The sequence below is a fragment of the Haliotis rufescens genome, unplaced genomic scaffold (assembly GCF_023055435.1).
Source record: "Haliotis rufescens isolate VD_foot unplaced genomic scaffold, xgHalRufe1.0.p SCAF_15, whole genome shotgun sequence".
Classification (NCBI taxonomy): domain Eukaryota; kingdom Metazoa; phylum Mollusca; class Gastropoda; order Lepetellida; family Haliotidae; genus Haliotis; species Haliotis rufescens.
The window spans coordinates 6136405-6280583 of record NW_025963835.1 but is presented as its reverse complement, the minus strand read 5'-3'; the positions used below and the strand labels follow the sequence as shown (position 1 = coordinate 6280583).

The window sequence follows — 144179 nt, the reverse complement described above, 5'->3', positions numbered from 1 at the left end:
TCCACGTTGTGTTGCATATTATATGAAGTGTATAAAATTCTTGGTCCGAATAATTTCTTTGACCAATGTTAGATATACTTACCAGTTGTAACACTGTAATGTTAAAAAGAAATGTGACAGAAGCCCTCCGAATTGGGCCACTCATGTTAGAAATCTCCTATACAAATATGGTTTGGGTTATATTTGTCTATGGCAAGAAGTAGAAAGTTGTATTTTTTGTGTGGAGGCATTTCGGAAACGTGTTGTAGATTCTGCTGAATAAGATTGTGGCATGCCTCGATGTGTGACCGCAAATCTCTTGAATTCTACTCTTTATGTAAATCTATATTTGAACTGTATTTAACAAATATTAGCCCTGTATGTTATAAACAAGGTTTGTTAAAATTTAAATCATGTATGAATTCTCATGGTATAGCAAATTACCGTAAAGGTAAATGTGAATTATATGATTCAGAAGTCCTGTGTAAAACTTGTTTTGTAATAGAAGATGAAAGTCATGTATTATTTTATTGTCCATGTTATGCAGTAGAACGTAATTTGTACTTGCAAACTTATAGAGATAATTCTAATTCCATACTGACTGCAACAAACTTATGTACATCTTTAAATTCACAAAAATAACTTAAGTTGTCAAATTTGGTACAAAGTTATTCATATAAAAGGAGATATTAAGATGCACCTATACATGTATATATGTAATGTACTATGGGCTGGAATTCTGAAGAATATGAATATGAATCGCTATACTCGTTTGAATATACATTTTTCAAATACCTTTGCTAAAGAACTTGTGACCGCGACCAGTCTGTAATTTGTACATTTATTCACGTTAATTTTCTTTTGAATAGGAATCATAAGATCTTCTTTTAATAGTCAAGGCAATAGTGTTCGTTGAAGAGAGAAATTGAATCGTTTAGTAAGGATTGGGGCTAAACTGTGAATATGATGAGAATAATAAATCACTAGCAATAAATTTCTCGATTGAATATGGGAAAGGATGACAAAAATAACTTTAACAAAGGTCATTTTTATTCTCAGCATTTAATTCTTAGCTCTCTGTTGATACATGCTATGTTTGAGTCTGATTGTGTGTTGCAACCTTTTTAATGTGACAATTTTTGTTTCTAAACTTTAAATTATAGACAATGTATTGTGTCATTCTTTGCAATCCGAAATATGTTTTGTCGGAATACTGTATTACTCTACAACTCTGGGAACATGCGGTTCTGTAGATTATGTGTTCATTATACTTAAAAGGTACAACCATGTCTATATATCTAGGTTACGAAGGTATGGGAATACGTTTTATTTTTATGATTTATAACCCACATAGTATAAATAAAACATTAACCTTTACCCTTAATGCCCATCAAGATTAGGATTAAACCATGTGCAGTAGTGAACAGAAACATCATTAGTTTATAAAATCTAAACGTGCAAACATGTATCACCTTGTAGAAGTTTGATATCATGATCGATAATAAATATACAACGATAGCATATTCCCCATGATGTGTGACTTTGCGCAATTCCCGATAAAAAACAACACTTTGCTTATACAAGGCAAAAGTAGAAAGATCCGGTAAATGACAACAATCTTGAACTTTGTTATCGGGTACATGATACACTTTTGTTTAATATCAAGTAAATGAGTGAGTGAGTTTAACGTCGCCGTTAACAATATTCCAGTTAAATAACGGCGTCTTCTTCTTCTTCTTCTTCTTCTTCTTCTTCATACACTAACTGCTTTAGTTTTCTCTTTCACTCCGCTACATGACGAGTGTGCTGCTGTGCAGATGCCATTATGCACCAGTGCATTTTTAAACACAGCCTGAGATCTATAACAGAGTAGAGAGTAGAAAGGCTTGAGTCTTACCCTGCGGTCGTACTTCTAAGTATGATTTAATTGAATATACATCCCACCGACAAAATAAGGAACTGATGAAATGTCAGCGAAGGCGTAATGACGATAAATGTCTGTAAAATTATTTTCGGACATGTAGGTCAATATCTGGTGTGTCCACCATGTTGGTCGGTACATACACGATATCTTGATGGCATACTGTTGGACCCGTGAAGATCCGGGTTAGTATTGATCTTCAGCAACCCACGCTTGTCGTAAGAGGCGACTAACGGCGACGCGGTTGATGAACGTCGTATCCCATTTGCGTATATCGATGCTCATTATGTCAATCACTGGATTGTCTGGCCCAGATTCGATTATTTACAGGCCGCCGTCATATAGCTGGAATCTTGCAGGGTGCGGCGTAAAACAAACAAATAAACAAACAAGTAAGCAAACAACAGTAGATGCAAGAAACACAGTTGGTGTAACCACCCTGCACACGAACACCTGCCGCCAGACACCTCTCATTCTAGGAATCAGACGTTGTACTTGACGCTGAGGTATTCTAGCCCGTACCTCATGCAAAGCAGCTACGTACATTTTGGACAGGTGGGTCTCTCCGTCGAACTTGCCGGCCTAACATGTTCCACAGATGTTCCATTGGATTAAGATCTGTAGTTGCATAGCTTGGTAACATTTGGGTTGTGACTGAATGAAGCGGAGGGACACAAGACAAAAAAAATGAGGGTGAAATGCTTTATTGAAAAGACAAGTTAATGTGTGACCTATTGTACAAACTGCCAAATCATTAGTAGACATGATAGTGAAATGGTCATTGGAGTCAGGTTGTCAGGTAGGTCTAAAATTTGGGAAGCATGGGTAGATATTTGATTTATTCGGACAGGGATCGATCGCAGCGTGAGGATGGATAAAGGAGGGACGAATGCTGTCAGGACATTATTTTACAGCAATAAATATATATATTCAACCCATCATTATGCAAAAGACTACTTCCAAAGTAAGAGTTGACAAAATGATGATGTGCTATATTCGAACAAGTGTCACGTGATGAGGTGGAACACTGAGTAGAACAAGAAAGGGTAAAAGTTTACCATTTAAGAACAATCCATTTTTTTCAAAGCTATATCCAACAAACTATTTACTTACTGAGCACATCATACACTCTATTCATTTTCAATATAAACACTTTATGACGTTATCTTGTACCTGGAATTTTTTTACATAGACACGGTAGTCCAGTAATCTGGTTGAGGACATGGTTATATACTGATGGAACGACATCCAGCGATACCCCCAATTTTGCTTCCACGTCACCATCAGGTGTTACCATCGCCTAACTTGGTGTAGACAGCATCTGAGGTTGAGACTACAAATAAAATTCTTCTTCTTGTAGAAATTATCTCATTTTGAAGACAAGACTAGGACAATTTACTGTTCACAGATATGTCCAGGTTTCATCTGGAGAGCTCTGATGGTCGTGCAAGGGATCGCCGGATCCTGGAGAACGTCTTACCGACATTTGCGTTAGGTTGGAGGTGGAAGTTTGTTAATGGCAAATTGAATGGCGGACGCTACCGGGATCATGTTGTACCCTTTGATCAAATGCAGGGACGTAACGTCACGTTCCAGCACGATAATGCCCGTCCACACATTGTACATGTTGTCAAATACTACTTGAAGTATCATAACATTACTGTAGTGCCATGGCCAGCTGTTTCTCCCGTCATGTCTGAGATAGATGGACCGACGCCTACGACAGGACAAGAACCAGCCGGTAACGCTAGCTCAGTTGGGACAATCTTTAGTTTTGGCATTTGGAACAGCATCCTCAGGCTGTTTTCAATCATCTGGTGTCTTCACCGCCGCTGCCTCGCCCGTATCAACGCAAGTGGTGCTCACATCTGATATTGACATTGTTGTTTGAGATGTTACACCACCCTCTGAGCGTTGCTCTGTTTCCTGTTACCAGGTATGAGTTTCATCAATGAATTTGATGACAAACCATTGATCGGACGAATGACCACATAGTATGTTGTTATTGTCAATAACAAAACATTCACACCACTTTATATGAAGCACAGTTATTATTTTCCGTCAGTATATATGCAGACAATTTCGTTTTTTGGATCATGGCAAGGGAGAAAGCTCAGATGTCGCATTTACTACACATCTGAATTAGGAAGTTAACATTATATTCGTATGCTACCCATATGAACCCCCATAGAGAACTATAAGCACATAGGGTCCACATTCTTCCCTGGAACCCCCACAGAGAACTATACGCACATAGGGTCCATATGCTACACCACAACCCCTACAGGAAACTATAAGCAATTACATTCCATATGCCATCCCACAACCCCTAAAGAGAACTATACGCACACAGGGCGTATATGCTACCCCAGAACACCCACGGAGAACTAAAAGCACACAGGGTCCTTAGAGTCCACATTCTACCCAGACCTCCCACGGAAGTACAAAGGGTCCCTGTGCTCCCCAGAACATCCTAGGAAAACATGCAGGTGAGAGTTTGCAAATATTCCGTTTTAATAGATAGGACGATATATTCAAAATGAAGAATAGAAAGTATTAACACACATAACATAGCATAGCACAACAAAAACTGTTGCTTTCATGATAAGAATAGCCTGCTCTGTTAGACATGGACAAATGTCGTCAATGATCCTGCATGTGTGTTTTAATCCAGGTAACTGCGTATATGACACATGAATGGGTTGCATTTATTCTCTCTTTAGAAGGGACATCATCCTTGAGGCTAACATAATACACACAAACATAACAATGTCTGCTTCAGACTAAGCTTTTCCAGAGAGAAGAGGCTTGTTGTTTGGCTGCACCCGCTGGGGATCTCTCCTCCCCCCCCCCCCCGCTGTTCCTCAAGTCAGCATCTCATCACAATGCATAGACACATGCATAAAAAATGGCAATGACTTTGAATAGGGTAAGATGTCAGCTCATGTCAATGAATAACGATGTCCTATATAGGAAAACCTCCCATCTACCACTGGCTCATAACACTTGGTGATAAATTGAAGTTTCCAAGAGGCCGTGCTTCCTATTCAAATTCGTCAAATTGATCACATGGAGTGTATTACTGAATTGTGAGGGAGTGGTGACCTCATGGCCTTTTACACACAAAAAACAACTTGGTTTAGCTATTTGGCTGACTTCATATTTCTTCACATCAAACTAAATCAATCTCCTATGTATTGTGCCCAGCACAGCATGTTGACAATGAATAGCTTTTCTGTGGCTCTAAACATTTTATAACAATTTAACATACAAGTTAACATTCAATTTAACATACAATTTAACATACTTTGATATGTAAACAGAAAACTAAACAACTTTATCGTCATTTTAGTAAGAATGTGAGATCATTTCTACGACAAGAAGTTTATTTGTTCAAAGTCATCAAATAAGATTGAAATATATTTCCCACTTGGCCCTGTGTGGTTAATTACTGATTTCACAATTTAGTTGTTTACATTTATATTTCTGGACTAACCTTCGCTTAATTTCTTGGAATCAACAGGTAACACAAGTTACATGCCTTTTAAGGTGATCTGTCATTATGCTTATGAACTACTTTAAGGCAAATATGTCTAAAAAATACTGTAGTTAAAACAATGTCAAGTTTACTTAAAGATACTATTTATTCAAGAACTCAGAAATCTGTACGTAAACGAACTTAGTGTGAAACCAACAAACAAACAACAAATGGTATACTATCAACAAATGTGTAACATAAATTCACTAGGTTTACAAATCAATACACATTGCTGCACATCAATCACAATGGCAGTACACAACAGAGTACAATATTCAATGGCAATGTATAATATCATGGCAGTGTTCAGTATGAAATGTAAAAAAACAGTGGTGATAACAAAGGTCGGGGATAATAGTATATTCACCCAGCGGCGACAGTGGTCACGCTTCCGAGAAAGGCCGAGCTAGGGAATCCGGGGTGATGAGTGATCTTCACGTGAAAGCTGGTCTTGACTTAATAAAATTTTATATGCAATTATATAACTTTATAATAATTCCTCAATACTTCTTAAATGGTCCGTTATATATACTGAACAACAAAAGTTCCTGTGACATTGAATAAAATTAAATACAAAGTTATGTTTTTACCAAATCTGAATCAATTTCGGTTTGCAACAGATAAAAGACTCCAGTAAGTGTTCAAATGGTTTAATTTGCCGCACTGACTTCAGAAAATGCGTGATTACATAAAAAAAACCAATGAACATGCCAAAATGTCAATTTACAAGTCAATAGTGTGTGTGTCCACCTCTAGTTGCGCTACAAGCAACACATCTTCGTCTCATGGAATGGACCAGGCGTCGCACAAAGTCCTGTGGGATATCTGTCCATATCTGCTGGAGCATGTTTCGAAGTTCCTGGAGTGTCTGTGGAACACGTGGTTGACGTCGAAGGCGCCGATCCATCTCATCCCACATGTGCTCGATTGGTGAGAGATCAGGGGAGCGAGCCGGTCAGGGGATGACATTTACGTTGTTTTGTGAAGAGAATCCTGAACAAGTCGAGCAATATGAGGCCGGGCGTCGTCATGTTGAAAGGTAATGCCTGGGCCATGACGACGCAAACAGACCTGTAGAACAACAGGGCTGATGATCTCGTCGCGGTAGTGCTGTCCATTGAAATTTCCCTCTACCACTATCAAACGGGTCCTGTGTCTTGCTGTAATCCCACCCCATACCATAACACTGCCGCCCCCGAACCGATCTTCTTCCATGACACAATAATTGACGCAACGTTCACCTCGACGTCGGTACACTCGAATCCGTCCATCGCTGTGGCTGAGGTGAAAACGAGACTCGTCAGTGAATAGAACTTGTCCCCACTGCATGGCCGTCCAGCGTAGACGCTGTCTGCACCACTGTAGACGTGCTTGACGGTGGTTTCCTGTCAAAATGGGTCGTCTGGCGGGTCTTCTGGCGACAATCCCTGCACATCTGAGGCGACGACGTACGGTTTGTGAAGATATTCGTCGAAGGCAAGGGATGCTTCTTGTAGTCACTGTTGCTGGCTGGAATCGATTTCGTAGGTATGTTGTTCGAATCCAGTTGTCTTGTCGATTATTGGTTACGCGTGGCCTGTCACTCCGAGGATGGCCTCTGGCTGCATTCGTCTGTTGCAAACGTTGCCATAAACACCAAATGGTGTTTCTGTGGACGTTACATTGTCTTGCAACATCACGTTGACTCGATCCTGCTTCAAGCATTCCAATGGCTCGCAGACGCTCATTTTCGGACAGGCGATGCATTTCGTAATGTTGAATTATTGCGTAATTTTGTTGTTTTTCTGAGTGGTTGTTGTAAGCACGATGTTAAACAATGCATATGGAATCCCGTTAACGCACATGTTTTTATACCCATTCTTGGCAAGTGAAATGCATGGGGCTTGCATAAAAGTAAACTTTTGCATGGTATGCATGCTTTTCTGTAGCAGTTGCGTTTTTGTGACTTGATTCCATACAAGTACTACAATATTGAAAACCAATCTTTACTTGTTTGAAAAATACACTTAAATATTGGTGTCACAGGAACTTTTGTTGTTGAGTATATATCCTTAATTATGTATGATATTTTTGGCTTCACGTTTGGCACTCAGCATTGTAAAATCCTGATTTTGTAGACACGTAGACCCGAGACAGTACTCATGAGACAGAGTTTATGAGCAAAGTTGGGGTGGGGGTGTTGTGTGTTAATTAAAAGTATGAGCCTAAATTATTATATTCAATTGTAAAGAACACCTTGAAACAACGTAATTTTTGTGGCAGACAATTTCTCTTTTTTGAATACTATTCAATCATATGTAAATTGTTGTGTTATATATTTCGGGTGTGGGTTGGGGTGTAGGTGGGGGATATTTTGTGAAAATATAAAAGTCAGCCTCCATTGGTTTGAAGACAAAAACCCCAAGTAAAAGGTATGGAACGTAATATGGCCATTGATACAGAGTACATCGAGACAAGGGACACTTATTTATTAATGATCATATCCAATCTTCCATTTCAAGATGGCATAGTATGAAAGTATCCTTGGGGCATTGGGTTATTCACTCCACTTGTCCTGCTGTGATAGGACTGAAACAGTTGCTGACTGTGGTGTGCAACACAATTAAGCATTATTTACCCTTACTTGGAAAAAATACAACATATATATATATATAAAAAAAGTAAAATTATATGAATAAAATTAGTTTATTGCAATAATCTATACTGACGAACAAAAAGACGTGACCAATCATTGTTTGTTCCTTGTTTCCGAAAACACAATGTTTAAGAATGTCACAATTGTCATTCAGTATTGGAATCAATGCACGTCTAAACTCGACGATGAGAAGAAGATGTGACACGTCTGATCACATAGAAATGGGATGCAACGCCATTCTTCTCTAACTGATCCTTGTTATAAGGGCGACCTAGTGACGGCCATGGTGATTCCACAAGTCTGGTGATTGTGCTGACCAAGGCAAGATGTTGATCGGGGCCTTGTGTTATCTTGCTGAAACAGGGTCTGTCCCGTTCTCTGGCAAGAACGGTAGTACAACAAGGTAGGGAGATTGGTTAATGTAATGCTCTCCAGTGATGTTTCCTTCCCAAAACACCAGATCTGCCTTGACTTGGCTACAGATGCCACCTTGATTGGGCTACTGATGCCGCATTGACAGAAATAATGATGCAGTTTGGTCTTGGCTACAAATGCTGCCACCTCCAAAAGGTTCGACATGTTGAATGCAACAAGTTCTCCTCGTCGGAGGTTGACACAAATTCTTCCATCTGCTCCGAAAATCCCGGAATCTGCTCTCTCCTGTTAGTATGCGTCTTTGCCAGTTTCTGTTCTACGAGTGACTGTGTAGTCGTCTGCAAGTTCTGATAGTGTACCTTCGCAGTCTTCTGGACACTTTCTACCGAGTGACAGGGTGACTGTTGCAGCTGATGACGTCACCGTGATGATATGATTCCCTAGATGGAGGATACGTTTGCAGTGTTTCCCTGGGTGGTGGTGACTTGAGGTCTGTCGCTCCTAGGCCTGTCTCTCCTAGGTCTGTCGCTCCTAGACCTGTCCCTCTTCCGCCCAGTCTGCCTGAAACAGTCCAAACTCTTTGCGTTGCTCCTTGATGTATCATACCAACAGATTGTTCTTTCTCTTGTAGCGTTCTTTCCTCCTACATTAAGCTGACACGCCGTGATATAACTGGAATAATTTTAAAAGCGGCGTTAAACACAACTCACTCACTCACTCCTGTAGCGTTAATCTCAGCATGCTACTGTCCAAACAGTTTTGGTGTAAATGAACAGTAAATTCTTTCTTTTATACCCATATCTTTGTAGGTAAGTGCAGCCAAAGTTACACTTTAAACTCATAGGTACTGTAGCACGTTCATTACTTAGCACATTGTATTGGTTGTGTTTGGGCGATTGATTCTCAACCATTTTGTACCACTATTCGGGGTTTTAACCCAACGTGTCAAAATTTCAGTTTGGTCATCTTCGTCTGTTTACATCAAAAGTTAAACTATTTATAACGTCATAACTACGGTTACACAAACGAACACAAAGTGACACAAAGTTTAGTTCGTTGTAACCGTAGTTTGTTATAATCATATATACATCATATATACAACAAATGTTGGGACGAAAAGTAGGTTCGTTATATCCGTCTGTTCGTTATAAACGTAGTTTACTGTAATTAAAAAGTACATGCCTCGAGCAGTAGTGAGTGCAAACATGTCAAGTTAACCAGTTCTCTCAATCTGAATAAAATTGTACAGTGGACTTTTGCTACACATTGATGTTATAAAATGGTCTTTTATAATATAAAACTGCTCTATTATACTGCTATTTTCATAGTTGTGTTTTACTCTCACCCATATTTGTACTATTTTAGTGAACAGTGAGAACATTTTAATATCAGTGACAAGAATGATGTCCGATGCAATCCCCTATTTTGACTTGTACTATATGTCTCCCTATTTTTTTCAGGTGAACAATTGACTTGCCTTTCCATGTATTTGTGACGGTACCACCTTTCGCGAACACCTGGTATCATCACTTTTTGATAGTGATTCATAAACACATGTTCATGATATGGTCGGAATCCTAAAATCGATTTTCGACTTTCAGAGATTTCTCAAGAATATGGAAAGGGTTTTGTCGCTTTAATTTCCATATGTTAATTTTGAAAATTGACGTAATAATAAATCTCAGCTCTCTTTTATGAGGCAAAAAAAAACCTCAACCTGTATTAATAAAAAACAACAAAATATGACTGTTGGAAGACTTAGTGTTGCCGAAACGGTGGATATACCAAATGACCAGCAGCCAGAGCCGATATCATAGTTTGATGGTAAGCTTAGGGAGTGGTTGTTGTACCGTTTTAACGCTACTTCTACATTCCTTGAAGTCATATGTTCTCGTGGTTATGTGTGTTTTATTGTGTGACTTGTTTAAATGGGTGCGAAGCGCTCTCGGTGAAGTGACGCCATTTTGTTTTTAATGAGTGAGTGAGTGAGTGAAATGTAACGTCACATCGGCAACATTTCAGCCATATCGTGACGAAACAGTTATAATAATTATATTGAGATTGAATATAAAGCTGTCAACGATGGACAGTATAATAACTAGAGTATCACAGTTTCGATTTTAAAACTAGTTTAGAATATTTAATAGAACATATAATCATTCAACAATACAATATGGAAATAGGCTATTGATCACCAGCAACCAAAGTTAGGCCACCTAACTAGGGACCGTGGGGACTTACAATACTTCTGCTACCTGCACGGTTCCCCAGCAGGATTTACACCACCTTTTTAGCTGCTGGCGATGATACGGATCTACACATTTTAAAATTTATCAATAAGCTCAATATATTTCTTTTCTAAAAAAACCCCAACAATAACTAAATGAGGACTTATTCTATTAACAAGATCCTTAACAGATGATGATTTGAAATAGTATCCCTTGTGATGAAAAAATCAACACAGTCAAGCAGTACATGCTTGTCCGTGATTCGTTCATCACAAGGGATACAAAATGGAAGATCCTCACCTTTCAACAAATACTCATGGGTGTAACGAGAATGGCCAATACGACATCGTAGTAAAATTACCTCTTCAAATCTGGACTCACAACCCAAGTAGGTGTTACCAATAGTTGGTTTAATGTCATGTAATGTATCGATACCTACTTGGGTGTCCCACTTCTTTTGCATCAGATCTCGGATATTTGATCCAATAACGGACAAGTAATCACTGTATGGAATCAGATGTGGTGTCACAGATTTGTTGAGTGCTGCTTTTGCAGCAGCATCTGCCATTATGTTACCTAGGATACCAACATGCCTGGGTAACCAACAGAAAACGATGTCGTATTGGCCAGGTGCAAGATAATTAAACAATTCAACAACTTCAATTAAAAGTGGATGTGTGCAAGACAAGTTTTTGATAGCCCGAAGGCAAGAAAGAGAATCGGAAAAAGTATGTACCGTTTATGTCTAGTTTGGCTGTTGAAAAATTTAAGGGCTGTTAAAATAGCATTTGCTTCCGCTGTGAAAATAGAACAGTTATCTGGTAATCTGGATGAGATTGTCCTGGATCCAATGACGGCGGCACTGGCAACAACGTCACCATCCGAGCATCCATCTGTAAATACAGATTTGTAAGTATCATATGTGCTTCGTAATTCATTCTATTGTTGTTGAAAAATTAGTTGATTTGTGTCAGATTTCTTTAGTTTAGTTAATGTTAGGTCCACCTCTCGATGTACTAACTGAATAAGAGAAGATTTTGTTTTGTAGAGATTACCATAAAGGGACTTAAAACACAGTCATACGCTCGATTGGAGTCATTAGAACGTAATTTAGAGATATTTTTTATAGATTTAATTGGATGCTACGGTGTTTAAGGGAAGGCTCGTCAGCATCCACATACAGGCGAAGTTCTGAAGGCTCCAAGGCAAAGCCTCAGACCTTGATGATAAATAGTATCAAGTTATTTTAAATTGCTCTTACATGCAATAACGCAGCTTGTCAACGATATAGGTCTGTAATGTGATGGGTCAGTATAATCTCGACCGTGTTTGGGTATCGGGACAACTTTTGCATCACGCCACGAAGGAGGAAACCTCCCTGACGTCCAAATTATATAAAAAATATTCAATAGTGTTTCTAAAGATGATTCTGGTGTGGAGTTCATGAATAGAGAATAGTTAATTATAATCTTTCCCATTATCTGAATTTAAATTAATAGGTTTCGTTTCTTGCTGTTTTTGATTCTTTTTGAATTGAGGTACATAATTAGATGAGGAAGTGTGTTTAGCCAAAGTTTCACCAAGTTTATTAGCAATATCTGATTCATAAGACCCCATTTTTAAGAGGGTGAACACTAGATTTAGTGTCTTTACCTTTGATTTTTTGGATCATGTTTCCATACCCTGGACATGGGCGTTCGTGAATATATTTTTGACACATAAGTTTGCCTTGCTTAAGCGTTTAATTTTTTTAATTTGTTTAATTTGTTGACCATAGGATGGCGACGGAAATAATGCTCAGCCTTTTTCCTCGCCTTCTTAGCTTGTTTGTAGCCATTGTTAAACCATGGTTTACGTATGTGGAAATTGCAGAGGACCTTGGAACACATTCTTCAGCTATTTTGTTGACTTCATGAGCAAAGCATTGTATTGGATCAGGAACGTCAGTAAAGCGATCAGTTGTTAGTTTGCCTGTGCAGAGAATGTCATATAGAGGCCGTTTGCTTTAGTAAAGTTCCATCGAGATGATGGAGGAACGTCAGACGGGGTAATAGGGTTAAGAATTGTTGGAAAGTGGTCACTTCCACATAGGTCATCGTGGACCGACCACTCAAATTCATTCAGCAGGTTGGAATCTGTAACAGACAAGAGAAGAGTATGCGCCTGTACAGGGATGAAAATAGGTTTTTGAGGTATCATTAAAAAGGCATAGAGTATTATTGGAAAGGAGCTTGCCCTTACTGCTCGTATGATCAACACCGCAAAGTGGATTATGTACGTTCATATCACCCATTATGATACAGGGCTGGGGAAGCTGGTCATAGAGAGCTTTAAGATCGGATTGCTGAAGAGATGCAGATAAAGGAATGTGCATGGTGATACGAACTGCGACAGCTTGTAAAGGGGTATGGAGATGAACAGGGCTATGAATAACTGCCTGTCTCACCAAAATTGAAGAACCTCCAGTTGCCTTAGCCCCTGGAGGTGAAAAGAAATGATAAGAGTTGTATTGTCTAATGTTTAGTTGATCTGCGATCTGATCACTAATGTTTATGATGATTCTACAAGCTCCGTCTGTGAAGCTGATGTTTCTCTTGTTGATTTGCTTTGAGATGTTTAAGCTGTAGTGTCTTGTAACATCTACTGATTACCAACCCAACAGATGGTTGTTTGGCATCCTACAGATACTTTGGCAGCTTTGACAACAGGAGTGACAGTTACTGCTGCTGAGTAAGATTTTATGAGAATTTTGGAGATTGTGACTGAACTAGCTTCTTGACATCATGAAAGAGATATTGTTAGTGTGTGTAATTTTTAATATTTGTGATTGAAGGATAAAGTATGGACAAAGTTTGGATGGGCAAAGTGGTTCCCATCGCAATTTGCACTCAGTGCTATCATGTGAGCCATTGCAGCGCACACAGACTGTGCTGAGAGTGTAGGTCTTGGTCCACAATGTTGACATTTGTAACATTGGACTGGGTTTGGTACATAAACTTCCACTCCGATATTACAGTACGGGATTGCCTAAAAGTCGGGCCGGGCCGGGCCAAGACGGGCCAAAGTGTTATTGGCTAATTACTTAATAATCGGCGATCATATCTACATATTATTGATGCAACATACACACATGACACTACTGAACAATCACCAATCCAAAACGTGCAGCATAATTAAGTAATTCGGAGTAAATCACTTAAAAACTAGAAAGTGGAGCTGTGTGTTAGCGTCGCTGATCTAGGTAACATGTAAAAGAGCAATCGTTAAACGAAATAGGATTTGTCACGTATCAAATACTTCTAGCTATCGTCATACGAATTTCCATCTGTCGGCATAGCGTTTATATTATAGGAACGTACTATATCTAAGTAAATACCACTTTATAACGTCACTGTTCATCGTATTAAAAGCAGACACGTTGGTTAAAGTAGACCTCTTCTCCCTATACTCTCGACAGTCACACAGTTCGCTCCGACTTGGCCCGGGCTGTCAAAATCATCTTTAAACAGTCAGATTTATCTTCAAATGTGATTACCACTATAGATTAGTGTTATATCTACATATACACCACTTTATAATGTTACAGATCGCAGTATTTATAGACAACAAGGGGCTCAAAGTGAAGCCCTTTTCCCTCTACATTCTCAACATAGTCTCTATCAGAAGTGTTTGGCTTGTGTTGGGTCCGACTTGGCCCGGGCGGTCAAAATCAACTTTAAACGCACAGATGTATCTTCAAATGTGATTAAATCTATAGATTAGTGTTATATCCACCTATACAACAATTTATAATGTCCAGGTGTATCGCATTTAAAGAAATCTGCGCCGTTAAAGTGAAGCATTTTTACTGTATTTTCTTTAAAAAATCCAAGTCAGAAATGTTCGGTCCGACCTGGCCCGGGCGGTCAAAATCAACTTTAAACGCACAGATGTACCATTATAAAGTGGTGTATAGGTAGATATAACACTGGTCTATAGATTTAATCACATTTGAAGATACATCTGTGAAGTTTAAGTTGATTTTAACAGCCCGGGCCAGGTCGGACCGAACATTTCTGACTTGGATTTTTTAAAGAAAATACAGTAAAAATGCTTCACTTTAACGGCGCAGATTTCTTTAAATGCGATACACCTGGACATTATAAATTGGTGTATATGTAGATATAACACTAATCTATAGATTTAATCACATTTGAAGATACATCTGTGCGTTTAAAGTTGATTTTGACCGCCCGGGCCAAGTCGAACCAAACACAAGCCAAACACTTCTGATAGAGAATGTAGAGGGGAAAAGGGCTTCACTTTGAGCTCTGTGTTTTCCTTAACTACTGAAATATGAGACAATAAAGTGGTAAATAATTAGATAAAATACTAGTCTTTAGATATAAATAATGTTAGGAACTTTAGAAGTGCTTGGACAGTTATTAACACGTGTCGTGTCAGTCTTTTGACATTCGCGAATATCCATTTCCAGAAAACATCCTGTGTTGGTTTAACACGAATTAGTAAAGGTTAATTACCTAAACACGTTAATTAATGAAAGAAGAGTAGTCAAAACACTGTCGTTTCCTGCCCAGGACATCACACCCCTACATCCTAAGGTCGGTGAGAAGCATTCTAATCAAAGAATACACAGTCAAGACGCTGACTTTTCTACGAGACTCACGGTATGTAGTCATAATCATCAGTTAATTACATTGTTGAAGGTGCATTTTTATTCAAACTCAATTAAATGAGCAAAACTATACGTTTGTGGACATTTGAGATCTGCCTAGATATGCGCGTTTCGTTTTATTATTCTGCAATCCATTTTTAGTATTACCCGCTGGCCCGGCCCGGCCCGGCCCGGCCCGACTTTTCTTGGCCCGACTTTTAGGCAATCCCTTACAGTACCCAGCTTTGATAGATTTAGGAATTTTTGAAAGGGAAAAGGTGAAGAGATAAGTGTTGGTCTTGATGATGTTGTTATCCTGTTTTCTGATGAAATGCTTGACAGCTCAAACACCTTGTTTTGTTAGTTAAGTCACAATCGTATCTTTACTCATGTCCGCTAAACATCGGGCTCTGTCTCTCACAATGCCTCAACACGAGTTCAATGTCCTATGTGCCGAAAGAGCAACCTCTACATTTGCAAATTGTCTGATTGATAACAGGTTTAGAGATTGCTGTTTCCTGGCATATTCTACAAGTGTGGAGCCATTACGGAGGCGGGTAACATTGTCAACCGTACCACAACAACCATTGATGGCCTTAGAAATAACAAACAGGTTCAATTTCAAAGGCTGATGATCAGAAGCCTCGATTACTATGAATCGAGCCCAGGAATCTAATTGTAGATCAGTGTCGTCATCAGATGGGCTAGCATCTAGGTGTTTTCTTTTCGAACCAGAAGTGTTGTTTAGACATAATGAAAGGAAGTGGTCCTGCACCCCTGTTCCCAACCCACCAAGTGTCAACAAGGACAGTGTCTTATTGCATTGGATATCCAAAATGCAAAACACCCGTGCTACAGGTGTGTTTACACTCCAGCAAATATGACATGAATTGCTATATTTGTCTTCTAAATTTATTGCCAAGCTGGTTCTGCCACTAACAATAATTTAGTGGTCAACATTACCAGATTGGTCTACGAGCCACCGCCTTCTGGCATAGGACTCTAGGCAATATATTTATTTCAATAAATGTGTTTTCAAAAAGACCAAGCAATACTTTTGTGATAAATATAATACATGCAAGTGCAAAAATAAGAATTGGAAGTAATACACACAGGGTTCGGCGTGACCAGCCGATTGATAGAACCAGGCCCATTCTACCACCCGTCTAGGTGAAGTGAGGGTCAAAGTAGTGTGTTGGGCAAAGGAACACAGTTCCAGGAACCAGTGCCCTCAACTACCAGACTCCCCTCCTCCACCGACACGATGGCGCAACCCACGGCAAAGTCGTTGCCCAATTTAGTCGCCTCATATGACCAGCAATGGGGTGCTGTGGACACATGCCACCCTGGATCCACAAGGTGGAAGGACTAGCAGCATTACCCAGCACTCACCACGTGGAGGTTGCCTTGCCTTGTTTTTAATGAAACGTGCTTGGCGTGAATTGTCAAATGTCTATGTGGAACATTGTGGTATGTGAATAAACCTATGTGTGCTGAGATTCTTCTTGTGTATTTTATGTAGCAATTTGTTATCTGAAATCATTGTGGGTTTGAAACAGAACCACCGCCACGCACTTGCCTAGTCACCATACTCAGACCGTAAACACTGGTGTATTCCAGTCAAAGTGAAAAGTCTTACAATTGGCGACAGAAATTATACCATGACATCCTATAGATCTAGGGCACGGTCGTTTTAATATCATGTATACATGACCAACAATTTGGGGTGCACGATAGTGACATTTCTTTGCCTTGACGCATGGAGTTGTCTCCCCTTGGACGACCAACTTGGAGATCATGTAGGCTGTGTTTGATCTTGCGTATTGTATTCAAATTTCAATATAGCATAATCATGCGTGATAGTTCATTTCATTTTCCCACTCTACCCCATGCCACAATAGAAAACGTTTGAAATAGATAATGATTATAGATAGATAAAATCAATGGAATTGCCTGTCATTAAAGGAAAAGTAGAATAGTAATATAAAACTCATGAATGTTTAAAGAATGTCTTAACAATCACGCGAATAGATGATTCATCTTGTTCTTAGGCAAGATTCTTTAAACAAATTCTAATGTTTATTAATGAGGCAAATAGATTTTAATAGTATTAAATACATGTGTAAACATGTGACAAGGACGTAATTGATAATTTGATCAGAAATATATTCTATTTTTTCTTTTTCTTTCATCAGATAAAGCTGGAAAATCTCAACATATTTCTCTGCGCTGTTTAAGGGACCGACCATTTGATATTCTGGGGGCTGGGACTTTATTGGGGAAAAAATTGTCCCTGAATATTCTTGAAAAAATAATTATGCTTCAGACTGTTGAAAAAAAGAAATTGGCTGCCACATACATTACATGGCACCATGTTGAAGGCGAAATGATTATGGTGTTGGTTATTATGTTGATAATGTGCCGTCATTTTGACATTTTAATTCACAGTTAAAAAGGGGCAAATGGTCCCACTGTAGTAAGGGGGGTTGTTTGTTTGTTAAAAGGCGACCAACGGGATCGGGTGGTCAGGCTCCCTGACTTATTTGATGCATGTCATCATATCCCAATTGCGTAAACTGATGCTCATGATATCAGTGACTGGTTTGTCTGGACTAGACTCGACTATTTACAGACCGTCGTCATATACGTATCTGGAATATTGCGGCATTAAACAACAAACCAACCAAAAAATGAATCCAAAAAATGAATCCAATCGCGGAAAGAATCTCAATGCAAAGAAGTATCATGCCTGGACAGTTTATCTGAATGATCATCATACATTTCATCATCAGGGATAATCATTCTCAAAACATGGTAGAAATACTGCTTGTTACTACATGATGAATGACACTAAATATACAGTCACAATATACTATATATCTTATCTTACATTTCCTAACACCCTTATTTTATACTTTAATTGTTAATTCTGATCAGATATTGGCAGTACATTCACTGGCATTAGAACAGCCTTCATGTATAAACTAATGGATACCGTTTTCATCGGGGGAAAATATATTCACTTCCCAAATATGGTATGTCACTGCATAGGAAGTTTTGAAAATAGTTTTATTTTAGGTATTTGCTCAAAGAATTGCTTTCCGTGCCTCATACATGTATCATCTGGTTTTGTCAATACACATGACTCTGAAATTATCAGCATATGAAGAATTAGCGGACTGGGATATTTCATGATACTGAACACGTTTTGCGGGGTAATTCACTACGTTCTACATCTATTGTCATATGTACTATTTCTAGCTCACTTGGACAACAAGGAGATTATATTGAAGAACATTGTAAGATTTTGATTCTAAAAGATTATCTATTTGAGGCCACGAACATTCCCATTTAATCTCATAAAACTTGTGAAACTAAATGGTCATCTCGGTTTCAGTGTTCATAATTTAAAATAGGTCAACATTGACGCAATTTACTGAGCTCTGAATAGCTCCTGCAATAGAAAAGTACCATTTAAGCAAACATTTCATCGTCATTACCCAGGTTTAAAATGAAAGAAAACTAAATCTAAATATCACATTTGGATATAGACGTTTACATGGTATCCATAAACCATTGGCTCAAATGCAGAATGATATAATTACATTTCCGACCACCAAGTGCTTTAATCCTTACTTAGATTGTTTGTCCCCAATCATGTGGTGGATATGAAAACGCATCAATGATCAACCTGGTTAGAGACATAAACATGCCCTCAAAGAACTAATTAAAAAGGCGCAGACCCTGACAGACATAATGGGCTCCTGTCAACTTAAACTGTAGACAATGCATGTAAGCAAGCAACAGACCGGCTTTGCATGCATTGCTCATTCAAAATAGGGTTCATGCATGTCGAAGGTGTTGTGGGTTTCTTCTCTATCAATTTTGTGTTTCATGCAAAGATGATTCCGTTGATGAAGTATGTACAACACTTGTGTTAAGATGTATAGTCTGCGAGGGGGCCTGCTTCTAATCCCCTGGCGATATAAATACGTTCAACTGTTGATAGTTGAGCCAAATTGGGTCCATGGCGGGATCTGGAGAGCAAGGTTTCGTCCTGTTTGTGCTTGGCAGCACCACACGTGGGAAATGGTTTCGCCACGGTAAACGTCTTAGACCAACATCACATTATCTTAACATACTTAAATACTGTTCGATGCGGCGTATAACCCAACTCATTCACCTACTGCTGTTGCACAACCGTACTATAAGAATAATAATTATTATTGTCACGTGAATAAACTTAAATCTGCCATAACATTTTAGAATCGTGTATTCTGCATCAAATTTACATTAGTCCATGATTTTGCGTATTCCACCGCAGTGATAACTGAAGTAGTTTGAAGTTGATGGTGTTAATTTTGACTTAGGCATAAGACAGCAAATACGAGGGATGGCTGAAACGTTCTGAGCTCTGATGGACGGCCTTGATTGAGTTTCTTGCTAATTAATGTTTCAACATAATCCCATCCGCGGTGCACACATTTCCGCGAACGATGCTGGAGTGCCTGGATCATCATTCATTTGCATAACGTTTGCCAGGCAGTTCTTTCTTCAGTTTGAGAAGAGGTGGAGTATGAACACCTTACCTCTATAACATCATAGTCATAAATTCTCGTTTTTGCTGTAATCACACGATAAAATCGCGATTTTTCAACAGAACTCCTCTTCACTGCCAACATATCTAATCGTTGTGAGGCAAACACTATCCTCCACACTTATTCAACTACACACGAGGAGGTAAACGTCACTTTTTTCCTGTGTGTAAACAATCAAATTTTCGAAATCCCATCTAAACACGTTTGTTTTTATTCTTTCACATTGTAAGTTCTTGAAATAGCCATGAAAACAAGTACAGACAAGTTGAGAGCAGAATTAACAGATACGGGAGTATAAGAAGCAAGATTGATCTCGCAAGTCGTTAGCTGTGACATGTGTTGTGGGAGATCACCATCCGCCGTGTGTGGAAGGTGCGACATTGATCAGCTGACTGGAGATCCCCACCCACATGTCAATCACAAACACTAGGTGTTCTCCAAGCTCAAGGTGTAACTTCTGCAAACATCTATCTAAGGTGGAGTTCAATAAAACGTCTGAGGCTCAAGGTATTAAACCAACAACATATAGGAAGAAAACTAGATCGTCAGCAAAAAGGCCTACCCTACTATAGTCTGGAAGTTAATTTAAGGTACCGACGTTTACTACAATATCTGAAAAAACTATTGGACCTACTCCAGTCAAAGTTGGTATGAGATTATTAAACAGTCATACATAACTGGATATTACATTTAAAGACAATCGGTGCATGGATAAAAAATCTGTCTATATAGCTATCACTATATTTCATCAACAACCAGACCTGTTCGTCACGGGGGGAACGAGCATTCATTGTAACAGCCATCTGCATAATGCTACCCCTGCGTCACAGGGCCATATGACACAGTTGAACCAAGCTCAACTCGGAAGGTTGCACGGGAATCACGCACGCACGAATACGGTGTTAGCATTAGATTTCATGATGAGCAAGCAAGTACTGCAAGCATCTTTCCGCTGATGCGAAAGGTTTCGTTGTTAAAATATTTGAATACTTTAAGGCTGAAAGTGAAAGACGTTCGCCCTTCTTTGACATTTCAAAGTACATGAAAAGAACAATTCATGCGTTACAGCTTCCCAAACAAACCGTAGTTAAGATTTTGAACTCCCATAAAAAAAACATGCTCCCCTGCACATCCCTTAGGGGGCATCTCAAAACAGGATAGGAAATTTAAGTTAGATTCCTTTGATAAAATGTTGTAGGGACGGGATTCGGCGGTTAACACTAGAAAATGAATTTATTTCAACACGAAAACTAAAACAAATTCTCCTTACAGAGCATGACTTAGATATTTCCAAATGGACCATTTGTAAACTCCTTTCCAAATTTGGATATAAGTACAAAAAGACGAAAGGGTCGAAACTAGCAATGTGTGAACGACCAGATATCATTCGTTTGCGTATCAATTATTTGCGCACTATTAAAAGGAAACGAGAAGAAGGCTATGAGCCTGTCTATTTGGACGAAACCTGGGTTAACGCCTGCCACACAGCGGCTACCAATGGTCTCACCCAGATACCAGAGAGCCACAGTGCAAGATCCCCCGTGGTAAAGGGGAGCGCCTGATTGTCCTCCATGCAGGCTCCCACAGAGGTTTCCTCCCTGGGTGAGACATCCTCGCTTTCTCCTTGACAAGAACTATAAAACTTGGACATAAGTACAGAGCTCCTTCTAAGTGTCCCACAAGCACTTTTAAGCTTTGATAAGATGTCGGATATGGTGGCCTTAGGTCCCACTTTCATCACTGCTAAAGCTGCTTCTCCTTTTAGAATAGGTCTGTGTGTCCAAAAAACAGTTCACCTCATAGCGCCATAAGTCATACTCCGCATCCTTACCAGGCTCTCCACTAAAGAAAGGCAGTTTAGGGAAGTTATGGTAGGTCACTTTTGATAATTTCATATCAGATTCTGGGTTCTCTCCTTCAGGCTCCTCCTTAATCACAGGGGCTATGTCCTGCTGTGATAATCCTTGATCCCAATGCTTGAAATCCTCAGGTTTGTCAGATTTGGGGTTTAGTCCTGCCTTTCGGAATGCTTCCATCATGTTACCGAGTTCCTCCTTGCTGAGATCCGTAATGAATGAATGCGCAAATATTCACTGAACGTGAAATGCAAACACTCTAACGAGCAACAACTGTTGTTGCTGCAGTAGAAGGTATATGGTATACCAAAGTATAGTAGCAATGCCACTTTAAATGCACACTGTATCGCAGAGAGAAGTGAATAGAGTAGGTAAAAAAACTATATGTACAGTAATAATACCTACCTGTTGTCAAGAGCTTGTAGTACTTAATAAATATATCGAGTATCAGAAGCAAAGTGTAGACTAGCAATGCAACAACGAAGCAAATCAGTAAAGGTGATGTACAACGCGGATAAGCGAGAAGCAGCAAACGTAGAGTACAACGTGGCAAAGCAGCAGTTTCAGGCACAGCGCGGCACGCAGGCGCAACGCATAAGCAAAAATTATTCAGTGTCACGAAGAACTCAAAGAAACAACACCAGAGACCATATATCAACCCATCCTTGAAGAAAAGCCCCAAATACAAATGACCGATGAACTATGACCTGTATACTACAAAGGAAGTATTGTTAGTATAATGCAGTGTTGGTGCAGTGATATGTGAAATCTATCAAATATACTTTATCAAATAACTCTAATTTGTGTTCTAAATATAGAAACTACCAACGTGATAAAGAATTTATTCCTATTTAATTCATACTTAGAGAATGTATTCAAAGTCCACTCAGTCACATCAAGCAATCACCAATCTATGTCCCTTACCCAAGCTTAAGAAAAACAAGTGCCATCCCTAGGTTAACTAAGGCAAATACACAAAACTACATGTTCTATAGTAGTACCGGTACTAGTTCAAGTTACTAATGGCACGGTAGTAACATACATGCACGTGTGCCCGTTATGAATCAAAACGACAAACAAATTGAATTAAAAAAAATGTTTTTTTAAGTGTCAAAGCAAAATTTTTTTGACAAGCCGTCAGATGTATGTGTAATACAATTAAGTATCACAATACAAGTAAGGTATACCACATATCAAAACAAGGAATAAACAACAAATTGAGTTCATGAAGCCTTTATGACAATACTTCACTCAAACATTGCTATATACAAATGATGAGGCGTATCAATCTCTTGATCATGAAGAAGGAGCGCATAGCTATCCAAGAAATATTTTGGTGCACAAAAAGTTCAAACTTGTTTGATCTAGATCAGTGGCAGATACATAGAAAGCCACAAATCACTGATATAATACCATCATAGTCACACGACTATATAGTCCTTATCAAAGTTCTCACCCGGCATGAGGCACAAGTCTAACTCAAGACTGGAATCAGACATGGAACATTAGATCCATCTCTCGGAGGCAAACAGTTGAATGCTGTCCAAAATAGGCTACTGGCGTTGCACAGATCTCCTCGCTGGGGGCTCCATAGACTAACATCTAGTCTCTGAAATCTTATATTACACAATATCCTTCTTGACTCTAAAAATAAAAAAAATCTTGGAATGTAAATTGGACACATGTAAGTGTCCAAATAAATTTTCTAAAGCACATTCTCTGACCACCTTATCAACAGATCTGTCCACAGCACCCGCCACATGGATTCCATCCCTGTATTTATTACCCCCCTGGACAGCAGTCTTGGTTGGGGGCAGAGGGGAGGGAGAGGGCAGGGCATCAGATGTCACAAACACACAAAGAACGGCCACATGGTTCCTTTGAGTGACTTCACTGCCATTGGTTTTGGAGCTGTGCTGTTACATTTATCTGGCTTATTATATTATTCAGTAACATGTCCTGATGGCTTTTACCCAACAAAATTCAGGAACTCCTACCAAACTTTCTAAAACTGTGAATATTTCACCCAAGACTAAAACTACTGTTTGCCTTGTGTGGGGGGACAGAGAATCTGGCGACGCCGTGAGAAACGTTATTCAGATGCTTGTGTCGTTGAGAGAGACTCGTTGGGTGGCCGAACATCGTGGTGTGGGGTGGAATTGGTCCTGCACAGAGAGTCGGACCTGTGGTCTCCCAGAACATCGGTCCAGGGAGAGGCAATTGTGTCACAGCAGCTCGGTACATTGATTAAGTCTTGAGACCTGACGCCATACCTCATTTGGCACGTCGCCGCAACCACGAGTTTCAGCATGATGACGCCCGTGCCCACACTGCGAGAGCAACAAGAGACTTCCTCCAGTAGAATGGCATCAGAACCATGCAGTGGCCTGCCCTCAGTCCCGATTTAAATCCCATTGAGCACCTGTGGGACGAGATTCAAAGACAGGTGAATGACGTCAGACCGAGGCCGACAACTGCAGCTGAACTGCGTCAGGCGTTCCTCAGAGTGTGGGCTCAAGTGCCTCTGGCCTTCATCAACTGCCTCATCCATTCCATGTTTCGACATTGCACGGCAGTCATTAATGCACATGGCGGACACACGAGATACTGACCTGTGATGCCTTTTTTTTAGAAACTAGTGTTGTGTTTCACTTTAAGAACATTTGACACTTTGATTTCAACCTTGATGATCAGTTTTGCCAAGTTTCAATTTTTCAATATTTCTCAAAGTATGTTTACAGTGTTTGGACAAATAAGGGTTCTCATATATCTATCCATGGTGATGTTTCTTTTGCGGTCAGTATATATATGAGGTTTGGCGGGGCATTGTTTTTATTGCACGCTAATTACTTTATGATGGTTTTGATCTCTTTGTCTCAGCTCCACAGCCGTGACGCTCGAAAAGAGCAGCATTGAATCAATGAAAGTAGTATATGTCACTAATTGCCGTACCACAGGAAACGACCAATAGACGTGAGCTCGGGGTTGTGTATAAGATGACCGTTGCATAATGGCCGCCAGGAGAGGAACAACTTGAGCTTGATTAACCTGAAGCGCTACTGTCAATATATCTTCTACTCGATCCTTGATACATCATTTCGGCATTTACAATATATATTTCTTTCAACGTACATTAATAGTTTACAATCATGTGTTTTAGAATATTTGTCAATTGTGTTGACTTAACCATTACAGGCAATACTTGTAATATATGGTGGCATTTAAAAATAAAACGTCTCATGTACAATATGAAGTTAGTAAGATGGTAAAATGAATATTGAAATCGCATTAAAATACAATGATAACAAGATACAACTGTAATCCTAAAGCTTTTGTCACATATACCATGAAGAGCCAAGAGGAAAAGTGATTAAATATAGAGCAGAAGCTTACATACATTTAGAGGCATCATCTGAATATGACTATATATGTAAATGTTATGATGTTCTACCTATCTATGCGAACTATTCAAAAATGGGCATAAGATCATGGAGTCAAAGGCTATAAATATATACCATCAAGAACACTTTATGTGGTCATTATTGATTCACTCTATTTGAAAGAACCCCCTGAAAAATCACTAAACACTGTGTAACAAAAATGCACCCAGTAGAGTAGGAGATGTGCAAATAAATATATTGATCATATATAATGGTCTGGTTTCCCGTCAGGATGAAGCCAGCGCAAAAACACTATATCTTTTGGGGTCATATGCAGATAGAGATGCAAATATCAAAGGTGAAGTAGGGCCTACTTTCACTGTTCATGCATTAACAAATATGGCGTCGCCCTTGTTATTTGGCGATCGAGTTAGAATTAACCATCGGGAATCTGGAGAAATTACTGGGATAATTGCTATCATTATCAAGAGAACAGTCTAATATACCGAAAATCAGTGTTTAACTGTGACATAGCTGAGGCATTTTACAAGTTCTGGCAACTTTGCAGATATAAATTGCGAAACAATTTTGCGAGGACACATTTATTCCAAATTTAAAAATTCCAAAAATTCATATAAGCAACCCCTAAAAGCCCCCTCTTGGGTTGCACACATCACTTTTCGGAATACACTAAATGGTCCGGCCAGGCCCGTGTGCGAAATACGCTACAGTCGGAAAGCGCACGTTAAATCTCCTATAGATCAGTCAGTCAGTGCGAGGACACTAGCCAAGCTGAATCACTATCCGTGTCTGTGCTTGTAGACCTCTGAGGCTTGGAACCTTTTCCACAAAGTAAAATAGTTGGATTTGGCCGAAATATATTCGAATCGTTACCTTGTTTCGTTTTGTCGCTGTGTGTACATCTCACTGCACGTCGTAACTTTATGACAGGACATGCCAACTGTCAACAACGTCTGACTGTGGCCTTGACGTTTCATAGACTAGAGTTTGATAAAGGGCAGTTACTCTTTCGGGCAGACCGAAGGATTGCCGCGAAAGGCAAGTAAAAACAAGTCGTGTAGGCAATTGTTGTTTTGCATATATGTAGTTACGCCACTGTATAGGAAACAGGTTTCAGTTGGAACTATATTGGCTACCGTCACTCTCCGACAGACACACCACTTAACCTCTGACGTAATATATATTAATGCGCACATTCCAGGAAAACTTGCACTGTTGAGGTAATGTTTGTAGTTGGGCGGTTAAGGCTAAACTTGTGCACTTTGGGTTAAAAGCACCAAACTTGGCACATTTATACATTGAACCATTCCAAACATTTTTGGATATAGATCCACCGCAGCAGAGCCCCCTGGTGGTAGAAAGTCCAAGATGGCCGCCAACATGGCTGAACTCTCTAATGGTATCAATATATACTCAATATATCATACTTATCTGATCCATTTATACATATATCCATACTAATGCATGCGGAATGAATTGCAGCAGAGCTGTATATAATTTAAATATAGTTTGCAGCGCCCCCTGGTGGTAGAAAATCCAAGATGGCCGCCAGCATGGCTGAAATCTCTAATGATATCAATCTGTACTCAACACATCATAGTTATCTGGCCAATTTATACAAATTATCATTGTAATGTATTTAGGAGTAATCACAACAATCCTGTATATAATTCAAACCTAGTATGCAGCGCCCCCTGGTGGTGATGAAAGTCCAAGATGGCTGCCAACATGGCTGAACTCTCTAATGGTATCAATATATACTCAATATATCATACTTATCTGATCCATTTATACATATATCCAATCTAATGCATGCGGAATTAATTGCAGCAGAGATGTATATAATTCAAATATAGTTTGCAGCGCCCCCTGGTGGTAGAAAATCCAAGATGGCCGCCAGAATGGCTGAAATCTCTAATGATATCAATCTGTACTCAACACATCATATGGGTACAATGTGTGAAGCCCATTTTCTGGTGTCCCCCCGCCGTGATATTGCTGGAATATTGCTAAAAGCGGCGTAAAACCATACTCACTCACTCACTCAACACATCATAGTTATCTGGCCAATTTATACAAATTATCATTGTTATGTATTTAGGAGTAATCACAACAATCCTGTATATAATTCAAATCTGGTAAGGGGCGGTCGGGTAGCCCAGTGGTTAAAGCGTTCGCTCGTCACGCCGAAGACCCGGGTTCGATTCCCGACATGGGTACAATGTGTGAAGCCCATTTCTGGTGTCCCCCGCCGTGATGTTGCTGGAATATTGCTAAAAGCGGCGTAAAACCATACTCACTCACTCACTCACTCAAATCTGGTATGCAGCGCCCCCTGGTGATGACGAAAATCCAAGATGGCCTCCAATATGTATTAGTTTTCAGAAATTGTCTATTTCTACAGCAGATATAGATATCATTTGATATCTTTGAACTAAGGATAAGTTGATAAGTTTTGATATGATGAAACATTTTAAATGACTTAGTTTCAATTAATATGTATTGTCTATGATCTATTCTCGGCATATTAATTTATAAATGGTCTACTGGGAAAGGTTCCACCCAGTTTATATTAGATCACCCCAAAATCATTCATCTGGGAATGGATTCATATCTTAAAAACAAGAATGCATGTAAAGGTATTATTGACATTATTGCCATGAACCTATGACATTGACTTACTTCCTACTTAAGTAGGACCAGGAATATCGGTTCAATGTACGTGTTTACGGTTCTATAATTCACTTACAGTGAACTCTTTCCTTCAAAGTATCACATAGCACTGTACAGGCAGGCAACGTTAACCCATGGCTACAAGATTCTATAGTGCAGGACGTTTGTCAAGCACCTATCCCCAAATATGCATTGGTGCTGTCTCAGAGCTGCCTCTTTGGGTTGAAATGTCAATTGTCTGAGATCTTCATGAACAGAGATTTTGCCTTTCATTGACCTTCCAAATAAACCAGTGAGAACGACATACCGCTCAAGAATCTGCATTGTGTTTTCAGAGATATCTGCTGATGATGGGAAAGCATTGGTGACTTCAGGAAATACTTGACACGTATCCCAAGCATATGAACCGGTGAAGGCAGGAAATAGTGACAATGTCTTTGAATTCCGTGGGCCTCTAGAAGAAAACTCTCGGCTGTTTCAGTCAATCCAACTGCACCTCCATCTCCTTTCATACGGCTATTGAATTGTTCATGTGTCTGACCTTGTGCCACACAAGTGAATGTCAGTAGTCTTTAGTTTAGTGTGTCACGAATCCACCGGAACAATATTCGAGGTACAGCGGTGCTCGTGCTCTACTGTAAGAGGGACATATCTGTGAAACGCAAGCCATTAATATGACAAGTGATGCTGCAAACTTTGGGAAATCTGCTTTTTGAATTGCACCCACCAGGCACAATATACAAAGTTCTTGTTCAAGAACAAGGGGCCAGTAGTGAAATGGGCTGAGCAGCTTACTTCGGTGCACACCAGTTTCTGAAAGGATCGTCTGTGTTCGCTTCTGTTTCCTTATATCGCACATATGTCTGATGTAGTAGTAAGATGGGTACACATGATGAAGGAATCAGGAAATCTGACAGGCAATTCCAGCAGCACAAATTGCAGTTTTCCATCTTCTTCCTTCGGGACAGTTTCTGAGAATCCTGAAAGCAACTATTTCTATATGCAAATCTACCAAACATGATAAGGAAGTTTATCATATAATTCAGGACAGTTCCACTGGAAAGTTTTAGCAATTGTGTATAGTGGTTCATCCAAGGCAAGCACATTCATCTGACCAGGATTCAAATGCTCAATACCCTTTTTTTACCACATGAATTGAATGCTGTATCATAGCAACAGAGTGTGCACATTCTAGAACATTGGCATATGGGCAATTGTTTTTGGAGGCTATGTTTGTCTTATTTTCCCAATACTTCCTTCATGTGATATGACCAGTTTTACTCATGGTCAGGCATTGTGTTAACACTATCTACATCCTGGGTGAAAGGTCATTTTAATTGAGGCACATAATTGCCCATCTTGCTAAAACAGGATGGGGGTACATTAGTGGGCTGTTTGGAAATGGTTTTCCTTGTTTGTGTGCATTCTTCAGCCAAAAGAACAACGTGTGATGTTCCTTCCTCTTCAGCTTTTGAACGCTGCTGCAATAGTGAAATGTTGGTACCATGAAGTGGATATGTTGCTGTTGTAGAGCAGGGATTATGATAGAGGTTATCTTTTGAGAATGTTGGTGGGTATACCACACCTTCGTCTTCATAAACACCACAAACTGTGCTATATCTGTTCAAATACACCATATTTTGAAATGTGTCAACAAGATCACGTTTTCTTGTTTAATACCAAGTAACCTGGGACTTGTATTTCTTGGTCTCAGTGGTGTCTTTGTGTTGATGAGCTAGTGCACCAAGATTTCACACTTTGAAGACAAGATGTTTGAGATACAGTAAACTATGTTTATAATGAACACGCTTATAACGAACTGGCGGAACTGGTTTTGTGGTCCAAGCCATTTGCTGTATATATGGTGTATATATGTTTATAACGAACTACGGTTACAACGAACTCAAATTAGTGGTCCCTTTGAGTTCGTTATAAGTGTAGTTTACCGTAGTTTTTTTCATACCTGGTCCTACAAATTCCATACTGACTAGAGCTTTCAATGAGGCAGGTACATACTGTTTATGGAAGTCAGAAGGAAATGTTCCTCTGAAAGTTTGTTTCAACCCTAAATCACGTCTGTGGATAAGTGTTGCTCGTTTAGTTAGCCTTAATGATTCAGAATCAAAAAGGCATGTTTCAGTGCTAGTCCAATATTTTTATCACATTCCAAGTTCAGTTACCGAATTTTAACCAAGTTCATGCAGTCCAATATATTCCCCAGATCTGCCTTACGAAATACAGATCTTGTTTCAAATGAATGAATTTTAGTACCAGAAGCTTATACATTCAGTAAAGCATTACTTGGAATTGTTTTGAAGCCATATTTGATTGAAATGATTATAATGAGCAAATGATACTGATATTGTGGACAAACATTTGACATATTTTGAAGATTAAGTCATTTTGGCGGCCATCTTGGATTTTCTTCGCCACCAGTGGGCGCTGCAAACTAAATTTGAATTATATACAACATTTACTTAATTAATTTTATATAAATGACTAATATTGACAAAATAATGATGATACATTGAATATAATTTGACGTCATAAGAGATTTTAACCATTTGGGCGGCCATCTTGGATTTTCTACCACCAGGTGGCGCTGCTGCGGTGGATCCATATCCAGAAATGTTCGGAATGTTTCAATGTATAAGTGTGCCAAGTTTGGTGCTTTTAACCCAAAGTGCACAATTATGACTAAAATCCAGCCTTAATCGCCCCACTATTGTGAGAGATGGAAAGAGTTTTTCGAGCACAGAATTGAAGAATGACATTATATGATAAAGAGGCTATCACGCGTGTGTGTTCGGGGATGGTAAATATCCTGTATTAGGAATAAACATTGTATTTAGCGAGCCTTGGCGAGCTAAATACGTAGTGTTTATTCTAATATCTCTATATCTACCGATATCCTTGTAACACATTGATAAAACACTCTAGCAAAGGTAATTCCCACAATTTTAGATATAAAAACTACTTTTGATATTTCAAATATCACAAATTCGATTAGTTACATGATAAAATACATTAGTTGATATAATAAATGCAGTTTTTGATATGTAAAAATTTGCGATATCGATAAACACTTCATAATATGATAAAATCATATTTGTGATATAAATTCAATAAATAAATTTGTTATATTATAAAATAAGGAATAACTTGTAAAACGACGCCTTATAGATTGTTCTTTTTGGGTTGTATTGAGTAACGCGATTGCATCACGGTTATAGTATTAACTGCTAGTCTGTGTCTGCACTAACATTTTTTAATCTGTTTAAGAAAATGGCAACTTAAAATCAACTATTAACTGTTATGAAGGAAATAATACTAACCCGACCTGCGTTCATTTATCTCTCTATCGTTATCATCGTTAACACCTGTCTACATTTAAGTGTATGTACTTATACTTGAACATCGCACTGATTACGTGATGACACATCAAATCTCAACACATTTACATGTATGTGCTGTAAATACAACGCTACTTTGACTCTACAGGACAGAAAATAGTTACCCCGATTATTGCAATATAACGGTTCACTCCTTGTTTTCTGACGTGCCACTTAAACAAATAACTCAGCTGAAACAGTTTCAATGCATTGGCTTGAATAACATAAAAAACGTCAATGCCAGAGAATACTCAATCTCTGGTCAAAACTGACTTCATTGGGGGAAAATGTATCATAGAATATTATACAAATATTTGTTGCGCGTTATGTATTTAGACTTCGATTGTGATACAGTTGTTTAAACAAATTCATAACGTTTTACACATACGAGGCCGTAACAATGATACCCTATAGTAGGGGCTTCGTGTAATGTTCTCTTAGCAAGTGTCCAAGAGAATGTCAATGTACAGTTACCCGATCTTAAGTACAAACAAATACGTCTTCATGTGCTCAAAACATAAATCTTACCCTTCTTTTTTCAGGGATGCTAATTACATATTATGCAACTTATATAACAGCTTTATGTCGTCATTATCCCACAGCATATCCCTATCACCTGTGGCGGTCGTCATTCCCCTTGTCATCCGTGTATTGCATTAAAGTGTAACTGGTGGCATGCACTCTATGTCCCTGCCTATAATGTGTGTGTTCGGACGATGACCTCTTGTACATAGCAACCGGTGGTTCTCATTTGGCATTTGCTGTTCTTTGGGCTAAATATTTAATCCACTATTGGGTTATTAATTTAGATGTGACCATTGATGTGTAGAATGTCTTACTGCAATCGGGTAAGATTGAACAGATTTAAGGTGCACTGGAATATGTAACCATGGACGTTAAGTCAACCAACCAACTGATTACGGATTGAACATCATAACTGTGTGTCAGGTTTCTTAATGCTTTATTTTTGTGTGGATAATTTGTTTCTTCTACAACCGATGTACATGATTTCAACCTCAAAATATATGAATATTAACACATAAAGCACTGCGTGAGAAGATAAATTTATATACGTTTGACTAGGTAAAGAATTTCAAGGCGGTAAGATTTAGACGGTAGTAGCATACCACACTTGGAATTGAAAGCATTTTAAAAAAAGTGTTTCGAATAATCCATGAAACAGAATTGTATAGAGAAAAATATTTGTCGATTTCTGTAAATATTCAAGGCCTCTATTTCCAGTCAGTAGCTTCACCACTTTAAATATGTACCGACATTAATGATTCTTCTAACGTCACCCTATTGTTCCCACCGTCTATTATTTCCCACGAACAATTTTAGTCATCCACATGTGGCTGAAACTTTAGATCAACATGCTGGCACGATCCCACGCAAAGACTTTAGTATTTCATTATGTTACTGCCTATTTGTAACTCCATGAAATGAACTAACTCTTTCTTATTTTCAATTCAATGCCTTTGTCATTTATAACTAAGGATTGACTGTGTATTTTTTCGGTTCATTGAGGTATGAATCCAATAGGGACAATAACCCACATCCATCAATATTTTAATGAATGAACAATAATTTATTGTATGGATTACATACAGATCTCACTAAGTATATGTTTTATTCTATTACTCTCTTACAGTATATACTGTAAAAAGGAAAACAAAACAATGAATGTGCAACAAAATATTATACATGGACTTATTTAGTATCTTATTGTTGTTATAAATGTGTTGAAATAAAAGAAAAAGAAAAGAAAAGATTGTGTATGAATTATGTGTCACGTGAGCACTCCTTCTTTTGTTAATTACACTACGATGCGAAAAGCCTCCGCGGAAACTACATTGGGACCACGCAGAAAGTTTGTAAAGTTTCAAGTTTTATTCATAACTATATCTACTTCAACTGGCTTCCGTGTGTGAATGCAAGTAATACCTGCGTCCTCAGTCGTCAGCTTCATAATGCTTCAGACGGGTAGTATATTTAAATCTGTTGTGCGTATGTATGGAAGCATGTGCATAGCATGAAGAACACTTGTTATTCGTCAGTCAACAACTCAAATTAGTCAAACAAGTTTTATGTCCTTGTCAATATCGCATTCGTGGACACCGCATGTGCAAAGGAAAGCTGTTGAGTACAAGCAGTCCCGAATTAAAGCTAATTCTATTTTTTATTATTAACTTCTATACAATTATCTATGCATTATTATGTTTCCTATTTTATCTTATTTGTCATGTCAGTGACTGATGTCTTACGGAATGTTTTGGTGTAACCCAACCCAACTCTCGTGTATGATGAACCCCTTTTACATTTCACCCTCTTGATCGAATACTGCCTAATCAGTCTAATACATATTTCTGGTACATATTTCCAGGGGCGGTCGGGTATGCTAGTGGTTAAAGCGTTCGCTCGTCACACCGTGGACCCGGTTTCGATGCTAAATGCGGCGTAAAGCCAAACTTATTCACTCACTCACTAGTACATATTTCCACAAACATGATAGTTTGACCTCTATAAGGAATGTAGACGCCAGTGGATCTTCCAGTTAGCTGATATAATAATGTACGATATACATTCACTCTTAAAAAACCCACCCCAAAACGCACAGGTAGTATGTAGTTCATTGAAACTGACTACACAAAAAATCCGGTATATATATGGATATATGTTATTGGAAAATGTTGGTGGTCTGTTATTCGACAAACGGTGCGTCAAAACGCAGCCATTGTCGATTTGCAATGTCTTAAACGGCATTGTTTTCACACTTGTTCAAAATGTCATGGAGTAAAACAGTTAAGCAAAATGCACGTGCAAGTTATGGCATTCGCAGCTCGTGTTAGTGGCTATAAAAAGGCAAGCATAAGCCAATAATTTGTCATTCAATTGTCAACATTTTTCAAGTTCGAAAATGCCGAGACTCAGAGCTGCCGATCGGAACATCGCCATAGGACGTATCCAAAGAGGGGAATCGCAGTCTTCTGTTGCTCGACACCTCAACTTCCACCACAGCACCGTTTGTCGCTTTTGTGACCGATACACACAGATCAATTCCACTGCAGACTGTCCGATAACCGGCCGACCAAGAGTTACCACCCCTGCACAGGATCGCTACATTCGACTGTTCCGCCTACGTCATCGCAATGCCACAGCTACGGAGACAGCAGGACGCATCCCTGGTTTGAGGAGGATATCGGACCAGACTGTCAGAAATCATCTTCGCGAGGCTGGAATCCGACCCAGAAGACCAGTTATCTTCCCTGTTTTGCAACAGATCCATCGACAGCGACGCTTGCGTTGGTGCCTTACCTTACAGCCTTGGAATTTGAGAAACTGGATTGTGGTTAATACCCCAATTCCACAGAGAATTTTTGTTCATCGGTCACTCATCGGAAGCAAAGTTTTTTACTTCCGGTAACCCACCGAAGAGCATCGTATCACACTCCGATGAATCCAATTTGTGTTTGTCGACACTTAGGTCAGTGTCCGACGTGTCGGACGTGATCCGATGAGGCGAAATCGTCCGATGAAGGAACTAAGCTCTGAGCCATTTCCGGTCGCAAATCGAGTCTGTGTCGGATGAATGTCGAGTCAGTCCGATGTGTGTCAGAATCGTGTTGTGCAACTATCGGACGTGTCTAGCCGACGTCTGACGGCAATCTGATGAGTGTCCGATAATTAACAGTGAACTGACGGTCATCTGATTGCAATCTGCGGTGTGCCCGACACGCCTGATAGCCGCCCATCACCAATTCGATTCTCATCGGAGACATCGTTGTGACATCGGAGGGTAATCGCTCATTAACTCAACTGCCATCCGACACATATCGCATAGCATGCGGTGACATCTGACGGTCAACGGACTACGAAAGGAGGGTCAGCAGACACACACTTCGCAGATTTTCATCGGACACTATAGCACCAAGATCCTGAAGATGGCTCCAAGAAAGAACAGAAATGTTGGAGGACGGAAGGCAAAGAAGAGGCCTCCCAGCACTCCTCAACAATCTCGAGTGCCAGAAGACTCCTCTGTGCCTCCTCCTGAAGATGCAGAGACGGAGGATAGGCATATTCAGGCCCCAATCACTGCTCAGACACACTGCATCTTGTTGCATAGTTTGTTGCTGGAGCATAAAAACACAGCCCAGGGCTGCAGCGTTGCAAAGAAGTTCATCCATGTCTAGTACTGTCAGGAGGTGCAGCCCACTTTTATACTCGACCTCAGATTTTGGCGACAAATCCGACCAGTATTGGGTCACTGTCCGATTACCCTACGAATAGTAACCGATGTGTCGGATTGGTGTCGGGAGAGTGTTGGAAGTGTCAGATTAGTGTCAGCTCACCCTCGAATTACAATCCGAGCGCAATCGGATCAATCGGACGCCGCCGATGAAAATGGCGGACAGACATCCGTCCGCTACCAGTCTTTCATCCGATTACCCGGATCAATGTTGGATCTTTATCGGATTGTACGGAAAATGGGGACACAAAAAAAGAGGATGTCGGGTGAATTTTCATCGGAACTCATCGGGACGCTGAATTTTTTGCAAAATTGGGAACAGATGTGCTTCCGATGAGGTACCGATGGTCAGTGGAATGGGGGTATTAGCGACGAATCACGCTTTCCTTTTTCACCGGCGAGATGGAAGACAACGTGTTTCTCGTTGTCGAAATGAGGCTTTTGCCCCACATTGTGTGCGTGAATTCCACAATTTCGGTGGCGGTAGTGTCATGATGTGTGGGAACATATCCTACACCACGAGATCTGACTTGGTTGTGGTTCAAGAAAATTTGACAGCAAATCGCTACATGAATCAAATTCTTCAACCTCACCCTCTTCCAATCAGTGACCGCCAGAGGGAGCTGTTTCAACAGGACAACGCTCCACCGCACACAGCTCGTGTCACGGTAGACTACCCCCATAATGCCAACATCAACGTCTTGCCCTGGCCGTCGAGATCTCCAGATCTCAACCCAATCGAACACCTCTGGGTTGAACTCGATCGACGTGTGCGTCAACGTCAGAACACGCCATGGACACTCCCACAACTGGCCAGATTTCCGTGGGACAGAATTCGTACACTTATCCAGTTAGTGCCCAGGAGATGCAGAGCCATGATTTCTCCCCAAGGCGGTCACCCGAGATACTGAGTTCAGCGCAACCTTGTGGCCTCATGTAACATGACAATGAACAGCTTTCAATACCTTTGTGACTATCGAGCTCCAAAATTTCATATTTGTATCTATTATATCAAATTAAATATATCAATTATATTAATTATATATATCACAAAATCAATCGGCACTGACAACGCATCGAACCCCGCGGGGATAATCTGCATGTTGTGATTAGCATGTGTTTCTTTGATGTGCCGACTATAGTCTGTATGAAATAATCCCGGATATTGACGTAAAATATAAGAAATTGTCATTTGTAACGGTCAAGAGCATGTTCAAGTTGTCGGTGTTTCTTTTTCTTCACATGGCGCGTACCCCCTGCTTTGAGCTGAAGAACGGCAACTTCAACGACAGACTCTTCTGTCTTTATAAAGTCTTGAATCTTGAAGAGGTTAGGTTTGAAACCGGCGATGTGGATGATTGTGACAGTTGTTGTAGGGAGTCAGGAGGTTGTGCAGGGTGCTGATTGTGGAATGGCATGATCTCAGACAACAGCACCAGACGTTTCTTCGCTTGAAACTCAATTTGTAGCCGAAGTACATCAAACACTGTCCTTCACGATTGTCTGGAATATAACTTAACTTTTACAGGTCATTTAATTTAAATTATCACATTCTTCACCACTTTAGTCTGGTTACAGATCTGTTAGTTCCCCGTTACAGCAAAGTATACTTGTCAGTAAGTACCTGGTCTTACTGTTTAGTTCTGTGAACGTGTTCACTTTAGCTTCACTTGTGCACCAGACGTAAAATTAAAAAAATCTATTTCTACACACATAATAAATGAATAAACAATACATGGCGATGCACAGCATCAAAATCATATAATAGGTTTGGAACAAAAGTACGGCAATGTCCTTTCAATTTGGACTAACCTCGACCTTCATATACGTTTGTTTGTTGTTTAACGCAACACTCAGCAATATTCCAGCTATATCACGGTGGTCTGTAAATAATCGAGTTGACATCATGAGCATCGATCCAAGGATGTTTTCCGAGAAAAATAACTGCATTTTGAGATATTTTAAGAGCATTACAGTAAATTTCGTGCAGAGGTCAAGGTCAGAATCAAATATTGCTAACAAAACCAGGACATATATGTTAAGCCCCACGACTAACGACACTTGTACCAAATGTCATTACATTTTGTACAAAAATGCCCGAGTAATAGCCACAAAAACCTCTCGAGACGGCCATATTGAAAATGACATTCGAAACTCTTGAACAGATTGCGGCGTCATCGTCGGTGGAAACAAGTAGATAAAGTTCTATCGACACGTGTACAGCAGTTTCTGTGGAGATGACGTTTACAGTGAGAGGAAATGCAATTTTAGAGAATTTAAGAGCATGGTCCCAACTGCAAAGGTCAACTGAAAGCCAAACTTTAAAATATTGTGTTAAGTCCCACTAATAACTACACGTAAACTAAATATCATTTGGAAACAACCGGCTGAGTAATGTCACTGAGGGTAATCAGCTTGCAGTATGGACGAAGTTCAAAGGTCAAACAAAGTTCGAAATTCAAAATTTTGCAAAACAAAAACATGGACGGGATCATATATTTTGAGCCCCATTTCTAACAACAACTGTACTTTCATTATATTTCAAACAATAACATTTTCAATAAATGTCATTCCGGTGATAAGTAATATCTACATTGTTCTGGTGCGTTCTGGGTTGATGATGTTTATGGCGAAACGAAATGAATTTTATGAGAATCTAGGAGTATGGTCAACGCGCAAACTTCAAATATAGGTCGAACATTTATATATAGCGAAAAACGGAACATGTCTGTTGGACCTTACTACCAACAAGACATTTACCAAATTTCATGAAAATTTGAAACAAAATGTTTGAGTAAAGTTGTTTAACGCTGCACTCAGCCATATTCCAGCTAACGGCGGTCTGTAAATAATCGAGTCAGGACCAGACAATCCAGTGATTGACATCATGAGCATCGATCCATGCAATTGGGATACGATGATATGCATCAACCAAGTCAGCGAGCCTGACCACCCAATCCTGTTAGTCGCCTCTTACGACAAGCATTGGGTTGCCGAAGACCTATTCTACCCCGGATCTTCACGGGTCAGTTCTTAACAGACAGACCTTTCTCAGCCAATGACAAGCTCCGACATTCATACAGTTTGGCCCTCGCTCACACTCCAATGAACTCATACAAAGTGAAAATCAATTCTTAAATGACAACTTATAATACCTGGCTGTGTATTTGTTAAAAGATGCGGTTGTTCGACATTACAGGAATTTTCCGTTACTTCTACATTAGTCAGAAGCGGGGTTGGGGTGTAGTTTAGTGGGTAAAACGTTCGATAAAAGTGGGTCAAACGAGGGCCGGGTTCGATACAGCACATACAAAGTGTGAAGGCCATTTATGGTGTCTCCCGTCATGATATTGCCAGTATAGTGCCATAAGCAGTGTACTTACTTACTCACTCACTCACTGTTCAATAGTCATTGAAGCGACAGTAACGTCATCAAAGACGAATGCCTTAGGCCATATCGTTTGTCGACAGACATTGGCAAGGCGACTCAGAGATCAAGGAATTAGGGAATCAGAGATTGAGATGGGCCCGGACAGTACGTCTTTGACAGCCACGTGACTGGCAGAGAGTCGTATTGACTGACGAAAGCCGGTTCTCTCTGTTCAGAGCTGATGAAAGAACGAAGGGCGGCATGTTGCGTTCAGGAGCTCATGCCGTATGGTTGAGGGTGTGTTAGGGTGTGAGGAGGAATGTGTGGACAGAATAGAACACCACTGGCCATCGTTAAAGGAGATTTGACCCCTCGGCGTTACATGGATGACATTCTTCGTCCGATTGTCATACCATTTCTACAACAGCTGCAACGCGGTGTCTTTTATCAGCATAACAACTCAAGACCCCATTTAGCCCCTATCGTACAGAACTTCCTTGCATCCAACAACGTCAACGTGTTTCCGTGGCCTGCCTTGCCCCCATAACAAGGATCGCCGTGTTCGACAGTGACCACATCCTCCACCCAACCAACAAGAACTGATCCAGGTTCTCCAAGAAGAATGGCGACGTATCCCACGAGAGTTTTTTCTGAGCGCGGGGGAGGTTTTTGCGTGTCTTGTAGCAGGGGTGGTCATACACGCTATTAATGTGACGTGTCATTGAAATTGAGCGAAAGCAACTCGGGCAACTGTCGATATTGAATGCTATCGTTTGTGCTTTTTTTAACTAGGGTGACTTAAAACTATGGTAAAGTTACTTGACAGTCAGTTAATAATGTACATGTCTTTATTTCAAAGTCAAGTAATACATTTGTAGCTGAACACACTCCAAATCAGACTGACCAATCGTAACAGTCATCCATCCAAATTGTCGTCAGCCCTCGTGGACACCAGAGACACCCCCCCCCCCCCCCCCCCAGATAATAAGAGTAAATATATCAAATTTTGGAATGGTGAACTGCTTTTCTGAAAGTTGTATCACGAATGATACTAGAGAGGGTAGAGTCCTCAAAGAAGTGTTGAAGAAGAGCAAGATTAACAGGGTGAAGGTGTGAGATCTGGTGTTGTGAAGCGCGACAAGAACTGAAGGGTGCAGGATAATACAGATCTTCAGTGGACAGAGAACAGTAACATGGACTAGCAATCAGACAGAAGTTACAACTGGGAATCATACGATGAGTACCAGGACAGGTGAGAGTAAGGAAGGGAATTCTATATACAAGAACATTTGAGGCATCAATAGAAATAAGCTGAGGTGGCAGAGGTTTGGTGGCATAACGAAAATCACAAAGAGATTTGATCAGACTCATACTATTTTGAAAGAGTGCAAGGCTACATGATGGTTTGGGGGAGGATTGTAGAGCTATTCTGATAGAACAGTGCATGACAAATTCATCACCGGAGCAGGGTGAAAAAGAAGAACTGTCCATACTGAGGAAATGAAGAGAATCAAAGGACAGGGCAAAGTAAGGAGGAATATCAAGGAGTTGAGTGTAGTTGGATGATGTATTGTTCACAGGCACTGGAAGAGGAATAACCTTACACATTTGGAAAGGTTTCGGCAAGGATGATAAGGGATGAACCTTTGGTGAAAGACAGGGACCTTCTTTGTCTCATACGCCGAGAACCCTTTTTAACAAATACTCGTCTGAAACAGCTGTGGTTGCCCAATCGTCGTTTCAGCACTAGAACAGTCAGGAACCGGCTGAAAGCAGCAGGACTGAGGGCTAGACGAGTCATAGCATGGTGTATTGCATGACAGAATTCGAATCTGAGAACTTGGAGACGGATCCATTGGTCAGACGAAAGTCGCTTTTTGCCCCACATCACTGCCCAAGTCAGATATTGTGTCTGTAGTTTACCATATGTGTGGAAAAAGGAAATGTACGTTACAGTCCCAGTGAAGAGTTCAACACCAAAAGAAACATTTAGTGAAACACTTGGCCACAATAATGCAGCATTGTATATTTCCATTGATACACCACCTTGACAGCTCTACGGTCACGCAAATTATACTTCTTCAATTGTCATCTGAAGTTTTCAAAATGTGTGTTTATGTGTCCCACAAGTTAATGAAATGTCCGTTACCTAAATTATAACCAATGGGGAGATCTATTATTAGAAGCAAATGTTGTCATGTAATATGACAAAAGTACCAAGATACATAACAAAGTATTTACAATGCTATCCTCATTAATACACGGTTCATAGTCATGATAATAAGGATAAATGGGATAGTAATTTTCAAAGTGAAATGTACGTCACCGTTCACAGAAACCCAATCACAGGCTCAAACATGAAAACAACGTAAGTAAATCATCCACAGTCACTGACAGGATCTATTCAAACTACAGTACGGTGGCCCATACCCGCCACTGGTGAGATCATCTTTCACTGTATGCCTCTATATTTTATCTGGCGGCCGCTAATGGCTCATCAAGCAGGTGATACCTGCTTTAAAATCAAAGCTCAATCTTACGGATACAATCTCCAACCTGTCGATTGCCAGGGCACTGATCTGGAAGTAATTCTGGTCTTTCATGGTATGCCAATTTGAAACGAAAAGTATCTGGCAAAATATAGAGGCATATAGGGGGAAATGATCCCACCAGTGGCGGGTATGGGCCACCGTACTACTGCTATTTATACGATCTTGTTTAAAAAGATGAATGTCAAACCTAATCAATCGTTTTGTAATGTACGTTACTGATATGTTCGTTACCAAATTATACGAAACGACCTATTTTCGTGAAATTAGCTTTGTCTTAAGGCTACAAAGTGCTTCCTTCACTCATCCATAGGCTGCAGACTAGCATCCAAGATTGGTTATGCTTATGGCAGATAGTGTGCTTCTTGTTCATTTTATTACATTTGCTTGTGATCTTGAGTAACAACCAGTGGACATGTCTTAAACAAGATGAGAAATGAGTGCATTTATATGTCAACACGAAATACTGTTACATTTTGCTGAACAAAGATGTAACGTACATTTCATAAAAAGAAACCTTTTCAAAATTAAGTGAGTTTTGGATAATATAGATGTTTTCTGCCAAACTTTTGACATTTAGAGAAAACTATTGTTCTGTTAATAATGTTTTAAAGACAAATGTCTTTACACAAACATTTTATTAATGGAAGTCAGTAAACCTGTCCACCTGAATTCAACTTTACCTTCACGACTGAATGTTATGTAAATCTTAACGCAGGTAAAATTCAAACTGATTTCTTCTGACATTGAAATTATTGAGGAGCGATTTAGGAATAGGATGTGATAACAATGATAATGTTTCATCATTTAATCTGAAATAGGTACACATGAAGGGAGTTATATGCGGCTTAAATCACATACTAAGTCAAACAAATTAAGTATGAAACATATCTTCGTTGGATGTTTGATGTTCGTTACAGTTGAAATGTTCATTACTAGTGTATAATTGTCTAGTTATATTTCAAAGGAACCATTGTTTTTTTTAATTTGCATGCTCGTGTTGATAAATGTTCCTGGCTAAATCTGATGGCCCTAGGTGTTTGACACTTTCATTTTAAACATCAATTATCTGTTTTTCTTTCACAATCTCTTAACGTAACTGAAAGTATAATGAAAGAAGTAAAATTATTTTATCTTGTTCACCTATATTTTATCCAAGTGAAGATCTTGTTCAGATATCCTTGCTTTGATTAGTAATGTGTCTGCTGAGAACATTGTTTGAAAACATGGTGGCCTTGTATACAAAATCCGGCAAATTTGTAATGTACGTTACAACTGTTGTAGATCTTCGAATCGCATGTTGTGGTGTGATATATATTGTTGTAGCCATCAAAAACAGAAGATATCATCTCCGATAATTGTGGGTCTTTGGAGTAACCATTGTAAGGGTTTGACAGAACCAGATTCATTTTCATTGAATTCGAATATTTTGAAACATCAGTTGTCGGGGTAATCCAATTTTGAATGTCCGTTCTTCAAATTGTGTGTCATCATGTCTATCGTTGGAATAACTGAAGTTGTAATAAAGATAGATAAATTATTCTCCTGTTTGCTGCTTTATAGCAAGCATTGTCTTCGTTTCCTTTATCTGTAACGTACATTTCAATACATGTTCCCTCAGAAGCATACCCCTGAACTTTGATCGCTAATCCTGAGCTAATAATACAACTCAACTTGAAATCACGTGATATACATACACAGTATGCATAATGCTTCCAAACCAAACAAGTTACATGGGGCTTAAACGGATCTTCGTGAGTGTTGTAATATAATAATTTTATTTTCAGGTAGACAACTACACAAAAAATATATGATAAATAGGATATTTCATGTCTCGTGAAATATCACGTTTCTCTCATCTCGTGACGGCGGAAAAGGAGATATTGTCACTTGTCACTCGATGAGAAAAAGATATTTCACTCGACACCTGAAATAGCCTCTATGTAGTATGTACTATACTTATCATTTTTTAAACTGTATATATCACACGAACTTGAACCGACCCATCAATAATTACATGTATTTTGTTGTTTTATAAGTATTGAATGTAAGATTATCTGAAACGTATAACGATACAATATGCCTAAATTTAATCACTTTTTGACTGTTGTTAACTTCTTTCAGGTATGTGATGCGGTTATTGTTATTGGTAAGGGTCAATGCATGATAACCGGCCGTATACATATAACCTGTACTGAAATCAAACATCCTAGTCTGTCACAACAGAAAATAACGCAATGAAAGCGATATATATCTTAAAACGTAACGAACGTAAGCCGGGACATGTAAATCTTGTACAATTACGTGGTATTTCCGATACTCCCTTACAAGTATATTCTCATGAAAGACAGCTTTTAGTTGTTTATGAATTGGCGATGGGACATTTAGCAACAATTAGAGTATTATTTTAGTGCACTTTACTATATAGGAAATTATTTGTGGTTGAGGGACATTACAATGAGAGAAACGTTCCACTTTATTAGAGGAGAATGAAAGTTTTACGGTTATAAGCAGAGACCATAATATATACCGAATATGGTCTGTTATAAATAAAGATAAATTGAAATGATACGTCTCTTTGAAACAAACTACACCAAGGTTATGCTTATGTTTGGTTAATAAGTAAGAATGCGTAAGAAACAGCGTCATTTGTAATGTAGGTTTCTCTCTCTCTTTGTTAGAGGAACACGTCATCAGAAGTATCAATATTACTTCGTCATTTAAGATTATTTTAATGCGCATCTTTCTTTGGAAATACGGCTTTTGTACATACAAGAGTTATCTCCTATTTTTGACAGTACTGCATTGTGGGACGAAAACATGTGACGTCACTTCCTATGAAAACATCAGCTGTAAATGTAAGGACGAAGTATTTTCAAGTAACAAGTGGATGTTTTGCCCCCAAAATTGGCTTGATCGTGTAGATCGAAATGGCCGCCGATTCTCCGAGAAGAACATCCCGTTTCAACTGCGCATCAGTGCGGCCCCAAGCTTACAGGTGCAAATAGTACCCATTTCGTCTGTAGTTTTGAATGAATGAGAAACATAGAGGTTATTACGCGAGTGTGTTTGGGGATGGTAAATATCCTGCATTAGGAATAAACATTGTGTTAATGAATAAACATTGTATTTAGCGGGCCTGACTTGGTGATGCTTTTTTTCCCATCATATCCCAATTGCAAGGATCGATGCTCATGATACTAATCACTGGATTGTCTGGTCCAGGCTTGATTATTTACAGACCACGATCATACAGCTGGAGTATTGCTGAGTGCGGCGTTAAAGAACAAAACAACAAATAAAAAAACATAGTACAATGATATATAACCTGCTGATAACTGAAATACTGTTTGTACCAGCATTTAAAACCCAACTCCCAAGTCTGATCGCATTGCTTTGTCAAATATGTGATTTCAATGATCAAGTTGTGAGTACTATGATTGATGATTAGTACAGATTGACAGAGATGACACTCTTCCTCGGGACGTTCTCAGCCATGGTTATAACATTGGTTGTTTTTCTCCAGTGACAAGTCTGTGGTGGAGAGTGTGGTGGACCTGATTGCTGATGTTGTGCCCCAAGTACAGGTGCGTCAATAGGAAACCTTTTAGGCCTTTTAGTTTTTATCATGTAGCGGCCATAAAATTTCCGAGTCACGTGATGGGATTCGAACCACGGACCTTCTGATCCGAGGTCGGACGTCTGTCCAAATGACCAAAGAGGTTAACCCCGTCAGCAAGCTGACAATGTAAGGATGTCATCTGTAGGATGACTCCATGCCCTGCTGCATACTCCCCCGTCAACAGAAGGCACGTCCCGGGCCGCATAGTAGGGTACTGAGGCTTATTTTGCTCAAATTTAATATGAACGTGCTCAGCCTCACGTTGGGTGCCAATGTAGCGGCCATAAAATTTCCGAGTCACGTGATGGGATCCGAACCACGGACCTTCTGATCCGAGGTCGGACGCCTTGTCCTCATGATCAAAGAGGTTAACCCTGTCAGCAAGCTGACAAGGTAAGGATGTCATCTGTGGGATGACTCCACACCCTGCTACAATTAGATTGTTAAAAAATATGACTGTCATATAAAAACTAAAATTAGAAAAAAACTAAATGACTTTTGTCATGTTAAATATAATTAGGTCCGACTGTTTCACAATTAGCATGATTAGTTCCAGGACAGTTAAAGTGATATCATCTGTGGCTGTTTGCATATAAGCTGTTTATAAGCTCCAGCAATTACATTAGGCCACACATTTTTTATTTTTGTTTCACAGGCCTGCTGCCCCTACAGATGCTAGTTATATAGACCCTGTTATACAATATAAAATGTTATACATAAATTCCATGTCTACATCACTATCAGTGATTCAGGAAGCCAGCTGCAGTTTGACATTCAAATAAATAAATAAATGATTGACATAGCTATTTATTTTTTTATTTCAACTGACCTTGTGTAGAAAAGCTGGAATATATCCATTAAACATTGAATTAAAAAAGTATGGCCTTACAGTTGGTAACTATATGTTGACCATTGACCAATGTTTATTGACTGATGTTTATTGACTGTTTATTGACTGACAGTTATTGACTGATGTTTATTGACTGTTCATAGACTGATGTTATTTGACTGATGTATTGACTGATGTTTATTGACTGAAGGTATGTGACTGATGTTTATTGACTGTTATTTATTGACTGATGTTTATCAACCAATGTTTATTGATTGATTTTTATTGACCGATGTTTATTAACCAATGTTTATTGACATGTTTATTGATTGATATTTATTAACCGATGTTTATTGACTGTTGTTTATTACTGTTCTAGGCATACAGTGGAACACAGAAAACAGATGACAAAGACAAGATTCTGTGGGTGAAGTTTGAGAGATGTGATGTCAATGGTATGATAATTATTATGATACACATTGCATGGCAAATGTGATGCCAGTAATATGCCAGATGTCATTTGTGTCTGGTCAGGACTTAATGATTTACAGTCCATCTTCATTTGACTGGAATATTATTGACTGATGTTGACTGTAAAAAAACATTCAGTCTCTTTTTCCTGAATGTTTGATTTGACTAACATAATCATGATAATGTTATTCACATCTCAGTATAACTAACCAATCAATGGAGAGTATCATTTTGACCAATCAACTTACAGCTGACATACACTTCGCTCTGTCTTTGGAAATTCTTGTGGAATTTGATTGAGTGAGTCAATGTTGTTGTGTGCAACAGTGAACAATACTCCAGCTGGATGTACCATGAAACACAGTCTGTGATTACACACAGCCAAGTTGCCAAGTAGAACTGTCTGGTTATGAATATTAGTTGCTAGGATGATGAGATGAGTCCAAACAGTGTTTAAAGCACATCATCTAAACTGCCTCAGTCAGAACGCCAATGGTGTTTATTTCAGATTTGTCTCACAACCCCAACTTCCATGTGAATGAAGCAGGTGGTCCTCCACTGCTGTTGATCATTGGTTACAGCAACGGTGTCCAAATATGGCATGTGACGGTGAGTATGGTTTAACGTCGCTTTTAGCAATAGTCCACGAACACTTAAACCGCCCCCATTAGAATAAGGGGTGAAATGGTACAAGGTCACAATACATATCATGGTACATGTGTCATGATGCAATGCATATCCTGATACACATATTTACATCAAATTGCATGGATTCTTCTTGACAATAAATATTGCAGAGCAGGTTCAAAAAGAAAAGCTAACTGTAGTCACATGTTTGTAGCGGCTATTATTATTAGAGAACTTGGAACTCAAATTACAACACATTTTGCCATGTTTGACTGACGGAAATGCGGGGATTCTTTAAGCAAGTCACAGGTAATATATTTCAATATTTCAGCAAGTGTGTGGTCTGGTATCGATACAGAAAATATGTATTGTGTATTGTATCTCAGCGATAAAACTCATGGTGCATCGATGTATTGTCTACAGCATACAGATCTGAAAGCCTTCAGGTTGTGTAAGGAGAACCCAAGGTGAACTTTGACTGTCCATATGAAGGATGTGTGCTTCTTTACCGCCTCTTTTTTGGGAATTTTGATTTGTATGTATGAAAAACATAACACACAGAACACAAATGTTGCTTCGATGATGATCCATTTTCAACTATGACCAGACAGGCGACCTGTTGCACTGTTAACATGAAGGCGTGACATTTAACATGCTCTGAAACAAGTGAAAACGTGTGATTGAGTGAAGACAATGGGAAATGCCACGTCTTAATTTTGAATCTTTTAATTGTAATTCTTATGACGTAATAAATGTCAGTTGAATTGGTTTAAATGATTCAATCAGACATACTTTTTTATGTGTTTAGTATCCAATAGTTTGTGTAAGGTAGAACCCTGCCTTCTCACTGGCTTTGGAGAAGCATGTTACAGCTCAAATAATATATTGAACCGCAGAAGAAATGTCACTTTAGGAAAATAATACATGAAAGTTTCTCATTGAAATATCAATGCATGTTTCTTAGGTATCATGTTTTTAATAGTCTGTATCCAAATTGAAATGTTAAGGGCCAAAAAGTGACACAATTTATGGATATAAAAGCTGGAGTATTCTGAATCTAGTTAGAACTGCAGTTTTGCATGATCCACTCTGTTTAATTGACACTAGAACTTTGATCCAGCTTGTTTCTGTGCTTGTACATTTTTTACATCTTCAGTGCAATGGAGAGGCACAGGAAGTGATGTCACTCCGACAGGGACCTGTGAGAATATTGCGGGTTTTACCGACACCTGAACCAGGTAATGAGTTATCTCCCTTCACAGTGATGTTACCTGGCACAATACCACATTTCAGTGTTGAAATATTAATTAGCTGTAGTATTAAAGACATGCAGTGCTTGTACCAACAAAACTACACGTTATGAAAAAGATGTTGCCTGGTTTCATAAACTCAGCCCTTCAGTGTAGCATTGACTCGAAGATGCCGAGTAGTGTTTGACACCGGCTGAAATTTGTCAGTGGTCAAAAGGACCAGCCCATAGAAAAATCTACTGGTCCTCTTATATCTCTACTGGACACAATGGTGCTGACCACAAAGGGTTTTAGATGGTATCACTTCATTCTAATTCGACAATGTGTACCAAATTACAGTAATAAAAGACAAGTTAAGGCTGATTAACTTCAGAGAGTTGTTTGTTTCCAACGGGTGAAGTTTTCAGCTTTTCCCAGATACCGATGTAACACATCCATTAGTCATAAAAACAGTGCCTCACACTGAAGTTAGATGATACATACAAGTGAGTGTTACTGGCGAACACTGCTGAGTACAGTATTTGATCTGATAATCCTTTCTGACCCCATCATTGTTGGCTTTGAAAGCAAACAACTTGTCACAAAGATCTCCTACAGCTCCATGTCATGGCACAGCTGCATTGGGGCTGACCATTTGATATTCGGGGTGCTGAGGTAGCCTAGTGGTTAAGGCGTCAGCTCGTCACGCTCGCAGCATGTATAGTCCCCTCATTGACAGGCACAGTCGACCTTCAACAACCTTCTGTTGACCTTCAAGCCGACCTTATCAGGAAAACATGGAAATTTCTCGAGGCAAAGGGAAGTGAAAAGCTCATCCACGTTGTGATGACGTTTATTTGGAAAGAGATTGGGCTATTTAAAAGATGACATTATAATGTGAAAACACAGAGATGTAAAGTCAAATCCGATAAAAACCGGACAGTTTCATATCAAGGTGGTTAAAAACCACATACAGGGGGGATTAAGGGAAACTGTTTTGAAAATGTTCCTCATGCTGAATATTTCTGGACTTTTTATGTCATGTAGCAAACAGTTCTATCTTGAAACAACTAAAATACATTCTTTTGCAATTTGTTTGAGGTTAGCATATTTTTGGTCATGGATTGTCTGGAGTGAGTGAGTTTATGCTTTACGTCACATCAGCAATATTTCAGCCATATTGTGACGATGGATTGGCTGGACAAGGAAAGTTTAAACATGTTAATGAAGTTATTCTTTTCCTGCAATGATTGGTTACCTGTCTACAGGGTAACAGGAACTGACTCTCCTGATGTTGTGTGATGTGCATCTACTGTTGATCTCAGTATACTCAGTGGGTGCAGTTGATGAACACTGGTAACTAGTGACTTCTGTATGTGATGATGTTGTGTATGACCTATCATGATGAGGAGTGTTGTGATGGATCCAAGTGTCACTGCATCAGGACTATATGATGTCAGTGTTGTGATGGATCCAAGTGTCACTGCATCAGGACTATATGATGTCAGCACATTGCTGACAAGTGGTACTCACTGGCCAACAACACAATTATACATAAAACACTGCTCACTTTACAGTAGTACTCAGACATAGTGGCAGGGTTTTGCCTACCTACCTACCAAATCACCCAGCAACCCACCTTAAAACCTACCCAACCACATACCCACCTACCCAAACACAACCACCCACCTAATCGTGAAGATATGGGTTAGAATAGGTCTTCAGCAATTGCATGGATCAGTGCTCATGATGTCAATCACTGGATTGTCTGGTTCGGACTTGATTACTTACAGATCATTGTCATATAGCTGGAATATTGCTGAGTGTGGCAGCAAACAAACAAACAAACAACTAAACAAACAAACAAACCTACTTAAGGCCTTACCATGATGGATGTTGTACGGTGACATCATGAATACTATAAGCAGGTTGTCATACATAGTTCAAGCTATGTGTTTTGTTCCAGTGTTTGCAGACATTGACTCCTACGGTGGAAAGAGGCCGCTGTTTGCCATGTGTGACTCCTCCAGGTACGACTGTGTCACACGTGTGGTCACACACCATGTGTCACATACACACATTCAGTCATTGTTAGTTGGATATTGCACAGGGCGCTGACACTATACAACATGGACAAAGCTAATTCTACTGTCATGAACCCCTTGGGGAATTTTGGTTTGTATTGGAGCCGAGCATCCTATGCGTGTTGTAAGAGGTGATGCTTAGAATTGGGTGGTCAGGCTCAGTGTTTGTTTGTTTGCCTGTCATCATGTCCCAATGATGTGGAATGCTGCTCAGAATGTCCATCACTGGTCTATCTACAGGCCACCATCATACAGCTGGAATACTGATGAGTACTGTGTTCACAACACAAATTGTGTATCAAGATGTGATGCATACTAAGAAATAGATTTAGTCAGTTTATCTCATAAAGTATGCTTACATTTCAGTATGTGAAAAAAATTGGATGAAGTATTTTCAAACATTTATTATTAATGAGTTAGGGACATTTTATTATGAGTGAGTGTGTGATTAAGCATGGTTAGTAGGGTGTCAGAGTTAGAGTTTCTGAAAAAAAGATAGAAACAAATAACTAGATTTAAATTGAAAAGGAGCCCCAGTGAAATGGGAGATTCAGGACCTGAGAAAAACATAGACTTGCTTCATTTAGGGCTTTTGCATTACAGAAAGGGCTGGGCAGATGGGAGACTCATATGAGACAGGCTATGGGGTGTTAGTACACTAAAACATTCCATTCGTATCACGACTGGACACCAGAAATGGGCTTCACTCATTGTACCCAGGTGGGGAGTTAAACCTGGCTCCTTGGCATAACAGACTAACACTTTAACCACTAGGCTACCCGTCCCCTCTCATTATATCATTATCTCCATGTGGTGATGATGGTGTTGTGTTTCAGTGCTGGTCAGCCATTCTGTAGTGTGAAGCTAGTCTCACTGAGGTCAGGAGATGAGGTCCACCACATCTCCTTCAAGACACTACCAGTCCTCAACATAGAGAGTAACAAAAGGTAAGTGACCTCAGGTGACCTTGGGTGACCTCCTGGTAGAACCAACTCTCAGGTGGTGTCTGGTGGGTGTGGTATACCCAGTTATAGAGACAGAGGACGAGTGACAGTACTGATCAGGATGTAGAGGTAGAGCTGCAAGAACAAAGGGTGAGGTGAAGGTAGATCTCAAGGTACTGTTGTATAAATTGTAAACATTGGTTCGGATAAACATTGGTTCATTTCAGTTTAACGATACTTATGTGAGATAAGCAAGTTACCTAACGTGTATTCTGATAGGTTTACCTGTACCACGTGGTGAAACAATGCATTTCAACGGCGACCCCCAAATCATGTGTCTGACACTGACTTTGAATATTGACTCGTCACATGATCAGTATTGACCGCCTAAGGGGTCGGGATGGGTCTGAGGGTCCTTGTTTTCACATACTGACCTCGTGAAGAGTAAATTTTTCAACCTATCCTAGCTCACACTTTGAACTTCTCCCTTCTTCTTCGATCCTATGTGGGAAAGTACTTGAATCATGTTTCCAGCTTCTGAAATAACGATAGCCACCCAAGCCCCCCTGCATCTCCATGGTTACGTCCAGAAGTTGGTCAATTACGTTCCTCTCATGCATGATGTGCCTGCTTGAACTGACCACATGTACACCTCTACCAAATCATCGCTACCGTGTGGTGACGTGTTTGTAATATCAGAGAATATTGTTTGTCCGTCGCCAAGTTGTCAAGTATCCTACGGCCTATAAATATGGGAAAAAAGGACAGACAACGTTCTGCTTGTAAACAATTCAAACGTATCTTATCGGATCCTCACTTATTGTTGTGACTGTCGGGAACAGTGCACCCTGGGTTCCTGGATGTGCAGAATGTCATTCCCTAACTAACTTGGCGTTAAAAGTTTACCTGCAGCGTTGCTGATCGCTATTCCAAAGCGGCTGGATTCCAAGGCTAAAACCAGCTCCTCATGCCCTAAAGACAACTGTGAGGAGCCTGTAATTTCTGTCACAGACGAGACCCTCTCAGACAGCTTCCTTACAGTCGATATTTCGACTCACGACCACTTCACAAGAAAATATGCAGGTCGATGTGCGCTCGGTCTGTCTGACCAATCTGGGTCCCTCACTCATTTCACCAGCAGCAGATTGCTCCAGTCAATTTAAAATACCGCCCTTCAATTCGGCTTGCTCTTCTCCCCTGGCTGCTAGAGATACGACTGTCAGTATTACTACCTCTCAGGTTGTTTTAGATTGTCACACTCCCGCTCCCACGATCGGTGTTCCCGCTCCCAGGATCTGCATTCTCGAGCAAATCACCATTCTCACTCCTTGGCTGCACCATGATTTTTATCATTCCTGCTCCCAATTGTCTTCAATTGACCACTCGTCAGACAGTTCTCACTACGCCTACCCGCCTCACAGTTCACAAGATTGGCGTTTGTCATCGTATTAAGAATGTGATCGTCAAAGTCATTCCCAGAGTCGTTTTCGTTCGGTGCACAGATCGCCCGATCGTAATCCTTCTAGGTCAGCTCCTCCCGACCCTTGTCCACCTATCCTACCACGAGCTGGGATCCCAGGGACTTCAGAACCATCATTCGACTCTCTTGTGAAAGTGATATTCACTGTCCTTCACCGTTCGGATCCTTCATCGACTCCTCAACCTACTGATCCAGTTCCAGTTTCAGTTGCCTCTTGCTAGATCCCTCCCGGACCTGGCGTTCTTGATGATCCCTTGTCACCGCCTTCCTCGGTCGGGAGTTTTGAACCCGAGACCCTGAATTGACCTTTCATTGGATCGCTGATAAGTTGCAGTTACCACAGACCCTGAATCAGTCCTGTATTAGTGGACAACTTCGGCTGCAGAACGGTTTACCGGATTTGCAGTGATCAACCTTACACAAGACAAGCTTATGCAGATCTTGGACCTCCTCACAAACCACACTGGCTCCATGTCTCCGTGGTGTACTGCAACATTCTTCCTGGGATGGTCAATTCAAGGCCAAACTGTATCAGCAACCCTGGTCTTCCTGCTCCTTGTTTGCTGATGCTATACAACAGGTCGCACAGGATGTGCATAGAGACTCTAGCCTTCAGGTCTCTGTGGATCTTCTACGTCTCCAGAAAAGACAATTGGAGGATCAAGAAAAAAAGGATTGCCAATATTCAGAATTTGTTCCTGCCAGGCGCGATTATTTCCTCTCGGCCTAATCCCTTTCGGTGGTGCAACAGAGGCCGGATTGTCAATGCGGTTCGAAGCCCTCCTTGGGTCGATTGGTCTCATCTACCGGACCAAAGGGCGCCGGTGTGACTGGGAACTTCTGCCCCAAGCTGTTTCCGTTACACCTAGCCGTAGGCGGAAGACTCGGGATTTTTGCAAGCAATTGGACCTTGTTCGCAGAACCCTTCATCACGCAGCTACTTCGACAAGGGTATCGATTACTGATGATCACACCGCCACCTATGATGCTCCATCCCCGTCGGAGAAGGTATCCGGCCAGACAGTTACCAACGTTGATCAACACTGTAGGTACATTACTAGCAAAAAACGCTATCGAATGTCTCGACGCACTTCCCCCATTTTTCTTGTTCCCAAAAAGGACAGTTTAAAACTTCCGGTTCATTTTCAATATGAAAACTTTCAACGCTACGAACCTCGAAACTCCATAACATTTTCGCATGACGTCGATCACGCTCCTTCGTACGCTCTTTCATCCTGACAATTTTATGGTCAGCTTAGATCTCCAAGACGCCTTTCTGCACCTTCCCATCCATCGGGAGCACCGTCACTTCCTCTGCTTCGGTTTTCATTACCAGTGGAAGGTGCTCCCGTTTGGAATTTCTTCGGCCCCGTGCCTTTTTACCCGCCTGACCCGGCCTGTCACGAAGTTCCTACATTTTCGCGGGATCATGTTTGATTCTTATCTTGATGACTGCATTCGAGTTCACGCAAATGCCAATTTTGTCCATCTACAACTCGCCTTCACACTGCGTCTTCTCTGACAACTCTGCTGGCTAATCAACATACAAAAATCGGGAACTCATTCCCACCCAACGTCCCCAATTCCTAGGAGCCCTGTTTGACACTCAGCAAGGTCTGATGTTCGTCCCGCACGACCGGTGGGTGAAGATTCAACGTCATGAATTGTTAGCACTCAAACAGCCACTTCAACTGCGCCATTGGCACTTCTCGCACTCCTGGGCCTCCTAACATCGGCGGCGACTTCATTTGCGACTGCTTCCTGCACCCTTTATCGGCATCACCGATTGTCACACGCCGATCTGTCTACTGGTCCATCTCCACCCTAATCTTCAATGGTGGCTGGTCGCGTCGAGCAATTGCGAAGTGGGTCTCCTTCATCTGTTCGTCAATGCTTCAACCATCGATTTGGGAGCATGTCGCCTTCACATAAAAAATCTCAAGTTCAAGGCAGCCATTCTCACGATTTCGCATTGGTCAAACCTCATCCGGTCTGACAGCATGGCAGTAGTGTGGTACATCAACAGGATGGGATCCACGAAGTCGATGTCCTTACTCTCACTTGCTCTCGAGTTCTTTCGTCTTATCGACTCTCTCAACATACATGTTTGCGCTCGGCCAATTCCGGGGCTATCCAACATTATAGGATACTCCCTGTCCTAACTTGACAGACAATCACCAACCGAGTGGTCTCTTCATCCACAATCGTTCCAATGGATATGACAATTTTATCGTCCTGGAAGTAAGACCCCTCAGCCATCCGCTTCAATGCTCAACTATCCCGATTCGTATATCCCATCCCTGACCCGGGGGCTTGTGAGCAAGACGTGATGGCAATCTAGTGGGAAGGTCTCAATGCTTACACCTTTCTCCCGACAGGGCTTCTTTCACGGGTCCTGCAGAACGTAACAGCCACCAATCGCCTGTCTCTGATTTTGGTCGCTCTCTATTGGCCAACGCGCAACTGGTTCCCCACCTTGCTTAGGCACGCCGACGAACGATGTCAACTTCTTCCGTTCCGCGACGTCCTCCTCCTTCAACCTCATCTCGGTGGCTCCATCAGTCCCAGACAACGCTCCATCTTTGTGTTTGGCGCATCTGCAGAAGTCCCTCAATGCAAAAGGCTACTCCAAGCGGGTAGCGAAGACCATCACTGCTGCCCATCGTTCTTCCACCAGGCGCCATTATGACCACAAGTGAACGGCTTTTGGGACTGATTTGTAATATTTCTGATATTTCCACTCCTACCTCGGCTTCGCCTCAACAGATCGCCGAATATTTACATCACCTGCATTTGACTTGGAAACTTCAGGGATCCACATTGGCAACCTACCTCATGGCTGTTAACTCAGTCATTGCCACCACTTCCGGTGCGAAGGTTTCTACGGTTACGGAGCTACAATCTCATCCGTTCCTACAAATTAGCCGACAAAACCGCTCGCTTTCGGCCTCCCTCGTGGGACCGAAACGTTATTCTTCAACACCTGTTTCCGGCGATTACGAACCACTGACGGAGAAGGACTTCGAGACATTAACGCTGAAGACTGTCTTTTTGTTGGCTTTGGCCACCGCTGCACAGGTTAGTGAAATTCATGCTTTGGATGAAAAAGATCATCTGTGATGTTGGGTTTTGGTTCGAAGGTCCATTGCTATGGAATATTATCGATTGTTCCTCTTCTTGTTTTGGTTCGCTTCACATGAATGTGTTTGATCTTTATATACTTATCCTATCTCACACATGATAGGCCCGACCGACCATCCCCACATCACATTTACTCTATCCTTATAGCTCTGCAAAAGAGAATGATTTGGTAGAGGTGTACATGTGGTCAGTTCAAGCAGGCACAACATGCACGTGAGGCACGTAATTGACCTAGCCTTTGGACGTAACCATGGAGATGCAGGGGGGCTCGGGTGGCTATCTTTATTTCAGAAGCTGGAAACATGATTCAAGTACTTTCCCACATAGAATCGAAGAAGAAGGGAGAAGTGTGAGATAGGAGAAAATATGGTGGAAAACTTCGCATTACATAATGACAGGTGCTGTCGACCAGTGTTCATGACATTGGCAATAGACCCGTGAAGATCCTGGGTAGAATAGGTCTTTCGCAACCCATGCTTGTCGTAAAAGATGACTCACGGGATCGGGTGGTCAGGCTCGCTGACTTGGTTGATGCATGTCATCGATCTCAATTGCGTGGATCGATGCTCATGATGTCATGTCAATCACTGGATTGTCTGGTCTAGACTCGATTATTTTACAGACCACCGTCATACAGCTGGAATATTGCTGAGTGTGGCGTTAAACAACAGAAAAACAAACAAACAAACATTGGAAATAGGTGACATTACCCTGAACACTTGAGTGAACATGGTGAAATTTCTCTGTGGGCTTGAGCTGTCATGTGTTTGTCATTATAATGTCAATCTATGTTCCAGGTTCCTTGTTGTTGTGTGTCAAGAGAAGCTGGCAGTGTATGAGACGTGTCAGTTCCGGGAGCTGTTCTGGGTGTCAGGTGAGTAGTCTGTGTAGAACTGTTAATTACCTACTGGGTTAGAGCTAACTGAGTAGGGCAAATATCAATTCACACCAGTTTATTGTTTACGTAATCTGGACATCATTGCTGACGTCTTTCATATCTTCGGGACCCACCACAAAATTTTGAGAAAAAAAATTATGCTTCAGATTGCTGAGAAAAAAAAATTTGCCTGCCACAGAATTAAATTGTTGCTAGGTGTTTTTCTTTAAAAAAAATTCAAACTCGTAGTTTTAAATTTAAAAAAAATCTGGTTTTGTAGCTGTAGCTGAAAAAATAACTGATCTCGACATAAAATCCCTGTCCCTACTGTCATGTAGTCTGTGTGGAGCAGAGGTATGAGTCTTCACACGAGGATGTATTTGTCATGCCACTTTGTAGAAGGTTTCTTGCGATTTTTTCAACAATATTGAATCTGTTTACATCCAGGGTGCTATCCTTGTCCAGGGCCCAATGTTAACCCTGTCGCTCTGGGCACAAGATGGCTGGCGTATGCTGACAGACGGGTAATGATCACTCATCAGATACTTGCAGGGAAAGATTTATAGGAATAAATATTAATATGAAAAAAAGTAGTTTCTTCATTCTGACTTCATTGTCTTTTCACAAATTGTTTAGCTGTAACTGTGGTAATGGAGATATCAATTCTCTTGTACTGAAATCTGCTTTTGCTCAGATTTGCATGTGTGGTTGAGGTGTTTTTGTTCTGGGATATTCATTCAGGTATGGTAGTTTGAAAATGGAAGTGAAAACAATACGCAATGTGATAATTGGTGAAATAATTGCAAGGCAGCAAGAACTAGTCAGAGATAGTTGTTAGGAAACTTTGATGCTGAATTTGTTTTTGTTCATGACTTCAGTTGGTGTCGATGCATCAGTCCTGTGGTGGGATGTCGGGAGATGGAGCCCAGTCTTACGCTGCCACAGTCATCAGTGCAGCCAAGGTAAGATGCAGTCTCCGAAACTACCTCCACTATGCATATGTTATATGTTACTAAGATATAAGATATCGTTTTTAGGCAATGACTTTCCAAAGACTGTTTGCTGTAAAAGGCGACTATGCTTGTCGTAAGAGGTGACTAGCGGGATCGGGTGGTCAGGCTCGCTGACTTGGTTGATGCATGTCATCGTATTCCAATTGCGTAGATCGATGCTCATGATGTCAATCACTGGATTGTCTGGTCCAGCCTCAATTATTTACAGACCGTCATATAGCTGGAATATTGCTGAGTGCGGCGTTAAACAAAAAACAAACAAGAACAAATGAAAGACTGTTGCAATTGGACATCCTCACCTCTACTTATAAAATATATGCTGCACTGCTTTCAGAATCTTTGTTAAGCTAAAAAAAGGTCTTGGTTATCAGGCACTATGCGCATCATCATAAAGTCTGCCGGACGTTTCATTTTTGTTTCCATTTTCAATAAAACATTAAAATATCCTAATATTTAAAAACAGTGCGATCCAATATAGCACACAGTTACTTCCCTTTACATGCGCACTGCTTTACTGTACATCTTGTGTTATGGTCATGGCGACAATAGGAGTTTGTATGCTTGTTTATGTAGGGAGGCCCTTTCCCAGGTTGATAGTACACAACTGTTTATTTGGTTACATACTAGTTTGAACAAGCAGAAAAAAACCAAATCACCTCCCGCCCACACTATATTTTCAAAAGTCATTGCCTGAGAACCAATTCTTTTATTTTTTTAAGCCTGAGGCCTTAGGCCTGCCCAGCTCTGATATTTGTGATAAATGTTGTTAGTTGAAACATACTGTACATGTTCAGCTGAAGTGCTTCTTTCACATATTTACAAGTATCTTTATCTTACTTTTATTTGACATGTTTGAAGAGCAGTTCTTATGAAAGTTAAACTACCCTTGAAGATCCTGGTCAGAATAAGTCTCCAGAAAAACTAAGTTTTGCCTGATAATTATCCTGACAATTTGATCTTTGTTATTTTCCCTATATTGCATGTCACAATTGTTCAAAAAAATGAAACAAGCAAAAAATGAAACAAGCAACGAAAAGGGATCTTCACAAAAAGTTTTCAAGGGGAAAGCTAAGTGCTGTTCTGTGCATGTCTATGTGGGGGTATACTTGCAATATAGTATTTTTAACATACTGCTTGCTGAAGTTAAATGTGAAAGTCCAGCTGCTGATGTCATTAAGAAGATATTCCTACTTATTCAAGAATGTTATTGCAGAATTTGAAGTATTTTGATCTGAACGGAAAGCACACACATTAGCCTAAAGTTCGTAGTCAATAATTTAGAGGTATCAAATATATGATTAATTTAGGGGTATGAAATAGAAGACAAGCTACGTCTAAATACAAATTTTCTACCAGAACTATCTCGAGTCACAATAATCTCTCAAACAAGTTTGTGTTCCCTACCAGGGAGCGTTCAAGGGCCTGACAATGTTCGGGGAAGCCATGATGAGCAGTGTGACAGGCAACAAGAGCTCTCCGAGCACCAAGAAAGGGGAGACAAGTTCACAGGTTGACAACAACTACAGGCCGGGGATTGTGTCCGTCATCGACATGCAGACTGTGACTGGCAGCCATGTGAGTTGGCCACACCCACACTACAGTTACATCACAACAGCACTCCCTAGATGCAAGCTAGCTCCTGTACTACTGTCTGGGAACTGCTGTCTTGTGTTTCCAGATAACTCAATTTACATTTTCGGACCAAATTTGGTGTTTCATCAGTACATTGATTTCAAGTCAAATTGGATTATATTTGGTATGTCAGAGGTCACATTACAAGTGTTCATTCTTGACTTGTTAAAATGTTGACCCAGCACCCACTTGACTGACATTCCAAGATTGTAGTGTCATCAATGAACAAATTCCTATCCGAGTAAATAAGTAATGAGCCCGTGGGATTTTTGGGTTAGAACCGGTAGCCAGGAACCTTTACTTGATGTGAGAGGTGTCTAGATAAGTCAGGACTTTTCATTACACCCCGATGGCTTGTATCTTACACTCATACTATTAGTCATTGTATTTCTGGTCCCACCTTGATTGTTTAGAAGCAAGTTTCATATATAGCTTGAATATTGTTGTGTGCAGCGCTAGACAAGAAACAAGCAACTTCCATTCCAGATTAAACTTTGAATACTATTTTGGCAAAGTTCTCAATTCAAAATTTGAAAACTGACCAAGAGAACATGTAGGAATGTCTACTACATGTATATGGCCTAGCTATATAGATTGTATGGCATTACTCCCTACAGTCAAATGTAGAGTCTCTTCCGTTCAAATGTTTGTCTCATTGAAGTGAGAGATAGACAGTGATGATGACAGATTCAGTACGACAGCCTGTAACTGTCATTCGGAATACCCTGTGTTAACCTTTTTTACTTTTCTGATCTTGTAAGCAATGCTCTGATTAGTCAGATGAAAGGTCGTTCTGACATGACCAGTAATGTATGTCCTCACGATATGGCTGAAATATTGCCAATGTGACGGAAAGCATTAATTCATTGTTTAACCGTTGCAAGGACCAAGTTCTGATTTAATGATGGAGTAAGTAGACGATGCCTTTGACAAATTTTGATGAATTTCCAGCCTGGAAATGATGCACACCTACACACTCTCTTGTTTCAGTTCCATGTCAATGATGATCAAGACTGTGATGGTCTGATTGCTCACTTCCATGCACATGCTAATGAACCAGTTGCTGCTATGGGCTTCGATCAAAGCGGGACACTGCTTCTGACTGCATGTAAACTTGGACACAACTTTCACATCTTCCGCCTGATGGCCCACCCCTGTAGCTCCTCACTAGGGGCTGTTCATCATCTGTATACACTACACAGAGGAGATACCACGGCAAAGGTAGGTCTTTGAGTATTGGTACTATTTACATATTGCCTTGATGGCCCACCCCTGTAGCTCCTCACTAGGGGCCGTTCATCATCTGTATACACTACACAGAGGAGATACCACGGCAAAGGTAGGTCTTTGAGTATTGGAACTATTTACATATTGCCTTGATGGCCCACCCCTGTAGCTCCTCACTAGGGGCCGTTCATCATCTGTATACACTACACAGAGGAGATACCACGGCAAAGGTAGGTCTTTGAGTATTGGAACTATTTACATATTGCCTTGATGGCCCACCCCTGTAGCTCCTCACTAGGGGCCGTTCATCATCTGTATACACTACACAGAGGAGATACCACGGCAAAGGTAGGTCTTTGAGTATTGGTACTATTTACATATTGCCTTGATGGCCCACCCCTGCAGCTCCTCACTAGGGGCCGTTCATCATCTGTATACACTACACAGAGGAGATACCACGGCAAAGGTAGGTCGTTGAGTATTGGAACTATTTACATATTGCCTTGATGGCCCACCCCTGTAGCTCCTCACTGATGTGGAAAGTATTCATGTTTTGAATGGACTTTTGATTGGAATGGGGTTTTTTCATCTGGTGTCTATTTCAGGTCATTGACATCACCTTCACACTTGACACTCGCTGGGTTGCCGTGACAACACACAGGGGAACAACTCATGTGTTCCCTATCACGCCATATGGAGGTAAGTGAACAGACCACTACGAGTCTGACCTGAGTATCTACCCTTATATCCTTTGCTAGACTAACCCATGCCTTGTTTCATCCTGGTTGTGTCCTTGTAATATTTTTATTTCCCCGGCATATAATGTCTGTCTCATCTGTTCGTATGCCTGTCTGTCCGTCCATAATCATTAGGTTTTTGGAGCGTAACCGTTCAGTATTTTTCAATCCAAATTGACAGATATATCAAACAGATCCTGAATAAGTGCATGTTGCTATTTGTGGATTTGAGGCATTTTTCTTTTTTTTTGATTTCCATGGAAACAATTTGGACTTAGTCTTTAAAGGTGGGGGTAGGTGTCATTTTTGGAGCACAACATGAAAACTGTTAAAAACTTTTCATCCAAACCTGGTAAATGTTATTCACCAAGGGCAATGTGATGCCTTTTGCTATTTAGGAATTTTCAAAATTCAGAACGGAAACACGATTCAACATTTTTCATCCAAACTTGTACATGTATTAATCAAGTGGTGCCTTTCGCTATTTAGGAATTTAACTTTTTCCAAAGTTTTTCCTGTTTCCATGGCAACAAATTTGACTTTGACTCTGTTCATAGTGGTGTGTACCTGACATAGAAATACAAGGTTTGGAATCCCAATTCCATAGGATAGTTTGGATAGTTTAATAACTACTCATCAAGTTGGACTTAAAGTAACAGTCAGAAGATGTGTTCTTTTGATTCTGTGGGGGCCTGGGGAATATGTCATATGCTGATGACTCTTGTTATCCCTTTCTATCCCTTTTATCTGTTAATCCTAGTTTTATCCATTAATCCTGGTTTTATCCATAACGATCATTGTTTTTCACCATCCTTGTACTATTCTACCCTTTTCTTTTACCATTGTTTACTGATTAGCCTAATCAAAATTTTAGAAGTGAAAGTAAAATACTAGAACCGGTACTTAATTGTACATCATGCTTCTAAGTGAGTCTCCTGTGTGACATTGAGGTAAACACAACAAGCAGCGACAAGACAGCAGCCATTTTAATAATGACATATCCATGGTTATCAAGTTTCAACTGAAATTCCTTTTGATTCCAAGTGACTTGGTGTATTGGCACGTTACAGGTGCTGTGAGCATGAGAACCCACTGCAGCCCTCGAGTGGTCAACAGGATGAGCCGCTTCCACAAGAGTGCTGGTCTGGATGAGATTGACCATGCCTCCCCTGGGCGACGCAGCCCGGTGTTGTCGGGCAGCCCTGGCTCGTCAGGTACATGGTGCAGTCAGTGGAAGAATGAGAACTAATTCACTCTTTGTCAGATATGTAATGCTGTATCTGTGACAATTTGACTTTGATTCTCGGCTAGCTGCATTGCTTTAATTTGGTGATTGATTGAAATAGCGTTTTATGGGACCAGGGCTTGAAAAATTCACTTGTTCAAAACTTTATGAAATTTAACAGGGCAAGTGAAAATATTGCAGGATGACTACAAAATATTATCTGGTTGCCTTGCAGGACAATTTTGGTTTAAAAAACTTTTCAAGCCCTGGGGACACCTGCATTTTAAGGGTTTGAGTTGCAGAGTGAGCACAAAACCATACTGTAGTCCATCAACAGTCATTCTGGCACTTCTGAGTTTCTGAAATCAGATGCGCTGTCATTGGAAAATCTGTGTTTAATGTCTGTGTCATCATATTATTTATTTATCTCTTCGATACCACTTGTCACAACTGTCCAGTTTTTCTTTCTTCTTGGGATGTGAGATGCCCCCTTTGGTTTGTCATCTGCAGGTTTTGAACCCTCATCAGGGGAGATAATTCAGAATAAGGTGCACCTTAGCTGCAAAAAACCACACGTCATTTTGAATTCCACATTTCCCAGACTATGATCCTTTGTTCTTTAGAATAGGCCCCCAGCAATCCATGCTTGCCATAAGAGATGATAAAAAATTATTGGATGGTCAGGCTTTGTGATCATTTTAATTGCGTCTCTTCATACAGCATGTCAGTGGTATAGGATGTTTCTTCCAATATCACTAGATGGATCGTAGACTCGATTATTTACAAGCCACCTGAAATACTCTTCTTGACATGATTTGATCTAATTTGCAGGGATTCCTGACCACTACCCAACCCTGATCCGCCACAACGCTCTGAACAACAACATGGGTAACCCCCGCCTGCCCCCCTACCCCCACCCCACTACCATCTACCCCCTGGCTCAGCTCAAACAACAGCTGAGTCTGCCAGGGATTGGCCCCGGGGTGGGGACGGGGGTAAGGCAGCAGAGCCCCACCCATGCCACCAGCAGTGACAGCATCTTCAGTGTGGCTGCTTTCTTTGCTGTGCCCAGGATTTCATCCATTGGGACACAGAATCTCACTGTGGAGAGGAGGGGTGAGCAGGATTATATTTGTAATTTTTGTCAGCTCACCTGACGTTATATAGCTGGAATATTACTGAGTGCGGCATTAAACAAACAAACACACAAAAAAGACCTATGGAACCTGTGAACAGTCCCACAGTCTTCCTGTTTTGATCTACAACAAATATACTTTTTGAGAGTCAGAATAGGTTATCAGTGATACATGTATCCATTCTCTGTCAACTAAAATTTGTTTCAAGGTGTCAGTAGCAGTAATCTGCTCGTGGCTGCTGTAAATAACAATCAGATGGACTGATCTGGTGATCAGTACACACACAATTTTGCTGAAATATTTGTAAACTATATTGAAGGAACTTCAGAACACACTTGGGATAGCGGAATTGCAGTAATAACAACTGTCTGTGCCACATACATTAAGCTGCGGTTGTAACAAGTTCATAATGAGCCATTCAATATTGAGGCACATTTTTGTCTTGGGATCAGCAGTCAGTCAGAATTAATTTCAAGATTTACAGTGAGTGAGTTGGGTTTAACACTGCTTTTAACAGTATACGAGTTATATCACGGCGTGTCGGCTTAATGTGGGAGGAAAGCCCGAAGTGATGCAGGTGTCAGACGTTTACCACTTCAATGAAACCCACGACCACGGGTATGATGCTGACAAACCTAGAAACATAATCCGGGGAAACCAGGATTCGAACCCACAATCATAGGTTTCGGGCATGCCCAAGGGCCGCAACTCTGCTCAGCAAATCGCAGCACCTTAGACGTATGGGCCACCCGTGCCCCCTCAAGATTTACTTTTTGGATAATTATCGATCAAATGTTTATGTTCTGGCCATTTCAAACCTCTTGCAAATCCATCTCAGAAATACATACTTATACATACAAATTTCTGCTCTGAACAACTCCCGAATAATAAAATATTTACCAACAAATATATTTTCATTTTATTGTCACAGACCAAGCTAATTAGTTCGCAAAAATGTGTAAATAATAAAATAATAATAATTTGATGTTCAAGTATTTTGAAGTAATATTGCAAGTAAGGGTGACACGTGGAGTCACAGGGCTTATTGAGCCTGCTCTGCAGGCATTACATTCAAACATGCACTTGTCGGTGTACTTGGCCATGGCACACTTTACAACTTAACTCTCATCACCTCCTACAGGTTTAACAATTTCTTTATGCGTTTGCCAGCAGTAGTTACTACTCTTTGGTCTTTGTGTGCAATAAGTGACTTTCATAGTGACATTTATCTCACATGATACTTTGGGTCTGGAAGTCTTCCAGTGTTACTCACTGACAACCTCTGTTTGAATATATACATTTGATAGGCTACTCATCGTGTTGTATGTTTCAGAGGGTACAAAGAAGCCGGCTGAGTCACTGTTTATTATGGGCCAACATGGGAGCCTGATAGAGTACAGCCTGGAGCCCCGGGCTCGGCCTGGAGGGGACAGAGTGGCAGACGACAGTCCTCTAGATTTGGGCGTGGCTGGGAGACTCCAGTGGTTGTTACAGAGGTGAATTTACAAGTTTGTCCCTTTGATGTTGTTCAAGCACTGTCTGGTTAACAGGTTTGATGGATGTAAGGAACCAGGGGCTATGTGAGTGCCAGGATGGTCTAGTCATGAGTTCAAATCCTAGATTCTCCAAATGTTGATCCTTGGTGAGTCAGCACCATATTTATGGCTTTACTAAAGTGGTGAATATCTACAGTCTGTGCCACACTTTCTCCGACACTGCTGATCCGCTGTTACTGAAAGACTTGGATTAAAGGGGGATAACTCCAACTCACTTCATGGACATTAATGATGCAGGTTCATTTCACATGTATGGGTATGTCTGTCACAGATAGCAACACATATTGAGTTAGGTATACTGCGCTGGAATACAGATTTGCGACCCTCACATCATCTCTCTGATCAGTATGCTTGGCATGTTGCTATGGAGGAATCTTGTGTCAGTCTGAAAGGACTTCTGAAGTTGTGTTTGTTTTCAGAACAAAAACATCAACAGAAGTGAAGCCCCAGCAGCCCAGCAACCCCCTTGTGGTGGCCAGTGAAGCTGTGGTCAGTCAGCAGCCCACCCTCTTCCCAGGTCAGTCCCAGTCTTGTGTTTACATACACCCCACATAGAGCCCCAGCAGCCCACCCTCTTCCCAGGTCAGTCCCAGTCTTGTGTTTACATACACCCCACATAGAGCCCCAGCAGCCCACCCTCTTCCCAGGTCAGTCCCAGTCTTGTGTTTACATACACCCCACATAGAGAGTCTCACAGTCAGCAGCCCACCCTCTTACCAGGTCAGTCCCAGTCTTGTGTTTACATACACCCCACATAGAGAGTCACACAGTCAGCAGCCCACCCTCTTCCCAGGTCAGTCCCAGTCTTGTGTTTACATACACCCCACATAGAGAGTCACACAGTCAGCAGCCCACCCTCTTCCCAGGTCAGTCCCAGTCTTGTGTTTACATACACCCCACATAGAGAGTCACACAGTCAGCAGCCCACCCTCTTCCCAGGTCAGTCCCAGTCTTGTGTTTACATACACCCCACATAGAGAGTCACACAGTCAGCAGCCCACCCTCTTCCCAGGTCAGTCCCAGTCTTGTGTTTACATACACCCCACATAGAGAGTCACACAGTCAGCAGCCCACCCTCTTCCCAGGTCAGTCCCAGTCTTGTGTTTACATACACCCACATAGCGCCCCACCACCCACGGTATGGTCTTTACAGGTCATTGACCCCATATAGAACCATCAATCACCTCCCCAGCAACTGTCCCCGATACACATTTATTCTTTTTAATGAAGTATGGTATATATTGGGTAGCCCCGTCTAGTAACTCACTCTGTCTATTTGTCAGACATGTCCGAGATGGATCCAGTATCTCGCCACGACTCCAGAGACAGTCTTTCCTCCGACCACAGCATAAAGGATGACCTTGACGAACAATGGCTCTCCCAGGTACTTGGTTAGCATGATCACTGAAAGTGAAGTTAAAGTTGAGGAAACAGAGTTGACAGAGCTTTGCTTTTTGTCTTAATTAAACATGATTTGCTATTCAAAAACAAAGGGGTCATTATCCCCAAACTTGCTATTCATTGTCTAGATTTTTGCAGTCACTCTTTGTTTTGGATTTTTACCCAGCATCTCCCATTTTCTCAATGTTCATCTGTACTGAATATCTTTGTTGATTTTGCATTCAAACCATGTTATTCCAGAAGACACTGTATATCATGGATACATGGGAAATTAATTTTTAAATTGTCACTTGACATATTATGTTCATGATTTACAGTAGCAGGCTGTATTAACCCCCCCCTTTCATGTGTAGTGTGTCCTACAGACCCCCGAGTATTTACTGTAGTAATAAAACAACTACCCTCATCCCCCCTCACAGCTCCCCATAGCAACCAATACTCATCCCTTCACAGCTCTAGCAGCCAATACTCACCCTGTTACAGCTTTAGCAGCCAATACTCACCCCTTCACAGCTATAGCAGCCAATACTCATCCCTTCACAGCTCTAGCAGCCAATACTCACCCTGTTACAGCTTTAGCAGCCAATACTCATCCCATCACAGCTTTTGCGGCCAATACTCATCCCTTCAAAGATCGAGCAGCCAATACTTATCACTTTTTCAGCTCTAGCAGCCAATACTCATCCCTTCACAGCTCTAGCTACCAATACTCATCCCTTCACAGCTCTAGCAGCCAATACTCATCCCTTCACAGCTCTAGCTACCAATACTCATCCCTTCACAGCTCTAGCAGCCAATACTCATCCCTTCACAGCTCTAGCAGCCAATACTCATCCCTTCACAGATCTAGCAGCCAATACTCATCACTCCACAGCTCTAGCAGCCAATACTCATCCCTTCACAGATCTAGCAGCCAATACTCATCACTCCACAGCTCTAGCAGCCAATACTCATCACCTTTACAGCTCTAGCGGCCAATACTCATCCCTTCACAGCCTTAGCAGCCAATACTCATCCCTTCACAGCTCTAGCTACCAATACTCATCCCTTTACAGCTCTAGCAGCCAATACTCATCCCTTCACAGCTCTAGCAGCCAATACTCATCCCTTCACAGCTCTAGCAGCCAATACTCATCCCTTCACGTCTCTAGCAGCCAATACTCATCCCTTCACAGATCTAGCAGACAATGCTCATTCCTTTACAGCTCTAGCGGCCAATACTCATCCCTTCACAGCCTTAGCAGCCAATACTCATCCCTTCACAGCTCTAGCTACCAATACTCATCCCTTTACAGCTCTAGCAGCCAATACTCATCCCTTCACAGCTCTAGCGGCCAATACTCATCCCTTCACAGCTCTAGCAGCCAATACTCATCCCTTCACAGCTCTAGCTACCAATACTCATCCCTTCACAGCTCTAGCAGCCAATACTCATCCCTTCACGTCTCTAGCAGCCAATACTCATCCCTTCACAGCTCTAGCAGACAATGCTCATCCCATTACAGCTCTAGCTACCAATACTCATCCCTTTACAGCTCTAGCAGCCAATACTCATCCCTTCACAGCTCTAGCAGCCAATACTCATCCCTTCACGTCTCTAGCAGCCAATACTCATCACTCCACAGCTCTAGCTACCAATACTCATCCCTTCACAGCTCTAGCAGCCAATACTCATCCCTTCACAGCTCTAGCAGCCAATACTCATCACTCCACAGCTCTAGCAGCCAATACTCATCCCTTCACGTCTCTAGCAGCCAATACTCATCACTCCACAGCTCTAGCTACCAATACTCATCCCTTCACAGCTCTAGCAGCCAATACTCATCCCTTCACAGCTCTAGCAGCCAATACTCATCACTCCACAGCTCTAGCTACCAATACTCATCCCTTCACAGCTCTAGCAGCCAATACTCATCCCTTCACAGCTCTAGCAGCCAATACTCATCCCTTCACGTCTCTAGCAGCCAATACTCATCCCTTCACAGATCTAGCAGACAATGCTCATCCCTTTACAGCTCTAGCAGCCAATACTCATCCCTTCACAGCTCTAGCAGCCAATACTCATCCCTTCACAGCTCTAGCAGACAATGCTCATCCCTTTACAGCTCTAGCAGCCAATACTCATCCCTTCACAGCTCTAGCAGCCAATACTCATCCCTTCACAGCTCTAGCAGCCAATACTCATCCCTTCACAGCTCTAGCAGCCAATACTCATCACCTTTTCAGCTCAAGGACTGGTGTTTAGAGTTAACCTTATACATAAGTTCAGAGACTATGTTATTCTGACCCCTGTGCTGCAGGTTGAAATCATCACCCATGTCGGGCCTCACAGGAGGCTGTGGATGGGTCCTCAGTTCTCCTTCAAGACCTACCAGAACACGACTACGCTGTCCTCGACCTCCTCGGCCCTCCTGTCCCACAGCCCCGAGACACAGGCACATGTGTCTGGGATGGACATAGCCGCAGACGAGTGTGATTTGGAAAGTCTCAAGTAAGTGTTTGAACAAACCACTTGTGTCATCCCAGTGTTTGCTGCAGCTGAGCGTGTCACCTGTCAGGTTTCACTGCAGATGCTTAGGATCACTGTGTCGAGCTATAGAGTCATGCCCAAAATATTGTCTAAAATTAGGATGTTGTCTCAAACTGACCTTTGCACAAGTTGAGAAAGCCTTGATTTGGCAATACAGTCTTTAGAAGCCCTGATTTTGAATTAGCCTTTGACAGACGTTATAATTTAATATGATGTCTTGAAGAGCCTTGAATTCGACAATAGAGGGAAATTGAAGGAAATATGTGAGGACCCATTTGTGCACTCATAAACATTCAGAAAGTTTGATGTTTGGTATGGGTTAATGAATCTTATTTCCCACATACCAATCTTAAAATTATCCAAAGTTTAGAAGGTGGCATTGTACTGAAGATTACAGAGTTGGCATTATACTGAGGATTTCATAGTTGGCATTATCTTGAGGATTACAAAGCTGGCATTATACTGAAGATGACAATGGCGGCGTTATACATATACTGAGGATTACAAGGTGACATTGTACTGGGTGTTTTCAAAGTGGGCATTATACTGAAGATTACAAAGTTGGCATTATATTGAGGATTAGAGTTGGCACACTGAGGATAAAGTTGGCATTATACTGATGATTAAAATATTGGCACTAAAATGAGGATTACAAAGTTGGCATATAATCAGCTTAAGAATCTCTTATATAATACATGCATTTATTACCCATATGGGCTCAAATATGCAGTGTAATAACTTTTTGATATTTGCACAGTGTGCAATTAGTGATTCTCGAAGCTGATTGGTCAGTTAAACAAATGTCAATTTTCATTGGTCGACGGGACTATTTTTCTCTCATTGAGTTCATTCGCAAATCCAGGGCATTCATTCACATGTTTTACGTGCTACAATCTCACTTAATCGAGATTTATAAGACTAGAACATAGTTTCATATCAACCATTTCAGAGTAAAATGAATAAAGCATTTATTTCGCACGAGTGTTAGTTGACAATAAGCGTAATTACAAAAAATAAAACTACGTCTGCATTGTTTGTAAACAAACATGGCTGACCATTTGACACCTGTGAAACTAAATGACCTCGTTAAAGTAGACGGAGATCTGACAGGAAGAGTTATTCGCATAATTCAACCTCTGAACACATTTAATGTCTTTGTTGTCAAAACTGCATAGATTGAAGTTCCAAGATTCAGACTGTGATGTTGCCAGAAACTGTTTCTAGTGCGCTAAAAATCAACACCACCAAGTCTGGATTTGCGTCTGTGTTAGAGGACTTGCTGTTTGGCGAATCTTTCGACCACACGAAAACCCAAAACCGGACTTTGTATTGACAGGTTTGCCTTTGTGAACGATGATGACATCGATAACTGCCAATGAAAAGGAAAACACAATGAAAAAGACTAAATTTGACAAGTTGACATGAACTTAGTTCAAATTTATACTGGTAAGAAAAACACGAAAATTAAAACTACTCACACATTCAATGATGGCATAAGAATAAAAACAAATTCCTTTTGCAACAACAGTGAGACTTTCCGAAAGACATTATACACATACGCCATTTCGTAGAATTTAAGTTTGTAACATTGTGTGAAGAAAAAAGAACGCGACACTTTTTTATACAATGTATACGTTTTTGTAACCGCGACGTCAGCACAGTACGGCGCTGAGCGGTATGCAGGCTGACTGACGTCCGGGCACCATAAGACTATGAGGGTTAATGAGTCATAATGACACAGGAAAGGTGTAACTAAACATTATTCTTTGCAAATTTATCATTTCGGCATGCACATCAGACAGTTCAGAATTCGAACTGTCTACTTTGAAGGAGATCAAGGGTAGCATAGAGTGTTACCTTAGCGACAAGATTACCAACATCTGGTTGCGAAATCGATGCACTTTGCTGAACTCAAATAGGTTTTGAAATCAAAACAAAAATAATTAAAAATACAAGGAAAAGAAAACTTACCCCAGCGAGCTGATCCTGTGTCCGACATTGAACTAAATGAACTCCGTGAATGCGGACAGCTTAGCACCAAGTCTCCAGATACCGTGTTTGTCTATCAACAGGTATTCGACCATTATGAATCACATCAAAATATCAACAAACTCCCGTCATCTGACTGTCCACTCCACAAGCGCGTTTGACAAGTCCTCCTAAAATCCCACATGCACATGTTTCCCATCAGTCACACTTGTCTCAAAACACAAACGATGTTCATTAAACTTGTTGTCCGGATTAAACTGTAACGCCGGTTCTCTTGTCATTCCTTGTTTCGGCTGTCTCATATCTGGGTCAAGTCGGGTCATTCTTTCCGACACTGACAGCAATCGTACTTTTCAAAGTTTACCTACTTGTCGTAACTTTTCTCAATCAAACATGACTTCTGTACATTCCTTCTATGTTGTTGATACAGTTTTTAGCATTTTTACCGAATGACACATGAAAAAATTGACAGGTTTTCCGTGTTTCCTCTTCTCAATGTGAAATTCATGTCCATGGTGATGCACGACGGCTATTGTCTTGTCAATGAGAGGTCTTGTCAAAACAAGCCTTGATTAAAAAGCCTGTTGAACCTTTTTTGAAAATTGTCTTCTTTTATCAATGCTAGATAGTGTACGCTGTGTAATTCAGACAGAAATATAACTGCAATGATGTGATCTTTCAAGTCTTTCAACAGAACTATATTTTTACACGTAGCAAGACGTTGATTAAGTAATGCGGTTGGAGTGAGTGGACAGTGTTTTTTCACACGCGGATTGATACAAAACAGCTGATTCTTGATCGGCGACAGTTGATTGTTTTTTTCTTGAAACATGTCTTTAATATGAATATGGGTAATAAATAGAATAACCCACTTGGTACGAGGGATTACGTAAAATATGTCACTCGTGAAATTAATGTTTTAAGTTCATCGCTAAAGCTCGGAACTTAAAACATTAATTTCACTCGTGACATATTTTCCGTAATCACTCGTACCTCGTGGGTTATTCTATAAATATGCAATGCGTACAAGGTTCATATGATACATATACTTATCTAGAAATAGTTGACATGATAATTATGGCGTGATGTGTGTGCCTGTGGATGAGGAGAGGTAAAATGTGCTTTAACATCACATCCAAGATTATTGCACTTCTATAGCGTGCGCTTGGAATACTCTTGACTAATGCAAATTTTATGGTGATATCATGATACCATGTCTTAACATGAATACCTCACTCACATAGTATACTGACTCCGAGCCGACCAGTCCTGGTTTTAGCCCCTTAATGCCGAGTGCCAGATAGGTAACAACAAGTACCATATTTTAACATCTTTTGGTATGATGCGGCCAGGGATCAAACCCCAGGCCTTCCGCTTTCTGGGCGGATGCTCTACCACCAGACCGCGGAGGTGGGGCTGTGGATGAGACCTGTACTGCATCAGATCCAAAATAACCTCTGAACTAAACATATTTTTTACAAACACCTTATCATATTACTCCACCGGGTTACAATAGGTCTTCAGCAATCCATGCTTGGCATAAAAGGCGACTGTGATTGTCGTAAGAGACGACTAACGGGATCGGGTGGTCAGGCTCGCTGACTTGGTTGATGCATGTCATCGTATCCCAATTGCGTAGATAGATGCACTGGATTGTCTGGTCCAGACTCAATTATTTACAGACAGCCCCCATATTGCTGGAATATTGCTAAGTGTTGCGTTAAACAAACAAACAAACAAACAAACAAACATACGGAATCGTATGACCAGTCCCACAGTGTTGCTATTTTGATCTTGAAAACATGATGTGGACATATAATAGTGAACCTCAGCAAACATACGGCATATTGTACAGAGCTAATACCAAAGGGTTTAAAACATAGCCTATTTCGTGAAACACGCTTACACTCATTTCTCATTCATACCAGAAACAAGAAATAGAATGGTTATATATTAGTAATTCCAAAAGTTTACAATTGATGGGCCTAGTTGTCCACATGTACTTACATAGATAATAGCTGTGATTTAGATACTACTAAACACATTGTTAACTTATTATTCCAGGTAGTAAAACCTCAAAAATATATATTATTAAAAGGATTGAGTGGCAATGCATCCATATATAACTTTTGGAGGGAGGTGGCATGGAAGTCTTTCCTTACTAGTTTATATACTGCAACATTAAAAGCAATAACATTCAATACAAATATACATAGACATTTTAAATAATGTGATGTACCTGGTGTAACTGTCGACTTGTTGGTGCAGAGAGTGTGTGCAGACTGAGTGCATGCAGTGAGACAAAGGGTCACCTGGAGGGTTAGCTTGGCCAATCAGTTGAGCATGTCATGGCTTGATATGTTATTAGCTTGGTACATGAAGGACACATGAACTACATTTGAACTATCCTAACCACTCATTATACATTAAAGTTAAACACAGAACCTGAAATGGAATAAAATAGCATATACTGAAAAAATATATAATAAGTATGTACAAAGGTTACATCTGCTACACAAAGCTTGCATTTTACTAAGGGTTTCAAAAATATGGCATTATACTGAGGGTTACAAGATGGCATTATACTGAAGATTACAAGATGGCATTCTCCTGAGGATTACAAGATGGCATTATCCTGAGGTTACAAGATGACATGATACTGAGGATTACAAAGTTGGCATTATACTGAGGATTACAAAGTTGGCATTATACTGAGGGTTATAATGTGGCATTATCATGAGGGTTAGAAGGTGCCATTATTCTGATGGTTAGAAGGTGGCATGATACTGAGGGTTACAAGTTGGCGTTATACTGAGGGTTACAAAATGGCATTATACTGAGGGTTACAAAGTTGGCATTATACTGTGGGTTACAAGGTGGCATTATCCTGAGGGTTACAAGGTGGCATTACACTGAGGATTACAAGTTGGCATTATACTGAGGGTTACAAGGTGGCATTATCCTGAGGGTTACAAGGTGGCATTACACTGAGGGTTACAAGATGGCATTATCCTGAGGATTACAAAGATGGCATTATACTGAGGATTACAAAGTTGGCATTATACTGAGGGTTATAATGTGGCATTATCATGAGGGTTAGAAGGTGCCATTATTCTGATGGTTAGAAGGTGGCATGATACTGAGGGTTACAAGTTGGCGTTATACTGAGGGTTACAAAATGGCATTATACTGAGGGTTACAAAGTTGGCGTTATACTGTGGGTTACAAGGTGGCATTATCCTGAGGGTTAGAAGGTGGCAGTATTCCGATGGTTAGAAGGTGGCATTATACTGAGGGGGTTACAAGTTGGCACTATCCTGAGGATTACAAGATTTTTTTTTACCCTGAGGATTACAAGGTGGCATTGTACTGAGGATTACAAAGTTGGCATTATACTGAGGGTTATAATGTGGCATTATCATGAGGGTTAGAAGGTGCCATTATTCTGATGGTTAGAAGGTGGCATGATACTGAGGGTTACAAGTTGGCGTTATACTGAGGGTTACAAAATGGCATTATACTGAGGGTTACAAAGTTGGCGTTATACTGTGGGTTACAAGGTGGCATTATCCTGAGGGTTAGAAGGTGGCAGTATTCCGATGGTTAGAAGGTGGCATTATACTGAGGGGGTTACAAGTTGGCACTATCCTGAGGATTACAAGATTTTTTTTTACCCTGAGGATTACAAGGTGGCATTGTACTGAGGATTACAAGATGGCATTTACAAATATGACATTATAACAAGGGTTGACTGTGATTTTGATTTCCAGAATCCATCAAGCCCGGTCCAGCCCGGTGGCCATTTCAACGACACGGCCGGCCTACAGGCGATCTTCCACAACAGACTACAGCCCATCGCCAGGCCGCACCCACACCCACACTGCTGGGGCCCTGCTTATAGAAGCTGGTTAGTCTCACTTCTTTATCTACTGCAATGGGTGCAGTTCCAATTGGGAAGGGGTGCGGGTGGGTGTTAGTTAATCAAGACTTGATTCCACTTGATTTCTACTTGGTTAAGTTTCTGATTGCTTCATTACAGTATAAAAATAATAAATATTACAGATGAGAAAAAAAACACTTTACATAGCAGTATGGTGAATATCCTTTTGTACTCAACTAACACATTTGCTTCAAATGTTTCAAAAGTTTATATAAACCATTGACTTGATGATGCAGGAAGTTTTGACCAGTCGCCGAATCTGAGTGATGTTCTGTGTGGGTGGGCCGAGTCCAACCTGGTCCGGCAACCCCGGAGCAGCGAGGAGGAGGAGGATCGTCTCCGTGAGACTCTGGCTGACGCCATGGTGGAATCTCCTGTCAAAGACTGTGGACCCACTAGCATGAGAGAGGGTGAGTTACCATTGTTTAAACAGTTCCAAATTTTCAGTTAACACTGATGCCTTTTGAGTTTAGAGTTATGTCCCTCTCGGCAATATTCAAGTCCTATCTAGGTGGAGGACATCGAGAAATGGCTTCAAGCATTGTATCCATGTGAGGAATATCCATCTGGTGTTTGGTATGATGGGCAAGCAACACAATGAGAATCTGATTTTTCTGCTTCTATGGACATAAAGTTCTTTAAAGCCATGACAACAAGAGCTGAATTATCCTCTTTTATCCAGTGTATTGTGTATCCATTCTATCATGACAAACACTCTGGACCCATTCGTAGGCATGCATGGCCCAGTTTTCTAGGTGACATAATTCGCTAAATAGAGTTGTCTCCCTTAGTAGGCATGTCAGAAACCTATGATCATTCATCTTCCCGAGGCAAGGGCGTTAACTGGCTCTAAAAGTTTCCACCCTTGGCGACTAATCTGGAACTTCTGGGATCGATCGTAGTGCCACCAGTGGCTATTACGAGTTATGTACCTTCTAATCTATGTCCCACCTATTGACCAATCAGATTCCATCTCCCATATCACTTGCATTTGCTTCAACAACATGGCGGCACCCAGTAAAGACCATATTATCGATAATCAAGATCGAAATTGTAATAAAATGGGTCTTACTTCGCGGAGTGCATTAATCATGTGAGCACCTTGATTAAAAACTTGAAATGATTTGGAAAATTTTGTTGATGCTAAGTTGATGGTACACATGCTTTGCAATTCCTGCAATCGACCAAAATCTACACATTAGTTTACGAAACATGTAGATTTTGTTAAAATATAAAAATATGCCAAAATATAACTCCATAATTCCTGCCTTGTTCAGTATGGGTGAAAATTGGACTGTTACAGTGAGTTATCTCCCTTGCCTCGGGAAGATGGTGATCATGGGTCTGATTCCAAGATTCACCCTGGTTTATCAGCACATGCTCATTCCTTTAGGTTCCTCCAATTAAATGTCTAATATCTGCATCCCCTTGGGCATTCCCCCGACATGCTGACACACCAGGATATGAAAGACTGCAACAAAAACTGTCATATGTCTACATAACACAAAGAATCGGCAACAGAAAATGTTGAGAACTAACTAAAAACTAAGAACCAACATCATAAAACTGAGAGCATGCTGCCCAAATCATGGAAACGGCATCATACTACACTAATATAACAATACACATCTAGAATATTCTATATTAGCGCTGTAATATGTAAATGTACTCGCTGTTTGCTGATCTTCGTGACTAGCAGTCAACTTCCCTCTTGTTCTGCGCATGCCTAGTTTGGAATGTTGCCGTCTGTGTGTTTTAGTGCCACTGTTTCCATGTTTTCGACAGCGTGCTCTCAGATTAATGATGCTGTTTCTTAGTTTTGGGTCACATTCTCAATTAATCTGTTGCCGATTCCTATTGGTAGGCCTGTTTTTGATAGGAAAAAAAAGATTAAGTAAGACTTCTTTTTTGTTGACATTTGTGACATGTTGTAAACAGATTTGTAGGCCATGTAATTTTTTTTTAAATGAAATGTTTTAGAACAATATACCCTGTATAGGAATAACTTAAGCAGTTCTTGTGGACTCAAAGATGACTTACGTTACATATGACATCATTAGTCCATCTAATTCCAAAGTGTAATTAATCTCTCTTTGAATAATTTGTAATTTTTATTTGCAACAGAGCATCTGAAAATGACTTATGATCCTGCATACAATGGGATTTGAACTCAAGTTTGTTCCACTTACACTGAGCATTTTGTTGTGGCTCAAGACAGACAGAGTTACCTCCCTTATACCTCTTCCTAGTAAAATCTCAGCTTATTTCTTATAGTGTCTTTGTTTTAATTGTAACTTGAGACAGAGACACACCATGGTTTGTGTTTAGGATCAGATGGTATTATGGTATATCCATCCATATGTCAATAATAATTTGATAAATGTGTTTTGCAAGAATGCAACTGTCAGAAATTATATGTTTGAAAAAATTACAAACATCCGAAAACATTTAATATTTCATACATGATTTCCACTACTTATTACATATGACTGTGTCCCAGAGTCATGTATCGGTCAATTGTTTAATATTTTATTAAAACATATATTTTTGAATTAAGCTGACAAGAAATGAAATTATCACATGTCTAATTATTAATTGGAGTTGAAGCCAATGCTTTCAGTGACCTACACTTCTAAGTCGTGGTTGTTGAAAAGTTGGGATTGTGTTGTTAAGATACGGTTGCTCTGTGTGATTGTCTGTCACCATACCTTGACGACCTGGTAAACTGGGCAAGCACTGGTTTATCTGGTCCAGACTTTATCATTGACAGGTCTCATTTATATACTGGTCAGTAGTTGTAATATTGTACACTGGGGCACTCACTCACCCATTCACAAGTCTGCACACACTGTAACACTGTACCAGCATGACATGGATTGATTATTATGATATTTGCTATTTCGCCTTTTTGGATTATTTTTCTTTTTATGGTTTTTCATTTGATTGGATTTTTTGTGTGTATTCTAGTGATTAATTGGACAATTTTCATGACTACTTTATTTGATTATCAAATGTAAAAAATAATTAATTTCAGTAATGGTGGATGATTTATGATTACTATGTAGGCAATATGATCCTAAAATTACCTGATTCCAGTGATAATTTAACATTTAGAAAAACTATTCAGTGATCAAATCAGTCCTAATCACACTACCTATGGTTCAGCTTTCAGTTTTCAGCTCAATTCTTGTTCCAGAAATATATGTTTCTAAAATTCTGATAATTTGATCAGCTCAGTGCTGCCAAGGCAAATGAGCACGGAGGTTTAGCTGCGTTATTCCTGACCCAGTTTGACACTAGATTCAGGATTTCATGCATCAGGGATAACGCTGTTACATTGGGAAGGTCTTTCTTTCTTCATTTTGTTGGTGAAAATAACTTTTGTATTGTTTTGAAACTTGAGTATGTTGATGTTTCATATATCATATTTCACAAACTGTTATTATTATCCCCCGCCGCGCGAAAGCGCGAAGCGGGGGATATAGTATTCACGACCGTCCGTACGTCCGTCCGTCCGTCCGTCCGTCCGTCCATACGTACGTCCCACCTGTTTGTTGCCGCGATATCTCAAGAACTAAACACTGGATTGTCTTCATATTTGGAACTATGGTGTATATACAGACTCCGCAGACACCAGTCGGTTTTGGTGACCTTGACCCCATTTTCAAGGTCACAGCAGGCATATCTGCTTTTGGAGTTGGAAAACGGTGTTGCCGCGATATCTCAAGAACTAAACACTGGATTGTCTTCATACATGGAACTATGGTGTATATACAGACTCCGCAGACACCAGTCGGTTTTGGTGACCTTGATCCCATTTTCAAGGTCACAGCAGACAAATCTGCTTTTAGAGTTGGAAAACGGTGTTGCCGCGATATCTCAAGAACTAAACACTGGATTGTCTTCATATTTGGAACTATGGTGTATATACAGACTCCGCAGACACCAGTCGGTTTTGGTGACCTTGATCCCATTTTCAAGGTCACAGCAGACAAATCTGCTTTTAGAGTTGGAAAACGGTGTTGCCGCGATATCTCAAGAACTAAACACTGGATTGTCTTCATATTTGGAACTATGGTGTATATACAGACTCCGCAGACACCAGTCGGTTTTGGTGACCTTGATCCCATTTTAAAGGTCACAGCAGGCAAATCTGCTTTTGGAGTTGGAAAACGGTGTTGCCGCGATATCTCAAGAACTAAACACTGGATTGTCTTCATATTTGGAACTATGGTGTATATACAGACACCGCAGACACCAGTCGGTTTTGGTGACCTTGACCCCATTGTCAAGGTCACAGCAGGCAAATCTGCTTTTGGAGTTAGAAAACGGTGTTGCCGCGATATCTCAAGAACTAAACACTGGATTGTCTTCACATTTGGAACTATAGTGTATATACAGACACCGCATACACCTGTCAGATTTGGTGACCTTGACCCCATTTTCAAGGTCACAGCAGGCAAATCTGTTTTTGGAGTTGGAAAACGGTGTTGCCACAATATCTCAAGAACTAATCGCTGGATTGTCTTCATATTTGGTAGTATGGTGTACAGGCGGGGGATATTTCGTCACTCTGTGACAAATACTTGTTCTTATTTCTATTTATAAATATCTTTATTAGTAATGCACAAACTTTACCTATTTAATATTTGAAACACAACTACTTCAACTGTAAAAACAGCAGGATGTAATAACTCAACATAAACTGTTTTAATTTCATCTTAAATAATACAAAGTGAACCATGAGTTACCACTGGGTTTAGGTCCTCAGTTAAAGTATTCAGCAGTTGAGGAGATGGTTCCAAATTTCTTATACTCGTTTCTACTCTTATGACCATGATACAGGGTGGTGGGCTAAGCTAGTGGTTAAAGTATTCGCTGTTCACAGCAAAGCCTGGGTTCTATTCCCCACATGGGTACAATGTGTGAAGCCTATTTCTGGTGTCCCCCACCATGATATTGCTGGAATATTGCTAAAATTGATGTGGAAACATACTCATGTTACTAATAATTGGCATGTTTCATATCCACCCAAGCATGTCTTTAAACCATGTTTCATATTCTATTATTGATTCATTAAACAACATTCAGTGTTTCATGTTTTCGAAAATTCAGACAATTTACTTTTACCAACACCTCATGCATGACAATTGTTTTAGAAAAAGTTAAACATGAAATTGCTTTTTCTTCTAATCATTTTACTGTGAATTTTTTTCCATTAAAACAAAATAAATGTAATTTTCCATAAGAAATGTTTAACGGATTTAGCCTAGGCTTGGGAACATAAATTTTGCACTTTAAAATATCATCTGCCTGAGGTGTATTTTCCAGCTATTCAAGATAACTGTTTTCTGCTCAGTTGGGTTTAATTAAATCGGCAACAAGACAACTTTAATTTTGATAAATTTCCGTGATGAGAGTTAATGTGCTCGGAATCACCTTGGTTAGGTTGAAGGTGACCTGCTGTGTACTAGGTGCGTTTGAAGTGTATCATCCAAACATATCGTTAAACACAGGTAGTTGAAAGAATGCTACAAGTCCTGGGTCGTCTCTGACCTCAGCTGTCTCATCATTAACTTCCATCTCGTGAGTGACAGAAAATGTACGCCTGTCATTTTCACTTTATGTTTTCCTGTGTTGAAAAGAGCGCTGATGATTTCCCCATGTTTGTTAATTCTGAAATTACCACTTATAGTTCAACATTCATTAACCCGCGCAATCCCTTGCTTTGTTCCAAAGTTTATGAGCCATGGGTTACGAAGCACGCAGGCCTGGCCCGTCCATTGCTCTGCTGATTATTCCCTGCGAAATCAACCAGCGTTAACTAAATTATAGACCTTCAACGCTCTCTCAACCTGTCATCGGAGGGAAAACGTTGCTTGACGACATTCACGATTATTATGGGGGGGGTGTTTTGTATTTATTCTAAAATGCGTGTTGACAGTCTCGAAACATCCAACTCTAGATTTTCTGATCACAGCAGTGGCAATTTTTTTCATCAGTTTCAAAATCTGGTTGCTCACACATGTCAATTAAATGCCAGATAATTTCCTTTGCCAGTTTTTAATAACTAAATGAGCCGGTGATTATGTATGAGTCAACATTGGGAAAGATTAGACTGTAATTATGTAGTGGTCAAAAGCGCTTAACAGAAATGGCAAATCTTTGTGTCAGTTTTATGAGCAGGGTGTCCTGTGTCGTCAAGGTTCTTTTGAAAAGCAACAGCTTGTCCTTTACATTTCATACAAAAATTGAGAAGTTAATCACATAAGGAAATAAAGCTGAAATCACTATACAAATAAAACAATTGACTTTCCAGAGATTTTCTCATTGTTCTTATTTGTCAGTGTGTGGCTGGAATTTTACAAACACATCATGAAAAATGTCCGGGAATAGTGTTCTCTTTTTAATTTCTGAAATAAATTCTGATTTAATTTTTAGATAAATGTTTTCAGCTTTATCTTTATGGGGTAGTGAATAAAAGGTAAGATTATGTTTTTAATCAAGTCTCTGTACAAAAACTATAACTTGAGAACATTGTGTTGTTCATGAATTGATAACTTATTCACCAATAAAAAAAACAAAAATTTTATGTTTTTAAAAATCAACTAAAAAGTCATATTTTATTTAAATTCACTAAATCAATTTATTACCATGATTACTGTCATACTTGTATACCACAAAAATACCAAATATATTAAAAAATCATTGTGAAATTCAAGCATGTGTCAAAATATACATGACATGAAATTGACGACAATTGATGTAGATATCCCTGAAAAGACTTCCAACTTCCCATATATTTACAAGCCACAGGAGGTACACACTGACACTAATTACAGGTTGTTTAGAAAGGAGGAGTCAAATATTATCTAGCAAAGGTTCAGTTTTGACATATTTCCTTTGTGAATATTAGTCATATTTGTGCTTTTCCTACCTAATATTACGCCTCCATTTACCGCTGAACAAAGCCTTATGTGTGATGTACCAGAGAGATTAACTTGCCAGCTCTATTAAACTTCTGACACCTTGTCATTTCCGACAGTTCTTTTCATGCGGATGAGCGTAGAGGAGTCCTTTTACCTCTGTCAACCCCGCTCATCTTATTTGACCTTCGAACTTTTTGACTCAGATTCTTTTGACAGTGGCCCAGGCGACAAGGGACGTTCGAGTCAACCAGTGCTGTGCTCAATGGTTGGAAACATGTCCTATGTTTTTCCACAAACTCGAAAGGAAATTGAAAGGGAACAGTGCTTGAGTGCCACGGCTGAACGGCCATTATGCCTGCCGAGTGCCAGTGTCTGATTGTTTTGTCTCCGGGGGTGTGGACAATGAACTGAGGGACAGGTTTTATGCATTAGATGCGTTAAGTATTTCCACACATAGATCTACGAGCGTTCAGTGTAATTAGGAATCATGATCAATTTTCAGTACTTATATTGACATCCACAAAGACACAGATGACAATGTTGGTTTTATCTACTGCGATAAGTATTGTGGGGAATTAAAGCTTGTGTATTATGCCGCGACGGCAGAACAGCATCTTGGGAAGACTCCCAGCAGGACAATCCTTTCACATCTTCAGATCTTATCTACTTCAAACTAAAACCCTCAATACACGCACCCCATGCCTGACCCTTGTCTGAATCGAAAATTAAACCCCAAGCACCTATTAATTTTTGACACGTTAATATAGAAGAGTATACAAGGGTTTCGAGCCGGCTTCAATGTGATGTAATGAGAGCCCCAGGTCAAAGGTGAGGCCCTACTTTTGTCGAAAGCCCCAAACGGCATCTAGATGAAAAGGGAATCGTAGGATATTAGCGTTTTGTCGAGACCATTCAGTTCATTCAAAGTGCGGTGGCGTCTGACAAAATAGCACAAATACCTACCGATTATTGTTGCACAATTATGACATTTGTTAACAGTGAAATCACTTTAATCGCGGAACAAGTTAGTTCTACTGCTTAGTTCGGAATGTCAGTACTTCTGGTGCAAAGCACAGTTTATCTGAGTACAGGACTATTGAAAATTACTTTGTATTGAGCAAAACGAGGAAAGACCTTTACAGAGAGAATGACATGTAGTTTTCTTTAGTGTTAATAGCATGTAAATAGTTACACTTAAATGTGTTTAGCATATCAGCTGAATGTCAGTGTTTGTGGTGACAGATAGATACCTATGTCGAAGAAATATTACAGGTTTCTTATGTTTTAATGTATATCTTTACCTGCTGTTTTTGATTATAGGAACATTTTTGTGTTTAAAGATAATTTTTTGTTTTGCAGAAATTTGCGAATCTCAAACATTTCAACATTAGCATATTGCTGATATTCTTAGATGTTGTAAGGCATATCATATTCAATATATTTGGCATTGACTTTCATAAAAATCCCAAGTGTTCTATTACAGATGACTGACCACTTCATTTGGATATTAAAATGATAAAAACTGCATATGGAAAGAAAATCTCAATATGTTGCCTCAATAAAGGACATATGTTTTTGTGAAGTGGGGCAGGGGGTAGGGGTGACTAGGGATGGTGTGTGTGTAGTTGGGGTGGGCATTGGGGGTCTGCTAGACACTGAGGCTGAAATTCACTAACTGGAATAAAAGGATAATAACAACCACAAAAATGATAATAAAAACATTTGTGTAGCACCAGATTCTACAGGTGCCTGTCTTCTCAAAGTGCTGCACCATTATTATCCTGGTGGATAGATCAGTGTGCTCTCCATTCTCATTCTCAGCTCCCTGGGGAGTACAAAAATGAAATTGCAATCCAAAGGTATTAAATGTGTATTCTGGTGTGATGTGTGGTGTGCACTACAGTGAAAGCTTGTTTGCAGGTTAATTCGTAAGCTTTGCCTTCCGGATAATTAATTCTGGGAACAATGAACAATGATGTGAAGTAATGTAAAGAGACATTACTCTGTACACATGATTTGTTGATCCGGAAATTTGATGATACTATTGTCTGGATTAATAGGGGTTCACTCTACAGTTTAATTGGTAAGATAAGATAGATAGATAATACTTAATTATCCTGAAGGAAATTTTGTTCACATCATTGTTTGTTTTGTTTGATTGTTTGTTGTTTTACGGTGCACTCAGCAATATTCCAGCTATATGACAGCTGTCTGTAAATAATCGAGTCTGGACCAGACAACACAATGATTGATATCATGAGCATCGATCCACGCAATTAAGACATAATAAATAAAAAGTGGTTTGAAATAAAACAAAACATGATGTTACAAATTTTGGCTAAGAATCCATTTGTTTGCAGAGCACCTTCCACTCCAGCAAACATAACCCATCAAAGCATTTCATTTCTACTTTTGGATGTAACAGTGAAAAATCTGACACCAGGAACCCCTCATTTTTATCACTATCATTCAAACAGAAGAATGTTTCTGAAAATGTGTTTTGTAAAATAATTGTCTCAGCTCGGCTGGCTTGAATGACCTTACCAGCATTTGATCTATTGATGTGATGAAAAAATATTTGTAGTCACTTGTTAAATATGTAATTATTATCATCTTGATTTAAAAAATGGTATTGGTATGGTTAAGAACAGTATCTGGTGTCACCAAACCTCCACTGTAGAGAATAAACTGTGTCTGCATTGCATAGCAACAGTTTCAGTTCTTCAAAGACAAATACCTAAACTGAGTTACCTCCCTTACTCCATTTAGTTGGTGAAGTGGGATTTGCTGTTTCGATTGCAAACGAAAGAGATATTAATTTTTTAATTGAGAATTAGCTTCAGACATATTATTATTGATGATTTTTATGCTGTAGTTTGTAACAAGCATTTGGAAATATCTCAAATGGCAATATCATGTGATTCTAAGATCTATGAATTAATCAGTACCATATCTAGTTGCAGCTTCTTGTCCATGTGTTTATGTTGGATTGTGGGTAAGGTTGGGGTGGAAAAGGGAAGAGTAAGGGGAGGGGCACGGGGTGGGGTAGGGGTTAGGGGATGGGCCCAAATGTTATGTGGTAGGTGATAGTATAGTAAAGTTTGTTGTTTAACTCTGCATTATTCTCGCTATATGACAGCGGCCTGTAAAATATGGAATCTGGTCCAGACAAACTAGTGATTGATATTATGAGCACTATCACCAAAAGTGACCACCTGATCCACTGAGTTGCCTCTTTCATCCAGCAAAGGTTGATTGGGACCTCTTCTAACCAGCAATACCTACAGGATCTGTGAGAGTGAAAGTGTAGTTTGGAAGGAAAATTGTGTGATTTGGTGTGCACATGTTGGAAGGGGTGGGGTCAGGTCTCTGGCAAAGTGAAAGTTTTAACAGAGTTGGTATTGTGGAGCAGGGTTTGGTGGAGTGAGTGGGAGACAAGTAGAGTGGCATGGATGCTAGCTATCACGTAACATGTTCAATCGTTAAGGATTCAGTAATCATGGTTATGCTGAGTGATGGTGGATGTTATCTGACTGATCACCACAGATGCTTCATGTGACTCACTTCCTATGCGACCCGTGAAGATCCAGGGTAGAATAGGTCATCTGCAACCCATGCTTGTAGTAAGAGGCGACTAACTCGATCGGGTGGTTGATGCATGTCATCGTATGCCAATTGTGTAGATTGATGCTCGTGATGTCAATCACTGGATTGTCTGGTCCAGACTTGATTATTTACAGACCGCTGTCATATGATATAGCTGGAATATTGCTGGGTGTGGCGTCAAACAGCAAACAAACAAAACTTCCTATGCTATATGAACATGTTATTAGCAGTCTGAAATAGTTCATTATGAAATAAATTGTCAACTGTAAGTTCCGGTACAAGTGAGGGGATACAAATGAGGGGTTCCTGGTGTCAGATTTTTCACTGTTACATCCAAAAGTAGAAATGAAATGCTTTGATGGTGTATGTTTGCTGGAGTGTAAGGTGCTCTGCAAGCAAATGGATTCTTCCAAAATTTGTTACATCATGTTTTGTTTTATTTCAAACCACTTTTTATTATTTATTATGTCTTAATTTTAATTCAAATCCTTATTTTAGGACAAAAACAAATACCCAGATATAGTAATAGGACGTTATACTGGTGCTCCTCAATACTCCTCCTTTACTCTTCAATACAAGAGACCTGTGAAGATCTGGGGTAGAATAGGTCTTCAGCGACCCATGCTTGCCGTAAAAGGTGACTATGCTTGTCGATAAAGGCGACTAACAGGATCGGGTGGTCAGGCTTGCTGACTTGGTTCAAGCATGTCATCGATCCCAATTGGGTGGATCGATGCTCATGATATCAATCACTGGATTGTCTAGTCCAGACTCGATTATTTACAGACCATCGTCATATAGCTGGAATATTGTTGAGTGTGGTGTCAAAAAACAGACAAACGAATAAACAAACAAATCTTCCTATGCAATATCAACATGTTATTAGCAGTCTGAAATAGTTCATTATAAAATAAATTGTTAAGTGTAAGTTCAGGTACAAGTGTTGGGAAGACCATGAGATGCCAACTCCATATTGAGGGCGTTAGGAGTATCTGGAGTAGGTGATATCTAAAATATGTAATGTTGCATTATAATTTATCCCCCAAACCTGTCCTTCAAAAGCTAAAACAAGGGTGTTATCAATTGATAATTAACTGTGTATATGTGTATAACTGATGATAACTGTAGCTAGCTCAATATATGAAGTGGAAATTTCAGGAAATATTATTTAGGACAGAATTCTATATGTATTTCTCATGAACATATTGGGTTACCATAGTGATTACTCCCAAACCATCTAGGTTGGCATCGGTAGTATGTATGTGTGGAGCCATGCTTAGTCAGTGCTAGGTGTATTGATGACCCAGTACTACAATTCACTAAGCAGAGTTGCCCCTCTTAGCTGCACCAGGATCAGCTGACTGTTAACTCCATCATACATCCATAGCTTGTTTAGCTCCAAAGTGTGCAAGCATCTATAGCCTGCATCGCTTGGTCTTTTCTCCACAGCTAACACACTATCTTATAACTAACATACAGTTGAAAGGGGTGCTTTTATTTGTTCCAGTCTCTCTTGAAGTAAGTGTTGAAGACATGTTAAGATTTGAATGGTTAAGTTCGTATTTCAAGATGAAATCATTCTTACTTTAGACACAGATACCGACTCAAACAGCACTCTGCTGGTTAACCGTGACATGCCGCCTCCAGACCCTGATTACAGGAAGATAATAACGTGACACTTGTCATAATGAGGCCTTCCGACAGATGCACCCCAAGTTTACATTGGTAGCTCTTGGTGAGAAACACTTATTTGTATCTGATAAATTTGTGTTAAATTTAAATAGAATTGGCACAAAGTTCTTCTGGCTAACCACTCACCTGCTTCCATTTACTTGGCTGAAGACTTCCAGTACATCTTGATAGTACCTCTTTGTTTTGGGTGTGAAACGGTAGACAAGTGTAGAAACTGTTTTAAGAATGCAACAACTATGTTGAGGTCTGTCATTCTGCGAACTGGTTTTTTAATCAGTTTGACAACTTTGAAATATGTTGGTGATACTTTTGGAGTTTCTTGGTGTAATATATTTTTAGTTATATTTATGTTTGACTACGTAGAAGTGTGCAGTGCAGGGGCACAGGTGGCCCAGTCGTCAAGCTCCGCAATTTGCTGTGCCACGCCAGAAACCTATGATCTTAGGTTTGAATCCCGGTTCGCCCTGATTATGTTGCTGTCAGCACCATATTCATGGGTTTCAAGGTGGTAAATGTCTGAGACCTGCATCAATTCAGGTTTTCCTCCCACACTAAGCAGACATGCCATGATATAACTGGAATACAGTTTAAAGCTCACTCACTCACTCACTCACTCACTCACTCACTCACTCACTCAGATGTATAGTGTGTATGTTTATGTTTGACTTATGCTGTATGAATACATGAAGCTGTGAATTATGGGAATGGTTTAAACTATCAAGATTCTTTGATTTGAAAAAAGCAATCTATGGTTGATTAATGATGGATGATGGAAGATAAATAAAACATTATACATTTAGAGCATCCATATCCTTTTTCTAAAGAGCAATAAAAAAAGCAATACATTTCAGAAGATTTTAGTGTCTCAGCAACACAAGTATATCTATTAGGGGAGATTACAGTAGCAACAAGTCTTGAATTCTTGTCTTCAGATTTGTGTGTTTTTATGCATGTTAGACTCAGTATTATTATGTCTCACCCAGAATGGAGGGAGACATATTGTTTTTGGCACGGTTCCCGTCGGTGTCGGCGTCGGCGTTCCCACCGTTTCCGGACCATAACTCAGAAACCGTTTAATATTTTTTCGTGAAACTTTGTATACACATTAACCCAGCACTGAAGTGGTGCCTTTTGCTATTTAGAGATTTTTGACATTTTTATTTTTTCTCGTTTCCATGGAGATAACTTGAACATAGACTCTGAATGGGGGTAAGCTTGGTTTCCGGACCATAACTCGGAAACCGTTTAATATTTTTTCGCGAAACTTTGTATACACATTAACCCAGCAATTTAAGTGGTGCCTTTTGCTATTTAGAGATTTTTGACATTTTTATTTTTTCTCGTTTCCATGGAGATAAGTTGAACATAGGCTCTGAATTGGGGTAAGCTTTGTTTCCTGACCATAACTCAGAAACCGTTTAATATTTTTTCGCGAAAACTTTGTATACACATTAACCCAGCACTGAAGTGGTGCCTTTTGCCATTTAGAGATTTTTGACATTTTTATTTTTTCTCGTTTCCATGGAGATAACTTGAACATAGACTCTGAATGGGGGTAAGCTTGGTTTCCGGACCATAACTCGGAAACCGTTTAATATTTTTTCGCGAAACTTTGTATACACATTAACCCAGCACTGAAGTGGTGCCTTTTGCTATTTAGAGATTTTTGATATTTTTATTTTTTCTCGTTTCCATGGAGATAAGTTGAACATAGGTTCTGAATGGGGGTAAGCTTTGTTTCCTGACCATAACTCAGAAACCGTTTAATATTTTTTCGTGAAACTTTGTATACACATTAACCCAGCACTGAAGTGGTGACTTTTGCTATTTAGAGATTTTTGACATTTTTATTTTTTCTCGTTTCCATGGAGATAACTTGAACATAGACTCTGAATGGGGGTAAGCTTGGTTTCCGGACCATAACTCAAAAACTGTTCAATATTATTTCATGAAGTTGTAACATATTAACCAAGTCCTGAAGTGGTGCCAATTAGTTGTTTGAAATTTCTAGGAGTTCTATTTTTGTCTCTGTTATTTAGTAATGGAGGGTGGGAATGAAGAGATGGGGTTTAACGTGAAGTAAACAAATGAATGGGGGTTAGGGGAGTGGGGGGAGACATATGTTTTTACGAGTAAAAACACTTTCTAGTTATAACTTAACTCAACTTGTATAGTTGGTAAATAATTGATCACAGAATTCATGACAACAAAACTCAACTAGACTCTGACTGCTATCAGTGTATAGGAGGTACATTGATGTCACAAACATACATAGATTCCTTTGTTGGGAAATAAAATCAATGAACTTGTACTACACTACTGTCAGGTGGCTGAACTTATATTCAGTGAAATATGGTAATTCATAGCGACATATTGTAAGGCCATCTTTTCCCCAAATCTAAATGATGAAGCAAATCATAGGTTAAACGTCAGTGCATCAAAGATAGGGTGTTAAATATCAAGCATTAAGTGAATTTATTCAAAGTTTGTAAAAGGTTGCCTTTTGCTTTGGCAAAAGTGAATACAGGTGTATCCAGTATATATGATGTCACTAGAATGCATCATGGTGGTGCAGCGTCATAGCACTGTGTGATATAGCAATATTGGAATATAACTGCACGTTAGAAATTAAGGGAAATATGTAAATGTGAACATATTTGTCAATTAACTCAAAACATTGCACACTAACCTAGAGAAATTACGATGTTTTTGTTAAGATAAACTTTTTTAATACTTCTGTTAACACAGTGTGAAGATTCGGGGTAGAATAGTTCTTCAGGAACCCATGCTTGCCTTAACAGGCGACTAACGGAATCGGGTCAGGCTTGCTGACTTGGTTGATGCATGTCATCGATCCCAATTACGTGGATCAATGCTCATGATATCAATCACTGGATTGTCTGGTCCAGACTCAATTATTTACAGACCGCCGTCATATAGCTGGAATATTGCTGAGTGTGGCGTTGAACAACAAACAAACAAACAACAACCAACAGTGATTGACTCCCCTTTATACCTCTAAAGAAAAGTGTATTTGGGAGGGTATGTAAACAGTGCGTCTAGCGCAATGGAAATCGCTAACAATGATAACCCCCTTCTTTCTTCATTTGGAAAGTTAGATTTAATCAAATATCTTACAAAATGTTAAATACTCTTAATACAGATCAGAGGACATGTTTAATATCTTATTTATGCTCAGCTCCCTTTAATCAATTATGAAAACTGCTAGCATGTTGTTTTTCTTGACAATCTTTGGGAGTTGTCATGGTAATGGCAGTTAGTTATTTTGGGTGGCAATTAACAGTGTTTATTATTGATGATATCAACCTTCCTGCCTGGTGTCACTGCATGGTAAATGACATCAGTCCTCCAACCCTCCTAATGTCATCAGTGGCAAGCTGACAAATGTTATGTAAGGCCAAACACAAAACAACTTGTGCTTCAGGTAGCATGGATTCCACAGATAATGGTCGGTAGCTAGGTGTTTTGCTTTTTTTTTAAATAAGAAAATATATGGCTTGTTTGAACTGATGTTGGTTGCAAAGTTCTTCAAATTTGGAGATCATCCGAATTGTTTTTCCAAATGTTACATAACTTTGGTTTCTTGACGGTTGTTTCCAGCTGTGATCAAAACATTAGCTAGTGAAAGAATGGGTGTGTTGGGGTATCTGAAACATAGGGGTTTTTCAGCCTGTCAAATGCTGATAGGTACATGTCCTCATTGTATGACTGAATGATTGAATCAATCAACTCATCATCATTGATGTTGACTTAATCCTACACAGGGATTTATCTAGACCTGCTCAGAAGTAGATTTCCAACCCAAAGTCTGCTGTAAATGACAGTAAAAAGTCCCAATTTGAATTTTTAAAAAATCCAATTACCTCAGAATTACCCAAAATAAGAACATTAAAAAATCCGATTTTGAACAATATCACATTTTTTGTTCAAATGTGCCTGCCAAAGGCACTTAGTTTGAAATCCTAGATAATTCTCTGCTATATATTTATTTTGCAACATTGTACTTTTTGAAAGGAATATGACATACAACAACATAATGGTCACTCTTAAACTGTTAGAAGTAGAGGTAGCCTTGTGGTGAAAGTGTTGGCCCATCCTGTAGCAAGTCTGGGGTTTCATTCCCCACATAGATTCAATATGTGAAGCCATTTCCTGGTGTCCACACGTATGGTGTGGTTGAAATATTTCTGTGAAAGCCTACTCACTTCTAAAATGGCTTTTCCATGGTATCTTGTAGTTTCCTTGTTTATATATTCTTACATGTTTATAAAATAACTTTTCCCCCTCCTTTCCCCACTCAAAATGAAAAATGAATTACCTATATTTTGTATATATGAGGTAAATAAAACCTTTAACCATCATCCCAGCAACCTACTTCAACACTCTTTGAATTTAAGGACACGATTGCTTCCCACCACAGATAGAGTCGTCAAACAGCGACATCTTGAGTTGACACGATGAAACCTATAATTTGTCCCAATCTTTTTGTCAACTTGTGTCACAAAGGTCGCACTCTCGTCAACAAAGAAAGGGGCCGGAGCCCAGTTCTCCTCATCACTGACATAAAAGCTAAATAATGATGGCTCACCGATCGGCCTGTCATGGGAGATTCAGACCCTCTTTAGTGTGAAACTATCTACCGACCATCGATGCTAAAGGGAGATAATTGGTATTGTCCACCTTCACAAGGTATTGTGTGGAAGCAGAGAATTGTAGGACCCACTCGCGAGTTAAAGAGCGCTTTGAGAGCACTAGTTTGCAACTAAGTTGCTTCAGATATTAAGGGCTGGGTTTTATGCCGGAGTCGCGTGATAGTTTTCCATAAGTCAACTGGTCGCCAGCCGTGCATGGTATTTGTTTAGCCGTTTAGGATGGAGTGTAAAAACAGAATACCTTCTCTCTTTCTAAAGTGAGCTTTTCAGCCAGCAGAAAGTCATTGTGTAAAGTAATGCGTGTAGTAATAGCATGGCGAAGTGCTCAAAATGATAAGTTTCCCGCGAGCTCCCGAGACAAGCTTGCGACATTATAATGCAACTCAGGCGATAATATCATTTGGCACGAGTGGAAATAATAACGTAGAGAGCTCGTATTCTAACATGTAGAAAGCTCGGTGATTTACGACGATTCCTCTTATTGTTTTAATGTTTGACTTTAATCAAGGAATGATTAGGGTTTCGACATTGTCTATCAATGCCCAGTGTTGACGTTTCTCAACACACATATAATTCTCCTGCTAACGTGAGTAATTTTGCAATAATGGACAGAATTCATGCTAAGTTGTTTGCAGTTCTTCTAACGCAGTGCGCCATTCCTCATTCCACTCCAACTTTGATGATATGATTTTTGCTCCAAAACATCAGTTCCCTTGTCATGTTTGTCAAAGTTCAAATACAGATAAAATAGATTCTGAATTAAACGGATTAATCGTATTTGTGTTGTGTCATGGCTGACATTCGTCATGTAGGAATTATTTTCTTTTCTGTTCGAGATTTATTTTTCATGTAATAGGCAAGTTTTGGACCTCATTACGTGCTGCGGGAAATCAATACAGTTACACTGAAATATCCTGTTTGAATACTACCCGCGGCATCTACATTTCATTAAAGAATGATTTAGTGAACAAATTGGACAGATTTCACAGTACACACTCGCCTCTTTGCTAAAATTTTCAAGCCATTTTGTTCACTTGAATTAATTTGCAGAGGAAACAGTTGCTATGATAACACACTGATCAAATAAATAGAGAAATTAAAATTTATCTTGGCCATTAATCTTCAACAAATGTGTTTTGGCCTTGTACACCTACTCCTGATAGGATGCAAATTTGCAAAGCCTTTGTCTAATTTTTTATGAGATATTTAGGCATTGGCTGGGCTTTTTACTGTTGGTAACATTTAAACAGGTTGTTGACTCATTCTAATTGGTATTGGTGAAGTGACAATCAGGTCTTGGTTCCATGTTTGATGGGGGAAAGTGATGGATGTCCACTGTGGTGTATACAGGGCCCCTACAGACTGGCACTTGAATGGATAAAGTGTTTAGTTTGGGGCTGGGCAGGTAAAGGGCTTATATCCAGGCTGGGCAGATAAAGGGCTTACATCCAGGAATAATTCCAAGTCTGAACATATTAGAAACTTTGTAAATCTGAAGAAAATGATTAGCCATTTGAAAATGTCATGTGCCTTGAGTAAATGACTTTTATTTGGAACAAGTCATTTCAAAGAAATTAAGAAATTAGATTGATTTTCCCCAGAAATGGAATAACTACGGAGGATTCATTCCACACAATTAATATCTTTAATTCACGTGCCATTTAGTGTGGATGTATCTCTGTTTGAAAATCAGTGTTTGGAATACCCCGCCCCCTGATGACCCCCAGATAAGAGTAAAGGTGCTGGTCCCCAGGACTTTAACAAACCAAAAATGGAACTGTCCAGAGTAACAAAGTTCCGATGTATTAGATGACCTCTCCACTTGTTTTGAAAATGGATTATTTTTATGATTTTGTTAATTATCTTAATATCTATGAGGATAAAAACAAATATTGCTCATGAGAAAAAACTAATACACTGTCTCAAGTTTCAAGTTGTTCATTCCAGTAATGACGATAATCATGTCCTTAATAGCATTATTAACGAGTCTGTATTTCTGTATAATAAATTGTCTGAATTCTGACAAGGGGTCCTGCCTCAGGACATGAAACATTGTGTGATATTTGAGTCACGATGATATACATACCTCCATACTTTAATTTGCATTGTTTTTTGGTGAAATTCCCTCTGTTTCTCCTGGCCAGCCAACAGGAGGTTGTTTCCATAGAAAGACCATGCTGTGTGATGATTGGTTAATTTAGGCTTGTTCTAATAGTATTATCCAATCAAATGTTGCATTATGTTTCTTGATGGGTGGTAGTTATTTTATATGTTATTTGTGCCCACTATTCAGCCATTTTTGCATGTATCATTGTTATCCCTTGTCTCGAAGTGGGAAGAGAATACAGGAATGGGTGCTGCCATCTGTCTTGGGGTGAGACGTGCCTGCGTGCATGTACTAGTCCGGCCTAATGCCGATTTTATGGTTCTAGCCCATTGAGATACCATACCACAGTTTACCATAAATACCCCACTCAAACACAACATAAGGACTGCGGGCTGACCACTTCTTGTTTCAGCATCTTACCGAGCACCAGGCAGGATAACAACAAATACCATATTTTATTTACACTGTCTTTTGGTATGATGCGGCCAGGGATCTAACCCCGGACCTTATGCTCTTTGAGCGGAGACTCTCATATACCACCAGACCATAGAGGCGGTCCCATCTGTCTTGACATTCATCATGTTTTGTTTCCAGACGATGTTAAGCAGAGTAATGTGTGTGTGTTTTAAGTTTTGACCATGCTGTTGTTATTTTGTATGAGACAATTTTGCTGTTTGTTGCATGGAAACATTAATTTATGTTTTAATACTCTTGTTGACCCTATTTTTATGCTCTTCAAGACTTAGGTTGCAAATATTCAGCAAACATTCAGGTGAGCTTCATAGCCATGTTGCTGTGTATTTATTGCTCTGCTTGTTACAGTTCCTATGTCAACAGTCCCTATGTCAACACTAGCATCTACTGAAAATGATGCCACGAGAAAAGTTTGGCCTTGAAAACTGTTTGGCTAAAGCTAGTACACATGTATAACTCTTAGTCATGACCCACTGCTTCATCAGTGAGCACTTCTAATCCTACCCATTTCCATGTTACAGATGTGTTCCATGGAAGCAATGAGACACTGAGTACAAGTTCCGGATCCAGTGGATGCCCTCTACCTCCTCGAGGACTCACAGAAACTGGACTGGACATGTTTCCAGGAGGGGGTTCCGGGTCACCGGACCTTCTTGGCTGACCAGTGATCACTCATCTTCTGTCTGGAGGCTGCCCACTTGGCTACAACTACTGTGTTTTTCAGACTTGCTATAGGATCTGTCTTGTGAGCCACATGATTTAAGTATTAGGCTACATTGGTAGAAATAAGTGGTCCTAGAGTCATTAAGGTTTTTGGCTTCTTTTTTTTTTATCTAGACCAAATCGCTATGTGACTATTGCCAATGTGATGTAAGATTTGTGCCACCGAATGGAGGGATGCCTTTAGTCTTTAATGTTGAAAATTTAAAGTGTAAGTTGAAGTGTCCTTGTCATATCCAATGTTACAAATTAAAGATATAGGAGGTCCACAGATACAAATACAAAAGTCTCAAGGATCCAAAGATCCACTTAATTGTAAATACTTATGTGGTCAAGTCATGGTTTTGACTGAGAACCCTCACCTTCCTGCTCTGTTTCCAACACTGGTTCATAATCAACATAGATGCTTCATTACTTTAGTGGGTTTATGAAGATAGAAGTGTTGATAAGGTATGACTGACCTTGAATCATGCATAGCTCATGGCTGGGTGATCACTTGATGCCATCTTGTTGCAGTCTGAAGCCTCAATCCAGTAAAAGTCTGTTTGGTCTGTTTAGCTCAGCTAATAATTAGTAGTCCATATTACATCACTTAAATCTACTGAAAATAAGGTTAAGAGATTGTTCCGGCTAGTAGCCTCAAGTCTTTGGTACAGACTGGTGTTGGTGCTTGTATGATGGTCAGCGTATAAGGTATCCTTGAGAACAGACTGGTGTTGGTGCTTGTATGATGGTCAGCGTATAAGGTATCCTTGAGAACAGACTGGTGTTGGTGCTTGTATGATGGTCAGCGTATAGGGTATCCTTGAGAGGTCAGTGATCTGGGCCTTCTGGCTGTAAGTTGTTTCTAAGACAAATCTGGCTGCACAGACTTTAAGCTGGTTCATCCCCATGCTCCAGCTCTATACCTATTATATATCGTGGCCTTTTCTGAAATCTATACTTGTACAAAATTACACATTAATACATCAATAACATGCAAGCAGTCATTTGAATTTCAAGACTTTTATAAATCAAGATTACTGCAAGTACCTTAAGATCAATATCTGGAAAATAAACAAACTATTCTGACTGATGTTGTAATCAGTTGTAACTGACCCATTTCCAACACTAATATTGCTGTTACTTTGCATATAGTTTACTTCGATCACTTCATTGGTGGTGAATAAAAGACAGGCTTGTCTGATTCGAAAGACCTTTAGTCTTGGAGTGCCGTTACAAGGAGACTTCATTGAAGTAGAAAGGATCAGATGTGCATTTAAGATACAGTGAAACATTTTTAGGTGTGGATGATACTGGTGCTGTTTTTTTCTTAATGTTAGTGAGGGGACACGGGTGGCCCACTGGTTTAAGGCACTGCAGTTATTTGGCCAGAAACCTATGATTGTGGGTTTGCATCCTGGTTCGCCCCGATTTTGTTTCAATGTTGTCAGCACCATACCCATGTTTGTTGATTTGACCAAAGTGGGATGTGCATCACTTCGGACTTTCCTCCCACATTCCCACATTAAGCTGACACTTTGTAATATAACTGTTCCAAGCGGCTTAAACTCACTCACTCACTCACTCACTCACTCACTCACTCACTCACTCACTCACTCACTCACTCACTCACTCACTCACTCACTCACTCACTCACCCACTCACTCACTCACTCACTCACTCACTCACTCACTCACCAATGATTTGTTAATCTAGACATTAGTTTGTACAGACTATTTCATTGGGAATGATAGCTCCAGGTACATTAGTAGGTTTCTGTAGGAATGGGGGTAACTCTTTGACTTGTCATTCAAAGTAACACAAAAAATAAGGATTTTCTTTTTCATTACTTTTCATTTATATATTATATTTGTGTAATTTGTTATTTTTAATTTAATCACAAACCCTGTAGTTTTAAAGAAAAAGATAACAAAGTTACTATGAAAAAGGACAAAAACAAAACAAAATCCCAGAAGCCTCAGAAAATCAATGTACAAATTGTCAAGAAAATGGCCACATCTCTTCTGCTTACAAAAGCCTGCATTGATTTGTACTGAAGCTGCCTGATTTAGGTGGAACCGATTTACTCTGTAGATTCCTACTATGAAATGCTGAGTGATACTCTACCCTATTGGCAAAGATAATCATAAATATGGCAGGCAGTGGAGTACTTTTAAGACCCACTGAAATAGATACATATACTGATGCCTGCTTTGATCAAAACTAGCAATACTTTCTGATAAGCCAGCGCTTTGTGTATGCCTCAACCGGCAGCTCTATCTACACATCCAAACAAGGTAACAATCATAAAACATTTATGACCAGCCCATCCTTAGCCTTCGCAACCATTTCTATAACACATCTACAATCATGAGTATCTACATTTTTGATGGCGTCTTTAAAATCCGTTATGACAAGGACAATTAAACGGCAAAAATCACTTAAACTGACAGACCTAATGCAGAAACTGAGATAAGTCATAAATATTGAATTTAATGACAATCACGGAAAGAAATATGATGGGTAAAAGGCCCATCATGCTCTTGACAGGTACATTCAGATGAACGTTTTCTTCTCCGAATTGGTGACATAGCTCTCCTAACACATCGCTCCCTCAACCGATGACATCCCATCTGTTGTATTATTCAGAAATAGACGTCAGTTCAATTGCGCTGTGCTTATCATAGTGGCATTTATTTTCCAGTATTGCTATTTGAAATGCAACATTCTCATATCTTAGGGCTGATTGAAAGGTCAGTACAGGTAGAAAAAATGATTTACTGATGTAAAGTCTTTGATACTTTTTCTTTTATAGTACTGGAGGAATTGGCTGTTATGGTCTTGAGAATTGAAATTAACATCGTTTATTTCAAAATGATTTGTGTCAATTTCATTGAAATTGATGACTATGGGGAGTTTGGTTGGGGAATGAGTGATTCTGTTACTTTATGATCATTTAGCTCTCTAACTGAACTTGTGAAGAAATACCCTGGACCTGTCAAGAGCCAATAAAATAACCAAATATGTATGTAGGAATATAGTTTCATATTTTACATGCCAATATATGGTTTGATAATGATTATGATATCTGCTGAATATTTTTTTGTGAGGTGAATCATCCAGGTACTTCTGGCTATTCTTATCTGATTTCAAATGAAGATATTACTAACTTCCTCCTGACCCAGAAGCTGATGTAGGTCATATGCAGAGGAATGAAGATCTGATGTATGTAATAGTTTCAACTGATAGATGGAGACGAAAAATTTTGGGTACTTCTCCTAAAGCTGTATCATTTGGATTTAATAAGTGACTTACACATTGGATGTGGAACACTTTATCTATTTTATTGTTTGTATAAAAGGTTTCTTCTTTTATGATAGTAAACCTTAATGCTCAATAATCTGTGTAAAAAATATTTTATACAGTTATGTATTAAGATGTGATCCAGGATGTTAGGCCGTTATGATTGATCTATCTTCATCCTGCTTATATTCTTTGGTTTGCAGAAATTCGACTGACCAATAGTCCTTATCCGGGTCTGTGAGATCTTTGTGGTTCTAAATGTTGCATATCACTTGACACAGGATATGCTATCAGACAAGAGACATCGCAACCTGTCCACACTCCTATTTCTCGGTCTGGGTCCTGCCATCAATTTTTGTGTGTGTTTTGTTTCCAGAGTTTAACTCAAAGACTATACCAAGCAGAGTAAAGCTTTTTTGTGTGTGTTTTAAATTTCGAACCTGCTATGGCTATTTTGAATGAGATTGTCTTTCTGTTTGATTGTATTAAAACAGTTTATTTAATTGAGGGATGAAGACTTGGAATACTTATCAAGATGTCACCGTGATACATGGAACTTTATATATATGTATATGTATCAGTCGACTAAGTTTAACAGTAGCCATTTTGTTGTCTTCTTGTGTGTCCTCAGTCACGTGAGCCCAGAAACACAGTATTAGTGTGGGACTGGTTTGGTTGGTTTGTTGTTTAACGCCGCACTCAGCAATATTCCAGCTATATGACGGCGGTCTGTAAATAATGGAGTCTGGACCAGACAATCCAGTGATTGACATCATGAGCATCGATCCACGCAATTGGGATCGATGACATGCATCAACCAAGTCAGCAAGCCTGACCACCCGATCCCGTTAGTCGCCTTTTATGGCAAGCATGGGTGGCTGAAGACCTATTCTACCCCGGATCTTCACGGGTTGGAAGGTCAAATATATAATATTATGCAGCTCAATATTTTTATGTGTATCTTTGCATGGAATTATTTGGGTCAGTTGATTTGGTGAAAAACTAAAAGCTGAAACTGTGGAAAGTGCAGGATGTAAGTAGTTTTATAGGAAAATGAGGTGAGAAGACATGTTCACTGTATATGAGACGTCATACTGTACATTTCATCAATTATTGCATAAAAAGTTAATAGTTATTTTAATATTGTGTAATTTTTGTCGTAGCTTATATTTTTTCAATCTATGTAACATTGAGAAATTAGGCAAATACAAGTAAAATCAAATTATTTTAATTATATTTTTGATTGTGGCTTAGTCTCTAGTTGAAATTGCAAACTGAAATGCAAAGTGTTGCCTAACTATTTATGCATTGCAATTGTCCGTGGGCCAGTGGTGACACAGGATGGGTGGTGACAGGTTGGGGTATCATCATGTCACTTGGTCTTCCTTTCCTTTGGTCCAGTAAGCTTAGCTGATGTAAATCATATGGTAACAGTAAACAATGAAAATAATGTCATGTGTCAAATTTCAGGGTAGTTGTCGAAAATGTTTGGACACTGACAGAACTATGCATAGATGACACAGGAAACTATAGACATTTTCAATAAGATGTAATACGATGAAAAACATCTGTTTCAGAACCACCACTTTACTTTCATTTTTAATCAGAACAGTTTTATAAGAAACTAGATTATACTCTTCCTGTATCTAGAAATCTACTGTACCTGGAAAATGATGGACATTTTCATGCTTCAACCCTATCAAATACAGCCAGAACGTCTGCATAGTACTTATATACTCAGCACATTGTCAGTGTCATTGCGGTAGTGTCCCAATTGTTGGTAGCTGTTGCTATACTATTGCAGTAGTTAAGATGCCCCCAGCTCCCCCCAGCGCATGTCATCGCTATGAGGTACTGCTCTACCTTTGTTGGAGATATGTACTCAACCGTAAAGGATCCAAGTATACTAACACAGGATCCAGGTGAGTGAGTGAGTGAGTGTGTGTGTGAGTGAGTGTAATTGTTGTCTAATGCCTTAACAATTTTGCAGTTCTTTGTAGCGAACAGGATGCAGGTGAGTGTCTGAGTGAGCGAGTGAGTGAGTGTAATTGTTGTCTAATGCCTTAACAATCTTGCAGTTCTTTGTAGCGAACAGGATCCATGTGAGTGAGTGAGTGAGTGAGTGTTGCAGGAGTTGGTGGAAATCAGGAATCAGTATGAGCATTCATACCAGATTCAATTGTGAGAATTCCTTGAAGGTAGGGCACATGCTTGATCAGATTCAACTGTGCACTATTGATATTTGGATGCCAATCTGCAGAAAGCTACTGGCAGACAAATGTCAGCATGATCAAAATGTCACAAATGTCTGGTCATCTATAACAAGCATTATGGCAGAGAACATACACTGATTGGTCTCTGTTTATGATTTTGATGATGAATGTTATGTTGTGTTGGCAAAAGTTAAGGATCAGCCACTGGTTCTACTGATCATACATGCAGGGCAGTGGTTGATGTACAGTCTAAAGATGAGATGTTTCAGAATGATCACCATGTCTTTCAGGAGCATTTACAAAGTGATAGAAACAACAACTAGAAAAACTTAACCTAACCCCAAACCAAACACTGAAACTCTAACCCTCACCTCAAACCCCAATTTCATTAAAATCAAATCTTAGTTCTCGCTACTGCTTAACAAAGATCTTAGGACATCCCAGGTGACTTTAAATTTTGACCAATGAAATGACTGACAAGAAGTCAATATTAGCCAATCAGAAGGCAGCTTTCTCATGCATTACGGAACTAGTTTCAAACTGGGGACTACACTTTGAAACATATTTTGACAAATTCTCGGTGAGAAATTTGAAAATGGAGCAAACAAATATTTTGGAGTGGCTAATAGATGGCCTGGAATGTATGGATTCAGTCATAAAGCTCTTAACTGTTGTTTCGAATACCATGTGTTAAATATATTGAGGCTGCAGGATCAGAAATCACTTTCCGACTCTCACTTTCATGATCTGGTCAACAATGCTCTGATTGGTCGGATGAAATGTCGTTCTGACATGACCCATAAAGGGATTTCCTCAGATCTTAGATTAGTGGTAGCGAGAACTAAGATCTGATTTAATGAGATTGCTCAAAATCCGACCTTAGCCCTACCATATAGCCAACTCCAAACTGTAACCACTATCCTGAACACAAGCCCTGACCCAAACCCTGTCCTTAACCCAAACTCTAGTCCTACCTCAATGCTCAACCCCAAACCCTAGACTCAAGATACACCTGACAATCATGACATCTGTTCACAAGACCAACCTGAATACTGGTCCCTAAACCCCTAATATAGTTCCCATATCAGACCCTTACCCCAAACTTGAATCCTGTTGCTTATTATGATTTCAAATCTATGTGTCAGAGAGTGAGTGTTCTGTGTTTCAACTCAGCTCTTTCTGTATTTGAGGACGAGTGTGAGAAGTCCTGCTTGAAGGATTGTGTTACCAACTACTTGAGTGTTTTCTACTCAGGCCATAAAAACAAATGTTTCTCATCAGAATGATCAGGTGACCAGGGCTCACTTCTACAAAGTGATCCTAGAGCTATGACTGTCACAAGTCAAAGGTAAAGTGTGGCACCTACGATCTTCTTATGCAATCCCTTTGTGTAACAGGGCCCTAGATTTATTTTTTTTCATTTCCCCAAACCCCTCCTAATCTTGGAATATTATAATGAAGAACTAAATACTTCAATCAAATTCTGGTTTTTATAACCATGGCAGAAACATTTAGGTAAGGAAAATAACTCTTTCATTAAAATTTGGTTGGTTGGTTGGTTGGTTTGTTGTTTAACGCTGCACTCAGATATATTCCAGCTATATGATGGCCATCTATAAATAATTGAGTCTGGACCAGACAGTGATTGATATCATGAGCATCAATCCACACAATTGGGATCGATGACATGCATCAACCAAGTTAGCAAGCCTGACGACCCGATCCTGTTAGTCGCCTCTTATGACAAACATAGTCGCCTGTTAGGGCAAGCATGGGTTGCTGAAGACCTATTCTTCCCTGGATCTTCATGGCTCCATTAAAATTTGGACAGTTCAGGCAGACTGATATCAAACTGGATTTATTGTTCTGAAAATGTTTGGATTGACCCATACAATGGTGAGGACATTTTTATCAATATTGTTATGACGTATATGTTTTATTGATGGGTATTATCGTTTAAAATGGTCCTTTGGTCCTTCAAGTAATCAATATTGCTTGATAAAAATTGTAAATATCTTGGCGAACTTCTGTGATGATCTTTGTTATGTAACAAGCAATGTTTACATTTTTGTTTTGCATGTTTACATATTTTAATGATGTGAATATCTAAGTGTTGTAGCTGATGTTGATGACTCTGTGTTATGCCATTCCCATTCCGATCAGTGAATTTGAGTTGCGTTAGTGGGACGTCGACATGACATAAAAATGTGTTTTACTATATTCTTATTGTACATAGACCTTGTGGCATATATGTATTGAAGAATTGCTTCATGTAGACATAGTTTTAGCTTGATTTAACATTAATTAATCAGAAATATAATTGTAAAATTGCTGATTCAGCATTTAGCACTATCAATTAACTTTGTACTACTTACAGAGTATAGTTATACATTCCTCATGCCTTTCACATGGAGAAGCCTAGCAGTTAGTGTGTTTGCTCCTTAGTGTAGAGTCAGGTTTGTTGCTTGAAGTGTATAGAATCTACTCCGAAAGTTGGGCAAAGTAGGATAGCCTCCCTTGGTCTGTGGTGCAACATCTGGCTATGCAGTTACATCCCTAAGCTGCACCAGGATCTGATGACCAATTTTGATCCTTGGTCTATCAGCACTATACCCTTGAAGGTAGCTTTTACTTTTCACGGAAGTTGTAAATATCTACAACCTGTGTCACTATTGGCTGTCCTCCAACACCAAGCTTACACGCCCTGATATAACTGAAATACTGTTTGAAGTGTGCTAAACTCAACTTACTCACTCATTCTATGTTGCGACTACTTACACCTTCACATGGACCAAGGGAATGATTAAGATACAACATTAAATAATTTCTACTTTCTAAGTATGTATAAACTTGGTGCAAGGTCGGCATATGAAACGAGAGAATGGCTAGTCACTGCTTTCCCCGTCCCTGAAATTATTTTGCCTTTAGTATTGATCAATGGGTCATTTGCAGATTAAAAACACTTAGCAGGAAAATATATTTGTATGAGAAATTGGTGTTTATTTATTGAACCTTTCTACCTGGCTATTGTACAAACGGGTATACCCTGATATTTGGCCATGTTTGTGTAATGCTCTTCATGAATTTCAGCTCACTATTCTTGTAAAAATGTGAATTTGTTGTGCTTTCTTAGACCAAGGCACTAAATTGTATATACTGTTTGTGAAATAAACCACTTTTCAGATAGTGTTTGTTGAAACTGTTCCTTCCAGCTTTAGTTTTTGGGCTAAAATAAGTGTCTGCTTAAGAAAATTAAAGTATAAATATATTGTATTTCCAGGACAAGGTCCAAGTCCTGTACCATGACAATCTTCACCTTCCTTCTGCACTGTTGCTGTCAACATCCAATGTAATCAGTTTGAATCAAGAACTTGCACACAGCAGTAAAAGCAAAATGACTCGAAATTCTTCTTCTACCAACCATTTTCACATATTTTAGTGACACCATTAGACAGTTTCTTCAGATTTTTTCAAATTTATGTTTCGTCATATACTGAGTGTCAGAAAAATCCTTCTCATACCTTGTATGTTTAGTTAGTTTGTTGTTTAATGCCACACGCATACCATGACATGTGAGCCTGACCACCCAATCCCAATCCCTCTTAGGACAAGCATGGGTTGCAGAAGACGTATTCTACCAGGATCTTCAGGGGTTGTGTATTTAGTAGTCTAATTAAACCAGGTCACAGAACTACCATACAGCCCGTGTACAGCGGTATACTCTAATGCCATACAGTCCGCGCACCATGGTATACTCTAATGCCATACAGTCCGCACACCACCGTATACTCTAATGCAATACAGTCCGCACACCACGGTATACTCAAATGCCATACAGTCTGCACACCATGGTATAATCAAATGCCATAAGTCTGCACACCACAGTATACTACAATGCCATACAGTCTGCACACCACAGTATACTCTAATGCCATACAGTCCGCGCACCACGGTATACTTAAACGCCATACAGTCCGCACACAACGGTATATTCTAATGCCATACAGTCCGCGCACCACCATATACTCTAAAGCCATACAGTCAGCACACCACGGTATACTCAAATGCCATACAGTCCGCGCACCATGGAACACTCAAATGTCATACAATCTGTGTACCACGGGAGTACTCAAATGCCATACAGTCTGTGCACCACGGAGTACTCAAATGCCATACAGTCCGCGCACCACGGTATACTCAAATGCCATGCAGTCTGTGCACCACGGAATACTCAAATGCCATACAGTCCGCGCACCACGGTATACTCAGATGCCATGCAGTCCGCGCACCACGGTATACTCAAATGCCATACAATCTGTGCACCACGGAATACTCAAATGCCATACAATCTGTGCACCACGGAGTACTCAAATGCCATACAGTCCACGCACCATGGAACACTCAAATGTCATACACTCTGTGTACCATGGAGTACTCAAATGTCATACAGTCTGTGCACCACGGAGTACTCAAATGCCATGCAGTCTTAACGCCACAGTATACTCAAATGCCATACAGTCCGCACACCATGGTATACTCAAATGCCATACAGTCTGAACGCCACGGTATACTCAGATGCCATACAGTCTGCACACCACGGTATACTCAAATGCCATACAGTCTGTGCACCACGGAATACTCAAAGGCCATACAATCTGTGCACCACTTAATACTCAAATACCATACAGACCGCTCACAGCGGTATACTCAAATGCCATACAGTCTGAACGCCACGGTGTATTCAAGTGCCATACAGTTCGCACACCACGGTATACTCAAATGCCATACAGTCTGAACGCCACGGAACACTCAAATGCCATACAATCTGTGCACCACTTAGTACTCAAATGCCATACAGACCGCTCACCACGGTATACTCAAATGCCATACAGTCTGAACGCCACGGTATACTCAAATGCCATACAGTCCGCACACCACGGTATACTCAAATGCCATACAGTCTGAACTCCACGGTGTATTCAAGTGCCATACAGTTCGCACACCACGGTATACTCAAATGCCATACAGTCTGAACGCCACGGAACACTCAAATGCCATACAATCTGTGCACCACTTAGTACTCAAATGCCATACAGACCGCTCACCACGGTATACTCAAATGCCATACAGTCTGAACGCCACGGTATACTCAAATGCCATAGTCCGCACACCACGGTATACTCAAATGCCATAGTCCGCGCAACATGCTATTCTCTAATGCCATCCAGTCCATGTACAACAGTGTACTCTAATGCCATACAGTCCGTGTACAACGGTATACTCGAATGCCATACAGTCCGTGTACAACGGTATACTCGAATGCCATACAGTCCGTGTACAACGGTATACTCGAATGCCATACAGTCCGTGTACAACGGTATACTCGAATGCCATACAGTCCGTGTACAGCGGTATACTCGAATGCCATACAGTCCGTGTACAACGGTATACTCGAATGCCATACAGTCCGTGTACAACGGTATACTCGAATGCCATACAGTCCGTGTACAACGGTATACTCGAATGCCATACAGTCCGTGTACAACGGTATACTCGAATGCCATACAGTCCACGCACGCACGCGTTAAACAACTTTCTCACCTCATCCCTGAGACTTCATGTATTAATAACTGATCATAATTTTTCCAACACAGAGCCGTGTGACGCATAAACCAATGTACTTGGGCCCCAGGCCTGGTAGAGACGACAGTTCAATATACCATCTCTAAGTTAATGATTGCTGATCACGAAAGAATATGATTTATGACAAGATATGATAAGCACTCCAATATAGTCCTGCAGAGGAAGTCCCCGCCCTGATACAGAACATAATGACATACATACAGAGAACATCATCTCTCGACGAAACAACGTATAATCCATACCATGAGAAACACTTCGTGCCACCGCTGACAAAGATGGGTATCTGCTTGTTAGCTTGTTTATATTGATGTAAACAAAGCATTTACGCTAAATCGAAGATGGCACTTGGGACGAAAAGCCAACGCATGTCTTTAAACAAGATACCACCCCACACACCTTCGCACAAAGGACCTAGTGGTATATGATTTCCTCAATGCTTTGATTGTGTATCGATGAAGGGGTGCAAATAAAAGGGGCTATTTGGCTCGTTGGTGTCTTATTTTCGTGTTTCGTGCGATAAAGACATCGAGAAGCCCTTGTCGATATGCCTGTTATGGAAGGCGTCGATAACAATAGGCTGTACCCGGGGAGATAGCCACGTTTGCAGACGGCGGCCAGAAACTCTATATCATAGGCTTTGTTGTCGTCTGTTTTGGACTTCTAGCGGGCTGGGGGCTGGTGGCGGACCAACACTCGGAACAAACGCGATTTTGAGATCGCCGACCAGGTCTGTGATTATGTGATACGCGATCTACGAGGTATACACTCAGAGAACGCAGACGGCCTCTCTTGTCGAATGGCGTTTTTTAAAAAAAATCTTAAAGGATTAGTGCGGCTGATGACAGATATTGTTGGGGATGTACCGAATAAGACCGGATTTGTTCGAACGTAGTGTTACATGTCTACTGTGATCAGTTGATCATTTATTTCACCACAACACGTATTTTTGCGGAGTAGGCTCAGTTTCGCAACATTTTGTTATTTGAAAAAAATATTTATTTGTTTTGAAGGAAGGATTTCGGTTTTGAGATAGTGGTATAATTCAAATTGTTTCTGTTTTGAAGAGTTATTGTATCTGAACATGTCTCTCACATTTTTCATCCAGGTGTCTTCCAATCGTCTGCTAGACAAACGCTCGAAGGTCTTGTCTGCTACCGCAATGGAAGCCGCATTCTGATTTTTTGACTGATTTGATCTGATGAAATTGAGGAGATAGCACCAGTCAATTAGAAACGTGTTAATGCGAGTAGGTCTTTGATTTCGTCACCGGTCTGTGGTCTGCGACATCTGGGATGGCAAGAGAATTCCCTGCAGCTGTAGATGCGGTCAGGGTCAGATTGCAAGATACTCGCCAATTTACATCTATTTTGCATGAATGAAAGACTCTATCCACACTATCGTCCCCGAGCGATATTTTGGCGACCCCCAACCTTTAAGATGTCGTCTGCGAGTGTTCTTTGAAAGATTTGATATTTTGAAGACGTAATGTGACCCAAGCTTAAGATGATAACATTTTGTAGTTATTAATTGGCTGACTGTGATGGTTGTCGACTTTTTACTGTGGCGAGGGAAGGGAAGTTGAGGAGACAAAGAAGATACTGACAGAAGTTTGGGAGGGATGGATGGATGAAGAAGATGATAAGAGAGGGTATGTGGGACAGGGGGGGGGGGGGGGGGGGGGGGGATGAAAAGGCGATACAAGTTCAGTTCTCGGGAGAGGGCAGATTTGAGTGTGTTTTGTCAATTGCTATACCTTGGTGGTCGGGGAGGGGCCGGGTGTCTCCATTCTTCACTTTTGGGGGTAGCTTCACACTATAACATAGTCCTCTTACTCCCATCTTACAGGGAGAGAAGGTGACATATATTGGGACAAGCAAATCAGGGTAGAATATGTGGGAACCTATTCAACTCCGCAAACGCTGGCTGCAGGTAAAAGGGCCTACACATCAGACGTCCAATAAAGAGTGAAAATCTTTGCTATGCCTCTGTGGCACTGTTTCGACGCCTATCCAAACAGGTCTGAAATATACTAGCGTCTAGGACCGATGAAAGGTGGTTTGATCTGGTGCACTGTTGACGTGATAGTACTTGACTTTAGCCATGCCTTGTTCTCTGACAATAGTGATAGTACTTGACTTTAGCCATGCCTTGTTCTCTGACAATAGTGATAGTACTTGACTTTAGCCACGCCTTGTTCTCTGACAATAGTGATAGTACTTGACTTTAGCCACGCCTTGTTCTCTGACAATAGTGATAGTACTTGACTTTAGCCACGCCCTGTTCTCTGACAATAGTGATAGTACTTGATTTTAGCCACGCCTTGTTCTCTGACAATAGTTATAGTAAAAGACTTAAGCCACGCCTTGTTCCCTGACTATAGTGACAGAACTTGACTTTAGCCACGCCTTGTTCTCTGACAATAGTTATAGTACTTGACTTTAGCCACGCCTTGTTCTCTGACAATAGTGATAGTACTTGACTTTAGCCACGCCTTGTTCTCTGACAATAGTGATAGTACTAGATTGTAGCCATGCATTGATCTTGTGTAGATTAGACCATATGTCTCTGTGTATATTATGTCAGAAATACCTGGGTGAATCTGAAACATATTGTCTCTGTGTAGTTTCGATACACATTACACAATCTGAACATGAAGACACAAGCAATGTTGCTGAACGGACTTGCGTCAGATGTACTGCAAATTGTCCGAGCCTAGCACTCTTCAACGGAGACAATTTACAATTTTCTGTGAAAGTGAATATATAGTTATAAGTGAACTCACTTAAAAGACATACTCTGACAGTAAAATAGTTGCATAGATTATACTCGGTGTATCTTTTATCATTAATACCTACATGAAACTGAAACATGTTGTTTCGGTTTGCTCAAAAAGTGGAAAAGGTTTAGCTTAATTTAAAACTAAAATATAGTTTACCTTTTACTCAGGGCATAAATCAAGCGTGTTTATTGATAACTTATTCTTTGACACGTTTTTTACATTAACATTCATAACATACGCTGTCTTACAGATTCGTCACTATCCTCGTGCAGATGTCTCATTTTTCTTAATATTTCATAAACTTGACCTTTAAATTTTTTAAGACATTTCACTCGGGCCCTATCACGTGCGAGCTGTCATTAATCAGATGACACAAGGGGCGCTAGGTGACAGCTTTGTGCCACCCCATCCGCGATCGTATCAGGCACACTGACCAATCTCTAACCCCAACAGGATAATAACCATATAATGATCGATGCCGCTGTCGATAATCTCTGGATTACCATTCAGGAGAGGTATTAATCAGCTATTTGATCAGAGCACGTCGCTGCTATAATCTTAATGGCTGTGTTGGTACCTCAATGTAGACAGAAACAAACAAGCAACGTCTCGGGGCGATTTATGTAAATTGATTACATTTGTTCCATGGGACTGATTTGAATGAATAAATTATATCATACCCGATAACCCCCCGCCACCATTCGAGATGATGTGTACATTTTGAAAGCACCGAGGTTGTGAGCGAATCATCCATGGCGAAACTAAACAGCTTGGCAAAAGAAAGTTTATATTTGAAACTTGGACTTGACCAAAACACCACAAACGTGAATACACGAGACTTATGGATAGCAACTTCTTGTAGTCTTTGTTACCATCCATGTGACAAAGTGACGAAGTGACAAAGAAAGTTGTATGTATTAATGTTCTTCCAACTTCTAAATGCCTATCAAAGATATCAGAACAAACGTTATCAAAACCAAACTAGGTTGAAAAAAGTGTCCGAAACACTGCAAACTTGAGGTCAAGAACATTACTATGATACTCGTATCAAATACATCTCCATCGAATAAACATGCCTTGTTTGTTTCATTTTTTAACCGCCACCAAACGTTTGTATACCTTTTTCTTTTGGTCGCGCGGCAGTTTAAGCTAGTAAGATTGGTTTACCGCCGCCTAGAGGAGTATTTCAGTCATATCAAGGCGTGTCAGCTTGATGTTGGAGGGAAATGGAATGTAAATTGCGCACGTCGTCGATGCTTACCACTTTGTGGAAACCCGTAAACATGGGCTGGCGAACGTAGACACATAATCAGGTTTATAGGTTCCGTAAATGTCTGTGGGAGCTGTGTGAGAATTCAGAGATAATAGATAATAGTTTGATATGGGGGCACGGTTGCCAAGTCATCTTTGGCGCCGTATTTCGTCATGTAGAGTTGCGTCCCTTAGTCATGCCTGAATCCTATGCTTGAAACAACAATATACAGACATTTTATTCCGTATTTAAGGCCGCCATTCAGTACTTGAGGCTTTGGTGGGTTCAAATACCAAATTGATTAAGATTCTTGGTTTGTCATGACCTTAACTGTGACACACTGGTACACGTGTTTGACCTGCGTCACTTCCTAAAGCTATCACGTCGTGATAAAGCTCAACTATTGTCGCTGTGGAACACAGAAAAGCGCATCCCCAGTGTCGGCACCGGCTTCCAGACTGTTCTGTGTCAAGATCCCAGGTCCAGGGTCGATCACAAAGCCATCTTACCTCTACGACTGTCGTAAGGGAACAATCATTTCATATTCTGTGGGCGACCTGGGAATAACTGTTTGATTGGCATTCTAGAAGTTGGTAAGAAAGTAAGAAAAAGTACAACTTCATGAATAACAATTTCTGGTTTATTGCATATGGCCATATGGTCGATGTGGTTTCTTCACCGTTATCCAGCTTGATAAGGGTGTCGTTATATGCAATAAACAGATGTTGTCATCCATAATGTTCTACTTTTTCTTACTGACCTGGGAATATTTTTAAAAACATGTTCCACACCCGAATCGAGAAAATTTATCACTAATAGTTCACTAAGGAAATAATTGTTCGTTGGATGACTTGAAAACAAATTTGCTGAGTCAGACAAAGGTTGTGTGGGCCCTGCTTTCGGAGAAAAGACATATGTTTAGAAGCAGTGACCGAAAATATATTCTGCCTCTCAAAAATCCTGTGTCTCTGCCTCACAAAGCCCCTGTGTCCCTGTGCGATTGAATTAATGTATTGGACAAGAGTACTGCTAACATCTCAATATGAAAGAAGACATTGATTTATAACTTAAAAGAGTTCATTAATGGAAACACGTGTGTTTATAATTGACTTCATGCGCCCTTAAAGGACATATATAACTGTTCACCATTGTGGGTCACATTCACAATATGACTTCAAAGACTCCACTCAAAATGTCTTACAAACTTTGAGATTTCTGTATCAATATTTCACCATATCCTAGACTTGCGTATCATACAGTTAACTCAGCGCACGTTCAGTCAATCACGAGACTGAAGTTCATACCTCGAATCCTGTGTACATATGGAGAAGGGGGTGGGGGTAGGAGAAGGTGAGGACGAGGAGGACGAGGGGGGCGGGGGTGTAATAGTAACAGTATTTCGGGTCTTTGAATCAGTAGCTCTCGTTGACTATCCTATGATATATTTATATTTCAAGGGAATCGACGTCAGCCCATTAAATCATATACTAGCACGTCTGTTGAAGGAAACAACTAATTGCTCATCAACCTAAATGTCTATTGTTCCCAAACGGTTCAGTACAGTTTGTTCAGTCCCCATGTTCCCTGTGACATTATGTTATGTTATCTCCACATCTCTTCTACATATATATATATGCGACTCTAAATGGATCTGCAACAGACGTTTATAAATGTAAACCTGTGTTTGCTTGTTGGTTTAACGCCACAATCAGCAATATTGCAGCTATACGACTGCGGTCTGTAAATAATCGAGTCTGGGTCAGACGATCCAGGGATTGACATCATGAGCATCAATTACTCAACTTTGATACGATGACATCCATCAGCCAAGTCAGCGAGCCTGGTCACCCAACTCCGTTTGTCGCCTCTCACAAACATTGCTTGCTGAAGACCAATTCTAATCTGGATCTTCACGGGTCGCGTAAATCTTTGAGATATCATGGCTGAATGACGCTTCTTGACCCAGCCATATGTTTGTTTGTTGTTTAACGCCGCACTCAGCAATATTCCAGCTGTATGACGGCTGTCTGTAAATAATCGAGTCTGGACCTGACAATCCAGTGATTGACATCCTGAGCATCGATCCACGCAATTGGGATCGATGACATGCATCAACCAAGTCGGCGAGCCTGACCACCCGATCGCGTTTGTCGCCTCTTACGACAAACATAGTCGCATGTTAGGGCAATGATAGGTTGCTGAAGACCTATTCTAAACCGGATCTTCACAGGCCATGTATATATGTGCGCGAAATATGTGACGAAGTCTGTTTACAAAAGCCAATACAAAATTAAATTCATTTAAATATTTTATCATTTGCATTACATATTTTCAATATTATGTTGTTCGTTTCATGTTGACATACCCAGAGCCTTCTTAGTAAATAGGTTTAGTTTTGGTTATTTTGAACAATATTTCACTGCGGCGTGCCAGCGTCATGTGGACAAACCAACATTTGACGCAGGTCTCAGACGTTTACTACCGTGGTGAAACCCACGAGCATATGTATGGTACCGATAAACCAATGACTCGACATGACATGGCTCCATCTATGCAGTTAACAGACCACTTCCAAAGAGGTATACTCCATTGTCGGCCACCGCAAATTGGCTCAAAAACCAAATCGAACCAAATTGAATTGTATCTTGCGTATATCCTAGCATTGAAAGATTACCCCACAACAGACAGACAGAATCACTGGCTCAAGTCGTGATTAAAAAAATCACACCATTAAAACGTTTTAATCCCTTTTCTTTGGACACAGTTCAATACATTTGACTGGTGATAGGTACAATGAAACTGCAGGCTTTTCTGTAAACAGATCAACACTGAGGATAACTTTGTTGAGTATATGAACATACAAGAGTTGAAACGGATTAAAAAAGGCAGTTTGCTCAAGTCATGCTTGACCTCTGGTGTTGGAAGGTGTTCTCGGGATGGACAGCGTGTAACACATACTCGTTGTTTCTACGCATGGAAGATAACATAGGCGTACACACCTACATATACACATACGTACAGATACAAACACATATACTTGTCTCCAGTCGTTATAACCACGTTTGCTTCACCGAGGTTAGGCAATAGATAATACACATTAACTGTCTGAATTGGAACGAATCGTAAATAATTTTTCTAGGTTTCTTTGAGTGTTAACGATCTCAAATGTAAACAATTTCACGAACATGTATACTGAAGGATTAACATAAAACTTCATGACGTCCCTGGGCCGCAAGCTTATATAAGTTGGGAAGATGTTCAAAGTGGTATTGGTCTTCCTAATGCCGTTACATGTCCTACATCTTTCATCATTGTATGCTGCTACACCGCTTGGTCCACACAACGGGATGATGAGCTCAGTTATTTCACATCTACACAGATGTAATTTCACACAGTACGCGTATACCTGTCTTATCCAGAACAGAACTTAAAGTTACAGAACGAAATGATTCCCTTAATGCTTGATGCTACATAGTTACATAGTTATCACCTAAACATTAGACAAGGGATAACGCCACACATAGCTCTTCTTACAATGGATCCGACGGTCAATCAATTCAGTGGTTTATTAATTCAAACACAGTCTCAATCCATTCGTACGCCACTCGCTGGGACTGTTGGTAGTGTTTGTTCGTTGCTTGTTTACAAGAGGGAAAATTCATGCTATTATTGATTTATTACTGTATGCATTTGATATAGAATACTCCTAAAATGTACATTGTACACGGACACATAATCAAGATAATAACTACATAGCTGACAAGTTACTCAAGCTGACAAAAACTTTTCGTGATCCACCCTTTGAATCCAATTCCAGATTTAACGCTGTGTTCAGTAATTATATACACAGCATTCTTTTGATGTATGTTCAATGTACTTTGCAACCATCGACAAAAGCATTATTTATTTATTATTAGTTTTGACACATAAACACATAGGAAAGTGTATTTACAAAAACACTCTCATTAAAAACTAACAAAACTTTTTTCTGTTTTATTTAAATGGCAAAGTTGGAATGTCTTCCGTCGTGAAAGGTCATACGAGGAATCCAGCTCTTTCAACTCAATACAGCTGGTGTGGATATTTGTTTACAAATAAGAGAGACTTGTTTTTAAGTTCACATTTTAGAGCCTACTTGAAACAGCGATGTCATCTTAAATTGTACTTTTTCTTAACTTATTTTTGTGTGTAAAGTTGATTTTTTTTAGAAACTGGCATCTTGTCACTGTTGGGTTGCATGTCAAATATAAAACCCCTTAAGCCGAAAAAATATGACCTCTTGGCCTCGTTTGTTTAAAACTGTGATAAACTGCCGATGGCATCGCTCAGAATTTTCCATCTTCTAAAATGTCGAGACGGTCAGACGTTGTAACTGTAAAATCCGGAGAACGTATGATGTTTTAACGAGAATTAACCGGACGGAAACACGTAATCAAGATAATAAACACATCGCTAAAAAGTTACACAAGCTGACAACATCTCTCCGTGATCCACTCTTTGAATATAATCCCAGAAATTACGTTTGGAGACATTTCTTAATATCCTCTTTTGGCTATCCCCACCTGAGCGTTAAGTTGGACAATGTTGTTTCGTATAGCACTTCGCGTGGAGACAAAAAGACGATAAAATGGGTATAAAATCGCAAGCCAGATATTCCAGTGTTATTCCCAACAGTCTTATAATAGTTATTAGCGGTGTTGTGTTCGTTACGTAGTAAGGTTATTCCCAAACAATAAAAGGCTTTCTACAAGACAGCGAAAGCGCCGTTGCTTGATAACAGTCTCGGGCAAAACCACAACTCTCGCAAAATCTCGTCCCCTGTCGCGCTGATGACAGCTTGGGAAGTTTATGAGCCCATCACGTGACCATTTGGGCTACAGCTAGGTATCATTTCTGTTAATTTTTGGTGCTCTGCATGAGATTCGACAAAGTTGACGTGTGTCACACCGCCCCGAAATTGAAAAAAATGATTTATAGTCATGGGATGAGGTCTGATTATATGACAGTTAATTTCGGTTGTATCAGTCTTTCTCAACAGTTTGTAATTTTCGCTTCAGTTTCAGAGTACCTTTACGATTTGCGATTTTTCGCAAGTTCCAAAATGGCGTCGTTTTTCGTGTCGCAGTATTTTGTGTTATTCTTCAGGCTACAGATAAATCAATAATTATCAATGAATCATACATACAAAGGAAAACAAATATGACAATAGCGATCTATTTATTGAATTATCAAAGCCATATATATATTTTCATAACAAATATATTCAATAATCCATCATTGGTTTGTCAACATAATTGCTAACTGATGTTGTTCTTCAGCGCCAATCTGTTTCTCATGTAATCATAATTCGCTTCTACAGGTATTCCTTTTTTGTTTTCACATGTTCAAGAAAAATGTTGGGCTGTTTACAATCTTTGGTTTATTATTGAGAGTTTTTGCATAATATATTCACCGTTCACATATCTTATCATCAATCCGTCCTGATGTTATATCATACAGGATTATCTTTTCGCATCTACCAGTTTCAACAGCTGTTCTGTGGCTTCAGATTCTGTCTTCGTGTGTGTGTGTGTGTGCATGTGTGTGTGCGTAAGTGCGTGCGTGTAGGTATGTGCGTGCGTGTGAGTGTGCGTGTGTGTGTGTGTGGGGGGGGGGGGGGGGGGGGGGGGGGGGGGGCGCATGCGTTCGTGTGTGAATGATCCTGGTCGGTAAGTGGGAAAAATAAAATAAGACATGAAAGAATTTTTGGTTTCTCTTCTCTTTCTTGTACATTCATCATATTCATCTTTTGTACATTCAGCAGAATCCGTTAAACGTTTGTTTAAAGAATGTGTTTAAGTTGTTGTAATTGAACATAGAATAAACCTTTACAAAATACACAAGTACATGACATGAGAGATATGTTCTGGCTATGTCTGGTTCAATTGTCTCCAATGCTTTTAAGGAGTAACGCCATATACTAGTTCCAGACAATCATGTGATATTTGACTAGTGAGTGTGAGTGAGTGTGGTTTTACCCCGCTTTTAGCAATATTCCAGCAATATCACGGCGGGGGACACCAGAAATGGGCCTCACACATTGTACCCATGTCGGGAATTGAACCCGGCGTGACGAGCGAACGCTTTAACCACTAGGCTACCCGACCGCCCCTCGTGTGGGAAGAAAGTCCCCAAGTGACGTAGGTCATGGAATCGAAACCAGGATTAGAGGATTTGCATACCCTGTAGGCGAAATGGCACGAACCATAGACGAAACATCTTCCCGAGGCAAGGGTGTTAACTGACTGTAAAAGTCCTGTATCCACCTTGCCGAAGTAGGATGGAATGATGCAGTCATATTTTGGCTGGACTGAGTCCATGCATAGACCAATCAAAATCGCGTAAGGAAATCGACGCCCGATTTGTAAACTGCTGTGCAATTTCGGTCGATTGCAGGATTTGCAAAGTATGTGTACCGCCAACTCGGCGTCAACATATATTTTCCAAATCTTTCATGTTTTTAATCAAGGTTCTCGCGTGATTTAATGCACTTCGCGGTGTAAGATCTGTTTTATCACAATATAGATTTTCATTATCGATCAGATCGCCTTGACTGGGCGCCGCCATTTTGTTTGAGAGGTGATATGAGAGGTGGAATCTGATTGGTCAATAGGAGGGACATAGAAGGGACATAACTCGTAATAGCCACTGGTGGCGCTACTATCGAGCCCAGAAATTTCAGCCTAGTTGGGCAAGGGTGGAAACTGGACTTTTTCAGTCAGTTAACTCCCTTGTAGAGTTACGAGATGTAGGCGATATCGTAGAAGGTTCAGACTAAATAGAGTTTGAACTAATTGTTTATAGTTAATATTACACATGATTTAAACAAGACTAAATATCGGACTACATACACAAATGAACGATAAGACAGTTGCTTCACCTTTGTTGAAATCGTCCACCGAAATCATCCCTCCACTTCCCGTCAGTAATGAACTTGCCATAAGTTAAGCATCTTAATTGTACTTCTTTAAAAGGACTTAAATGTCATTTCTTTTTTTCATGAGGTTATTTTTACTTCACCTGACACAGTATTTGATAGGATTTTTATCTTATCGTTTTCTTTATCTGTGACATTTCAGCGTCATGAATATTTTACCCTTATTATAATTGCTTGTAACTTACGATTCATTTGTATGCATGACTTGTGCCCCAGTACGGTGGCGGTCGCCAATCGGGACAACACAAACAGCCGTGCTTGAACAAGTGGTTGCCTATAAAAAGTTACACAAAAACATTTCCGTTTTAAATAGTTGTCCAAATACATAGAGATTCGTGTATGGTATAAGAATTTACATGTAGCGCGTAAAATGTTGATATATATAGTGTGGGGTTTATCTGTAGTTCCTCTGGTCCTGACTGCTCTTCTGATTTGTGTGAGTTAAAACGTCCTGAAAACCATATCAGTACCTCAAATAAATAAATCCCAGGGTAAACCTTAAAACTGAATGGTAAGAATTAGTGATTATCATTCAGTTTCCATTAGTCCATGTACAGACGTATTGTTGAATGATAAGAATTAGTGTATGTACCTAGTTATTGTTGAATGATAGGAATTAGTGCTTGTACGGGTTCGTTGTTGAATGTTAGGTATTGCACCTCTGCTGCAAATCGAATTGTAGTGCCCGTCCACTTGGCCACCCGTTAGCCCCCCCCCCACACACACACACACACACACACACACCATCCAGCAGTATACATTCAATCAATCAAATATCAGCATAACGCATGCTCTGTTGTATTTATTGTATTCAATGCTAATAATACAACAGTTGTTTCGTAATCAAAACAATCCTAACCGAAGAGTTCGATACATGTAATTCACCGACAAATGGCTGCAATATACAAATATGGTTACGGGAGTGGAGCCGAGTGGAGCAGTAACTGATCACTTTCTACCAGGCATCTTCAAAGTTTCCTTCAACGACTCCCAATGCCGCCAAGCAACATGTTCTCGTTAAGTCATTACAAGGAAAGACGCTGTCTTGTTACATGAACAAGGAACCCAATTAAATAACAGGAATCGGGAGTTAATTTTACTTCACGTTTTCAGCGAGCAACAAAGAGCAGGCAGAAAGGACATTTAAAAGAAAAAGATACAACTTCCATATCCTGATTGGAGGTTTCAAATTCGCTTTGAATTCAGTCTCCTCCAGCGCCAACGAGAAGAATTTATCGTTAAAGCGCACTAACAAAGCAAAAGCCAGTTTTGTACTCCAGTTAGTTAAACGAAAACTAAAGATCCAATTGAAAATTTGAGAAATCAAAGAATTAAATAATTACAGTGGTACTATTGAAGTTTAAGATTCTCTATTATCTCTGGTGCTATCTGATTGGCTTGCGCGCGTTTGGCTCCATGTGAACTGCCCCGCGTAAGAATATGGTGCCCTGTCACGCTTATTTCGTCATGCGCTGCAAAGTAGGCCCGGCGTTAAACACAGTAATGGCGGTGTTTTACGTTGATTGCGCAACTGGATAGCGTTGAAGTGTGTGATTATGGGATTTTAAACTAGTAAAATGGAGAGTTGATTAACTGAGAGAGTAGGACACACAGCGACTGGCTGTCTGAGAAGGAAAGCGTAAAACAATGTTTGGTCAAAGGTCATCGAAGAAATCTTGATTTCCTAATGTATTCACGCATAAAAGAGAACAATTTTCCAAAGTAGATTTGTACACAGTTTTAATAAATCTATACACTTCAATTGAATTTCTTTCAGGTTTGATAGAAGAGACTGAAAAAAGAATAAATCAAAAGAAAGGAGTCTAGTGTATTATTTCAACGTTTTAATGGATGATTTCACTACGGCAACCGTTAGTTTTTCCGATTAACGTGTAACTTGACATTTTGTTCAACGTTTCCTTGTCCATAATCGGGTTTCTCTTATAGCAATGATGAACTACCACGCTGAACATATCCAAGATGGTTCGCCTAACATACATGTTGTTTATCGCCGCATTCAGCAATATTCCAGTTATATGACGGCTGTCTGTAAATAATCGAGTCTGGACTAGACAGTCCATGAGCGTCGATCTACGCAATTGGGATACGATGACATGCTTCAACCAAGCCAGTGAGCCTGACCACCCGATCTCGTTAGCCGCCTCTTACGACAAGAATAGTCGCCTCTACAGCAATTATTTGTTGCTGAAGACCTTCACCTGGATCTTCACGGGTCGTCTTGGTAAGGAAGACATATTAAAGCATGTACAATTGTGAATGTGGTCATCCAAATCAAAATGATTCTTTTCATTGGACACACAAACAACTTTGATTCCGAAACATTGCTACCTTTTAACACCTGGGAATTATTTTATACCCAGGAATAAAACTCTTTTAATTAACACTGAATTCAAGTGAATCGTCTCAAAGTTAATCCCAGAGAGAAACAATTCTTCTCTTCAAATTAAAAGTGACATCAGCTGAGTTATTCGCCTCTTTGTGTGTGTGAAACCCACGAGCACGGGTATAGTTCTCACCAAACAAGAATCCTTGTCAGTGCCAATCTGAGATCACAGGATTCTGTCACAGAGGAAACTGATTACGAAACCTATGACGACGTGAGGTTGCATGGTCTAGAAAACGTTTATTCTCTGTGTAATTGTGATGGTCAGTATTGATCAGATCTATGTACATCATATAATTAACCAGACAAGAAAAAAGGTGTTTTAATGCCTTGAAGCCAACTTGTTAGAACTGCCAATGGGTCATAAACTTTCCAGAAGATTCAAACCAAACGGAAATTACAAAGGGGCAGAATTCCTCGCACAGTGCAGGCAACGCTTTAGTCAACAAACACTGTCGCTTTTAGCAATATCCCAGCAATATCACGGCAGAGGACACCAGAAATGGGCTTCACCCATTGTAACCATGTGGGGAACCGATCCCGGGTCTTCGGCGTGACGAGCGAACGATTTAACCATTAGGCTACCCGACCGCCCCGGTATGTTATTATGAACGTCCATAGATCACTATTATAATATTGTTTGTAGCGAAGTAGAAAAGAGCGGGTTGACTTCTCTGTAGTCAGTAGCACAGACAACTTTTATTACTCGTTATATATAGAACGTTGCAAACAAAAAAGGCTCGAGCGTGCATAATGATAAAACCTGAAATATTCATAGCGTTTGTAAGATAAATCCTGAGAGATCTTAGATAAAACATTGACTACTATTCCTTGAAACCCCTTACACGTCTCTCAAAGGAATAAAAATAACATGTTTTCAGCTGATGTTTTAGTTTCACTCCACTCGTATCAGCAGGAGAATTGCCATATTGGATATTCCCAAGAAAGTGGCATTAAGATGCCAGAAGAAAGCGACATGTTTGGGGGTTGATATCGAACCTTCTTTAACTTTTATGCTTGATGTCTTGTAGCAGATGTTTTGACAGTAAATTTTTTATTTTTCATGATTTCTATCATCAATATCTGTCACGTTCCATGCTATTTTCTCCCGATCTTGTGATATGAAAAAGGATGGCTTGTTGACATTCTGCCCACTAACGGTATACTTTACAGCACAGGGGAAAAACTCTTGTACTTTATGGATGGCTAAAGACCTTTTAAGCAATCCTGGCTACAAGGATAAATATTTACTGCGATGGTTTTATAGATGCTTGCGTAGTTAGGATTAAAACCATTTCTTTGGCAAAAACCCTGTCTTGAAAATAACACATCTAAAACGATCAAGTCACCGGAGTGACTTAGCCTATACTTTACACCATTTGCCGGAGTTTTACGGGAATCTACGAGTCGTTTACGACTTTATTGTCGCGACGCTAGGGGGCGCCAGGCGGGAAGTTCCGCAGATATAAACGGCCATATTGGATCTTGAAATCAATGCGAGCTCTCTTCTGGCAAGGGTCTGCACAATCTTTAACTCTTTATAGAACAATATTTGTCAACATCAAAGAACCCACATCAAAAGAGATTTGGGTATTTCCGATAATCTGCAAAGTTGGGCTCTCAACTCTCGGTGCTTTTGTTAGAAAAGCACTACCAACGGCTGTCGACCACACACCGTAGCTGTAAAATGACACAGATTCTTCAACGATAGGCGCATTTCCGATAGCTCACAACGTGTAGCCCTTAAATATTATATCCTCTTCAAAAGAACACGACATATCGAAATCTTCCTGTTTTACAGCCAATCCCTCGTGAGAAGTACCGTCCATAAACCATCTTTATACAGCGGACCATCTCTCCTGCTGCTGACAAGTATTAACCGCCGTAACGGCAAAGTGGGAACTCACTGAAAGTCTTCAGATTTATTTACCTAGTAGCTGATTATTATATTTATGTGGAGGAATAGGCATATGATTAAACATTAACCTGGCATGAGACGCCAGGCCACCAATTCAATGGTCCAACTGTCTGCACAGTCCCCACGAACGTCTCCAATACAGGCATCAATTAGTTCTAATTGGATCATGAAGGAATACTTTAAAAAAAGTAGCAGGATCACGGGGCTTTATTTTATCACAAACACACATTAATATGTTGCAGAACAAGGGGTCAGATCTTAATAAAAGATTATTATAGAGCACTTCGTGTTGCTTGTGAACCCATGAAATGGATCAAAATGTTTTCTTGTAGTCGAGTGTGAAAGTCGATTCGTGTTTATCTAAGTATTTATTTGCAGACAAGGAATAATTGAACGTTAATGCTGCAACATCATCTTTACACATACACAGATACCGTGAGAGAAGGCGTAGTCGGGAATGGTATAGTGGTATAGGTTCGGTTGAATGACGCTTTGAGCAGTATGCACTTCTTCGGCTTGATATGGAGGGAAAGCCTAAAATGAAACAGGTCCCCGGCGTTCAAGGGACGGATGTTAATATTCTGGGAGAGGGTTAGGGTGACAAGGATGATGGGAATGTTGTTTTGGCGGTCACTGCTTCTAAAGACAATGTTTTTACGCAACACAAATTTCTTTTAAAACAACACCCTTTTATGAAGACATCCAGCATGGACAATTTCTTGTTTATAAAATCTGGGGAATCCCACACACAATAACCAGATCTTGGCAAGACAAAGAGTAATTATAGATGTATGTGAAAGAGCGTATTCTTGTGACTTGTCATCTTAAATCACTACCTAATTAGGTCGCTGAAATTGTTTTTTATCCTCGTCAGATGTTTTTGTACAAATTGAGAAGCTTAAGACAGGCACAGGTTTCCGAGGCCCAGCGTGTGTAAACAGTAAGCGTCACGTTAATATACATGCCTGTTCATCGAGTTTGGCCAACACAACTTTCCTCTTCCGGTGAAGATCTCTCCGTCGTCTTTAGGACAATACAATGTTTAGATTGTGCTTTGTCAAATGAAGAGAATTTTAACATGATTTGTTAGAAACAAATAGTTTGTTACAGAAAGTAATCCCGTTCTTTTTTAAAGAATATTTTTCCATTGGATGTACTGGAACAATGAGTTGCGGGTCCCCCAAAATTGTTCAGCTACTTTGAAACAATATATGTCAGTGAAGCGCTCACAAAAATACAACCCAAATCTTCATCCCCCAATCCACCCTAACCCAACGCCAACCCCGAATGTTGCAAGGTGGTTCCCTAACCAGACCTGAAGAATGGCCACAACGGAGCAACAGTATAACACTTGACAGTCGCGGGCTACGATGTCAATACTGCAGCATGAAGACAGTGTGTCCTACCAGTACATGGGCAATGTTATATACATTCATTCGCGTAAGCTGAGTGAGTATAGTTTTGAGCCGCTTCTCACAATATACCAACCATATCACGACGAGGGTTTGAACTTCACAGATTGTAGGGATTCGAACTCGGTGCAGCGAAGGCTTTGATCACGAGACTAACCGCCAATAATAATAATAATAATAATAATAATAATAATAATAATAATAATATATTGTACTTCGGCGCCTTGACAAAATGATAATATCAATAATTATCTTTCAGGAAGTAAATTCCCCTCTTTGGAACTGATAAGAAAATTCCTCCTGATCCATCACGATGTCCGGTGGGCATGTAGCCAAGTGGGAAAAGCATTGGCTCGTCACGAGGAACTCTCGGGTTCAATTCCCCACGCGAGTACAATGACTGAAGTCGTCATATTTCTGAAATATTGCTCCAAGTGGCGTTAAATACTTTATATGCTCGTCAGCCTTCCAGGCCTTTAAGACAAAAACAATTGGTAAAACTTAATTAAAATCCACATGAAAGTGCAATTGTTAGTCTGCAACAAAACATTAAGTAAACATCAAGTCACCCTATATCCTCACTAAACAAGGCAACACGGAGAGCCCCTAACGCCTAAAGGTGCAGCATTACATGGGAACCAGACTGAGCGTGGGTGATGCGGTAGTTTATGACATTATCACCCCCACAAGATTACGACGCAGGGTAGCAGGGTGTTAGCGAATGGGTGGGTCCGACGGACGGATAAATGAAGACAGGTCAAAGGGCGCCAAAGCAATAATTTAGCCTAATCCACTAATGGCTCTGCACCTAGTATATACCCCTGCCTACCACCTGTTCACACTACGCAGACACCTTGGCTTTTGACACCTTCCTACACCTATTACGGAAAAGAGCTCTCTAAAGGGAGATAATCGCTCAAACTAACCAATCACCGATTTGGACACGGGTGTCGGGTCAACTTCTGACGAACGGACAACAAAGCCGAAACCAATGATAGCTAAGTTCTCATTGTAATTCGGCAGTGTGTGTTTCTTCACTGTTGATGATAATTATAGGTTGTGTTTGAGAAACTGAAATAGATGCCTGTGTTATTGTGTCCAGATGACAGCGAGGTCGGCGGAGGTGGGGAGCAAGGGAGATAATCTGCTGTATCGGCCCTGTGGCTGATCTTATCATAAGGAAAGCATGCAGCAATTTGAAGTCATTGTCTACGTACGCGGCTATTTCTACACTAATTTCTCAGATTTGAGGAGGCTGAAACTTTGAGGATGGGTTATTTGAGGGCAAAGCAAACTCTTTGAACCGTACTGCACCTAATATGCATGCATGCACCTGTGACAGAATGGCTGTATATATCGTTGAATATGTCATTTGCAAACGACTACATAAGGATATATTTACATATTTGTTCGATGGTAATATTTCTCTTTGGTGATTATGATGGACGTTATGGGGAGTATACAATCCAAGCGGCTACCTTTTAGTTTGATTGATCGATAAACAAATAAAACAGAAAATAAATATTATTCAGTGACAATAACCCATAAAAAACATAATCACTTCAAAGATCAACATGGCTACAAGTTTTAGCTTATCTTCAGATGTCACGTGATCCGGAACTTGGGTGGCAGTGACACCGAGGCTACAGTCTTTCACCCACAGTACCCGGCTGTATGTTCGGGCCGCCATTGTAAAATTTCGAAGTAGTCTCGCTTCAAATTACAGACCTCGCGGCGAGTCCCTCATCCAACCTTTTCTTTCCCCAATTTGGACTCATATCGCTATCGAAGGAAGAGCGAAAATTATAGGTGTTATAAGAACTTGAGAAATAATTACTGTACGTTGTGACAGATTTGGGCAACTCAGGCCCGAGCAGGTTACTGATACCAACAATTTTCGCGAAGGGTCTTTTGAAAATGTGGACTGCCAAACGAAACGAACATCCTTTTCCCAACTCGATGCAGTGTGTGCGTTACTCGAAGCTATCAGCTGATCAAATGAAGCGAAAACCGCGGCTAACTTAACGGAAATGGGGTTTTAAAAAGTGTGCCTGGCTTCTGTTCGGGTTCGACCAGTCTTTACCCGGAGCTGACGGTACGGGGAGACATAATGGTACCATTTTGTCAGAAATATGAAACCACGAAAATCATATTTGTGAAAAACTGGAATTGGAGATCAGATGGGAAGCAACTTTGATGTCGCGGCAATCTCGTCCTATTTCAAGCCTCGTGGACAGAGACATTTGTCGTGGTTTTTTATTACTTGCTAAAAATCAAGGCTTTCTGATCATAGCAGAATCTTTATAAGGAAATTACCAATTCCAACCGAAGCAGAAAGATCCTGTTATTGTAGGAAGCAGCAGCGAGAAAAGTATGATTTGAATAATTACCAAAGCTCATTTTTCTCCACCGATGAAAGACGACATCCCTGTGAAAATTTGAAACTTTTTGTCAATACGCTTATTTGTCGAGTCAAGCAGGGTACTGGGCCTGAATGATATTCTTTACATTTTACCAAACTTCCTGAGATCTTAAAATATGTCTCATAATCGTAATTTAATAACCCAGTAATTAATTTTTTAAACTAACTGTCGGGTTACGTTAGAGCAATCCGGGTTTTCGTGCAGTTTTGAATAAATGAAATCAACATGAAAGACAGTTGTTAGCGTGTCTTATCTTTTGTGCCACCATTTATCTTGGGGAGATTTCTAGTTGCATTACGGCTCAGCGTTATGACTACTGTTGACAAGTGTGCATTTTCACGTTTGAAATATATTTAAAAGTTCTTTTTATAAAGAAACTCGAAATGTCTTTTCGAAATATATGCAAACCAATCTTCCACAAGCTTATGCGTATAGTGAGTGAGTAGGGTTTTACGCCGCTCTTAGCAATATCTCAACCATACAACAACGGGGGCTCCAGAACTTGGCTTCATGCATCGTACCAATGTGAGGAATCGAATCTGGGTCTACGGGTTGACAAGCCAGCGCTTTAACCACAAGACTAACACAGGCTAACATCTAAATACATGTGTGCGTTTAAATGTAGACATTTTTTTCCAGGAATATATAAAAGTAAAATCGACCACCACATTCTTCACACAGTATATTAATATAATATTAATAGCATAAACCCATTTATTCGGGGGGAAGGGGGAGTGGGTGCACATAAGGACGAAAGTGTAAAAGAGACGTTATGCATCATTAGGATGTTCAGCATGTAATATAAATGTGTGCGACATAAACGCTAAAAGCACGCATTATCTGCCTACAGGTGACATTTCCGCTGCGTCTAGTAAAACTACACTTATCGTTCCAAGTCTCGCCGATAACGTTACTTCGCGAACGCGATACAGATGAGCAAACCGACCCAGAGTGAAAAAGATTCCCTTTATGTGTTATCAGCTCCCACTGCACAAGGGGGACCACCAAGGTAGAGGCATGTATTCCATGATGGCCGTGATAGGATCCGTCTTTCATACTTTACTGATACTTAATCTTCCATAGATGGCGCGTAATCCAGCTTTAGAGTTATCAATTATGACCTTTGCTCTTTAAGCACACCTCGTTTTGATTTGATACCTTTCATACAGTTCAACCATCTCTTTTGGGTATGTAAAACTGTCTTCTCATCACCGATCTGCCTTTTCAAAATGGCCGACAACTACACCGGTGCTCATTTGCACTTTCGCGGTCTGAAGAGTTCCAACATTTGAATCTCCTTGCGTGGTGAGCGTCACTATACGAAACCGTCCTTTTGTCCTTGTGAACAGTTGGAGACGTACTTCTAACAGTATTGTTGCTTGAAACTGTTTCAATTACACATGGATGCTATTTGTGAAGCGGTACCTTTGCTCTCTGCGTGGCTGCTAACACTGTTGCTTTCCTGTTCAACAGAGACGGTTGGAAAAGAACTCACGCAAGTGGATTTTATCGCCTCCTGTGCGTGACAACAGACATATGGCGTGACGTATTGTTTGGACTTCAACAAACGATCTACTTTTCAAAATCACAAACGAGATCTTAAACAGTTGTTGCCCAGTATAGTTAATCCTAGTTAAACTCACAGATTTTGTTTTAGTCGTTGAACTTATATCAAACAGATACCGACAAATATTACGCAAAATTTACAACATAATTTGGTCACAGGATATTCGTAATTATCGTGTGAATTATTTGGAGATTTTACAAATAACCCACATTTTTTGCTTTTGATGCCATTAGCACACGAAAGCTGAGTCGCCAACTCGAAGGAATCAAACCCGAGACCATTTCGTCATAAACAAGTGCGGTAGCCATTAGATTAATAACTACCCTTGCTCCAAGGCTGTACTGAATGTTAAGTCCATGGGTGTATAGTAATTCTATCCTTATAATAGGCAGGTCTAGATAAGCGGACAGTAAGGACATCATTCTCTAATAGGGACAACTTGTTCTTATTATTTATATAATCAAGAAATTATGATTTAAACAATGCCTTAGAGTCTTGTGCAAGTCTATAAGATGACCTGCCTGACCATCTGGCACAGATGAACTTCTACATAGACGTAAGGGTTTACCGTTATACGCCTTTTTAATCATCATTATTCCAGCTTGCAATTGTTTTCGAATCTGGTGTAGGCAAACCAATGGATTTCGTTGTGAGCATGAATATGGGCTCAAACACGAGTGCTGGGAATAGGGTGGCTGCTGGGGTTTCCTTTACCCCCGAATACAACCCACGCCCCCCTCACGAATACACGTGAGTCATAAGTCAACTCAAAGAGGCATGAATGAAACTTATGATCAGCACAAATATTTCCCGTTTACATTTCAATGAAGCCCATTTAATGAGGGTGAAATTGACCAAATTAACATAGTGTCGGATTAACGATACATGTGCTTGGGAACACCGCTGTACTTTCATGTAGATGTTCCCTACAGTAGCTGCCCAGAATGCGAGGATTCCGTATTATCGAGGTTCCGATTACTGGAGTTTCTTTGTGCATAAACCAAAGATGCTTGCAGTAATTTTCATTCCACGTTGTGTTACAATTATATATTATACATCAATTATATATCATTTGGAAAGGGGGCGGTCGGGTAGCCTAGTGGTTAAAGCGTTCGCTCGTCACGCCGAAGACCCGGGTTCGAATCCCGACATGGGTACAATGTGTGAGGCCCATTTCTGGTGTCCCCCGCCGTGATATTGCTGGAATATTGCTAAAAGCGGCGTAAAACCAAACTCACTCACTCACTCATTTGGAAAGACTTCAGAAGACGAGGGGTGGTGGGGTATCCTAGTGGTCAAAGCGTTCACTCGTCACGCCGAAGGCCCGAGTTCCATTCCCCACATGGGTACAATGTGTGAAACCTATTTCTGGTTTCCCCCGCCGTGATATTGCTGGAATATTGCTAAAAGCGGCGTAAAACCAAACTCACTCACTCACTCATTTGGAAAGACTTCAGAAGACGAGGGGTGGTGGGGTATCCTAGTGGTCAAAGCGTTCGCTCGTCACGCCGAAGGCCCGAGTTCCATTCCCCACATGGGTACAATGTGTGAAACCTATTTCTGGTTTCCCCCGCCGTGATATTGCTGGAATATTGCTAAAAGCGGCGTAAAACCAAACTCACTCACTCAGAAAAGGGTTACTCTTCATTATTATGAAGTTAAAACATGCATAATGTAACGCGATGCTCAAATCTCTTGACATCACCGAACATAAAAGACAAGTGCGGAAATGTGTCAATAATGCTAAAAGCCAATTTCCTGAGTGTTAATATGACGTCAGAGGAAATGAACAATGATAGATTGACAGTTGATTGTTTTAGTGTGATATCTTTCACACTTTGAAGTGTGGGTTGCCATGAAATGTTATTGTCCTGTTTTCCTACAGGTTTATTTCATGGAGGTTTTCTTACCCTTCCGGACAGATTCCACATATCCCCAGTACACAAACAGGTGTCCTATCAATCCAGATCTGTGTTCTATATATCTCCAGATATGTTCTATATATTTCCAGATCTGTGTTCTATATATTTCCAGATATGTGTTCTATATATCTCCAGATGCGTTCTATATACTAGTATCTGCAGATGTGTTCTACATATTTCCAGATCTGTGTTCTATATATCTCCAGATATGTGTTCTATATATCTCCAGATGCGTTCTATATACTAGTATCTGCTGATGTGTTCTATATATCTCCAGATGTGTGTTCTATATATCTCCAGATGCGTTCTATATACTAGTATCTCCAGATGTGTTCTATATATCTCCAGATGCGTTCTATATATCTCCAGATATGCGCTCTATATATTTCCAGATGTGTTCTATATATCTCCAGATGCGTTCTATATACTAGTATCTCCAGATGTGTTCTATATATCTCCAGATGCGTTCTATATACTAGTATCTGCAAATGTGTTCTATATATCTCCAGATGTGTGTTCTATATATCTCCAGATATGTTCTATGTATTTCCAGATATGTGTTCTATATATCTCCAGATATGTGTTCTATATATTTCCAGATATGTGCTCTATATATCTCCAGATGCGTCCTATATACTAGTGTCTGCAGATGTGTTCTATATATCTCCAGATGTGTGTTCTATATATCTCCATGTGTTCTTTATATTATGTGTTCTATATATCTCCAGATATGTGTTCTAAATATCTCCAGATGTGTGTTCTATATATCACCAGATGTGTGTTCTATATATCTCCATGTGTTCTTTATATTATGTGTTCTATATATCTCCAGATGTGTGTTCTATATATCTCCAGATGTGTGTTCTATATATCACCAGATGTGTGTTCTATATATCTCCAGATGTGTGTTCTATATATCTCCAGATGTGTGTTCTATATATCACCAGATGTGTGTTCTATATATCTCCATGTGTTCTTTATATTATGTGTTCTATATATCTCCAGATATGTGTTCTAAATATCTCCAGATGTGTGTTCTATATATCTCCATGTGTTCTTTATATTATGTGTTCTATATATCTCCAGATATGTGTTCTAAATATCTCCAGATGTGTGTTCTATATATCACCAGATGTGTGTTCTATATATCTCCATGTGTTCTTTATATTATGTGTTCTATATATCTCCAGATGTGTGTTCTATATATCTCCAGATGTGTGTTCTATATATCACCAGATGTGTGTTCTATATATCTCCAGATGTGTGTTCTATATATCTCCAGATGTGTGTTCTATATATCACCAGATGTGTGTTCTATATATCTCCATGTGTTCTTTATATTATGTGTTCTATATATCTCCAGATATGTGTTCTAAATATCTCCAGATGTGTGTTCTATATATCTCCAGATGTGTGTTCTATATATCACCAGATGTGTGTTCTATATATCTCCATGTGTTCTTTATATTATGTGTTCTATATATCTCCAGATATGTGTTCTAAATATCTCCACATGTGTGTTCTATATATCACCAGATGTGTGTTCTAAATATCTCCAGATGTGTGTTCTATATATCTCCAGATGTGTGTTCTATATATCACCAGATGTGTGTTCTATATATCTCCATGTGTTCTTTATATTATGTGTTCTATATATCTCCAGATATGTGTTCTAAATATCTCCACATGTGTGTTCTATATATCACCAGATGTGTGTTCTAAATATCTCCAGATGTGTGTTCTATATATCACCAGATGTGTGTTCTATATATCACCAGATGTGTGTTCTATATATCACCAGATGTGTGTTCTAAATATCTCCAGATGTGTGTTCTATATATCACCAGATGTGTGTTCTATATATCACCAGATGTGTGTTCTATATATCACCAGATGTGTGTTCTATATATCACCAGATGTGTGTTCTATATATCTCCAGATGTGTGTTCTAAATATCTCCAGATGTGTGTTCTATATATCTCCAGATGTGTGTTCTATATATCACCAGATGTGTGTTCTATATATCTCCATGTGTTCTTTATATTATGTGTTCTATATATCTCCAGATGTGTGTTCTATATATCTCCAGATGTGTGTTCTATATATCACCAGATGTGTGTTCTATATATCTCCAGATGTGTGTTCTATATATCTCCAGATGTGTGTTCTATATATCACCAGATGTGTGTTCTATATATCTCCATGTGTTCTTTATATTATGTGTTCTATATATCTCCAGATATGTGTTCTAAATATCTCCAGATGTGTGTTCTATATATCTCCATGTGTTCTTTATATTATGTGTTCTATATATCTCCAGATATGTGTTCTAAATATCTCCAGATGTGTGTTCTATATATCACCAGATGTGTGTTCTATATATCTCCATGTGTTCTTTATATTATGTGTTCTATATATCTCCAGATGTGTGTTCTATATATCTCCAGATGTGTGTTCTATATATCACCAGATGTGTGTTCTATATATCTCCAGATGTGTGTTCTATATATCTCCAGATGTGTGTTCTATATATCACCAGATGTGTGTTCTATATATCTCCATGTGTTCTTTATATTATGTGTTCTATATATCTCCAGATATGTGTTCTAAATATCTCCAGATGTGTGTTCTATATATCACCAGATGTGTGTTCTATATATCACCAGATGTGTGTTCTATATATCTCCAGATGTGTGTTCTAAATATCTCCACATGTGTGTTCTATATATCACCAGATGTGTGTTCTAAATATCTCCAGATGTGTGTTCTATATATCACCAGATGTGTGTTCTATATATCACCAGATGTGTGTTCTATATATCACCAGATGTGTGTTCTAAATATCTCCAGATGTGTGTTCTATATATCACCAGATGTGTGTTCTATATATCACCAGATGTGTGTTCTATATATCACCAGATGTGTGTTCTATATATCACCAGATGTGTGTTCTATATATCTCCAGATGTGTGTTCTAAATATCTCCAGATGTGTGTTCTATATATCTCCAGATGTGTGTTCTATATATCTCCAGATGTGTGTTCTATATATCACCAGATGTGTGTTCTATATATCACCAGATGTGTGTTCTATATATCACCAGATGTGTGTTCTAAATATCTCCAGATGTGTGTTCTATATCTCACCAGATGTGTGTTCTATATATCACCAGATGTGTGTTCTATATATCTCCAGATGTGTGTTCTATATATCACCAGATGTGTGTTCTATATATCTCCAGATGTGTGTTCTATATATCTCCAGATGTGTGTTCTAAATATCTCCAGATGTGTGTTCTATATATCTCCAAATGTGTGTTCTATATATCTCCAGATGTGTGTTCTATATATCACCAGATGTGTGTTCTATATATCACCAGATGTGTGTTCTATATATCACCAGATGTGTGTTCTATATATCACCAGATGTGTGTTCTATATATCACCAGATGTGTGTTCTATATATCTCCAGATGTGTGTTCTATATATCACCAGATGTGTGTTCTATATATCACCAGATGTGTGTTCTATATATCACCAGATGTGTGTTCTATATATCACCAGATGTGTGTTCTATATATCACCAGATGTGTGTTCTATATATCACCAGATGTGTGTTCTATATATCTCCAGATGTGTGTTCTATATATCTCCAGATGTGTGTTCTATATATCACCAGATGTGTGTTCTATATATCACCAGATGTGTGTTCTATATATCACCAGATGTGTGTTCTATATATCACCAGATGTGTGTTCTATATATCTCCAGATGTGTGTACTATATATCTCCAGATGTGTGTTCTATATATCACCAGATGTGTGTTCTATATATCTCCAGATGTGTGTTCTATATATCTCCAGATGTGTTCAATATGTAGCAGGGCGTGCAGTCATCCCACAGATGACATCCTTAACTTGTCAGCTTGCTGACAGGGTTAACCTCTTTGGTCATTTGGACAAGGCGTCCGACCTCTGATCAGAAGGTCCGTGGCTCGATTACCAGATGTATCTCCAGATGTGTGTTCTATATATCTCCAGATGTGTGTTCTATATATCTCCAGATGTGTGTTCTATATATATCCAGATGTGTGTTCAACATATCTCCTGATGTGTTCTATATATCTCCAGATGTGTGTTCTATATATATCCAGATGTGTGTTCAACATATCTCCTGATGTGTTCTATATATCTCCAGGGGCGGTCAGGTAGCCTAGTGGTTAAAGCGTTCGCTCGTAACGCCGAAGACCCGGGTTCGATTCCCGACATGGGTACAATGGGTGAAGCCCATTTCTGGTGTCCCCCGCCGTGATATTGCTGGAATATTGCTAAAAGCGGCGTAAAGCCATACTCACTCGCTCACTCTATATATCTCCAGATGTGTGTTCTACATATCGCCAGATGTGTTCTATATATCTCCAGATGTGTGTGTTCTATATATCTCCAGATGTGTGTGTTCTATATATCTCCAGATGTGTGTTCTATATATCTCCAGATGTGTGTTCTACATATCTCCAGATGTGTTCTATATATCTCCAGATGTGTGTTCTATATATCTCCAGAGGTGTGTGTTCTATATATCTCCAGATGTGTGTTCTATATATCTCAGGATGTGTGTTCTACATATCTCCAGATGTGTTCTATATATCTCCAGATGTTTGTTCTATATATCTCCAGATGTGTGTTCTATATATCTCCAGATGTGTGTTCTACATATCGCCAGATGTGTTCTATATATCTCCAGATGTGTGTGTTCTATATATCTCCAGATGTGTGTGTTCTATATATCTCCAGATGTGTTCTATATATCTCCAGATGTGTGTTCTATATATCTCCAGAGGTGTGTGTTCAATATATCTCCAGATGTGTGTTCTATATATCTCAGGATGTGTGTTCTACATATCTCCAGATGTGTTCTATATATCTCCAGATGTGTGTTCTATATATCTCCAGATGTGTGTTCTATATATCTCCAGATGTGTGTTCTACATATCGCCAGATGTGTTCTATATATCTCCAGATGTGTGTGTTCTATATATCTCCAGATGTGTGTATTCTATATATCTCCAGATGTGTGTTCTATATATCTCCAGATGTGTGTTCTACATATCTCCAGATGTGTTCTATATATCTCCAGATGTGTTATATTTATCTCCAGATGTGTGTTCTATATATCTCAGGATGTGTGTTCTACATATCTCCAGATGTGTTCTTTATATCTCCAGATGTGTGTTCTATATATCTCCAGATGTGTGTCTATATATCACCAGATGTGTGTTCTATATATCTCAGGATGTGTGTTCTACATATCTCCAGATGTGTTCTATATATCTCCAGATGTGTGTTCTATATATCACCAGATGTGTGTTCTATATATCTCCAGATGTGTGTTCTACATATCTCCAGATGTGTTCTATATATCTCCAGATGTGTTTTCTATATATCTCCAGATGTGTGTGTTCTATATATCTCCAGATGTGTGTTCTATATATCTCCAGATGTGTGTTCTACATATCTCCAGATGTGTTCTATATATCTCAAGAGGTGTGTTCTATATATCTCCACATGTGTGTTCTATATATCTCCAGATGTGTGTTCTATATATCACCAGATGTGTGTTCTATATATCTCCAGATGTGTGTTCTATATATCTCCAGATGTGTGTTCTATATATCACCAGATGTGTGTTCTATATATCTCCATGTGTTCTTTATATTATGTGTTCTATATATCTCCAGATATGTGTTCTAAATATCTCCAGATGTGTGTTCTATATATCACCAGATGTGTGTTCTATATATCACCAGATGTGTGTTCTATATATCTCCAGATGTGTGTTCTAAATATCTCCACATGTGTGTTCTATATATCACCAGATGTGTGTTCTAAATATCTCCAGATGTGTGTTCTATATATCACCAGATGTGTGTTCTATATATCACCAGATGTGTGTTCTATATATCACCAGATGTGTGTTCTAAATATCTCCAGATGTGTGTTCTATATATCACCAGATGTGTGTTCTATATATCACCAGATGTGTGTTCTATATATCACCAGATGTGTGTTCTATATATCACCAGATGTGTGTTCTATATATCTCCAGATGTGTGTTCTAAATATCTCCAGATGTGTGTTCTATATATCTCCAGATGTGTGTTCTATATATCTCCAGATGTGTGTTCTATATATCACCAGATGTGTGTTCTATATATCACCAGATGTGTGTTCTATATATCACCAGATGTGTGTTCTAAATATCTCCAGATGTGTGTTCTATATCTCACCAGATGTGTGTTCTATATATCACCAGATGTGTGTTCTATATATCTCCATGTGTTCTTTATATTATGTGTTCTATATATCTCCAGATATGTGTTCTAAATATCTCCAGATGTGTGTTCTATATATCACCAGATGTGTGTTCTATATATCTCCATGTGTTCTTTATATTATGTGTTCTATATATCTCCAGATGTGTGTTCTATATATCTCCAGATGTGTGTTCTATATATCACCAGATGTGTGTTCTATATATCTCCAGATGTGTGTTCTATATATCTCCAGATGTGTGTTCTATATATCACCAGATGTGTGTTCTATATATCTCCATGTGTTCTTTATATTATGTGTTCTATATATCTCCAGATATGTGTTCTAAATATCTCCAGATGTGTGTTCTATATATCACCAGATGTGTGTTCTATATATCACCAGATGTGTGTTCTATATATCTCCAGATGTGTGTTCTAAATATCTCCACATGTGTGTTCTATATATCACCAGATGTGTGTTCTATATATCACCAGATGTGTGTTCTATATATCACCAGATGTGTGTTCTATATATCACCAGATGTGTGTTCTAAATATCTCCAGATGTGTGTTCTATATATCACCAGATGTGTGTTCTATATATCACCAGATGTGTGTTCTATATATCACCAGATGTGTGTTCTATATATCACCAGATGTGTGTTCTATATATCTCCAGATGTGTGTTCTAAATATCTCCAGATGTGTGTTCTATATATCTCCAGATGTGTGTTCTATATATCTCCAGATGTGTGTTCTATATATCACCAGATGTGTGTTCTATATATCACCAGATGTGTGTTCTATATATCACCAGATGTGTGTTCTAAATATCTCCAGATGTGTGTTCTATATCTCACCAGATGTGTGTTCTATATATCACCAGATGTGTGTTCTATATATCTCCAGATGTGTGTTCTATATATCACCAGATGTGTGTTCTATATATCTCCAGATGTGTGTTCTATATATCTCCAGATGTGTGTTCTAAATATCTCCAGATGTGTGTTCTATATATCTCCAAATGTGTGTTCTATATATCTCCAGATGTGTGTTCTATATATCACCAGATGTGTGTTCTATATATCACCAGATGTGTGTTCTATATATCACCAGATGTGTGTTCTATATATCACCAGATGTGTGTTCTATATATCACCAGATGTGTGTTCTATATATCTCCAGATGTGTGTTCTATATATCACCAGATGTGTGTTCTATATATCACCAGATGTGTGTTCTATATATCACCAGATGTGTGTTCTATATATCACCAGATGTGTGTTCTATATATCACCAGATGTGTGTTCTATATATCACCAGATGTGTGTTCTATATATCTCCAGATGTGTGTTCTATATATCTCCAGATGTGTGTTCTATATATCACCAGATGTGTGTTCTATATATCACCAGATGTGTGTTCTATATATCACCAGATGTGTGTTCTATATATCACCAGATGTGTGTTCTATATATCTCCAGATGTGTGTACTATATATCTCCAGATGTGTGTTCTATATATCACCAGATGTGTGTTCTATATATCTCCAGATGTGTGTTCTATATATCTCCAGATGTGTTCAATATGTAGCAGGGCGTGCAGTCATCCCACAGATGACATCCTTAACTTGTCAGCTTGCTGACAGGGTTAACCTCTTTGGTCATTTGGACAAGGCGTCCGACCTCTGATCAGAAGGTCCGTGGCTCGATTACCAGATGTATCTCCAGATGTGTGTTCTATATATCTCCAGATGTGTGTTCTATATATCTCCAGATGTGTGTTCTATATATATCCAGATGTGTGTTCAACATATCTCCTGATGTGTTCTATATATCTCCAGATGTGTGTTCTATATATATCCAGATGTGTGTTCAACATATCTCCTGATGTGTTCTATATATCTCCAGGGGCGGTCAGGTAGCCTAGTGGTTAAAGCGTTCGCTCGTAACGCCGAAGACCCGGGTTCGATTCCCGACATGGGTACAATGGGTGAAGCCCATTTCTGGTGTCCCCCGCCGTGATATTGCTGGAATATTGCTAAAAGCGGCGTAAAGCCATACTCACTCGCTCACTCTATATATCTCCAGATGTGTGTTCTACATATCGCCAGATGTGTTCTATATATCTCCAGATGTGTGTGTTCTATATATCTCCAGATGTGTGTGTTCTATATATCTCCAGATGTGTGTTCTATATATCTCCAGATGTGTGTTCTACATATCTCCAGATGTGTTCTATATATCTCCAGATGTGTGTTCTATATATCTCCAGAGGTGTGTGTTCTATATATCTCCAGATGTGTGTTCTATATATCTCAGGATGTGTGTTCTACATATCTCCAGATGTGTTCTATATATCTCCAGATGTTTGTTCTATATATCTCCAGATGTGTGTTCTATATATCTCCAGATGTGTGTTCTACATATCGCCAGATGTGTTCTATATATCTCCAGATGTGTGTGTTCTATATATCTCCAGATGTGTGTGTTCTATATATCTCCAGATGTGTTCTATATATCTCCAGATGTGTGTTCTATATATCTCCAGAGGTGTGTGTTCAATATATCTCCAGATGTGTGTTCTATATATCTCAGGATGTGTGTTCTACATATCTCCAGATGTGTTCTATATATCTCCAGATGTGTGTTCTATATATCTCCAGATGTGTGTTCTATATATCTCCAGATGTGTGTTCTACATATCGCCAGATGTGTTCTATATATCTCCAGATGTGTGTGTTCTATATATCTCCAGATGTGTGTATTCTATATATCTCCAGATGTGTGTTCTATATATCTCCAGATGTGTGTTCTACATATCTCCAGATGTGTTCTATATATCTCCAGATGTGTTATATTTATCTCCAGATGTGTGTTCTATATATCTCAGGATGTGTGTTCTACATATCTCCAGATGTGTTCTTTATATCTCCAGATGTGTGTTCTATATATCTCCAGATGTGTGTCTATATATCACCAGATGTGTGTTCTATATATCTCAGGATGTGTGTTCTACATATCTCCAGATGTGTTCTATATATCTCCAGATGTGTGTTCTATATATCACCAGATGTGTGTTCTATATATCTCCAGATGTGTGTTCTACATATCTCCAGATGTGTTCTATATATCTCCAGATGTGTTTTCTATATATCTCCAGATGTGTGTGTTCTATATATCTCCAGATGTGTGTTCTATATATCTCCAGATGTGTGTTCTACATATCTCCAGATGTGTTCTATATATCTCAAGAGGTGTGTTCTATATATCTCCACATGTGTGTTCTATATATCTCCAGATATGTGTTCTATATATCTCCAGATGTGTTATATTTATCTCCAGATGTGTGTTCTATATATCTCCAGAGGTGTGTTCTATATATCTCCAGATGTGTGTTCTATATATCTCCAGATGTGTGTTCTATATATCTCCAGAGGTGTGTTCTATATATATCCAGATGTGTGTTCTATATATCTCCAGAGGTGTGTTCTATATATCTCCAGTACACAAGCAGTGCTGTGAGTAACCAGGTTTCACATCCTTCACTTTGGGCTTTCCTTCACCATTAAGCTGACATACCGCAATATTATTGAAACACTGTCTCAAACGGCGTTAAACAGAAGTCACTCGATCGCTGTTGGTTGTCGAAAGATGCGGCTAAATTGGACCCGGTTGTTCAGGCTCGGCTCGTCGTGTGTCTTCGTACCCTGATGGCATGGAAGTTCATCATAATATCAACCGCTGGCTTGTTTGTTCCTCCGCCATAGAGATAGTGAGTGAGTAGGCTGGGTTTTACTTCTCTTTCAACAGTATTCCAGTTATAACACGTCATGTCTGCTTAAGGAGGGAGGAAAGCCCGAAGTGAGGCAGGTGTCAGACGTTTTCCACTTGGTGAAACACACGAGAAAGGGGTATGGTGCTGACTAACCTAGAAATATAATCAGGTCTAACTGAGATTTGAACCAACAATCACAGATTTCTGGTGTACCCAAGGTGTCCATCTCGGCACACCGAATTGCGGCGCCTTAGACGACTGGGCCCCCATACAGATAGAGTAATGCTAATTATGATGTTTTGTTTGTTTGTTGTTTAACGCCGCACTCAGCAGTATTCCAGCTATATGACGGCGGTCAGTAAATAATCGAGTCTGGACCAGACAATCAAGTGTAAAGATACACCACAAACAACAACAAACACCGTCATGAATTGTTTTAATACCATCAACTTAAATCGACATGGCTCCCTGTATGAACACACGGCAAGGACTCCTTTCATCCATGGCTATGGGCACACATGCTTCTATTTGCGCATTCAGTGGAACCTCGTTAATCCGGACAAACGGAAAGTCCGGATAAATATTTATTTATACAATATTTATTTCTCTGGTCACGGTCCGAATACGTTCAAGTGGTGATTGAGGTTTTGCTCAAAGTTGTGTTAAACATTCAGACTTTTACTCACTCGTTATATGCAGACCGCCTCCGTGGTGAAGTGCATTGATAGAGCGTCTGGCTGGAGAGCGGAAGGTCGGAGGTTCGATCCGGCTGCCTACGCGTCATACCGAAAAAGGCATTAAAAGATGGTACTTCTTGTTACCCTGTCTGGCACTCGGCATTCAGGGGCTAAAACAAGAGTTTGTCGACTCGGTGTCCAAATTCTGTATCTGAGCAGGGCATCACAGTGGGCTAGCACTATAAAACCGGCATTAGTCCGGACTAGTACAAGCAGCCACATTGACACACGTGTATGCACGTCCCTATATAAGTGCAATAATCTTTGACGCGACGTTAACCCCATTTCACCTCACTTCACGGCCTCACATCGTATACTATGACCAGTCCTTGCGACCATCTGAATAAGCATGCAGTGTTCGTATCTCAACGTTTCAGCAGGAACCGATGGTGAACATCCATCGCAAAAAAACTTAACGCTCATTATTTTACCTTAGAAACAAGTTAATATACTTATAACAATAAGTACATTGAAATACAGAAACCGGAATCTATGATGAAATGACATATTTTGTAATTATCTTATTACCTTTCAATAGATCCTCTTCGGATCATATACGACCGCATCCCTGGTGTAGTGGTAGAGTGTCCGCCCGGAGAGCGGGAGGTTTGGGGTTCGATCTCCGGCCGCGTCACACCAAAAAACGTTAAATGATGGTACTTGTTGTTATCTCCGCTTGGCGCTCGGCATTAAGGGGCTAAAACAAGGACAGGTCGGCTTGAAGTCAGTATACTGTGTCTGAGTGGGGTATTCTGTTAAACTGAGGCATGGTATCTCAGTGGGCTGGCACTATAAGATCGACATTAGTCCGGACCTGTACAAGCAGCCAAACACACACACACGCGTGCATGCACGTCGCTATATAAGTGCAATAATCTTTGACGCGACGTTAACCCCATTTCACCTCACTTCACGGCCTCACATCGTATACTATGACAAGTCCGTGCGACCATCTGAATAAGCATGCAGTGTTCGTATCTCAACGTTTCAGCAAGTACCGATGGTATTTCAGACATGTATCAAAATGAATTCCATACCACGTGCAGATACTTCCAAAAGATACAGGGAAGTTCGGGATACATAAAATAAAGAAGCGATGTTCTTGGTTCCAGAGATACACTTCTACAGTCCGTCGTTTGAGGGGCAACAATTTTCAATTGTCTGTATGTTGTAATATTATTAATAACTACCATTATGAATTGTGACATTTATTTCTTTAATCGTTAATATAATTTGGCATATCTGTTGATTCGATGAAGCATTTATTGCCCTCACGAGCCAGAAGTCATTTCACTGATGACAAAGTCCTTATTTTGATAATGGGATGATTAAATGTCATACTTTAATCTCAAAGCTACACAATCAGTAAAATCAACAAAAAACACTCTTGATACCATCTGTTGACGAGAGTCGTGACGCTTATACACGTTTAGGGCCCTTAACCGGGCTAATGACACGCTCCAACGCTGATTGGACAATTATGTTTATATCATTATGCACACGAAGCACTCGACCAATCACAAAAGTCGAATGAGAGTCAGGCGCAGAATGATCGACCCGTGCCTCTTTGCTACAGTAATAGTTGACGTCGACTAACGTAGCCTTTGACATTGACAGCCATTACAAGAAGTAGTCCCGATCCGCTGCACATGCTACAGGCATGAATTTGAAAGGCGCGGATCTGCTCTTCTAATACAATATTGTGTGTAAAAGGACCCATGTGATTATTGCGCCACGAACATGGGAGCACCCAGTGCTTTTCATGTAGGGGTCGTTTCAAGACTGCAAACGTGAACATCGATCGCAAAAAATTAACGCTTATTATTTAACCTTAGAAACAAGTTAATATACTTATAAGAATGTGAATACTTTAAATCTGTTACAGTCAGTGACAATAAAAAGAAACCATTTAAAGAAGACTACCAAAAGCTTAAATGTTTCTATTTATAAAAATTATTTTGACACAATCCCGTATTGCCATCGTCTGCATGGACAGCCAGGCTACTCAGGCCATTGCGCATGACAGACTTTGATTACGAAATAGGCCTCTGGAGGGGGTCTGGAGGGAACTGGGAAATTCTCAACGGGTGAAATACAATTCAATTTTTTTCAATTTACATTTAATTTTAAAATGTTTAACGGAATTCTAACAGGCTGGGGATTATGTTAGCCGACTAGAAGTCTTTGTTGTGGCAATTCTTTTTAGTTCCACTCCTGCTCATCAGGGAGAAATTAGTGATGTATTTTTAAAGTACGCTTTGGGTTAACCCGCTGTTCAACACAGTTGGGGCCCTCTGACTATACTGTCGACATTTTTCCTTTGATATTATTTTTTATATTAATTCAAGCACTAGTATGAAATATGAAACTGTGTACATACATGGTATGGGGACAACACGTTGCATTATGATAACACGAATACAGGCACATATATATATGTATAAGTATAAATGTCAGTTTATTTAAGTTTATAGAATAAGATATTAACATTGACATCAAACTATTTTGTTTGATACTTTAAGAGACGGAATGATTCTCTATGTGAGGATTAGCAGTGAAACAATCGAGGTTAGTGTAATCAGTTTGTTGGTTTAGACGAGGGAATTATCTCCAAAAGAATAACTACATTGTCCGTTCTTTCCCTGCCCCCAATAAAACAGAACCTAAACTTATAAGACTTCAAATAATTAAACTAAAATTAGTAAACTAATGAATTGAACACAAAAACAGATAATAATATTTATCACAACAGTCATTCTCTCTACCCGGACGGAAAACGTACACAAAATATTAAAATATGTTGACGAGTTACAACATTTAAAAAATCTTTAACGTATATTACATTCTTCTTATTGTTGTTGATGACAGTGATGATAAATTTGATTAGATTTTATTTATAAATTTCAAAAGATGGAAGCATTATCTAAATGAAAACAGTTATACAAATTCAATATGTCTTTACATCAAGCATATATGTCACTTGCGATGTTAGCTCGAGATCGTACTTTCCTAAAGAGACCTTTACTTAAAAAGGAAACTGCAAAACCCTATCAATTGATTGTGTTTACAATCTTAACATCTCAATGTTTAATAAAATATCCCCGCGTGTACACAAGGAGAAATACAGTTATAAATCATAAGGTGCGCAGAAAATGCTTTTAACAGTCAACGATACCGTTCCTTCTTAAACCCGCGAGAGATAAAAACCCATGTAGCCTTTTCAAGCTATTTTAAAAGCAACTGAATAGACATTTTAAAATAAAAGACCTAAATGTAATGCTATCGTGGGCTGCGATAGATGGCGATAAGGGTGGGCGATTACCTGCCGCATTTAACAGATAACAAAACCTTTTTATGAGCAGCGTGCTTGATATATCAACGAGTCGCACATCTCATATCCGCGAGTGGGATGAGAGTTGGGGGCCCCTCGAGACAGGTAACGCTGAAACATTTATAAAGTGTAGATAGCCACGAGAAGCGCACATCGCGAGCTGCAGAAATGGCTTTTAATCCGGGGCAGTGCATTTCGCGAACCACACAACACCTTTGCCCGTGGAACTGGCATTTGCATTCAAGGCGATCATCGGAAGAGATGAATAATTGATAATCCTGGTTTAATAATGTAGAAAACGTTAGCATCAAGATAAAGAGAGATTAGGACGGGTCATTACATTTCCCGTGATGCATCGCCGAGTACCTTTGGAAAATGAACCCTCCGCGAGATTAAGATGAAATTCATTTGTTTTGTTCATGCGACGTGTCAATTTCATATAGAAGCCGTTTTGTTGGCCTTACATTGTGGTGGCGCTCATTGACGGAAATAGTGTGCTAATTAACACGTATGTGACGTTATGACAACTCATATGTGTTGGTAATAACATTTTTGTTTCCATGGTAACCTTGTAGATTGGCGGTTTGGAGCGTCAAAAATAAAATGTCCGGGTTAAACATACATTTACTCATTAACGTAGCAAGCATACAAACAAACAATGATGGTACACAACAATATTATCTGACTTCCTCGATCTGCGTGATAGTATGAATGTACGATTGTCAGAGTCCACGTGAGAGTCCGTATTAGAGTCCACGAGAGTCCATGTTAGAGTGCACGCGCGTCCGTGAGAGTCCATGTTAAAGTCCACGAGAGTCCATGTTAGGGTGAACGCAAGTGCAAGCTGGAGTTGACGGCGGCCTATATGTGAAATCATGTGTGCTATTGTAAGTCTATGCGAGTCCAAATGACAGTCTAACAT

General features: G+C 39.8%; 1 protein-coding gene and 1 long non-coding RNA gene across 2 annotated transcripts; one reads left to right on the top strand and one right to left on the bottom strand.

Moving 5' to 3' along the window:
• The first annotated feature begins 44236 nt into the window (after positions 1 to 44236).
• On the top strand, positions 44237 to 99377 carry LOC124135004 (BCAS3 microtubule associated cell migration factor-like). The gene is made up of 22 exons (XM_046500157.2): positions 44237 to 44413; positions 44942 to 45002; positions 46246 to 46321; positions 46846 to 46946; positions 48121 to 48202; positions 50160 to 50223; positions 51114 to 51224; positions 56640 to 56716; positions 57167 to 57243; positions 57598 to 57681; positions 59140 to 59307; positions 60355 to 60585; positions 61197 to 61290; positions 62399 to 62542; positions 63385 to 63669; positions 65023 to 65185; positions 65665 to 65762; positions 66529 to 66629; positions 68947 to 69137; positions 74936 to 75072; positions 75342 to 75515; positions 95108 to 99377. Exons 1-22 carry the CDS (start codon positions 44346 to 44348, stop codon positions 95245 to 95247), a joined length of 2727 nt encoding a protein of 908 aa, XP_046356113.1. The 5' UTR covers positions 44237 to 44345; the 3' UTR covers positions 95248 to 99377.
• LOC125380036 lies at positions 62959 to 66616 on the bottom strand. The gene is made up of 2 exons (XR_007221011.1): positions 66513 to 66616; positions 62959 to 63112 (listed from the first exon to the last, which is right to left on the bottom strand). It is a non-coding gene; the product is annotated as an uncharacterized LOC125380036 (long non-coding RNA).
• Positions 99378 to 144179: the final 44802 nt, after the last annotated feature.

Coding starts and splice junctions, on each gene's coding strand:
- LOC124135004 (XM_046500157.2), top strand. CDS start 44,346: ATGGCCGCCGATTCTCCGAGAAGAACATCCCGTTTCAACTGCGCATCA. Junction 50,224..51,113: donor GCCATGTGTGACTCCTCCAG/GTACGACTGTGT, acceptor GTTGTGTTTCAG/TGCTGGTCAGCCATTCTGTA. Junction 65,186..65,664: donor CTCCAGTGGTTGTTACAGAG/GTGAATTTACAA, acceptor GTTTGTTTTCAG/AACAAAAACATCAACAGAAG.